This window comes from Manis javanica, chromosome 17 (assembly GCF_040802235.1).
Source record: "Manis javanica isolate MJ-LG chromosome 17, MJ_LKY, whole genome shotgun sequence".
NCBI lineage: Eukaryota > Metazoa > Chordata > Mammalia > Pholidota > Manidae > Manis > Manis javanica.
Genome location: NC_133172.1, coordinates 684,208 through 828,386, shown reverse-complemented (window position 1 = coordinate 828,386; position 144,179 = coordinate 684,208). Strand labels below are relative to the sequence as shown.

Below are 144,179 nucleotides of genomic sequence, written 5' to 3'. Positions count from 1 at the left end.
TCAGGGGAGCGCAGGTGCCTGAGGGATGTTCTGTGTGGGTCCCTTTTGGGGTACAGCTTCATTGAGTCACTTCATTTCTACAGGAGATGAAGACAAGGAAAATGGTGGCAACATTTCTTTGAAAATTTGTCAAGTAAATGGCAGTATTGCGAGTCAGGGCAACGAAACGCCTTCCCTACTCATGATCCAGGGAGAGCACGGTCCTAGGCCTGAAGAGCAGGCTGTTTCTTTGAAGAATCCACTGAGCTCTGCACGGGCAGGTCCAGGCACCTCCAGGGCCCAGGAATGGGCCCTGACTGGGCCTTCTTCTCAGGATGTCCTGATGGAGGCGGGACCAGGCTTTCTTCCCAGGCCAGACCAGGCCTCCCCTGAGCCTGTTCCTAACAATCAGGGCATCGAGGGAAACTCCACACGTGGGGGACAGCAAGAAAAATTCCACAGGGCCCCCAAATCATACAGATGTGAAGAGTGTCCCAGGATGTTTAGGTGTTTATCTCAGCTAAAAGCCCATCAGAGAAGACACAGTAATGAGAGGACATTTATTTGTGCCAAGTGTGGCAAAGGCTTCTTCCAGACGTCAGACCTACGCCAGCATCAGAGGATTCATGCCGGAGAGAAGCCTTTCGTGTGCAGCACGTGTGAAAGGTCCTTCAACCACAAAACCAACCTCCAGGCTCACGAGAGAATCCACACGGGAGAGAAGCCCTACACGTGTCCCCTTTGCCGGAAAAGCTACCGCCAGTCATCCACCTACCACCGCCACCTGCGGGCTCACCAGAAAACCGCCTTCAGAGGTGTTTCTTCCACACCAGAAGCCTCCTCGGCTACAGGCCCCATGTGATGTTTATAAGTGTGTATGCGACTGTGTGTATTTTCACACCACTCTATTTAGAACATACTTTATAATTTCCTGATTATATTTTCTATTTGTCACTCCCGCTAAAATGTAAGTTTAAGGAGAGCAGGGAATTTGTCCGTTTCGTTCCCTGAAGTATCTCAAGTGCCTAGAATAGTGGCTGACAAATTTCAAATGACCAATAAAAATATGTTGAACGAATGAATGTGTAGTGTTGGTGTTTATTCCCTGAAGCCTGGGAACATGCCCCCCATGAGAAGACTGCGTTTCAACCCCAGGACCCAAACACCAGCTCACAGAGGTCTGGTGAGGCTTTCCCCACCAGCTCCCCACCCTCTGTCCACATACTTTAGTGCCACCACAGGCACCTAAAAATGTGGGGTAATTGTGACATTTCCCTGCTTTTCTTACTGCCTCCATTGAAGAGGCACCTGTCAGGCCGTGAACGATGCTTCCCACTGGAGAAGCCCATTGACCCATCATCTTTCTGGGCCATCTCTCGGTGTTCTGCTACTATAAACATTCTTACACAGCCTTCTTGGTGCGGGAAAAGGCTTTTTTTTGGAAAGAGCTCCATGAGGCAGGTTGAACCTGCTGTCCAACTCAACTGAGATGGAGGTTCTGGTCTTAGCCCCCAACTAGCCTGTTTGGGGAGTTTCTGCTCGTGTGGAGAGGAGAGGGCCCCCATGCAGGGTGGAACCAAAGCCACTGGGCTTATATTTGCAGGTGACATCTACTTATTCCACGTGGAGTTGGCTCACCACTAACAGTAGTGGACACAATTTCCTTTTTAAGATATTCCCTTCTATTTTTAAAATGAATCCATTAAAATATGTAATGGTGATTATGCACGGGAGTATCAGTCATGAGATGGAACATATTCATCACCATTAAGTACATTCCTTCATGTCCTTTTGTACCTACCCTCCCAAGTAGATACTGTTCTCGATTTTACAATTATACTTCTGCATTGTTTGCACTAGAACTTCATGTAAATGGATTATACAGTTGTTAAACAACGAGAATTCAACTGAATCATTTAAAAGATCAAACCGATTTACTCAGTGGTCATGAATGGAGCAGTGTCCCATCTAGCGAACAGAAAGGAGACCCATGGAGCTGCAGAAAAGGAAAGGTTTTTAAAGGCAGAGAGGGAGGAGGGGAAGGGAATCATTAGCAAACGGTACGTTGCTTTAGCCAAGGTTGCCTCGTAAGGAGTATGAAAGTGGCCTGTATGTCAATTTCCTAGTACTGACCCCGAAGTCCCATGTTGATGGGTTAAAGGTTACATTCCTGGGGGAAAGGGGATGTTGAAACTCTAGTTAGGTTAGTCTTTAGTCTTGGTTTGCTTATGTGGGGTCTTAACATAAGTGACTCCATTTGGGACATCGTGTCTTCTTTTAGCACACTTTCTTTTTTTAATATTAGGATTTGTTTTATTTTATTTTATTTTATTTCATTTTTGAGAGGGCATCTCTCATATTTATTGATCAAATGGTTGTTAACAACAGTAAAATTCTGTATAGGGGACTCAATGCACAGTCATTAATCAACCCCACGCCTGTATCTCAACAATCTCTAATCTTCTGAAGCATAACGAACAAGTTCTTACATGGTGAACAAGGTCTTACATAGTGAATAAGTTCTTACATGGTGAACAGTACAAGGGCAGTCATCACAGAAACTTTCGGTTTTGATCACACATCATGAACTATAAACAATCAAGTCAGATATGATTATTCGTTTGATTTTTATACTTGATTTATATGTGAATCCCACATTTCTCCCTTATTATTATTATTTTTAATAAAATGCTGAAGTGGTAGGCAGATACAAGATAAAGGTAGAAAACATAATTTAGTGCTGTAAGAGAGCAAATGTAGATGATCAGGTCTGTGCCTATAGACTAAGTATTAATCCTTAACACTCTTTTTAGTTGTTTTTGATGGCGGCTTTCCCTCATTCTTATTTCCTTGTGGCTCACCCATGTTGAGCCATCTATCAGTCATTCGCCTTTTGTGTTGCTGAGTCATATGCCAGCACACATACCCACAATATGGGGCTGTTTTACATAGAATCCCAGACATGAGTTAACTATTAGAATGCATTTGCAAAATGTAAGCACTTCGTAATTTCAATAACTTTAAGCATTTAAAGCAAAATTTAAGCATTTAAAATATCAAATATGTTGTCAGTGTTTACTTTTCTTGTCTCAAACATGTGTTTTTTCTTTAGGGCAGCTCCATTGCAATCAGGATCCAGCATGTACCCCTGTACGGGTTGTGGTGGGTATGTCTCGTGTGTTACTCTTTAACCACTTTCTTTTTTATTCTTATAACTTATTTATTGAGGTTGCATGTGTGACAAGTGTTTGCTACTGACACCCCCTCCACACACCCTGGGGCCCCTCCACAGACACCCTAAAGACACTGGGTGACAGATGTGGGATGCTGACCCTCTTACAAGACAGCCTGGAAACACAAATCCCAACACACGTCCCAACAGAAAAGACGTTACAAACCTGAAACACGTAGGGCACACATGCAAGAGACCTATGGGCGGAGGCGGGGTGCTGGCCCACCCCAGCTGTGGAAATACAAGGGGCAAACACACCACAGAGACCCCTGAGGCAGGCATGTCGTAGGGACAGCCCCCAAAGACACAGACTGCAGTCTGCATGGACCCAGTGTGCTGGGGGCAGAGGGATCGGTCTGGCCAGGAGTAAACAACTCACGTCCCCTCCTGCAGGTTCCCTGGTGCACTTGGTGGGCGTCAGGACAGGGGGTCGCATGCACACCGTGGCACAACCTGGACACCAACACGGATGTGGAGATTCACAGGTGGTGGGAGGAAGACAACCGAAGCCTAGAAGTCTACACATAGATGCTGCCTGCAAAGCACAAAGCTCAGGAGCCTCAGCAAGACGGGGGCAGGAGGCTGGGAGGTCCACCGGCCATCCAGGAGAGCTGGGACTTCAGCGAGTCTGCAGAGCTGCTGTCCTGGCCGAAGAGAGGCCACCGCCTGGGCGACTTGCAGTGTAAGGACGACGGCGAGGCCGGGCTGTGAGGGCGGGCACTCTCCCGCCGGACCCCCCGTGGCCGCTCTGACCCCCCGGGTCTCACGACGTCCGCAACAGTGGCGGTGGTAACTGGGCGGCAGCCAGGAGGGGACCAAGCGCAGTGCAGACGAGAAGGTTCCGGCCCAGACGCTGGGCGCCCGGGTGGAGGAGCCCGGCCGGCTCAGTGGCGCCCCGGGAGCGCAGCCGCATCAGCACCCGCGAACGGACAAGCCCCGCGCCCCGCGCGGAGGAAGGGGCGCGTGTCGCCTGCAAAGGGCCCTGGGGGCCGGAGGCACGGGGAAGGGCTGTCCCGGCGGAGGCCACCTAGGCGGGTCCTCCTGCGGAGGGTGCACCGGCAGGGAGTGAAGGGGGACCCCTAAGATAAGCGGCCCCAGGCAAACGCCCCCCTCTCTCTGGGCGGTGGCCTCGTGTGCGGACGGGGAGGATGGCGGGAGGGGCCCCCAGGGGTGGGGAGCGCGCGCCCAGGCGGGTGCTCCGGGAGCTGCGTCGCTGGTCGTCTCCTTGCAAGAATTCAAGGACGGACCCCAAAGGCTGTTGAGCATTAAGAGTTCATTTAGGGAAGAAAAGTTCAGAGAAAGACAAGAGAACACAGCGGAGAAGGGCAGGGACAGACCCCGGGGGGGCCTTTCCTACGAGAAGCGAGACGGCAAGTCAGCCGTGGGGTCCGGCCTCCTCCTGGAGCTGGGCTCTCTGCACCCCACGCGGCGGGGCGGTCGCACTGCCAGGCGGTCTCGGGAGCCGGGGGCGGGGGAGGGGGGTCTTTGCTCTGCTAGTGGGGGAGGGGTGTAACTTGCTAGTGAGCCTGTGATGTGTTTGGAGGGGAAGTCAGTCGGCATCGCCTCCTCCGTGCTGGGAGAGGCCGGTCTGGGCCGGTCCATTGTCCAAACCCTAATTCCCTCCCACCCTCCCCAAACAGCTCACACGGAAGGTGTGGGATGTAAGGAAGCCCCTAGCCCAGTGTGAGCGTCAGCAAAGTCCCCCCCACTTCCCTGCTCCTGCCGGGCTCTCCGCCTGCTCTGGCAGCTGCTCCCCACCCTTGCACCGGGGTGAGCCCCATGGACTGCCCGGGCCCTCCGCTCAGGCCTCCACTGCAGAGCGCTTGCCAGACTTCCCGGTTTGGGGGCCGCCTCCCCCCGCCCAGGTTGCCCTCCTCACTGGGCCTGGGAACCAGGGGCCTCTGCCTGCAGTGGCCCCTGGACCAGCCAGCCCTCGTTTTCCCGGCCCCCGTCTGGCCCTGGATGCATGGGAGAGAAGTGGGCTTCTCTAAACCCAAGCAACCCACCCACCCCGCCTGGGTCCCTGCACCCGGTCCTGGATAGAGGCAGATGCGGGGTGCTGAGGTCTGGGGCTGGGGGTGGTGTTTCTGAGGCTGTGACCTTTAGTTAAGCAAGTGCCCTCACTGCGGTTGACCTCCATTGCCTCTGAAGAGTCTGAAATAGAAATGTTAAGGACTCCTCACCCCTTGTGGGTGGGTAACACTCACACACAGATGGCCAAAAGGCTCTCTGTGTTCCAGTCTAATGTGGTTTCCAACACCACCAATCACTGGGTCTTTCTGCCGACATGCGACAAACGCTGGTGTAGCCATTGTGCCAAGTGTGTGACAAACACTCTCCAGTAGCCCAAAAGACCCCAAAACTCCTGTAATCCTGCCACAGTGGTAGGGGTGGGGAAAGCCTGGACCTTGTCTATAAGTGCTTCAGGAACAACTTTAGTTTTACCCAACCAGACAACCCCCAAGAATTTCACAGACAAACGGGGTCCCTGAACCTTGGTGCTGTTCAAAGCCCATCCTTTTTCCTGTGGATGTTGCAACAGTCTAGGAACTGCCCCTTCTAAATCCGAAAGGGAACCAGATGTGAGCATAATGTCATCAATGTAGTGATACAACTGCACTGTTTGTGGTTTCCTCTATGTGACCAAGTTCTGGGCTAAGAGTCCATGACAGATGATGGGACTGTGGAGATATCCCTGTGGAAGGACCTGCCGGCCTTCCCACATGAAGGCAAACTGTTCCTGGCTTTCCTGTGCTATGTAGAGAAGAAAGCATTAGCAAGGCCTACTACATACTGATACGTTCCCAGTTCATGACTGAGGGTGTCCAGAATGTCTGCTCTAGAGGGGACAGCAGCATGCAAAGGGGGTGTGACTTCATTCAACTCCCTGTAGTCCACAGTCATACGCCAGGAGCCATTTGGCTTTCTTATTGGCCACACTGGGGAATTAAAAGGACTATGAGTGGGCTTTATGAGGCCCACCCTCTCCAACTCCTGTAGAGGTTCTCCAATTTCCTTGTGCCCCCCAGGCAATGTATACTACTTAATATTTGTCACCCACCGAGGTACAGGCAGAGCTGCAGGTGGGTGCTTAGCATGTCCCTTTACCACACATACCCTCAGTCTGAGCTCACCTGGAGTGGTCTGTAACCACAGGCCCCTGCAGGATATCCACCCCCAAAATATATTCAGGGATGGGAGAAATGCACACGGTATACTCCCTTGGGGGTAAATGCCCCATCCCCAATGGGATCTGGGCTTTCTTCACTCTAACTGCCTTTTCCCCATAGCCACCTATCACAGCAGGGGGCCCGGGAAACCGCTCAGGGGTGCCATGAATCAGAGAACACTCAGCTCCTGTGCCCACCAGCGCCAGGACACGTTGTACATTCACGGGGGACCAATGAACTGCTAATTCTAGATGTGGCCTCTGGTCCCCACCATGTCCCCCAAGGTGGAGAGTTTGACAGCTCCCCAGTCAAACCGTGATGCGCAATCATCCTCCTGTGGGTGTGAGGACTCAGGTGAATCCTGAGTAAATTCTCCCAGGAAGTTTTGCAGGGACACAGGCTGGGCATGAGGCCTTGACTCTGGTTTCCCTGTCCTGGACCTCAGCGGCTGGAACTGCTGCTCTGGCTTTAATTGGTGCCACAGTTCTAACAATATTCTGTTGGGCTGCCCATCGAGTTTTTCTTTCACTACCCCGGCCTTTATCAAATCAACCACATGTGGGTCCTTGAGACCTTCACGGGGCCTCTTGCACCTCTCCTCTCACTCGTGGCCTGTACTTCCCTCGGTGCCCTTATTGTTTCAACCTCCCCCAGATCTGCTCTAGTACGAGTAGCCTCCCTTATGGGGTGCCCTAGGTGGGGGGCAAGAGTATCACTAAGGACCCAAGGAGAGATGTGGGAGCTGGGTGCGGCACCAGGTTCTCATTCCTACAGTGAACACCTCCTCAGGGCCCTGGGGGTCCATATCATAGATGATGTCCCGCAGTACCTGCTGGAGCTCTGCATACGTTTCCAACTACTGGGAAAGTATGGTAAGTCACCCTGATTAGGCCAAACTACCCTGATGGCAGCTGGCAGCCATTCCAGGAGTGTCTGATTCCCTGAGGCGTGATGGGCATTTTGCAACCATTGCCGGAGGGAAGGGTGAGTCGTCAGGGAAGCCATTCTACTCACGTCAATACCCGATACAGCAATGATTTCCACCCCCATATCCCAGAGACGTAAGAGCCATGTAGGCAGAGATTCCGATGGCCTCTGCCTGTACCGGACGCCCATGCCCACCAGCTCATCCTGGGTATAGGGCTGAGCATGGAGTGCTCCCCAGCCTGGGGAGGGGGCTCCTCCTCCCCCTGAGGAGCCCGCAGTTGTTTCATTTTTATTTTCTTAATTACAGCTGTGCGGGCCTTTAAAACAGGAGAGGCTGGTACCTCCGGCGGTGGCCTGGGCAGCAGATCCGCCAACGGCGCCGCCGCCTCCTCTTCTCCCTCGGGCTCCGCCCCCAACGGCTCCGCCCCCAACGGCTCCGCCCCCAACGGCTCCGCCCCCAACGGCTCCGCCCCCGTCTCTGGGGCTGAAGGCGCCGCTCTTCCTCCCCTCCCCCACGGCCTCCCCCGACGCGGCTTCTCCTGCCCCCTCCCTCCTCGCCGCTGCTGAGGAGTCTTCCAAGAGCGTGACCTTTCTTTTTAATAATCTACTCTCTTCTTTAATGGCATCCCGTAGGTTATCTCCCAGCTCCTCCAGGCGCTGCTGAAGGGTCTCTCTCCCGCCTAAGTCCCTCTCTGTCCTCGCTAATCCTCTGCATAATCCTTTCTCCTCGATAACATTTTCCACTTTCTCGATGAAAAGAGACCCTAAAATGCCAGTGGCTACACAGGAGGCCTCCACGGAGGGCTAATTCTGCAGCTTCCAGTGTTTCCACCCTTCCCCAGTTCTGGGGAAGCCCCCCCGCCCCAGGAGGTGCTTAACCCTAAACCAATTTCCCACTAGGGGTTCCCAAATTGGAAACCCCACAGATGGGGGGACAATAACAGGTGAAGCTGCACCCTCTGCTGCTGCATCCGCTGGGGCCTCCCCACCATCCACAGAGGGGTTGCTGAGCAACTCCCCACCGTCTCTAGGGGCAGCCATCCCAAAGGTCGCACCCATTTAGACAGGTTTCAGGTTCAAAGGTCCTGCAGACCACCACCAGACAACTCTGGGGAGAGGAAATCCCGGGGCAAAACAACTAGCTGAAACCAAAATCAGTCGAAGGGAGAAATAAAGTTTAAAACCTGCTTATTGCTTACAGACTGCCGTCCGGGGCCATCTCTTTCCTGCACTGGCAGAAGTAAGCAAGACCTCCCCCCAACTTCTCAGGTCCGGATAAGCCCTTAGTCACCCAGGTAATTACCCATTGATATGGAGATGAAATACTGCGCTCCACCCCTTAGGATCATATGAAGATGCTCTAGAGCCAGGTGAGAAATTCTGGAATATTACAATTTTACCCACAGATGTTATTTTTAGACAATGATGCTGTTGGAGGAACCTCCGAGGAGGTCTCAGTTAGGCAGAGGAAGTTACCTTTACCAGGATGACATTAACCAGGCCACAAACAGGTGAAAGAAATTGCAAGCAGTTTATTGGAAGTGAAAGTACACACTTGAGAGGAGAATGCCTGGCATGCACCAGTCGTGATCAACCTAATGCAGTCTGGGCCTGGCAGTTTTGTGGGCAATGCTCTTATTCATATTGTTAGGCTGGAGAAAGGAAAAACAAGGACATGCAAACAGAACAGAGAGATGCCATAGGGGGAGAACAGACCAGACCCCAAAGTCCGTGCCGTATATGGAAAGGGGGGCAGCTCTCCCTGAATTCCATCCTGATGTGCCAACTGGGACCCGGATGTCAGCCTCCTCCCTCTTGGAAGGAAAAGTTTCTAGTTGACTATTATGTCACCTTTAGCCAATCATACCTCTCAACAACCCCCTAAGATAGTTTGCCCGCTCCTCCCCCTCTTAATCCCTTCTAAGCGCCCCACCTCCCTAACCAGGCGTGACTTCTCTGGCCTCCGGCAAGGAGGCCATAGAACCTCCCCCGGGGGTATTTAAATAAATTACCAGGCCATTTGTTGCCATGTCCCTACTGGTCTTTCCTGAAATGCCCTTTCAGTTTCTCCCCGTCTTACCTCTGCCTACATTTTCTTTCCTCATCTACAGTTACATGTCATATGTTTTATTAATATGATTTCTATGGCAAACTTACCATCATAATTTAAATAAATAAACAGGACTATGCATATGCTTTGCCCATAGAACTTAATAAATCAATGCCGCTTTCTCCTCGGAGAGCTCTGCCTAAGAGAAACAGAACTCGGTCAGTGCGTCTCTGACAGGCTCCCTTCTGTGGATGCTGGGTCCTGAGAAGGCAGCGCCACCCCCGCCTCTTGGTCACTGCTGCTCGTATCTTGGGGACAATCCTGTCTCTCTCCTCCTCTCTTCTTTCTTGCTCTCACTCTTTTTTCCTTTGAGAAAATTTTTGAATACGAAGCTCATCTTGGGTCCCAGCGATGCCTCTACACCGAGACCAGATCTCTGCAATTTGGTCTTGGTTACCGTCATTGCCAAGTTTGCCGTCTCTTGTACTCCCAGTACACCCTGTGCTCTCCCGTGTGACACGGGGCCCTTGGAGAAGTCCCCAGGCAGAGCCATCTTAGTCCAGCGTCTGGTACTGAGCGAGGACTGAAGGAAATGATGACATTTGAGCGTGTATTTCCTCAGGTGTCCTCCAGCCCCGGCGCCCCTCCCCACCCCACCTCAGGGACAGACCAGGCACCAGTCTTCCAACAGAAGACGTGTTTAGGTCTGTCCACCCCTCTGTCCCCCAGCTTCTCCGTCTGTCACTGCTCCATTCACACTGCTGTGAGGAGCTGCACTGTGGGGACTTAGGAAGCTGCACCTTCTTCACCAGGCAGGTGATACATGTACCAGTGAGAGCGTGTGCTGAGCCCTGGGCCATCAAGTAACATCTCCAAATGCCCCCCAATGGGCATGCAGTGCCTTGCCTGAAAACACGCTTCCCTCCTGTGAATACCATCCTCAGGGACAACAGTGCCACACCCCGGTACCCCCAGGGTCATCACTGCCACCCCAGAAACATCACTGGCCCTCCCTGCCCCAGTGATCGTCCCCAAATCCTGTGGGTCCCCTAATCTTGCTTCAGGGTGCCCCTCCAGTCAGGGTCCCAGTCCTCTGCTGGCACCCAGTAATCCCAGCCACTCTTGTGGACACCAAGAGACCTGCTGAGGGACTTGAGGCAGCCAAAGGCTCTTCTTCTCGCCTCAGCAGGTGACCGGAGCCCTGAGTGCCCTTCCCAGCCCTCCAGGTAAAGTGCAACCCCATGACCGTGACTGCTAAGCCCTGAGAATGTGCCCTCTCCTGAGGAATAGACCAGCCGTTCCCTGCATGGGCTGGATGAGGTCTGGCCCCTCCTGTAAATCACATCCATCGCATAGGCCACGACAGCACCTCACAGCTGGCACTCTGTCACCAGTGTGTGTGTGAAGCGTCCCAGGCTGTGCTGAAGAGTGTCAGTATCACATAGTTTTCACACAGGCCCCAGGGTATGTATGTGTGTGCAAGTCACAGTAGATACCTGAAATGTTCGTTTCAAGGCTGTGCTGCTGCGTGCTGGCAAAACAGTGTTTATTTCCAGACATGTCAAAAATTCCTTGTATTTAGGAAGGATCTTGAACTTGACTAATACAAAATCAGAATGATTCTCCCTGTTGAAAATGGCAAAAGAGATTTCCTTTCCTTCCTGTGGGGAAAATGGAACTTTCTGACTAGGATTTCCACCTGGCCTTAATAGCACCCACTGTGTATATAATAACAGGTTTGCACTTTTATGTGATGTTTACTGGCGACAGAGCTGCTGGTCCATCACGGGAGTACCTGCCCGGGGGAGGGGTAGAGAAGAAACACCCATTCTCCCCTCCGCTTGTGTTCCTGGTATGTCATTGTGCAGGCATCCACCAGTCGCCGTGCACCAGCGCAGGGCTGCTCCCGGCGCACGGGAGCAGGGAGCCGAGCTGCCGGAAGAGCCGTGGGAGGGCTGCGGAGCCCTGGTGCTCCCGGAGAGCTAGGCCCGAGCCGAGAGCAGGCAGTCGGTGCACCGCGGGGAGTGCAGGGAATGCGGAGAAATGGGCCTGCTTCCTGCAGAACTAAGCTTGTGCTAGGGAACAGAACCTGTGGCCGACCCCGGGAGCACATCTGAGCCAGCCACGTGTACCCAGCTGCCTGTGACCACACAATAAACGTGGTAACCCAGTTCACCTCCGAATTTTTGCCCTTGGCTTTATTTGTTCAGTCTTAACAAATTCACAGAAAAGGTGTTCTGGGCAGGAAAGCCGTTCCTCCCGGAGCCACATTTCCCTTTTCTTAGAACATGTACCTCAGAAAACATCTAAGTACTTTCTCATCTTTTTAAAATATATGCCTTTGAAGACTAAATAGGCATTTTTGTCAGCTGGCCTTTTTTTCTTCTTCAGCTTTAAGACCCAGGAAGGTCTCAGGAACCCGAGAGCTATCTTTTAAGTTGCAAACATCTGGAAAGCCATCTTTTTTTTGAAGTGTAAATCTCAGAAAGAAAGCAGTGTGTTTCGGGTTGTGTCTGCGTGGGCTGTGTAGGGGAGTGAGAGGTTTCTCTGTCTTTGCAGATGACCTGTCATGCACACCCACTCTGACTTGATGCTTATTCAGTGGCAGAATGTTTTCTTTCTCCACTACCTCTGTGGAGACGGTTTCTGGGTTGGGAAAGACTGTTTCCCCAGAAGTCGCCATCACATGCCTGTCTGCGGGGACCAAACCTCCTCACCCTCTCATCACCCACTGGGGTGCTGGGCTAAGGGAAGGGTGACCAGTCAAGCCGTATCAGAGACTCAGTCAGTCACATGTAAAATGTAGCAAGTTCTAGTGAACAAATGCCTCAGCAACAAATAATAAAAAAAGATAAATGGAACCCATAGGTTAAGGGATTTTTGAGACACAGATACTGCAAACTGTCAGAACACATTTTCGATCCTGATTGCAATAGACGTGTCCTAAGAAACACATCTTTTGAGACAACTGAGCCTCAGTGTATTTAAAAATATATTTTTAAAATATTTTTATTTTGTGTGAGAGTTGTAAGGCAGTATGAAGGAGCCCTCACGTTTTAAAAAATGCATTTTGAGAAGATTATGCATTCTGTGGTACGCTGCTGATCCTGGTGTTGGGGAGCGTGGTGTATTTTCCTTGGTCTTTGTCCCGCTGCAGCAAAGAATTGAAGGGCAGAGACACCGTAGTGAAGGGGAGTAAAAATTTTATTTAAAGTCACTTAAAGAGAGAAAAAGTGCTGGTGACCTCAGAGAGGAACCCTGAAAAGTTTGTTTAATTAAAAAAAACAAGTGCACACTTGGAGGAGAGTGGTGTGAGCTGCCTCAAGGAAGAGGCGCTGAAAGGGTGGGATAAAGTTTCAAGGCTACACGCTCAGAAAGTGCGGGCGACCTCGGAGAGGAGCGCGCCTAAGGGTTTAGGGTCTGGGGCTTTTTATAGGTGGTTGAAGATTTTCAGGAATGTGACAGAAGGCAGGTATGGACTGGCTAAATTGTCCCAGAATGTTCATTTTTGTTAAGACATGAAGTTTCTTCTTTCAACTTAACACAAGAAATGTTGTGCTTTGACTCCTTTCCAGGATGCCGGTTTCTGTCCAGAAGCGTATCAACCAAGACTGTCTGCCCTGCCTCTAAGCTGGGCTGAGTTATTGTTTGTTTGACTAAAATACTGTTTTAGCTTTAAGATAGAATTCTTCCTGAATAAGCTGGGCCTTTGAGCAGGTGCTAAAGTAAATCTTACAAAGGTGTGTGCTAATGAACACAGTGAAAACAAAGGCTAGGCTGAGATAGGTTTCTTTATCTGGGGAGTATTCAAACTTCTAGGCCAAGTTGCTCCTGGCCTTCTGAGCTTTCTCTTTTTAACTGGTTAACTAGAAGGGATTTTACTGGCCATATTCTCTTTCCACCCGACTCATATCTGTTTTCCTGCCTAAAATTCCCCCCTCAAGCAGCTGGGACCCAAATCACTGGGGTGAGAGCGACGACAGCTCTAGCTGCTTCCTGCTAGTGAGGGACAGTGTGGTTATCTGGGTGCCCCTGCTTGCTGGCTGTCAGAATGGTGATTAGGACAGGAAGGGTGCCCGCCTAGGGCTCTCAGGAAGTTGGCTGACTCACCAGTTGGTAAAGGGCTTGAATCTTCATGACAACAGGACTTATTTCTTTCAGACTACAGTCCCTTGAGATTAAAGTTTAGTTAAGAGATTTAGTTACACAGTGGGGCTAGTAAAACATTAGTAGGAGTCCAGCAAAGGGTAATAGCCAGGATGCCCAGTTCTAAAACTGGGACTGAATTCCTTATGATTCTGAGAGCCTCCGATGAATCTGAGAGACTTGATTAGCTAGTTTCTTCACTGCTTGTCAGAGACAGAGGTTGAAATCCTTGTCTGAGCAACTAGGAATAGTAAAACTCTTAACTGAGATGGGAGAAAATTGGGAACATTTGGAGAGTCATAGACAGATATTAGAGGAATTTAGGATCTAGTCCATGTCCCAGTGACTAGTATTAGAATTTAGTATAGATAAGACTGCATTATTGAAACAGTGCTTTCTAAAGTCACCCTTGTTCTTAGTAGAGGCAACTCAATTAAGAAAATGTTCAGCTTTTGAACACTTGGCTTGATCATTCACACGGAGCAGGAAGAGGATCAGCTGATCACACAGCCTTTTTAAAATGTGCTTTGCTGGAACTTTTCATAAGGAATTTCAGATTGAGTTTTTAAAAGCCTGTTGAGGCCAGGAAAGCCAAGCCAGACTTGCCATCAGGTCGTGCCTGCAGTACCTGTAGATTTGGGTGAATTCCTCTTTCTTGAGGTTCCCAAGACATTCTGAGGTTCCTGCACCTGCCAGGAAGTGACCTTCCTTACTCAGCTGGTACAGCTGCTGGGAACCCTGTAAAGCAAGTGTAAGTCCAGGGAAAGGAAATCATGGGGCAAAATACCTCTAAAAACCGAAATCGGTCAAAGGGAGAAATAAAGTTTAAAATCTGTTTATTGCTTACAAACTGCAGTCCGGGGCTGGTTCTCTCTTTCCTGCTCCAGCAGAAGCAAAACTGCCCCTCCCCTCACCTCTCAGGTACAGATAAGCCCTCCTTGCCCAGGTAATCACCCACAGATACAAAGATGAGCTTCTCTCCACCCCTGAGGATATGCAAATGTACTAAAGCCAGGCGAGATATTCTGGAAATATTACAATTTTACCCACAGCAAGGTATTAGGCCAGTTCTTCCAAGGGACTTTCTTGGCTCCATAAAGTCGATCTTAGTTCCTTAAAGCTGTCTGGTCATATTGAGTCTATTCACACGTCTCAAATATGACATTCCAGTCAATGCCTTGGTGATATAACCAGCATTTTCCATTGGTCCTGTCCCAAGGAGAGCAGATTCTTATTGAATTTATGCAAATAAGAATATTGCCATAAAATATGAAAACAGTCATTGAGAGTTTCTAAATTCTGAAAGGATCAGGTAGAGAAAGATAAATGTTTCAATTCTGCTTTAAAGGTATAATTTACTAAACTGCTGTAAACTAGCTTAAGAGAAAAAGGTTAAAACAAACACTTCTTCTCTTTAAGAGATCAGCAACGTTTGAAACAAAATGTCATAAAAATTAAAATTATCCTCTTTAGTTTACCTAGTTCTAGGTAATTAATTCTAGCTTTGCTTGAATCTAGGTTTTTTACTAGTTCTGGAATAAAATAGCAATTTTAGGCAGAATATAGATGGGTCTTGTTTTTTTATTCATTCTGTAACTCTATGTCTTTATTGCTTCATTCAGTCCATTTACATTTAGGGTGATTATCGATAGATATGTACTTACTGCCATTGCAGGCTTGTAACTTTGGGGGGAAAATCCCGGGGCAAAACACCTCTAAAACTGAAATCAGTCAAAGGGAGAAAAAAAGTTAAGAAACCCTTTTATTTCTAATCTTGCTGGGTAGATAATCTTGCCAAATATTCTTGGTTGTAAGCCCTTCTGTTTCATTGCATTAAATATATCACACCACTTCCTTCTGGCCTGTAAGGTTTCTGCTCAGAAATATGATGATAGCCTGATGGGTTTTCCTTTATAGGTGATCTTTTTTCTCTCTCTGGATTCTTTTAATACTCTATGCTTGTCCTTGATCTTTGCCATTTTAATTATTATGTTTTGGTGCTGTCTTCCTAAGGTCCCTTGTGTTGGGAGATCTCTGCACTTCCATGGCCTGAGAGACTATTTTCTTCCTTTCAGAAGAAAAGATTGGGGGAGTTTTCAGCAATTATTTCCTCAGAGTCTCTATCCCTTTTTCTCTTCTTCTTCTCGTACCCCTATAATACAAATATTGTTCCATTTGGATTGGTCACAGAGTTCTGTTATTATTCTTTCTTTTTTTCTCTCTGTGCCTCAGCTTCTTTGTATTCCTGTTCTCTAATTTCTATTTCATTTACTGTCCCCTTTACCTCATCTAATCTGCTTTTAAATCCCTCCATTGTCTGTTTCATTTCATATACTTTATTTTTCAAAGCTTCTCTTTCTTGAAGTCCTCCTTGAGTTCTTGAATATTTTTCCATAGCCCCATGAGCATGTTGATTTTTATTTTGAAATCCTTATCAAGAAGATTGTTGATTTCAGTTTCACTTAGCCCTCTTTCTGATTGTTTGAGGGATTATGATTTGAACAAGATTCTTTTGCTGTTTTGTATTTCTGATTACTATGGAATAATAACTTTGTGTATGTGGCGCCCTCTAGTGCCCAGAAGCTCTGCTCTCTGGAGCTGCCCAGCACCTGGAGTGAAGGGAGTTGTAGGGCACAGCAATGGTGCCTGCAGGGAAGAAAGAGCTCTTTCCTGCTTCCCAGCTGCAGTGCCTGCCTCCACTGCCAGGGCCAGTGAGCCAGGTGTGCATGGAGGAGCCACTGCTTTATGCCCCTGTAGCTGCCATAGGCAGGGCCGCCCTCTGGCTGGCCTGGTACAAAGGCAGGGGCAGGAAGTTTGTGAACCAGTGCTGGCCAGAAGGAAGGAGCAGCAGGCTGTGTATGACAGTGGGGGGCCTCAGCCCTGAGTTGCCAGCCTGGGGTATGGAGCACCTGAAGCTCCTGGAAGTTCCTCATGCACTGGGCTGAGTGTGCTGGGATGGTTTTGTCCACCTGTCCTTTCTCCTGAGCAGCAAGCTCTGTGTAATCCTTGCCCCTTCAGCACCCCTGTCGCTGCTAGGAAGTCTCAAAGTGCCTGCCCTTCCCTTGCTGCGGAGCAGCCTGCCGTGGGCACCTGTCTCCACAAGCGGCTGGAATCTCAGTCTCTCCGAGTATTCCATCTGACGGCTTTATTTTTTAAAGTTAACATGCACAGACACACTGAACTGGAATGAATGCATTTGAATTGAAATAAGATAAGTGTAACTCCGAGGAGAGGAAATCCTGGGGCAAAATACCTCTAAAACCGAAATGAAAGGGAGAAATAAAGTTTAAAACTCGTTCATTGCTGACAAACTGCAGTCCAGGGCCATCTCTTTCCTGCTCCGCAGAAGCAAGCAAGACCTCCCTGCAACCGCTCAGGTTCAGATAAGCCCTCGGTCGCCCAGGTAATTACCCACTGATAGGGAGATGAACTACTGCGCTCCACCCCTGAGGAACACCTGTTGATATGCAGATGAACTAAAGCCAGGTGGGATATTCTGGAAATAGTACAATTTTACCCGCAGTAAGTTTATCAGTTTCCGCTAACAGTGGACACATTTGTATCTGAATGACTTTGTGGAATGATGTATTTAGTTGGATTCATAACCTTTGTAAGCATCTGAAATAGTATTTTTAGCTTCTGGGATCGTATGACCTTCAGCGAGTCTGAAATAGTATGTCTTCAAACATTTGGGCGATGAGGTGCAAGCAGCACAGCTCAGAAATATGATCATATCCCTGTAAAGATGGGGGGATGGGAGGGAGAGCGCACCTGGATATACTATTTCCAACGCCCCTTCCTGCCCAGCCAGCCTGGCCTTTTCAAGCCGGAAATGCCTGGCTACCCGTCTGTGGCTGTTTGGCGACGACATTACCCAGAACAGTAGGAGTTGAGCCACAGCGTCGCTAGCCAATGAGCGCTTAGAAAAGAGGAAGGTGCGCGTGAGACACAGTGGGGCGGGACTTCCGGCTTCCTCCGTCGTTGTTCCGGTTGTTGGTCCTCTGGTAAGAGGTCCGGTAATTTTGCGTGGAAACAAAGGTACTGGAGCGGCGCGAGAGGAGACGCTGTCTTCACGGGAGAGAGGCGGGGCTGAGGCCAAGCGACGCCGCCTGGGGGCCCCGGGGTCGGAACCGCCGCCTCTCCCGCCGCGCCCGGCCCCGCGGCTCCCACAGAGTCCGATGGCGGCGGCCGCGCTCAGCAGCCCGGCCCAGGTACCTGCCCGGCCCCGGGACGGAGAGGTGATACTCCCGAAGTGCGGTTAGGCACCGTCTGACTGTAGCACGAGGCACACCTGGGTGGGGCTGGGGCCGCTGCCGGAGTTCAGGTGGGAGGTAATGGCTCGGAGTTGTGGTGCAGTAGCTGTGGTTGGAGTCGATGTGTGTGTTTAAAAGCGACTATTTCTAGTATGGACAGTGAGGGGGTGACATAGAGGATTCAGGGATACTCTTAAGGCTTCTCTTCTTAGCGGCTGCGGGAAGCTCCCTCAGCCAAGATCAGGAAGTTGGTAGTCGGAGTAATATTCACAGAAATATGAGGAGCTTCTGAGATGTTTCAGAGCCACAAGTGGAGGCAGTCAGTGAGCAGGGGACGCACCCGCGTAGAACTCGGAACGGTTTCAGGATGGAGGCATCTAAACTGTCGTGGCTGCTGTGTGGGCCCAGGGGAATGAGTCGTGGGTCGCACTTAGGAGGGGCAGTCTTCTGGTCACGGCGGCAACGCCGTTAGGGAGCCAGGAAGAGGAGGAGGTTAGGGTGCCCTGGCTGGATCTTCTGCTTGCATGTCTGGGTCATGGTGCTGAGCTACACAAACAGGTGAGGGAGGTACGTGGCCGTGAAGAGAGCGTGTCAGGGACTGGATAGGCGGGCAGGAGGCCAGGGTTTCCCGCGGAAGAGTAGGCATGGGGTGGGGATGGGAGAAGCCAAGGAGTAACTAAGGCTTGAAGGCACTCAGGCTTGACCTGGAGCTTATTGATTCTATGAATGGCACCAGGACTTTGTGAGGACTTTGTTGGGGCCTGGCTTGTTTCACTCAGCCTGGAGAACAAAGTCATCTCTGGCCTGCAGTCACCTGTGAGTCACTAGGCCTGGGGTGGGCCCTGAATGAGTGTCAGGCGGACAGAGGAGGTTGGCAGTTGCTGAGGGGACATCAAGTGCAGCACAGTTGGAAGAGGACCGTGGGTGTCTGAGAGCCACGTGTGGTACTATGTGGCTGTCCAAGGCAAGGAATGGGGCCCGGCAGGGAGGCTTTCTTAGGGGATTTGGGGTTGCCACTGCTAGTAGGAACCACAGTAGGTGTCGGGTAGCATTGAATCCTATCTGTGTATGCCAAGCACACCCTGGCTGCTGTCACCCATTTGTGGTGTACAGCCTGATTGTTAAGGCCCAGTATTATTTACTGCCGTTATGCCTGGTGAAAGCTGGAGGGACTCAGGTGGCCAGAGTGCAAGGTCTCCACCCGGTACTGCTGCTGCTGAGGTCTCCTGCTCACAACCATTTCGTCAAAGGGACCAGGTGCACGTCCTGCTCATCCGTTTGTGTGGGTTTCAGTTCCCTGCCTGCCCAAGGAGTTATTCACATGGGCCAATCACATCCTCTCTGAGGAACTGATAAGTACCCTCTACCCTCTTGATCCTATAAAGCTTGCATCCAGCAGCTCCTGGTGGTTCACTCTTTTTCAGGGTGTGGCATTCTCCTCTCCTAGGCTAGGAATATGTGTGATTAATGAACTGCTGTCTGTCTCCTCTGCACAGACCAGGTGTCATGTGTTTGCCCATCTCTATAACCCTAAGATGGGAATCCCATCCTTACTAGTGGGGTGAACAGGAGGTGATTAAAATGAAGTGACATGTGAGAAGTCAGGTAGAGTCCTGTGGTGTGCGATGGTGAGATGGTGGTGATCATAGAAAGTGGCTGTGGAATCTAGTCTCAAGAATTCTGCATACGCCTCATGTCCCCAGGGCCCTGGCATTGAGATTTACATGACCTTGGCCACACCAGTGGAATAGCCTGGCATGAGTGGGTGGATCCATACTGGTCCACAGCTTAGATACCTACTTGTTGGTCTGCCTCTTGCTGACAGCTGGGCCCTGTGGTCAGTGGGCCCATAAGAAGACAGTGGCACCAGTGAGAGACACAGGCACTAGGGCCTGGTTTCTCCTTTGAGTTGGGGAGATTGGGAGGAGGGTAGGCATTGGGTAGGTGTGTTGGGGAAGGGATTGTGGGTTCTCAGGAAAGGGGCTTTTTTGTGGTTTCATTTGTCTCCATCATGCTAGTGCAGGGTGACCTTTGAAGACGTGGCTGTGTACTTCTCCTGGGAGGAGTGGGATCTCCTTGATGAGCTTCAGAGATGCCTGTACCAGGATGTGATGCTTGAAAACTTGGCACTTATAACCTCCTTGGGTAAGACCCTCACACCCACCCCATGCCTATAGCTAGTCTCTGCCCTTCCCTTTTCCCAGGAGCAGTCTTCACATCAGGACCCTGGACCTCACTTCCTTTCCCAGTTCCCTGTTAGGTGCTGTGGTTGGTTGGGCTGAGATATGCACCCCGCCCTCTACTCCCTTGACCAGCCCCATCACCAGCTCCCTTGCTGACTTGCAGGGAGGTAGTTAGGGTCAGGAGTCTTGCAGTGAACCTAACGATAACCTCTTTCCTTGCCTTCTTCCTGACTGCATAATTTTGTCCAGCTACAGGTTCAACTTCCACGAGCTGGCATTTCCTCACACCTGCCCATGCCAGGATTACTGACATGGTTACTGCATACCTGGAGCGTGGGTTACCCTTGCCAGACCCTCTTCTGGGGTTTGTGTAATAGTTAGCTAGCTTTGTCATGAGCTATTCTGCTGACTTGTTCTGGGCTAGTGTTGGCCACTTGTCCATCCTGTCTTCCCCTTAGTAGTTGTGTCGTCAGGGTGCCATTTATTTGCTCATGGAGGTGTGGGATTGTGTTGAGAGCTGATGGTGGTCACATGATGTGCACAGCAAGATGGCTCAGAGGGAGCCTCGCCCTTCACAGTGGTGCCTGGGAGTCGACATGATGTCAGTGCTGTGTTCAAGTTATACCACAACCCGTTCTGTTTGACTAGTGTGTTGGTGCAGTGGCCACGCCTCTTTCCTTTCATTTCCCCTTCCTGAAACTTTGCCTGTTTGTCAACTTTTAGTTGTCACTTCAATTCCCACCTCACATCTTTTGACTGTGTCCCACTCGTTTTTCTCACCGCTCCGTCTGCAGTGCTTTCTGCATTGGCTCCTATGTATGGTGTCATGAAGTGTGTGTATTTTCTTAAATAGATCCTGAAAAACTACCTTCCTTGTTATAGTCGTATTTTCTTGGGTCTTGACACCCCTTTCTGCTTAGCATTCATGTGTTATCAGCAGGCAAGTTCTTTTCAAAAGTAGTTTGGAAAGGAATGAATCATAGACTCTGGAATCACAGGCTCCTCTCTGCATCACACTCTATGTTGTATCCTTCATCTTACAGGCATTGCACGTTCTGTGCTGTCTATAGCCTGGTACTGCTGAGCAGCCCCACCTCATCCTGAGTTGACTCCCGGGCCCTGCAGACAGTCCCATGGACTGGTTCCTGGGTTTGTTAGACACACAATTGTGTAGTAGCTGCCCCCTTCCACCAAAGTCAGCATGCATCTCACTAGCATTTCTTGCTTTCAGGTTGCTGGCGTGGAGCAGAAGATGAAGAGGCCCCTTCTGAGCCGTGTATATCTGTACAAGGAGTGTCACAGGTCAGGATTCCCAAGGCAGGTGTGTATCCCAAGAAGACCTGTCCCTGTGAGATGTGTGGCCCAGACTTGAGAGACATTTTGCCCTTGACTGAACACCAGGTAACACATTGTGGGCAGAATCTGTACAAGATGGGGGCATGTGAGAGACAGTTGCATTTGAGGGCAAAACTTCAGCATCAGAAGCAGCACATTGAAGAGACATGCTTCAGAAGCCACATGAGCAGAGCCTGCAAGCTCCGTATGTTAGAGAGGCCCTTTTTCTGTGGGGAGGTGAGGGACTTCCAAGACAGTTCGGAATTCCTCCAGCATCAGGCCACACACAGCAGGGAGAAGTCAACCAGGAGAACTGAGCGTGGGGTAGGCGTTTATGGAGAAGAGAGTCACTACAACTCAGAATTCATGAAAGACCTGAGTTGCAAACGCACACTGGTTCAGCGCCAGAGAGTTCTCACCAGAGAAAGATGCTACATGTGCAGAGAATGTGGGAAATCTTTCAGCAAAAGCTACAGCCTCAATGACCATTGGAGAGTTCACACTGGGGAGAAACCTTATGAATGTGGGGAATGTGGGAAATCCTTTAGGCAAAGCTCTAGCCTCATTCAACACCGGAGAGTTCACACTGGAGCAAGGCCTCACGAGTGTGAACAGTGTGGAAAATTATTTAGCAACAAGTCCAATCTCATTAAACATCGGAGAATTCACACTGGAGAAAGGCCATATGAGTGCAGTGAATGTGGGAAATCTTTTAGTGAAAGCTCTGCGCTCCTCCAACACCGGAGTGTTCACACTGGAGAAAGGCCTTATGAGTGCAGTGAATGTGGGAAATTCTTTACCTACCACTCCAGCCTCATAAAACACCAGAGAGTTCACTCTGGATCAAGGCCCTACAAATGCAGTGAATGTGGAAAATCCTTTACTCAAAACTCCAGCCTCATTGAACACCGTAGAGTTCACAGTGGAGAAAGGCCCTACAAGTGCAGCGAATGTGGGAAGTCTTTTAGCCAAAGCTCTGCACTTCTTCAACATCGGCGAGTTCACACTGGAGAAAGGCCCTATGAGTGTAGTGTATGTGGGAAATTCTTTACTTACAGCTCCAGTCTCTTAAAACACCAGAGAGTACATACTGGATCTAGGCCTTATGAGTGCAGTGAATGTGGGAAATCCTTTACTCAGAACTCCAGCCTCATTAAACACAGGAGAATTCACACAGGAGAAAGGCCCTATGAGTGCAGTGAATGTGGGAAATCTTTTAGCCACAGCTCTAGCCTCATAAAACACCGAAGAGTTCACACTGGATAAAGGCTTTGTGCTTGCAATGAATTCAGGAAATTGTTTAGCCATAGTTCCAACTTCAGTGACTAGTACTGTTCACACTTTATGAGTGAAATTATGAAATCTTTATGACTATGAAATTAAACTCCAGAATTCACAGTGGAGAAACACCTTACAGGTGCAGTGAATGGGAGAAAGCCTTCAGCCAAAGGACTTACCACATTGGATACACCCGTGCTCTAACATGGGAGATCTATTAAATGCGCAGGTATATGCTCTTGCTGTATGCAAAAACACCGAAGAAGAGCCCTTGGGAAGGAGCCGTTTTCCTATATTGAACTTCATACATCCAAATACCAGGTATGTGGGAACTGCATCATACTTTTTAACCAATCCAGGTGCCAGATCGATGTCACCAGCAATTGTGTGGCAGAAGTCACGTCATGTATACACCTGTCAGGTGCCCACAGTGTGCATTTCATCTATCCCAGTGCGTTTGGGGAGGGAAACCCCAGTGTTCTCCCATTTACAGGACGATTCATGGGCAGCCAGGGCACTTTTCCTGTTTGTTGCTCTCTGACGGGTTGGGCTGTGCACCCTTCCCTGTTTTGGCCTAGAAGATTCTGTTGCTGATTGGAGAAGATGGACTCCATTCTTCAGGGATATTGTTAGTCTCGTGATACTCTAGTGATGGAATTTTCCAGCCTCAAAATCACCAACCTGGGAACAGTATGCCTCCCATGCTTGTGTGTGTACAGTAGTAAAGGTCTTAGTGTTTAAGACACCCTTTAATCTTGGCAGTTCTATTCACTCCACGGGTGCCTTGAAGTGAACTGGGTTTTCTAGCATGAAGGTGTGAGCAGCTGTGGCTGGGATCCCAGATTTTATGTCTCAGAGGAGACAGTGGGGTGGCAGAATAAACCTCTCCATTTTTGGCCTCGTTTACATTGCTGCTTAAAGCTTTCAAGGAAAGGCTGCAGGGATCTGTGGTCCTGATTCATAGTTGGATGCCGTGATGTGCTGTCGGCTAGGAGGCAACCCAGGCCGAGGCAGTTGGTCATTCTGACGGCCTTCAGTGCTTCTGAGAGCAACACGAACTTGTTCTCGTTCACGGGGGATCTGGCATTGTGTGCAGAACTGGTGAGAGAAATGTGTTCCCCGGCCCAGCAGCAGGGCCATGGGCCCTGATGTCCTGAGTTCTGTAGGGTAACATGATTAGAATGTGCATCTCTTAAAGGGGCACCCACATGGCTGGTAAGGATGGGCAGGTGCAGAAGTTCTCAGGACCTCTGGCACTGTGTATCTTCTTAGCTGAGGGCCTCGTTAGAAAAAAGTCTCAAAGGTTTTTGGATTCCTGTGGCATCTCTTACCTAAGGCCATTGCTGGGCAGGCAGGAAAACAAGGATCGAGAGAAGGGGGCTCTCGGCTCAGCGGCGAGGCCTTTGTGACCCCACCGGTCTTTCTGTTGAAAGAAGTGGAAACAGCCTTTATTGCTCATCTGTTTTTGCTGCCACTGAGGAAGGTGCCCCATCATGAGGAAAGAGGTGGTAGAGCTGGTGTGGTTGCCAAACCTGGTTTTCTATAAAATACGAAATTGAACCATATTTTTAGTTGTAATAAGATGTTGGTGACGTACAATAAACTCCATATTTAACCTGTCCAATTGGATAAGTCTTGCCATTCATATAAAACCATAAAACTGTTAACAATCATAATGAGCCTTTCTATCACCCCCATGTTTACCTTGTATACTTAAATAATTTGGGTTCTCCAGGCAGCCATTTTTTACTTTTTATTATAATAGGTTAATGTGCATTTTCTAGAATTTTTCATGATTGAAATCACAGTCTTCAGTCTTTCTTTTTCTTGGATCCCCTCATGACATTTCTTTTGAGATTCATGAACGGTGCTTATGTGAATAGTACATTCTTTTTATATTGTTGAGAAGAATATTCTGTTGATATACCACTATTTATTTATTTATTCATGTTTATGGGTGTTTTTATTGTTTCCAGTTTGGACTGTTATAAATAAAACTGCAAAAATTGGATTTCTTAATATTTATATGTTTTCTTTCTCATATGTTAATACCTTGAAGTGCAATACTACCTAGGTTAGACCATAGGCAAATGTTTAACTTTTTAAGAAACAACCAATTGTTATCTAAAATGATTGTCTCTTTTGTATTCCTACCAGCAGTATATGAGAATACCATTTCTTCCATAGCCTGGCTAACAGTGGATATTGTTAATCTTTTTAAATTTTGATCATTATAGTAAATGGATAGCCGTATCTCACTGTGGTTTTAATTACATTTCCCTTATGTTACATGATGTTGAGCATAACTGTTGTAAAAGAAATATGGGGGAAGGGAGAGCATGTTACAAACAGTATAAAATAATTGAAAAGTCAAATCTAAATTGTGCACATTTTAATGGACAAATGGCTTAGCGACTTCATTAAGTGAACAAGAATTTAAAGTTTAAAAGACTAGTAAGATTCACATAATAATTGCCTGAGGATTACAATCATCTGCATTAAAAATGAAAACAACTGACAAAAATTCATCACTTATAACAACTTACCATAATTTTAGATACTTTGATTTTATGTGACAAAGAACCTTTATACTTTCTGAAGAGGTTAAGTGAAATGACATGATGCCTGGGATTATAAGTAAACTAAACCACTAAGTGTGCAGGGGTAGCCTAAACAAGAACCACCATAAAATTACAAATAATAACAGAATAATAATTTTCTAATAGTCTTTTCCATTTTCTGATACATTTGAAAACAGCCATTACAAAGGGTAGAGTATGTCATGTTATGAGGAATTTCATCTGGTGAGAGGGATAAATTAAAAAGGGTAGGAGGGAACTTCTGGTTTTAATACTCTTAAGCATCTAAAAGGTCAAAATGTATATTTTAGATATCATGAGCAGTTTAAGTCAATTATGCCTGAATTAAATTGATTTAAACAACCCAAAACTTATTACTTCCTAATCCTTATTTATTTATTTTTAAGACATTATTAAATGTGTGTGTGTGTGGCCATATTTCATATACTTGATCTGATATCCAAATACTACAAAGTTTTTGAGGGCGCTTTGTAACTTTAAAATAGAATTGGTATTAACTGTAGAAAGTTGGAACTGGAAAAAGCTTTAGATATAAAATATCTTCTTTTGCAGATAAATTAGGGCCCAGGAAGAGGAAATGACTTGCACAGCTAATTAAGAGCAGGATTAGAAGTGAAACCCAGGCTTACTAACTCTTGGTCCAGCGTTCTGTCTTGTATGTATATTTTTTATTTAAAGACTTTTTAGAGCTTTGAGCTTCATAGCAAAGTCAGGAAGGTAGAGATTCCCCACACTCTCCCTGCCCCTATATGCACTGCATCTGTTACCCGCATTCCCCACAGAGGGGTACGTTTGTCACAATCGATGAAGCTGTATTGACACATCACGATCACCCAGAGTCCATCGCTTCTATTGGGGTTTACTCTTGGTGTTGCACATTCTGAGTTTGAATACATTTATAATGATATGAAGCCACCATTTTAGTACCACATAGTAGTTTCACTGCCCTAAACTTTCTGTATTCAGCCTGCTCATCTCTCCTTCCTCCCACGTTATCTGACTACCACTGATCTTTTTTCTATCTCCATAGTTCTACCTTTTGAGGAAGGCCGTATAGTTGGAATCATACAGTATAGACTTTTCAGATTGTCTATTTTCACTTAGTAATATTCAGTTAAGTTTCCTCCATGTATTTTCACGGCTTGGTAGTGCATATCCTTTTAGAAATGTGTAATCCATTGTGTGGATGTATGACCATTTATCCATTCTCCTACCAAAGGACATCTTGTTTGCTTCCAAGTTTTGGCAATTACAAAGGTGCTATAAGCAATCGTGCAGAGTTTTGTGTGGGCATGTTTTCATCTCCTTTGGGTAAATACCAAGGAGCACAATTACTGGATTTGTATGGTAGGGGTATGTTTAGTTTTGTAAGAAACTGCCAGTACTATTCTCACTAGCAACAAAAGAGAATTCCTATTGTTTCTCATTCTCACCAGCATTTGGTGGTGTCAGTATTCAAGATTTTTCCCTTTTCTCATAGGTGTGTAGTGGTATCTCATTGGTGAGTTTTACATCTGTGTTCTGAAGTTTTCTTGTAATGTCTCGGGTTTGGGTATTCAGGTAGTGCTAGTCTCTTAGAACAAGTCAGGAATTCTTCCCTCTCCTGTCTTCTGAAAGAGATTATAGAGAATTGACATAATTTATTCTTCCTAAGATGTTTCGTAGAATATACCAGGAACCCATTTAAGTATGATTCATTCTGTTTTGGAAGGTTATTACTGATTCAGTTTCTTCTGTTCCTTTATCTCTTTCTTCTTTGATTATTCCTATTTACAACTTTTATAGTTACACCACAGTTTTTGGGTATTGTTCTGTTTTGTTTTTCAGTTTTGTATGTACTAGAGATATCCTCAAGTCAGATTATTTTCTTAGCTAATACGCCATCAAAAGCAGTCTTCATTTCTGTTACAGAGGTTTTGATCTCTAGCATTTCTTTTTTATTCCATTTTAGAATTTCTAAAGTATATTGACCATCTGTTCTTGATCGGTAGGCATGATCTCAGGTAAAGGCTGTAAACAGGCCTTTTGTGATGTGGTATTAAGGTGGAGGGGGCGGGGGAGTGTTATATATTATAAAGCCTGTGACTAGGTCTCTGTTTGTCATGCGTCATGATTTCTTCTTTAACCTATGAGTTCTTTAAGAGCATATTTTTAATATTTCCAAGCTTAGGAAGTTTTGTTTTGTTTGTAGATTAAAGCTTTTTCTCTTCTTTTGAATTTTTAAAATCAACATGATTGCCATATAACATAGGTCTTAGTCTTTTAGTGAGTTTGTGCTTCTGTTCTGTGAGCTGCACACATGCCTTTTCAGTCCTCGCTCAGCAGTATCAGGACGGCTGGAGTCGGCTGTTTCCTTCCCCGCAGGTCACGTAGGCGTGTGAAACCTCAGCAGGTTAGGTTCTGCTTGAACAGTGTGTATGTCGGTTTGATATGATTTCAAATCCACTAGATTATGACAAAATGAAGTTGTTTTGATATAGGAATGAGGTAAGTTGTATCAGGATGTCATCTCATCTGTTCTCACCAGTAAAGACAGTAAAGCTGCTGAGGGCACCACTGAGGCTTATCAATAAACCCATATAAAGGAACAACTGTAGCAAGGAGTATTTTGGACTGTAAATACCAAAAGATTGTGAGGCCTGTCCAGGAGTGTTTGCTTTGGGCAGGGTCAACCTTTGCTGACCTAAGGTGATTTTTTTATCAGCAGTGATGACAACTGCAGTGGTCTGTAAGAGACCCTCTTTTCCATAACCACCAGGACTGTTGTTTCCTAGCAACACGGCACTTTTATGCTTGTGATGGCTGCTGGACATTATCTCTTGGTTGGCTGAGCTGTCTCTCCTTAGTACCAACTTGTATAAAGGTACATCTCAACTGAATTTGGATTTTATTCCTTTCATCTCCCCTTGCCTCCAGCAATAGTGTGCTAGACTTCTCATTGGCTTGGAGTATATTGTTTCTTCACTGGCTTATTAAGAGGTCATCTTGGATGCTATTGGCTTGTGAAATTCCCAGAGTGAACCTATATTAAATGAATTGCTGGCACAGATAAACTCAGTCTCTGGACATGAATTTTCCCTGAAACAAAACAGTTTCTCCTGTACATAGACTGTGTAAAGAAGAGAATGTTTGGCGTATTTGAAAACGGTTCCCTTTCCTTTATCTCTGCTGGTAGCCCAACAGCATTTTTCTCTAATACTCAGTGAGAATCTGGAGATTAGATAAAACTCAGCAGAAGTGTGGGGGCTCCCCCAGGATTGAGTTCCACTGGAGGTTTTACTCTCAGGCTCATCCTTGCTGAGCCTCCAGCAGCTCGTCAGTTACAGCTCAGGGTCCCCAGCCTGGCACTGGTGTCCCAGGTCATTTTAGCTTGTGGGTTTCCGCTTCAGTAAACTGAGATTATCTGTATTTGCTGGTCAGTGTCTCCACTTTGGGGGCAGCAGTTTCCCTGTGACTGTACTTCTTTTAGGAATCTAAGAATGTTTATTTTTTCAGCTTGTTTAGTTTTTCACATGTTAGGGTAGAGTGGTGACTTCCAGTTTAGTTACAATGGACTGGGAGCCAGAAGTACCTCTTTGCCCTTTTTATTTCATCCTTCTCAACAAATAAAATTACTGAAAAAATGAGAATCCTATGGTCTGGATGTTTGTGTTACCTCCGAATTAATAACATCGAAATCCTAACCCACAAAGGTGATGGTTTTAGGAGATGAGGCCTTTTGGTGATGCTTATTAAGTCATCAGTGTGGAGCCCTTGTGAACAGGATTAGTGCTCTGATAAAAGAGAACGTCGTGCCCAGAGAGCTCCCCACCCCCTTCCAGCACACTGAGGACACAAGAAGTCAGAGACCCTGAAGGGGGCCCTTACCTGGCTGTGCCGGCACCCTGATCTCTGTCTTCTCTAGTCCTGTGAAAAATGAATTTCTGTTGTTTACAAGCCAGTCTTAGTATTTCATTGTAGTAGCCTAGACAGACTAAGACAGACCATTTATTATTATTGTTGTTGTTATGGCTAGTTTAATTTAAAATGAAATTTTTAATATGAAATTTCATATAAAATAGAAATGCTGCATTAGGAAGTCAGGTGAACCCTTCCCAATCTTCCACGATTATTATTTCATGGCTGCTCTTGTGAAACAAGACTCTGTTTTTGTCTGTTTGGGCAGCCACTAGGGAAACAGTATGGGGGTTCCTCAAAAATTAAGCAGAAACACCATATGATCCAGTAATTCTAATTCTGGAAATTTACCCAAAGAAAACAAAATCATGAATTTGAAAAGATAATGTGCACACCATGTTAATCACAGCTTATTTAAAATAGCCAAGATATGGAAACAACCTAGGTGGCCACTAATAGATGAATGGATAAAAGGTGTGGTAGATACAGGCAGTGGAATATTACTCAGCCATAAACATGAAAGCTTGCCATTTGTGACAACATGGGTGCACATAGAGGGTATTACACTAAAAGGAAGAAGTCAGAGAAAAAGAAACCATATGATTTCACTTAAATGTAGAATCTGTAAAAATAACAAAACAGAAATAGACTCATAAATATAAACAAACTGGCAGTTGCCAGGGGGTGTGGGGGGAGCTGGTGAATAGCTGAAAGGGCAGAAGAGGACAAACGTCCAATTATAAAATCACTCATGGAGATGAAAAATACAGGATAGGGGATATAGTCAATAGTATTGTAATATCTTTGTATGATGACTAATGGTAACTACACTTCTGGAGAGCGTTTAGTAATGTATATAATTGTTGAATCACTGTGTTGTACACCAAATAATGCTGTATGGCAACTAAATAAAAAAGATAAACTGCATTTGGAAGCGTTCTTATACACAAATAAGAGGAATGTTGGTTAATCAGAATCTTACTTTTTGTTCTGCAAACAAATATTGCATGGTTCACTCAAAGAATTTTAGTTTTAGGTAAGATTATGGTAAACTTGAAAACTTACTGGTCATCCCACCTAAAGCCTGTCCCTCTTTGTCCTAGTTGTGGCCTTCTTGTCCTCCTCTCTGCAGTATTCGGAATTGCTGAAGGACCTCAGTGTCCCTTGAGTTTGCAACTTCCTTGTGGAGGAGACACATTCCTAGACAACAGATGTTCACCTTGTTCAAATCTGACATCGTCAGGGACTTCCCAGATCCAAGGCGGGAAAAGACAAGTTTAAGTCATGCATTCTCGTGCACACACAGGCCAAGAATCCATCTTTTCATTGGACCATGAGATGCAAAAGCATGGTTGGGAAAAAGTATACTCGGCCTGATCCACAAAGGTCTCGAAAGTTAAAGAAACTCCCGATAAGGGGCTGACGTCCAAAATATACAAAGAGCTCACACACCTCAACAAACAAAAAGCAAATAATCCAATTAAAAAATGGGCAGAAGATCTGAACAGACAGTTCTCCAAACAAGAAATTCAGATCACCAACAGGCACATGAGAAGATGCTCCACATCCCTAATCATCAGGGAAATGCAAATTAAAACCACATTGAGATAATCACCTCGCACCAGTAAGGATCGCCAGCATCCAAAACACACACCACAACAAATGCTGGCGAGGATGTGGAGAACAGGGGAACCCTCCCACACTGCTGGTGGGAATGTAAATTAGTTCAACCATTGTGGAAAGCAGTATGGAGGTTCCTCAGAATACTCAAAGTAGAAATACCATTTGACCCAGGAATTCCACTCCTAGGAATTTACCCTAAGGATGCAGCACTCCAGTTTGAAAAAGACAGATGCACCCCTATGTTTATCGCAGCACTATTTACAATAGCCAAGAAATGGAAGCAACCTAAGTGTCCATCAGTAGATGAGTGGATAAAGAAGATGTGGTACATATACACAATGGAATATTATTCAGCCGTAAGAAGAAAACAAATCCTACCATTTACAACAACATGGATGGACCTAGAGGGTATTATGCTCAGTGAAATAAGCCAGGCAGAGAAAGACAGGAACCAAATGATTTCACTCATCTGTGGAGTATAAGAACAAAGGAAAACTGAAGGAACAAAACAGCAGCAGAATCGCAGAACCCAAGAATGGACTAACAGTTACCAAAGGGAAAGGGACTGGGTAGGGTGGGTGGGAAGGGAGGGATAAGGGGCATTATGATTTGCACACATAATGTAGGGGGAGCACAGGGAAAGCAGTGTAACAGAAGACAAGTAGTGACTATAGCATCTTACTATGCTGATGGACAGTGACTGTAATGGGGTATGTGGTGGGGACTTGACAATGGGGGGAATCTAGTAACCACAATGTTGCTCATGTGATTGTAAATTAATGATACCAAAAAAAAAAAGAATGAAACTTTAAGAGTTAAAAAGAAAATAACAAAAATCTTGAAAAAGTACACTTACTGTTAATAATTTTCCTAACAGGTTAAAAGAAAAATAACTATTAATATAATACCTTACAACAGATTTGCTCTTGATACTGCTAAACACAATCTTGCTCAAAGATTTTTTCAAGTAAAAATTACTAAATTGTGATTTTGAATAATGTCCTTGACCTCTAGTTTCCTCTACTAGATAAGACAGGAGACAGAGTTTTTGCATACTTTTAAGGCTCTTTAAACATTCAGTTTATGTATGTAAATATTCACAGATTACATTTTTCAAAGTTCATATGTCCTTACCATTTTGACTTTGAACAAGAAAAGCTGATTTAAACATTCAAGGACCTCTCACTAATTTTACCATGTAAAAATATTATTACAGTATTGTAGTTTAACACTAACATTTAATTTCTAATTATTTCAAATTTATAAATTGATGGGTGAGCTGTTATTATTTATCACAGATTGTTCTCTCCGGAGGTCAGTGGCTTGACGTGAAGTGTCCTCCCCTCTTCCTCAGCCCTCTCTCTCTCTCTCTCTCTCTCTCTCTCTCTCTCTCTCTGGAATGCTCACGTCGCTTCCCAGCACCAACCCTTCACATGCACTTTTCTCTATTTGAAATTCTCATCCCAACACTCTACATAGTAAATCTTCTTAGAGTATTCATTTCATACACAAAAGCATATTCCCAAAGAATCTTTTCTTGAGGCTTCAGACTAAGTCAAGTTCACGGGTCATATTTTCTCATATTCACCTAAACTTGACCTTCCAGCATTTATAGTATTGTAAATTGTGTAATAATTTGTATAGATATATGTTTAAAGACCATGTACTAGCTTAAGTATTTTTCAGAACCAAAGTTAGGTTGCCACCTATTGTAAAGCAGACCAATATTTTATAGACAATTCAAAAAGAAAAATGCTGTGATAGGGTGCCTTAATGATAGTTTCACATGATAGAGGAGTCAGTCACAGTCTTTTACTTTCAAATTGCTTATATTTCTAAGGATTTGGCAGTTTCCCCCGTCTCATGTGTCTCAAAGCACTAGGACTAGGATGAAGCCTGTGTAGACTGAAATCTGCATCACAGCTGTTCAGAAACAAGTATAAGATGTATTCAGTAGATGATAGTGCCCATTTCAGTTGGAATAAAGAAAAGCGTATTTCCTAAGATCACTGAGATGTATTTCGGCCTCAGAGAGCTGGGCCTGCTAGGTCTAACTTACTGCACCACTGAATTTCAGCAGTAAAGGCTTACCTTACCTAATAGACAAATGGACACGTGAATATTTTGCAGAGAACACAAAGTATCAGATCTAGTGACACATGGAGAGAAAACTACCTTTTGCCCCAGAAGGAAAAATAGAGCCCGGAGACAGTTGTTTTAACTGAGGAGCACAAAGGGGCTACCAGTCGGGAAACATGTTTCCACAGGTGCAATAGTGTTCAGCAGCCGCGGATTATCAGAGCCACACATACGGCACCAAGATGAAAGGGAGCGAGTCAAGGCGGCAACGGCGCACCCCGGGGTCAGGATGCCTGGGTGCCTCTGGCCTCGCCCAAGGGCCGCGTGCGGCCCGGGGGGCTCCGAACGTGTTGCGTTTGCCCCGCGTGCCGGCAGGGGGCGCCCCCTGTGGAGCCGCTCGCCAGGCCGAGGCCCAGACAGACCCCTGAGGGCAGCCACGGGTGCGTGACGACGAAAGAACTGTTCTCCATGAAGTGGGGAAGCAGAATACGTCGCCCTGAAACCGTCCACTTGAGCACCTCGGTGATAATTTTCAATTCCAGGCACTTAAGAAACAGCACGTACAAGCGTGAATCCCTTTTTTGCCTGAAAGGAGATCAAACCCCCACATGAAAGCTACCCTCCCTGGACCAGGAGGAAGAAACTCCTCCAGCCCGTTAGTGTCCCCCGAACGTCTCCCTTCCCACAGTTTGCTGACCTTGGAGGCCTAAAGCTGCTCTCCTTTCTCCTGTCATTTCCCTACGACCTTATAGTTCTCGCTTGAAAGCGCCATGGACGTTGGGATTCTGAGCTGCCGTTGGGTTACTGCTCGTTTAGCCTTCCCTCGGGTGATGCGCATTGCACACGTCAAGAAGCTGCTTGTTTCGCTCTGCTGTTTCGGCTTGATTATCAACCAAGAACCCCGAAGAGGAATAGAGGGGACATCACTGCCTCCCCTGCTCCTGCCGAGGGCTGACACCCTCCCCACCCCCCACCCCAAGACTCCGCGTGTCTTGGGGGCGCGCAGGCCGCCGCAGGCGCTGACGGGTCAGGCGACGTCTCCGAGCGCCACCCCGCTCCCCCGGGGAGTCACACAGGACTCACGGTGTGAATGTTAGGAATGGTGGGAAGAATTTGCCCTTAAATGCTAAGATTCTCCCTGCATTTCCTCTTGAATCACAGCACCTATACCTGCTGTCATTTTCAATGTTTATTCATCCCACTAGGAAGGAAATACGCCGAGTTTCTGACCCTGGCGTTTCGCATGGCTGCTGACGCGCTCCCGCGGACCCCAGAGCCCCTCCCTCCGAGGCAAGGCCAGGGCGGGTTGTTATTTCAAACCATGGTGAAAATACACATCACATACGATTTACCATTTTAGCCACTGCGATAAGCATAGTTGGTTCGGTAGCATTAAGCGCATTCACATCCTTCTTGGGATGTTCTTTTGGTTCTAATTTTAAAATGACTCTGGGATTAAAACACAGGGTCATAATTTGCCCGGTGTACGCTCCCCTTCATTCCGGGTGCCGTCTGTGCGGTTCCATCGTGTTGGCCCATCTCCTTTTCTCTTTAATGGTGAGGAGGCAGTGCAAGAAATTCGAAAGTGGCCCAATTGCAGCACTGTACATTCAAGATGATCTACGCCCCGAATTGGCCATAAACATGGTCCAGACATTAAAGTTCAGGTGTGTGGGGAAAATGGAAATTTCTGACTAGGATTCCTACCTGGCCGTGACATGGCCCACTGTGCACATAGCGAGCCTGCTTTGCGTGCTTACCCGTGGGCGCGGGTCTCCGAGCGCGGGCCCGGGGGAGGGGTGGGGAGGAAACAGCTATTCACGCGGTGCCTCGGTTCCCGGTATATAATCGGCTGGTCATCCGTCAGTCACCAGAGACCCGCCCACAGAGCTCCCCCCAGGGCTAGAGACTGAATCAGAGGGCAGAGAGTCCCGGGGGTACCAGGGGAGAGCCGAGGGGGTGGGCACAGCAGAGGAGGTATTCACCGTGGGGTGCAGGCATCTTGGGGGGGTGGAGAGGGGAAGCAGGGGAGAGGGGCTGCTCAGCCCCGGGGCTGCTGCTCGCAGGAGGGAGACAGAGCCACCAGTGGGCGGCCGCGCAGGGGAGCAGGGGCGAGCGTCACCAGAGCAAAGCCCAAGCTGGGACCACTGAGAACGAACGTGGTGTGGGCGCCTTTCAGTCCCCAACTTCTTGCCCTCGTCTTTATTCAGTCTCAGCGAATTCATAAAGAACTTGCCCTGGGCAGGGAACCCCCTCCTCCCAGAGCAGCAGTGCGCCTCTGATGAAGCCCCAGCATTTATGATCAGTCTTCTCCATGTGCTAACAGTTCCCTCCCTCTTTTCACCTGATGCCTGTCAGGTTGTTCATGGAGGGATTGGACCCCATGTGGCAAGGGCTGGATCATCCCACACAAAAAAAGGATGCGCGTAGGCCCGCGCTCCTCTGACCCTTCCCTGACCCCCGGCATGTCAGCAAATGTGTCCCTCCTCCTGCTAAAAGCCAAACTGAAGGTAAGACTCAGATAGAAAGGAAACCAGAATAAAGTTACGAGCTCCAGACACTTCAAAGCAAAGTAAAACGAAGCAAATCCTAAAAAAAGCAAGAAGGGCGGGCCGACCCCCTGTGCTTCAGGAGACACCCACACCTGCACCACGGAAGATGTCCCCCCTCTGCCCAACAAAGGGACATTCTCATCATCAGGGACAGGCAGCGAAAGACAGAGAATTCTGTACAAACAGACCTTGTTAAAAATTATTCTCTTCCTTTCACCGACTCTGAGTAAAATTGCAATATTTCCAGAATATCTCGCCTGGCTTTAGTACATCTGCGTTTCAACAGGCGTTCAGAGGTGGAAGTAAGTTTGGCTTTAGGGCATTTGCATATCCTCAGGGGTGGAGAGTTCGTCTCCATGTCAACGGGTAATTACCTGGGCAACCGAGGGCTTCTCTGTACCCGAGAGGTTAAGGGGCGCTCCTTGCTTGCCTGCTCCCGCTGGAGCTGGAGAGACGGCCCCCGCCTGCAGCTTGTAAGCAATAAACGGGTTTTAAACTTTCCCTTTGACTGATTTCGGTTTTAGAGGTATTTTACCCCAGGATTTCCTTTCCCCGAACTTACACCATACCAACTGTAGTTCCTACGCCTGTCTGTACACCTTTTTAAGGAAAATATGTGTACTCGAAGTTCTACAACTTTTTTTTTCATGGACCATTTCAACATTTATCTAGTTCCAAACACTCTCAGCCTATTGCATTGCACAGGTATGAATGCCCATTTATTGCCCCACTTTGTTATTTTACTAAGGAAATCAATATTCTTATCACAGTGTGCGTTGCATCAAGTTTCCATACATGTTTGTTATTGGGCTTTGTTGTGGTAAACACAAAAACTTTCATGTGGTTGAATTTATCGATAATTTTGTGGGTAAAATTGTAACATTTCCAGACTATCTCGCCTGGCTTTGGTGTATTTGCATATCCTCAGGGGCGGAGAGAAGCTCATCTCCATGTCAATAGGTGATTACCTGGGCAACGAGGGCGCGTCTGAACGTGAGAGGTTACGGGGAGGGGCTGGCTGGCCTGCCTGCCCTTCGGGAGCAGGGGAGCGAGATGGTGCTGAACTGCAGTTTGTAAGCAATCAACGGGTTTCTTAAGTGCCTGGAATTGAAAATTATCACCGAGGTGCTCAAGTGGATCCGGCTTTTGAGGGCCCCGTTCCCCAGGCCACCGGATGTCATTGATGCTGGAATCTCGGTTCTCGGTCCTTCGCCCTCTTCTCACTCTACTGGTTCATGGTGGTTAAATTTAGGTGCGTATCAGCAGAGCTCAGTACAGCGTCAACTCCCAAACCCGCATCTCCCTCTCGACCTCACTGCCTATTCAGGGCTTCACTCGGTCTAATGGGCAGCACAGACATGCACGTTCAAAATTGCTGATGTTTTTATTTGCAACTCCATTTGCCTGTAACTCGTGCCTGAGAAGTGCCCTTGCTCTTGATCCTTTTCATCATCGTATCCAATCCAACCAGACCAGAGAGGAAGAATAATGGCTGACTTTGTAGTACTGCAGACTAACTTTGACCCTCACACTGAACCAGTCTAAAATGTTGGTGCTCCCAGACCTCAGAAACAGCCCCAGATCCCGTGGTATGAAAATGAGCAACACCCTGTAAAAAAAGATGACCTCCAGAAATAACTAGAATCTAGCGTGAGGATCTGACCACAGGAGCAAATGAGTTTTTCAGTGTGAGCTGGGAGAAAACTGGATGACTTTTAATTACTTTGATCTAGGAAATTATGTGGGTTGTTCCTGGTCCCTCAGGGACTAGTTATTAAATAGCACCAGGTCTACAGGTGAGCAAGTATCTCAGATTTTGCAGGTCTGTTAGTTTCCCCAGCTTTTCTTTCCAGGTCAACTGAGTGGCTGACTGATCATTAGCATTTTTATGCCTTTTTTTCCTATCAGTCATCTCCTAATTGTTGGTTCCATAAACTTTGTTTCCCAAAATTTGTAAAGCACAACTTGAATAAACACATAAATGATCTTTTCCCCCTCGCTTTGCCCCTCCCCTCCCAGGAGGTAGTGTTTGAAAGTTCATCTCCCCACCAGCAGGTGTCTCCATTCAGCAGTTTCTCCTGACTCTGGTCAATTCAAAATTTCACCAAGCTTTTTCTGTACTTGGTTCTTCCGAAATCCTGCCTCTTTTCTCGCAGTTGCAGATATAACTGGCAGTCCCTTTTATAGGAGACAAGTCTGTAAACTAGTTGTGTTCAGCTCTCCAACATCCAGTAATTGAAATAAATTTTATATCTTTTAAAAACACTGAGGGTAATAATTAGTGGTCAAAATGGTTCAAGTGTTACTAAAGTTGCACAAAAGGATTTTTTACATGTTAATGTTTTAAAGCCATTTCAAATAATCTATTCCCTCCCCTAACAGTGGGAGGTGTAAATGGAAGTGTCAAGTTAGTGCTTCAAATTAAGATGTGGATTTTGAGAATCCCACTGATACACAGTAAACCTAGGTCAGAGCCTATTTGATTTCCTTTTTTGTGTCTTAAGGCAATAAGAAGAAAAGGTTAGAAGACTGTCCATGTAATTACTTACACAGAGATAATAAGGTGGCGTTCTGAGCCTGTACTGGACTGTGCTAATCGCTCATCTCTCTGGGCTTTTACCATTTGTGGAATTAGTTAAACAGGCAGGAAATTGTGACTAAACCAGTGAATCAGCATGTAGCATGAGGCCAGTTCATTTCATGTTTATATCACTCAATTTCCTCTTCACTAATTTAGCTCATGGTATAAGGCAGAACTTTATCTCCAAATACTACTTGTATCTTCCAGGACTTTAAAAGAATTTTTTGAGTGCATAAGAGCCAACTGAATATTAATTACCTTCAGAGGATTTATTAAAAATGTCTGTGTGAAGGAGTATTTGTACTTAATGACTGGGCCTCTTTACTGACTCCAGCCCTCCTCCCCAGTACCTTTTTTAAACATACTCCACAAGTCTTACCTGCCTTTATTGTTTCTTCCAGTAAACAAGCAGTCCTTGCTTATTGGGGGGGATACCTTCTCATTTCTTTGCATTATTAATGACCCATGTAGTCAATGGATTTTTGCAACACTATCACTCAGTCACCTGTCAGTCATCTAAGGGACTTAGGCAGCTGCTGCTATTTGCCTGTACTATTTATCAAAATTGGTAAAATGGGTTTTGTTCTACCCTTTCTAAAGGTGGTGATTTTGCATTAAAAAAATTTTTCTCCTTTGTCCAAAACAGGATTTTTTTTACGTTATTTTTTCAATTTTTTAAATTAAGATATCCTTGATATACACTCTTGAAACATTGTGGTTACTACATTCACCCCATATTATCAAGTCCCCCCACACCCCATTGAAGTCACTGTCCATCAGTGTAGTAAGATGCCACAGAGTCACTACTTGTCTTCTCTGTGCTACATGTTAATGTTTTAAAGCCTTTTCAAATAGTTCAGTAAACACAACTGCCTTTGCCCTTCACCTTAGACCGTCCATGAAGACAGACACGTGTGCGTGCACCACCGGGTGATGTGTCTGCTTTACTCATTGTCTTTCTGGAGAGCCCACACTGTGACTCGAAGCCATCGTGGTTCCATTTAATGACGGTGTGTAATAATTTGTTCCAACTCTAAACATCTGGCATATTACCCAAAGCAGAATTCAAATATTCCTTTAGTGCCCTATTGTGGTTTTACTAAAATTCTGATTTTTTGTTTTTATTGTGCAAGTGATGCAAGGGGGCCTCATCCAATTTCTTTATTCCTTCGAGCTGAATACTCCAATAGTGCTCAAGCTTCCCCTCCTCTCCTGGAGCACAAGCTTCCTTTGCGCTACTCCACATATGAGACAAGAAAATTGGGTACTACTTTCAAAATCCCATTTGATAGCTCATCAGAAAAATGAGATACAACATAGCTTTGGGGTGCAGCTAAAGAAATGAAATTCTTAAAGAGAAGTTTACAGCTGTGCACCCTGACCTTAATGCAGTGGGGGCAGGCAAGGGAGGAAATACATGACGTGGGGAATGGAGAAAAATCCACGAAGCCAAAAATTTAGGATAAAATGGACAGAAATGATGGTAAGACTTGAATCTGGCGTCAGCTACTGTCTAAGAAGGAACATGCCTGAAAAATGATAAAAATGGAAAACTTTGGGACAAAGTATATGCTATTTTGTAACACAAGATTATTCAAATGAAATAAATGTGCACAAACATCCACAGATACCTCACCTTCTTAATGCTCCCCAAAATAGAAGAAGGAACACTTTCTATGAGGCCAGTAAGATGCATTCTAGAGTTAGCACCCCAGGTCCTGTGGGTCCCCCTGCCTGCAGGGCCAGTGTGGTGGCCGGGCTGGTCCTGGTGGTTCTGAGATGATCACAGAATGTGTACTTCAGCCAAAAACCATCATGGAACTTTGGGAAAAAGACCCCTATATCTATGGGTCCTGGAAGTGTGTGTGCCAGGGCACAGGCACAGACAGACCGGGGTCTTAAGTTAGGGGGTTCAGGGTTCACTCTTTACAGGTGTTAAGGCACAGGTGTTAAGACACTGGAAATGGTGATGTCAGGTACTCTGGGAGAAGGGGGGAGTTCCCTCCCTGGGCCAAGTTTTCCACGAACTTGGTTGGGACCAAAGGGAGGCAAAAAGTTGGGGGATTTTTTGGAGCAAAAAGATGGAAGGGTTTCTTCTCCTGGCTCAGCCTCTCCTGGCTCACACAGCGGCTCTCCTGCACCGCCTGGGACCCCATCACGCACAGCTCCAAGCCCCCTCTCTGCACTCACACACAGCTCTGAACCCTGGCTGCCTGGCTCTCCTACCAGCCCTGCACTCAGCCCCCCTCTTGCACTGGGAGGAACTCCGTGGGCAGGTCCCCATGTGGGCATGACCACAACATCCCGGCAACAGAGAGGAGAGCATGGGTGTGTCCTCTCCACTCCCACACTGGGGCGGTACTCCCACGACTGACCAGTGGCTCTGTCCCTGGTAAACATCCGTAAATGTGCAGAGCACACTCTTACTAACATACACACAGGGGTGCTATTAAGGCCAGGCGGGAATCCTGGTCAGCAAGTTCCATTTTCCCACAGGGTAATCTACTTTCCTTATGGTTGTTTTTGCCAGGGTATGAGATGAATGTGGTCTGCAATGGATGCCTTTATGCTATAATGTCCTGATACCCAAACCAGACAAAGACACGTCCCAGGAAAACTACGGCCATCTCTATGAACATGGATAAAAACCCCTCCACGACTGAATCCAGTGACATATATATTAAAAAGGTTGTACATTATGGTTAGGCAGTATTTAAATGCAATTAAGGCACATTACATCAGTAGGTTTAAAAATCCATCACCTCTGTGGGCAGAAGAAAGCATCTGACGGAAGTCCAATCCCATACATTAAAACAATCAACAAACCGCAAGTAGAGGGAACATCCTCAGCCAAATTAAGGACACTAATGAAACACCTCAGCTTACCCAGCTTCTTAAGTGGTGAAGTAGGGGATGTGCCCCCCCAAGACCAAGAAAAAGGCTGGGAGGGGAATCTCTGCTGTTGCTCTTTGTTGGCACTTCTAGTCAACACAGCAGGCAGGGTAACTAGGCAGGAGAGAATTGGGAAAGAAGAGAAGTAAAAGTATCACTATTCAGTCACAACATGGTCTCCGAGCTAGGAAATACGAGGAACTGATGAGTTCAGCAAAGTTGAACATGAGACAAAGTCAGTGTTCCTGTTATATTTGCTATGAAATGACCTAAAAGAGAGGAAAAAAGACAAAAGAACTGAGGGGACAGGATGAGGTGACCTCTGGGACAGCAGATCCAGGTTACATGGCACCTTCTTCCAGCACAAGCAGCGGTCACCTCCCCGACCAGACCAGGGCTGTGAAACACAACTGCTCTGGTTCTCGGTGGGAGTCATAGTGTCAAGGCCCCAGTGGCCACTGTGGTGTGTGAGCAGGGAGATTATTTCTACACTTTGAAAAGACCATGTTTCTTGTGTGCAAATTCCCAGCAACTACTGGGCAATATTAACTCAGCATATTCATGCTGCTCCAGCACTCTCTCTACCCATTACATGTCAGCCCTGTATTATCCTAATCAGTTTACATAATTCTAAGTAATTTTCTCAATATTGCAACAAATGTTGCATATCTGGTTTTCCAAATAAAACCACATATCAAATATGTATTTTCAGTTTTGCTGACAAGATGGTAAAATTATAAAACTGGTTTAGGAGGGACTTTTTTTTTATAAGCACAACTTGTTTAATTATATTTGCAGATAATTTTAAATAATCCAACACTTACTATGTTGTTTTCATCATATCTTTTACTATAGCACTGAAATTATGAAAGACTCCTCCTCAGAGAGGGTTAGAAATGGACTCTGATTCTGAGATTATGGAACTTTATGGTTTTATTGATATATGGGATTCTAAGTAAACAGTCCAATAATACAGACATAATCCAGTACTACTGGAGGGCTAGGTTATTAGACAAGAACAGCCACAGAGGAGGAGGAAAAGGGGTCTTAGGGCTTCATCACACATCTGTCACACATTCTCAAGAAATGGGTAAGCAAATTGTGGTATGTCATACATACAGCACTTATTCAGTAACAAAAATTCATATAAGCAATCTTAATCTCAAAAAAAATTACACAGCATGAAGCTTTAAAAAGCAAACATTTTAGGATTTTTCTGTTACTGTGAGAGAAGTCAAGTCATAGTTACCTGGAGGTCAGGTGAGATAAGAGAGAGACTAAAAGAGCTCAGGATAGATACAATGTAAGAAATTGCATTATCAGAATTTTGATGGTTTCAAACTACTCATATGGTAAACGTGCAGTTTGCACGTAACTCGTTCAAATAGAAGGTTAGATTGATTCCATCTGTCTCTCGTGTTCTACATCAAGGATTGGAACTATTAATGAACAAGATGATTGTGGGTCACACACACTCCATCCGTGGACCTGAGGACCTCTCTCTCACCTATCCTTTCTTGTCTATGTAGCAATTAGATTCTAAGAATAAACAAAGCTTTCTTTTGAAAAACGGCCTAAAGTACAGGAAGAACACAGGTAAATACATACTCTTTCCACAGAGCCACATCCGCTCTAGTTGCCATTCTCCACCATTATCATCCAGTGTTTCTGCACAAGTTACGGTTTCAGCCTGGCCCCTGTAGTCTTACAACCAGCGACACCAAAAAAACCCAAACTGCACACATGAAGGCACATGATTCCTTTGCAGTACCCTGGGGAACAGCATCCCCACACAATAGTGCTCAGCACTTATGAAACTACTTTCTATTTGTGGAAGCACCAGAGGGTTGCCATGACAAATACACCCTCATCCAGGTGACCTCTTGGTCCACAGAAATCCTGGTATCTGGGCCAGAAATTAGAACAAAGCCCTGTGGTGCTTTTTCCTTTCTCCTAGGAGGCCTTGGGCAACAATGCAAGACAGAGAACTGGTAAATGGTAAATCTTTTCAAACTGCAGACCATGCCCTGAATGCAGCTACTCTGAAGGCTACTACTTTGTAATGTTCTCCAGGGAACGGGAGAGAGAACAAGACATCTGCCTTGCCTGATCATACAGGAGTGGCCGAAAGAACCTGTTAAGTGTGAAAGAGGTGAGGTGGCCTATAAAAGGCTCCTGAAAGATTCCCATACTCCTAGAACTTAAGGGGGATCCTCGCTGTGGCTGTTCAAGAGGCAGGAGGCTCAACTTCAAGCAAGATGGCTCCCTCACAAAGATGCCCTAGCTCTATTATGTATGCTGAACAAAGACATCCCATGCTCCCTGCAGGACTGTGGCCTCTCCTCTGTTTGGACTCTGGAGCCAAACAAGGTTAGACCTTTAGATGAAATGAAGACTTTTCCATTGTTTGTTAAAGTACAGTGGTTGTGAAGTCTTCCTTCATATGGAATTCCTCCCACACTTGTCACATTGATGAGGTCACCTGGTATGAAGCTTTCTGTGCTGAATGATGTGGGAGCTTTGGCTGAAGGACTTCCCACACTCCCCACACTCATAAGGCTTTTCTCCTGTGTGAACTCTGCGGTGCTGAATGAGATTGGACTTTTGGCTAAAGGATTTCTCACACTCATCACACTTATAAGGTCTGGCTCCAGTGTGAATTCTCTGGTGCTGATTGAGAGTAGAGCGGTGGCTGAAGGATTTCCCACATTCCCCACACTCATAAGGCCTTTCTCCAGTGTGGATTCGCAGGTGCTGAACAAGTTTGCATTTGTAGCTGAAGGATTTGCCACATTCACTGCATTTATAAGGCCGTGCTCCACTGTGAATTTTCTGGTGTTGAATGAGGTTGGAGCTTTGGCTGAAGGAATTCCCACATTCACCACACTTATAAGGCCTGGCTCCGGTGTGAACTCTCTGGTGTTTAATGAGCGTAGAACTGTAGCTAAAGGATTTTCTACACTCCCCACACTCATACGGCCTTACTCTGGTGTGGATTTGCAGGTGCTGAACGAGCCTGAATTTGAAGCTAAAGGCTTTCCCACATTCACTGCACTTATAAGGCCGTGCCCCACTGTGAATTCTGTGGTGTTGAATCAGGTTGTAGCTTTGGCTAAAAGATTTCCCACAGTCACTGCACTCATAGGACCTGGCTTCTGTGTGAGCATTCTGGCAATTACTAAGGATGGAACTTTGGTTAAAGGGTTTGTCACAGTTGTCACAGTCATAGTAGCTTCCTCTAGTGGGAATTTGCTGATGTTGGAAAAGTTTGTATTCGGAGCTGCTACAGTCACTGTACTTGTGATTCTCACCACCCTTGAAGCTGCTGTGGGGCTTTGCCCTCGCCCCTCTGAGAGTGGCCTGATGCTGGAGAAGACTCAGCATGGCCAGGAAGTCCTCCCCAATTTCCCGACAGGTGAAGGGCTTCTCTGATACGTGGAATTTGCAGCTTGTTCCTGATGAGGCCTTGTCTGTCCCAAATAATTTCTCATCGTTGCACTTCTGGGGCTGGTGAAAATTTGGAGTGAGCCAGAAATGGTCTCCACAGGCCTCACAGGTGTGTGATTTTAGCCCAGGATGGTGGCCCTGGTACTCAACCACACACAAAATGTCTCTCCTGAGCAGGACACACTTCTCACAGGGGTGAGTTTTCTGCACGGGTTGACCTGGATTTGGAGTCTTGTCCAATGCTGACAATTGTTCCACAGAAACACTCTGCACAGGAAATGTCTTCTCATTTTCCATTCCATACCAACAACCTGGAAAGCACAGAAAGGTTTGTGAAATGCATGTTGTCTTTGTGTGGGAGGGGGCAGCCTCACAAAGATGTGTGTCACACACATCACAGAATGAGGGCACAGAGGGCACTGGGATCAGGTTGATAAATTAGGGAGACTGCTTTGCAGCACAAAGACAAACAGGTCTTCTTTCTCTGCCCAAAGCCTACTGTGAGTGACACGTAAGTGCTGCACTGAAGTTTATGTCCAGGCCCAGGAATTTCTGGTGGCAACTGCCTCAATGGTGTTCAAAGACTATTTAAGGATGTGTGCACTGCTCAAAAGGCATTGTAAAAAGTAGGAAGGTGGGGGCAGACAAAGCTCACAAGTGAAAGTAGAAATGAGAAGCTAGGGATGTGTCAAGACTGGGGAAATGGGGAGAAAAGAGGGAAGGTAGAAAAGGAAGTGTGGGCACTGGCCTTAGCATCAACATGCTGGTGGACACAGCCCAGGTTATGGAGATGATGGGGTCACACCCTCCCCCAGCTGCCATTCACCAGGGTCAGGCTTCCTCTGAGCCCATCTTGCCATTGCTGGAGTAAGGTCTGTCCTGTGAAGCACCCAGGACTCCCTCCCTAAACTTCAGAAGAAAACTATATGGCCCCTGGATGATTCAAGTCCTAAGCTGGTATGACAGGACAGCTGAGGGGCTAGCACTGGCCCCGAGCAATTCTGCCCGAGAGACAATGGGAAAACAATCTTTAGAAGCAGCCCCTGGCTCTCAAAGGTAGTGTGACTGCAGCTATTGGCACAAACAGGAAGGAATGTGGGGAAATCTGGGCAAAACCCAGGCAGAGGTGCCATGGATATGGATACGGTTACCCAGAGCAAGGACAAGCAAGGAATGTGGGCTCACCAAGGAACACATTTTAGTTAGGGGTTGCAGGTTCAAGCCCATGGGCCACAGCACCTAGCCGGAGAACCAGGGCAAGAGGCAGTTCCTATAGTCCCAACGTGAGCACAGCCGCTGGGGAAGAAGGCGGTCTGCCCAGGGCCCTGGGGTGGTGTGAGAGTCTTACCCGGTGAGGTCACGAGTGCAAAGTTCTCCAGCATGACATCATGGTACAGGCATTTCTGAGTCTCCTCAAGGAGCCCCCACTCCTCCCAGGAGAAGTACACAACCACGTCCTCAAAGGTCACGCTGCCCTGGCACGATGGGGACAGATGAAACCACAGACAGCCCCTCTCCCAAGGACCCACAGTCCCACCCTCACACCATCACTGTCCTCCTCCCCAGCTCCTCGCTGGGATACCAGGCCCTGGTGCCACTGATGTCATTCTCTCCGCAGGTTCCAACTACTCCCCGGGTCCAGCCCTTAGCACTATGCCAGCAGGCAGATGGATATGATCTAAGGTTAAGGCCTGGCCTGCAGGGGCCTCACTAGCTTCTGGCCGAGCAATTCCCTTGGGAATCCACCGCGTATGTGCCAGGTACAACCAAATCTAATACCAATCAACTGGGTCATTGGGGCCTGAGCTCACACTCCTCTGTGTGTGCTCACACTCCTCCATGTGCACATCCTGCTCACTAGTACCCCTCTTACATCTCACGGCCACCAGCTCCCTTTGCCTCCCAGGTTACCCATCACGTGGCAGCGAGAGCACCTGGCAGTCTAACAGGATCCTGGCACTACAACAGACCTGGGGCACCTCAGGTCCACTGTGAAGGCCTCTCAGCCACCCAGAACCACTGTGGATCTCAGATGCCCATGGCCCTGGTCCTTCAACAGTTACAGCCCTTTTGTGTTTTCACCTACCCTCCTTTAAAACCCAGCACCAACTACCTTCTGTTTGGGTTTATAAAACTGCACTAATTTGTCAGGTCTACCATAAAGTACTACGAAGGGGGCAGAGCTTGAACAAAAATAACTTTGACAATTTTGGCCACTAAAGAATCATAATTAAGGCAGGTCTGGTTTCCTTTGTAGTTTCTCTCTGTGGCTTATAGTGACTGATAAATGGCTATTTCCCTGTCCTCTTCTTATAAGGATGCTAGTCACACTGGATCAGGGCACAGACTGATAAAACCTTATTTTACCTTATCTCTTGAAACACCCTAACTCCAAATAATTACATCCTGGGGTGCTGGCCATTAGTACTTCAATATGTAAGTTTTAGGGGAAAACAATTCAGCCTGTAACTCGCAGATGCCTGAAACACCCCAGGCTCCACAAAAGGTCACCACGAAATTCTGATGGGATTCAAGCATGGTAAGCAGCACCCCCAGCCTCAGGGTCCACCTTGCCTCAATTACTCCCATGCGTCTGTATCTGTCCCATGTCCACTCTTTCATAGGCCTTGGCTGCCCACTAGATTATCCTCCATCTCCTCCTCTTTTACCACCACCCCTCTCCTCTACGTGACTGAGAGGCCGCCTGTTCCCATCAGGCGCCCAAAAAGGAGGCCCAGACCCAGCACACCGCCTCTTCTTCCTGGCCTGACATTGCCACCGTGCTCTGATTGCCTTTCCTGAATCTGACGTAAAGCCTCTACCCAGTCCACACAGCAGCCACCACCCATATGAGTCTAATGCTGAACCTGCCTCGAATTTCTAGATTGCTCCATTCAGTATTTTCTGCAACATGTCAGACCCTTGACATGGCCAGAAATGAAACTCCCGACATCCTCAATGGCTATTACTCCCAATACTCATGTCAACAGCCCAGATAACGGAGCACGCACGCCTCAGCTGCCGAGGCAAACACCTTAAGGGATCATCCTGACTCTCCACATTAGAAAAACTTCTACTTCCATGGCCACAATTTACACCCATCTCAACCGGACTATTGTGGTAGCTTCCTCCTCAACTGCCCCAGTTCGTCCTCTGCAGCTAGACGGAACACATTTTATAAGGCCTGGGGATTACCACCGTACGATCCTATTCTCCTTTTGTTCCCACCACCTCCAAGATAGATGCCCAACATCTCATTAGGAGGAAACGGGCTTCTCTGAATACTTCCAGCTCAGCTTCATCTTCAGGCATTTTGCACCTTAGTGGTACCTGCGCCTATGACCTCATTTACCAAGTGCTGGAATTAACCTCCAGCCTAGGTCTGACATTTCACAAGGGTGCCAGACTCAAGGGCTGGGAGAATGGCTGGTGAACAGTCCCAGGCCACCACAATCTGGGATCCCCTTACACGTACAGGTTCCCAAAGTGCTCTGACACAGGAACCAGTGGGATGAGTCAGAGGCAGGCAACCATGGTGGGGCTGACTCGGTGGGCTCGTGTCTCCGCTCATCTCTGGAACCAGGAGACCTCACTCTGGCTTAAACTGTGCGATTCAGGCCTGAAGGCTGCCTCCCAGTATTAGCCATGTGACCTGCACGACAACTCAACCTCCCTGTGCCTGTAACCAACCCTCTCCAGTCTGTTCCTTTAAACAGCCATTTGGGAAACTTCTACATTCCTCAGATCGTATTTCCCCTTTGCTGAGGCCCTCCAAGGCTCCCAGGGCCCTCAGAATGAAGGTCGTCTGAGAGTCTGGCAATCTCGGGTTCAGGCGCTAAGTACCCCTCCCTGCCCTGCCCAGCCCAGGAGAGATGACTGCACTGCCTCTGGCCTCAGTCCTCAGGGCTGACTCTCCCAACTCCGTCATCTTTGACAGGACTCAATCCTCCTATGCCTGACTTCCACCATCTTGCTGCCAGCCTATTCTTTCTGGATCACTTTCAGAACCCTGTCCCACAATGTCCCTGCTGTGTTCGCAGCCTTCCGTGTCTGCCAGGACACCCAGAATGGAGGCACAACGAACCCCCCGCCCACCAGTCCCGGCGCGCCTCCGCCTCCCAGGGCTCCCTGCGGGCGGAAGGCCGACCCAGGTCCCCCGGATGCCCGAGTCCTCCCGGCTCGGCCGCACCTCCGACCTCCGCGCGCGGATCCCCCCCCCACCCCCGCCTATAACCTGCCCCACGCGCCGTCACGCTGGCGCTCAGGACACGGGCCCAGCCCACGAGAGCCTCTCCGTCCCGGACCGCGAGCAGGGCCCGCACTCGGGACCCAAAGGTGGGTGGGGGCGGGAGGCCCGGGGACGGGCAGGTACCTGGGCCGGGCCGCTCAGGGCCGCCGCCATCGGACTCTGTGGGCGCAGTGGGGCCCGGAGCTGCCCAGGGGTCTGGTCCCGCCTCTGTGTGGCCTGGACTCCTCCTCTTGTGCCAACTTGGTCCAGCCCCCTCGGTCCTGACCCAGCACTCCCCGGCCGCCGTGCAGAAAACGGGCCAGAGGGCAGTCACGTGGATGCCTGAAGTCCCGCCCTGAAGCGATGGCACACACGCAAACACCCCTTTCCTGGACCTTCATTGGCTCCACACTGACGTCGCGCTGCGTAAGGTCCTCTGGGCAACACAGTTCTCACAGCTCCATAGGCCCGGGCGAAGGGTGGCCCGCATGGGAAGGTCCTGGCTCGGATGGCTGGGGAGGGGCCTTGCTCCTTCCTAGGAGGCCATGTCTGGATCCCTCAGGGGTTGCCTGCAACTGATCACTTGTGTTTAGAGCATGTTCCTGGAGGCCACGCTATTTCAGATGCCCCCAAACATTACAAATGAACACGACATTTCAACAGGAGCTGGGAGCTAATAACCCTTTATCTTGATGCTTCTCCTATGTAGCGGCATCCCATCTTGTAGCTTCAGGTGTCTGTGAGTTTCAGGACATTGCTCAGGGACAAGAGATTAAAAAAAGACCTCTGCAGGAAGCTCGGAAGAAGGTGACCTCACCTGTTGTACTTTTTTCCAACATCTGAAAGCAGGTGCTATGAGTCGGACCCTGACACAGGGAGAACCTACAACATGCTTGAGGAAAATGGAAATGGTTCTAAAGGTTTCAAGATCTAATCACGATGCACTTACTACTATAGCTAAGTCTTGGATTCTTAAGAGAACTACAAGGTTCAAGTACAAAGTTCTAACCTGAATTCCACCAAGTTTTAGATCCACCAAGTTACGGGAATGCGGACACTCCATGATGGCATGTGCGCTCACTAGCTTATACAGCTTCTGATGCCGAGCCTTTTTGTTTTCTTTTGCGAACTTGAACTCACTAACAGACTTGGATAGGGGGATACTCATGCCAGGCCTGAGCACAGCGCACAGAGATGGGAGCACTCTGAAGTGTGCTCGCTCCTGTGCGCAGGTCGTTCAGACTTACTGAGTTTATCTGAATTAAAGTAGTGAATAAAACTTATCTGTTCAGTGAGCTTAAGTAAGTGAAGATAATCTTCAAAGATGCTTTGAGGTACTTACTCCTGAACTGGGTTGCCAAAGATCATACTTACTCTCTGAAAATTATTCTAAGTTTCTCTGACAGTACCATGTACACTGAGCACCCAGGAAGGAACGAACTCTCTTGCAAATGCATGTGTGAGTGGACCACCGCATATTTATTAAAAAGTACAAAGGCATCTCCTTTATATGAGATTCCTTGAAAAATATAACAGGTGTACCCAGGATAACTTTTGGGCTCTTAAATTAGGAAACATTGTAAAGGTCGTATTGCCTGTGGAAGTGACTAACAGGTCTGATGGCGCCGGGTGATGGAGCCATTCGAAAGGCTACCGAGGCGAGTCGCTGCTCATGAAGACCCCAGGGAAGACATGCAGATTCTCAATCACAGAAGAGCCTCGCTCAGGAAGAAAAAGACAGTTGTACAAGAAATATAGGCATACCTCATTTTATTGTGCTTTGCCAATTTTTTTTTTTACGCATTAAATGTTTGTGGCAACTCTTTAGCATCACCTTTCCAACAGCATCTGCTCACTTCCTATTTGACATGGTGATACGTGATCCTGGATATTACTAGTGTGATTTTCTGACGCTGCCACAAAGATGCCCACCTAAGGTGGCTTACTTAACTGATAAATGTCACATTCTGACCACACCCAGCAGCCACTCCTCAGGCTCCTTACCTGTGAGATTCATACTTAGGCCGGCCCTGCAACGGCGTCTGAGTGAGCAAAAGGAAGAGGCACACACCTCTTTAGGTCAAAAGCTATAAATCATTAGGTTTAGTGAGGAACGCATGTCTAGTGCCGAGGCAGGCCAAAAACTAGCCTCTTGCACCAAACAGCCAACACGTGACTGCAAAGTTCTTGAAAGAACTGAAAAGGGCTACTCCAGTATACTCAAAATGAAAAAGGCAGAACAGCTTTATTGCTGATACGGAGAAAGTTTCAGTGGTGTGGAGAGATCAAACCAGCCGCACTACTTCCCTTGGGCCAAACCGTATCCAGAGCAAGGTCCCAACCCGCTTCAATTCTGTGAAGGCTGAGAGAGATGAGGAGGCTGCACAAGATGGGTGTGAAGTTAGCAGAGCCATGTTCACGAACTTGAAAGAAAGGAGCCATCTCCAAAACATTAAAAGTCCAAGACAAGCAGCAAGCACGGATGTAGACACTGCAGCAAGTTGTCTAGAGGAGCTAGCAAAGATAATTAACAAAGGTGGCCACACTAAGCAACAGATTTTCAATGTAGACTCAACAGCCTTACTTTGGAAGATGCCATCTAGACCTTTCATAGGTAGAGTGCAAGTCAGTACCTGGCTTCAAAAGACAGGCTGAACTCTTGTTAGGGACTAATGCACCCTTAAGGCAACTTCAAGGTGAAGACAATGCTCACTGACCATTTCAAAAACCCAAGGGGCCTTCAGAATCACACTAAATCTACTGTACCTGTGCTCTGTCACTGAAACAACAAAGACTGGATGACAGCACATCCATTTACAGTGTGGTTTACTTAATATTTTAAGCCCTACTCAGACCTGCCGCTCAGAAGAGAGAGATTCCTTCCAAAAACGTTGACTGCTCACTGACAATGCACCTGGTCACCCAAGAGCACCGATGAGATCTACAATGAGAACGTTGTTTCCATGCTTGCTGACACCACGCATCCTGCAGCCCCATGGATCAAGGAGTCATTCCGTCCCTCACGTGTTGTTCTCTATGAAACACAGTTCTCAAGGTCACTGCCATAGACCGTGGTTCCTCTGATGGATCAGGGCAAAGTGAATCGGAATCCTTCTGGATTCAACATGAACAGCAGTTTGGAAGAACTTGACTCCAACCCTCGTGGAGAACACACGGAGGGGTTCAAGGCTTCGGTGGAGGGAGTAGCAGCAGGTGTGGTGGGAAAGGCAAGAGAACTAGAGTCAGCAATTCTGAGGATATGTGGCTGGACTGCTGCCAAGTTCACGAGAACCTTCGACAGAGGAGGAGCCGCTTCTTATGGGTGAGCAAAGAAGGTGGTTTCCTGGGATGAAATCTACTGGTGGACATGCTGTGAAGATTGTTAAAATGACAACAAAGGATTTAAAAGCTACATAAGCTCAGGTGATTAAGCAGTGGCAGGGTTTGAGTGGATTGTCTCCAATTGTTAAGAAAGCTCAACTGTGGAAAAAATGCTATCTAACAGCACTGCAGGCTAGAGAAATTGTTCAGAAAGGAGTCAATCAAATTGGCAAACGCTGTTGTCTTATTTTGAGAACTTGCCACAGCTACCCCAACCTTCAGTAGCCATCAACATTGAGGCAAGAACCCCTACCAAGAAGATTAAGACGCACTGACTTGTCAAGCAGATGCTAGCATCTTTTTAGCAATAATTAGCAATTAAGTATTTTTAAGGTAAGGCACGTACATTTCCTAAGAAACAATGCAATTGCACACTTAACAGCCTATAGTGTAAACAGAATTTTTATATGCACTGGGGAACCAATTCATGTGGTTTGCTTTAATTGTGATCTTCACTTTACGGCGGTAGTCTGGGCCAGAACCTGCAATATCCTAAAGAAGGCCTGTAGCACTTCTGTTGAGTTTGGCAGAGGTCAGTGTAGGGAAGTGAGATATGCCGCTTTGACACGAGGATTATTTTAAACTACAGCAAATGACTTTCCAGAGCATCCCTTATCTTTTTAAAGAGCAGAAACCTTTGAGAAATGAGTGCTGGAGTGCTATTTCCTCTCCTGAACAAGATTTTTGGCCTTGAAGGAGACAAAGTGCTGAGACGCACCTGCACAAGCCTCAATCCATTGGTTTCCTCAAGCATTTACCTTCCATAGCTCCCAGTTTTTGCCCTGGGAAGTCTAAAATCCTCTAAAATCCTTCTGTCTTGGCCAATTCTCAACACATTTACTATTCTGTTGTTATGAAGCTACAAAGTCCAAGTTCTAACTACCCGTATCCATCACTGACAAAACAATGCAAGTGTTGACAGACCTTTTTTCTCATTAATTTGTCTTTTTTAAGTCTACTTTCCAGGGCCACAGCTGGAAAACCTAAGAGTGGAGGAAATAAATGTTCTCATTCCTCCCCACACAAGTGACTTTATCATAATTTATCATTCATAGCAGCCATGTTACCTAATTATACTGGATACAAGTGCTATTTAGACAATTTAGACATTTATACTTGTCAAAGTCCATATGCATCTTCCCAACCCAGCATATTCTCAGTTCATTTTCCCTTCTCTTGAAACATTCTCCACTATGTTTACAAAATAAAAATAAGTACTTTGGGGGTTAGCTTTCTGTCAAACCTCCCCAAACCTGAAAAAGCCACATATTACATTTTCATGAAATTCTCTGAAATATCAACATTACACAATTTGTTGTTGTTTTTAACCATTCAATACTGAATGCAGAATTCCTGGCAGATTAACTGGCATAGTTTATGAGACTACAAATGTAAAAAGAAAAACTTGGTACATTTGTGACTGAATGTTCCATAGAAACTTAGAACCCAGAGGCTGTATTTGGAAAAAGATGCTTTCCTTGCCCAATAGGCAAAGCAGAACCTACAGATGCAGTTGTGTCTAGTGCTAATGGGCACAAAGGAACAGCTGCTGAGAAACGGGAAGGCACAGGCATTCTTCAGCCAATGGCTTGGGTTCACAAATCAGAGCTCTCCAAGCTCTGTGAAGGAGTGAAGGAGTGAAGGAGTAAACAGAGCCAAACACGCTCACCAGAATCAGAATCGTGCATCTACTGTGGCTTCACAGGAAGGTCCAGAAGGTAGTCTTGTGGAGAATGTACTGGACTCACTGTTTGTATCTATAAAGAACAGACAAATGGGAGTCATTAGCCCAGAACGTCAAGCTCAAACACATTACATCAATACTATAGATGCTAACTATATTGCCAGTTTTTTTTGCCTAAACGTCTCTATCTGGAATATCCCAAGAAAATATGCCTGGAAACTACTCAGGATGCAAGTCATAACAGGGGGATAGTGCCGTGCCCATTCTGTGTTACATTCAGCAACATTAAATCCAAACTGCCAGTGGTAAATGATCCCTTCAGAGAAAGAACCAACATGTCAGCAAACCACAACTGATCCACATCTGCGGATCTCAACATCCGCTCCAGTTTGAGATGTAAAGAGTAAAGGAAGGATTTTTCAATGATACCAACTCCATTCTGAGTAGGAAGATAATACCCATATGTAAGAACAGGAACCACTTAATGGGTATGTTAAGAGGCTAGTGTTACTTGAATCAGAGCAAGTGACAAAGAAAGAATACGAGGTCATTATAAGGTCATTATCATCACAACAGAAATCTCCTTGACTCACACATCAAACTTTCGGTTTTAAAATAGGTCTTTCACTGACAAAGCGATCTTGTGTAGTTGTACAATGAAGATTACAATCAACCATCTGTCAGTGAATTTATCAGGCTGCATCCATTTCCGATGGAGCACTGGGCAACTGGATGGAATCAATGTTTTCTCCACTATTGGAACCTTCATATCGTAATTTTAATTTTTAAAAACGATCAAAATATATACGCAGTTAGCTGTTTTCTCCTAAAAATGGGAAGTTAATTTGTGTTTACTAAACTCCTTTGAATATATATTTTGTTGTATTAGAATTAAGTCAGTAGTATGGAGGTTCCTCAAAAAACTCAAAATAGAAATACCATTTGACCCAGGAATTCCACTCCTAGGAATTTACGCTAAGAATGCAGGAGGAGTCCAGTTTCAAAAAGACATATGCACCCCTGTTTTCGCAGCGCTATTTACAATAGCCAAGAAATGGAAGCCACCTAAGTGTCCATCAGTAGATGAATGGATAAAGAAGATGTGGTACATATACACAATGGAATATTATTCAGCTATAAGAAGAAAACAAATCCTACCACTTACAACAACATGGGTGGAGCTAGAGGGTATTATGCTCAGTGAAATAAGCCAGGCGGAAAAAGACAAATACCAAATGATTTCACTCATCTGTGGAGTATAAGAACAAAGAAAAAACTGAAGGAACAAAACGGCAGCAGACTCACAGAACCCAAGAATGGACTAACAGTTACCAAAGGGAAAGGGACTGGGGTGGGTGAGTGGGAAGGGAAGGAGAAGGGGAATAAGGGACAATAAGATTAGCACACACAACGCAGGGGTCGGGGCACAGGGAAGGCAGTATGACACAGAGAAGTAGTAACTCTATAGCATCTTACTATGCTGATGGACAGTGACTGTAATGGGGTATGCGGTGGGGACTTGATAATGGGGGAATCTAGTAACCACAATGTCGCTCATGTGATTGTATTAAAAAAAGAAATACTATACAACCCAGTAATTCCACTTCTGAATATTCACCCAAAGAAAACAAACACTAACTCAAAAAGATATATGCTTCCCTATGTCTGTGGCAGCATTATATACAATAACCAATATATGTAAGCAATCTAAGTGTCCACCTACAGATGAATGGATAAAAAAAATTTGAGATGTAGCTATATGTATCTATATACACACACATATACAATACACATACACACACACACAAATATTACTCAGCTATAAAAAAGAATGAGATCTTGCCTTTCACAAACATGGATGGACCTAGAAAGGTTAATGTTAAGTCCAAGTCAAAGACAAATACAGTATGATTTGCCTTACATATGGAATTTTAAAAATAAAATGAACAAAAAGATTCATAGGGAAAAAGCTGGTAGTTGCCATAAGAGGGACAGGGTGGATTTTAATTAAGTGTAGGGGATTAAGAGACACAAACTTCCAGTTACAAATTAAATAAAGTGTGGGGATGAAAGGTACAACACAGGAAATGCAATCAATATTGCTGTAACTCTGGTGACAGATGATAACTACACTTACAGCGGTGAGCATTTTGTAATGTATGTAAATTGTCAAATCACTCTATTGTACCCGACTAATATTGTATGTAAACTATAGCTCAATTATTAAAAAAAAACAAAAAAAGAGACACCAGTACACTTGCTGTTCCCCTTTCTACCATGTTAAGACACAACGAGGTGGCGGGCACAAGGCCGCCACCTGCAAAACAAGAGTTCTCAGCAGGAACCAAGTCAGTGGGCGCCTTGATCTTAGACTTCCTTCCCTGCTTCCAGAAATGTGAGAAATAAATTTCTGTTCTTTAAGCCACCCAGTCTATGATATTTTGTTATATAAGATTAAGACAAATTCCTTTTTATTTCTGAGTAGTATTCCATTACATTGATACAGTACAATTTGTTTATCCATTCAGCTATTTTTGAGCAACTTTTGGATTCTTTCCCCTCTTTTGCTGTTAGAAATAAAGCTGCTTGAAACATTTATGTACAAGTCTTTGTATAAACATATGCCTTTTATTTCCTTTGGATAAACACCTAGGAATGGGACGGCTGGGTTGTAGGAAAGAAGCCGTGTAACTTTTTAAAAAAACTTCCAAACTGCTTTCTAAAGTGGAATGGCACTTAGAGAGTCCCAGGATACCACGATACAGTGGGGCTACACACCGGTGAAGGGCTGGGACACCTTACACTTACCTGTGCAGGTTCCATTAAGCCCTTCGCAGACATGTTTTAATGGAGAGGTTACAGCTAAATACAATCACGTCAGGCTCGGACGGGTTCAGGTCCGTGTGAACCCGTGCCTGGGCCTTGAGCCAAGTGAACTGGGGCTGGATGTCTGACCTCTGTGCCTTGGTGCTTCACCTTGCTAGCTCTGGGTCCCTGAACTAAGATTCAACCTCCTAGTGCCTCAACGACTTCATGACTCTTCAGTCTGTTCCGTTGAACAGCCTTTGGGAAACCTTTAAAACCTTACTGCAGTGTACCCCCTTTGTTTAAAAATTTCCATAGCTTCTAGAATCCTGACAATGTAGTTAGAACCCTCAGCCTGCTATTTTGGGTGTGACTCCGCCTCAAATTGATCCTCAGAGGCACAACGGACCCCAACTTTCCCAGATATTCCCAGCTCAGTCGCACTTCCAAGCCTTTACACACTGCTGGTTCCTCTGCCTGTAATGAGACAGGGACCGTGGGTGTAGTCAGAGCAGGGTTGGGGGGCCTCCGGAAAAAGCAAGGCAGGATATTTGCAGTCAGAGCAGTGTAACTACATACAAGGAAACCCCCTACCAAAACTCTGTTAAACATTCAGCTCTAGAGTCATTCTTCAGTGAGATCAGTTAATATTTCCCAGATAAAGAGTAGCACATTTTTATTATCCTTATCATTTGTAATCATGCATAAGATTCACTTTAGCATGCTAAAAGGCCCAGGCCTATGTGCTGTCTTTCCTCCTGATCTGATGAGGTTATTTGCAATCTGGGCAATTAATAATGGCAAGTAAGCCCAGCCATAAATAACATAGTAAATGGCAAAAAGGATTCCACCTTAAAGATAAGATTGCATTTTAATACCCAGAGAGTCAAGAAGATTCTTAACTTACTCTTCAGCTAACAATGCCTCAGCCCACCTTCGGGGCTGGGCAGGTGGCCTCGTTTGATCTGCTCCCAGACCAAGACGCCGGTATCTCAGGGAGAAATCAGAGCAGGCAGTGCCTTGTGCTCTTAATTTTAAATATTCAGGGACCACTTAACAAGCCCACACCCCTAAGCCTTTTTTCACGTTCTCAAAAATCCTTAAATGCCTATAAAACCCCGAGACAACGCACCACCCCGGGCTCTCCTGTCCCCTCCTGGCCGAGCCGGGGGCTCTGTCCTCCCCCTGGCTCTCCTACCTCGGGTGCCTGCTAAGTTCATTCTGGACTCCGCGAACAGTAATCCTCTCCCACACCTACACCCGCCCCCCGGCAGAAACACGGCCCGCCCACGGGCGCCTCTCCGTCCCGGGCCGGGGCCTGGGCGGTGAGGAGGCGGCCCCGCTCGCGGGGCCAGGAGGCCCGGGGACGGGCAGGTCCCTGCGCCGGGCTCCCCAGCGCGGCCGCCGCCATGAGGGCCTGTGGGCGCAGCGGGGCCGCGCGCGGGCCGGCGGTTCCTACAGTCCCAGAGCCGTTCATCCCGTGGGACGCCGCGGCCTAGCCTCGCACTCGCCTTTGTGCAGCCGCGTCAATGACTCCTCGGACCTCTCCTCGACCGCGTCACCCAGCCCGACCCAGCGCTCCAAAACTCCAACCCAGACGAACACACCCGAGAAGCCAAAATGACCGCCCGGGCGAGGACGCCGGAAGTCCCGGCCCACGCTGGGTGTCCACCCGGAAGAGCCTCTGTTCCGAACCTTCAGTGTCTTTGCGCGACTGCCGTTGGACGCAAAGCATACCGGGTAATGTAGTTCCTACAGCGTCTGAAGCGGCGGATAAGGGCGTTTCTCAGCTGACCACCCGCAGAATACTCGCGAGCGACGCCGGGGTCCAGGGTATTAGAAGGGATTTCGTCCCTTCTTAAAGGGGCAGAACTCAGGTTTCTAGGGAGTATTGTGTGTTGCCTACCGCTGATCACCCACTTTTGCAGACGTGTTACTTCAGATTCCATGAAGTTCAACTTGCTCCCAGAATCTAAACATGTTATTTCAGATGCTCTCAAAGACAGATCCAAATGCACATATCATCCCCTAGTCATTCAGACATAAAGTGTGTCCACGGGTAGCAGAATCCACTAAACATCATAACCTTTCAATTCCAATCCACACACTGTGAAGCGTTCAAGTCGGTTTTATCAGTCTCTGTTGTGTCAGGGACAAGAAGAAACACTCCAGATAGGGCCATCACAGAAAATCCAGTAGAAGGATGTTGGGCTGCCCTCAAGTGGGAATACAAAGGTGGATCCCTGTAGTTACCAAGAAAGTATCTCTCCTGACTATATATAGTAAATTATTATGTTCAATTTGGCAACACTTTCATCCATTTAGTATCTTTTTTGGATAGCCTGATAGTCAGTTCCTTTTGCAAATCTGACATCAACCTCAAATGACTTTGGAAGACACTGTTTTGCATATGAGATAGTGGCTGCAATGGTGAAACGTGTGTAAAAAGGGTGCTCTGAACCCCAAAACGCAGGGGATAATTTAATTCCATGATCTCATGTCGTTGCAAAGTGGCTAGCATTTCCCCTTTGATTACAGGGACTATTCTGCCTGAGGAATCGATATTATCTGAGAAAAACATACAAAACGCAAAGTACAGAAATATGTCGATAAGAACCAGTAGTGATTCAGAGATTATGTCACCATTATCTTGAGGGAAATAACTTGAAGGTAAAAACGAGATCGCAGAGAACTTTTAGCAGTGGTCTGAGATGTACAAATAAGCTGATCATGTGACTATAACAATCACTCTGAAGATTTTGTCTCCAAAATATGGTTCTTCCGCATTCTTGAAATTAAGCAATACCAGCATTCAAGGAAAGTTAAAGGGGTGGAATTTAAAAATACACAGGGAAGCTTGTCTTGTTTACTCACTGTTCTAACAGGTGATCAGTGAACAAGTATATCTGGCTTCGAGAACTTATGGCAGATACATTTGGAGACATTAGGACACAAAAGGGACAGAAGACTATCTTCCTGGAGGTTATATTGTATTCAAAGAAGGCACAGGAATCGTGGAAGAAGAAATACCGTTATATAGTATGTTAGAATGTGGTAGGCACAATGGGAAGACAGTAAGGTAAATGTGTTTAGAAGTAGAGCACGGTATGTATATTACATAGCACAGTAACAGAGCCCTCTACGATTAAGGGCAAAAAGTAAAAAAAAAAAAAAAAAAATGAAGCAAAAATGAAAGAGATAGGGATAACTATGTGGGTATTTTGGGAGTAAGTTCTAGGCAGAGGAAAGTGGCTAGACACGGTGGGGGGAGCCCTGAGAGGCTCTGGACTCCAGCTGAGGTGGCCATTAGCCTGACGTGCTCACTGCAGACATTCTCGGGGGTGTGTGGGCGAGAAGCCTCGGCTCTGCCTCTGGGAATCTGCGATGCTCCACTTTGGTGGACTAGGGCCTGGAATCAGGCAGTCTTATTTTTCAAAGAACCGTGGTTTTCAAGTTTGATTCCTGGACTTTCACCATCAGCAACACCCAGGGGCTTATTAGAAATGCTCATTCTCATTTCAGAACCGAACCCAGTGAAAAATAGACATTCTGTGGAACAGGCCCTATAATCTGTTTTAATCTTCCAAGTGAGTCTGATATAAAATCAGATACATTTCATCATACTGTGTGGTTTCTGTGGACCAAGTCTGTCTTTCTTACAATAGGGTTTTTGAATTGATAAAACAAAAGAGGGCATCAGTACAGGTTATTTCCCGATACAAAAACATTGTATACAATTATAAAGTAGAATGTGAAAAGTCTGTATTTTTACCTTCTGGGAAAAAATGTGTACAGTATAGCCTTATCTCTTTCCAATTGTGTCTGCACACAAGTGCATCACTGTGTTTATGTGTTTAAATATATTCCTTTATATTGTTTTTCTCAGTAAAAATAAAGTCAGACTTTGTATACCAATCCATGTTTTTATTTCCTCACTTAAAACATCATGGCCAACCTAAAGCTACTTTCTCATTTTACACCCTATATACCTCCCGATCCTTCCTTCTCTTGAAACCTTGTAGACCTAAAGCTGCCTTCTTTTGAAAGCTACATTGCATTTTGGCCAGTCAGCTGCTATGAGGCTCATAGCTACTCATTGCGTCTAAGTCCCTGCAGGGCCCCTTCTCCAAGGCCAGAGAAAACTCCTCAGAGGTGACATGAGTCCTTCAGTGCTATTCTAACTTCTCTGAAGTTCCTGCAGGGCGTAAAAACCAGACCAAGTAGTGATGGCATAAAGGCCAGGAGGCTGGCAAGCCAGGGATAAGGTTCAACTTAAATTCTTGATGTGAAGTCCATGAGGCCTCATCCTGAGCCAAGGGCAGGTGCCAAGATTGCATGGACAAGTACGCAGAGAGAAGCCAGCGGTGCTTAGGTGCCACAGGAGGCGTGTCATCTTCTGGAGTAGGAGGGTGTGGGGTCTCAGCCTCTCAGCCTCCGGAAGACAAACATGGGATGCAGTGGCTGGAGGCACCTGTCATGTATGTGAGGGTCTCCGCTTGGAGCTGGGGGCTGAGGGAGCCCAGCCTGAGGTTTAACACCCCTACCAGGGTAGGGCTGCTCCGAGATGTCCAGCTCCCCCCACAGGCATGATCTGCTGCCTGCACTCTGCTGTCTGGTGCAGGTTTAGAAAGTGCCCTGGCAGGGGCATGGGAGGATGTGACCCCACCCTCTCTCCTGTCCTTCCCTGAAGGACCACAGACCTGCACTGCATGTGGTCCCACACCTGAAAGCAGGAACTCCATGTACTTTGCCACTTTTTGGTTATTTATGGCAGCGTATGAGTCAGTCTGTTACTGCGTCACAACCAGAACCCACAATGCACTTGAAAAGTAACAAAAGCAGATCTGAGTGTTTACAAAACTAAGACTCTATGTAGAGCTTTGTTTATTCTTTGACAAATTGGAGTTAAGTTCTGGAGTCTAACACGTGCGTCACAAAATGTACATCTCCGCACCCAATTTCCAGACTTTGATATAATCTGACGAATAGTCACGAGGGATTTCCAGAGTAACACCATCAGGATGTGAGCCAGCGCCTCTGAAGGTGAGCCTTTTTAATTTTCTTGCTAGGATGGAACCCACTAGAGTCTAAGAGAAAACATGCAAGGGTTGCAGAGAGTCGGCAATGGAGGGAAAGAGGCACGGCCAGTCGTGGTTATTCCTACTATTAACGAGGTAGGTTCTGACTGCCAGAGAGCATTCAAGTTCAAGGAGCGAACGCAAGATCTCCGTGATTCTTACGTCATCCCAAACTGAAAGCGTGTCCTTTGAATAGCTGCCCATTTCCCCATCCCCCCACTGGAGCCTGGAGACCACCATGCTCCTCATTAGGTCATGTAAGTGGAATCATATAAATCATGTATTTGCCTTGCGGTGTTTGGCTTCTTTCACGTAACACTGTCTTCAAGGTTCACCCATGATATGGCATATTTAAGAATTTTGTGTTTTAAAAGCTGAATATTCCATTGTACGTATACACTACATTTCATGACTCTAGTCATCTCCCAACACACAACTGTGGCTTTTCCACCCCTAGACTATTGTGAATCATGCTGCTATGAACATGGGTGTACAAATACGTTTGAGACCCCACTTTCAATTATTCTGAGTGTACACCTAGAAGCAGAATTGCTGAATCATATAGTAATTCACTGTTTGATCTTCTGAGGAACCACTGTGTAATTACTCACACCGGGTCTGTTTTCTTGGCGGTCCAGTGAGCACCATGAGGTCATGACTAGTGTCACTGTTATGCAGGGCTGAATCCTGAGGTCCTTGCAGACCAACCTTGCAGGTATAATCTATGAGCCTACAAATATTGAAGAAGTGATTACGTAAGTGGTGGGATGTTCTAGAGGGAACTTAAAGCCCAGACACCACACACCACACATGGAGCCTTTGGTTTTTTCTGTCTAGCGAGACATGGGTGCCCCTGACAACGAGCACACGGGGGCCGAGTGTCAGGAAGCCTCAAGACGCCAGCACAGAGGTGCTCATCAGCCAGGGGCTTGGGCCCACAACCTTGTTATCAAAAACGGTAACACAGAAGATAGCACGTGAAAGGAGAAAAAACATGTTCACCAGGATCAGAAGGGTGTTGTCATTGATTAACGTCAAGATAAACACGCCACATTAGGGCACCCGTGGGGAGAGAAAGGGTCAACACTTTATAATCTCCATCATACAGCATTCTAGACCATGCAAACCAACCTACTGTAAGGGGAAGTCAGTCAGCCGTTGCCTGAAGGCATGAAGGGCAGTGAGGGACATTATTAAGGATACAACGTAACTATAGGGCGGTGGTCAGGCTCATCTGGGCAGGTGATTGTGATGACAGTTTCATGGGTTGTAAGAATTTCAATTTACCAAATTGCAGGTTAGTATGTGCAGTTTATCGCATGTCATTTATATCTTATCAAAACTTGAAAATATGGTTCAAAATAAAAATCTGGATTTCCTGTTTCTGTAAAATCCCCTATATTGACTCCACCATCTCTCTCCTCATGCCCCAGGAGAGGGAGCTGTGCCTCGGTGGTAGCAAATATTTGTGAGCAATCAGTTATCTCCACTTTATTAAAAGGAATGCAGGCTGAGTCACAGAGGCCACATCACTGACAGGAGATCTCCCTTCTATGCTGGTTTTCCTCCCTGCACAGCAGAAGCCTTGAGATAGGCAGCCCAGAAAGGCTACAGGAACCGTAACACCCTTAGATTATTTCCTCTCACAGTGATCTCAGCTATGTAAGATTCAGTTCAGGAGGTTTGACAATTCCTGTACCTGCTCATCCTTTACAGCTGTAGTGATGGGAACACTGTGAATGTCCCTTTAAAGAAGTTACACTCCAACTAATCTGCTGCAGTCTCCCCACTCCCTACTAATCCCACATTTCATTAACAAATATGATTCCCCCTGTACTCTCTCAACCAGTGGCACTAAAGGATTCTGGACCCCATGGCACACAGCTCTTTTACAGGAGCTGAGGAACAGATTCCATTCATCAGTGCTGAGTACACTGTAAGGGCCCCTGTGAGTAGTTTTACTCTTGGAAGCCCCAGAGGTTGTCACAGCAACTGTGTCCTCTTCAGGTTAACCTCTAAACCTACTAAATAACATGACATCCAAGCTACAAATAAGGACCACGAAGCCACGCAGCCCTTCCTGGGAAACCTTGGATAAGAATATAAATCAATTAGCCGAAAATGAGAGCGCTATATTCTGCCATTCTGTCCCACCTGAGGCACATGGGTTTGGGGTCCCAACAAAAGGCAGTTACACCTTCATGCTAGCAGAACTCAGTTTTTCTCAGCAGAACAACTCAAACTGTGAGAAAAAGATGAGAAAGGAGTGAATGCCCAGGCTTCTCACAGATCCTTCCACAAATAGGAGAACATCGAGTTTTACTTTGCCAAACATAGAGTGGTGGGTGAATGACTGCACACCACAGGCACATTCCAGGGAGTGAAGTGAAATGGCTGCTTCAACAGAATCGAGAGCGACATGAACCTGGCAGAGTCTGGGCAGCTCAGAGTTGAAGACAGCTCCCACATATCTAAGATTTAGTGGATAGTCACATGTATGAGATTAAATTCAGGTAGACGGCATCCTCATGAGGGATACTGTCCAGTTATAATGAATACAAGAAATAGCACATTCCCTATACATTTACATTAATTCCCTAAGCTTCCTATGTGAACTTTTTGGCATTCAGTAAGGTAAGGCCTTCATCCAGTGTGAATTCTCTGGTGTCTTAAGAGACTGGTGGTGTAAAGAACTGCCTACATCCACCACACTCATAAGGCCTTTCTCCAGTATGAACTCTCTGATGCTGATGGAGCTTAAGCTTTGGCCAAAAGATTTCCTACATGTACTGCACTCCTAAGGCCTTGATTCAGTGTGGACTCTCTGGTAGTTAAAGACACTAAAACTGTAAGTAAAGAACTTCTCACATTCACTGCATTCAGAAATTGTTTCTCCAGTGTGAATTCTCTGATGCTGAATGAGGTTGGTCTCGTCGCTACATCATTCCCACATCCGCACACTCCTGAGGCCTTTCTGCAGTGTGGACTCTCCAGTGGTGAGGTGGTAGTTCTTCCCACATTTACCACATGGGTAACAGCTTTCTCTACTGAAGTCTCCAGTAATGAGTGTGTGTTTACACTTGAAAGCTTTCACACATCCTCTCCAGTAATAATGTATTTTTACAGTATGAAAGTCCACTAGTTTCCCAAGTACACAGCCCTGCTGGATTTTTTTGTCCTGTTTCTTAAGTGGCATTCCCCTAAATTAATCTCATGGAAGCTTCTGTATAGTGAATGAGCCGACCCAGTTGTTTTTCCCATTATGTGATTTGACCTTTTACACAATCACTGCACAGTTACCATTTCCAGTGTCAGTGCTGGAAGTGATTTCTTTCAGGATCTCATTTTTATTTGTTAATTTGTAAGCACATATACATGTGTATATTATAATAAATGCTAAAGTCATAAACCAAAAAGGAAAAAAGAAAGTCCACTAAACACGTGGCACTGCCCCTTGACTTCTCCATGGTGTGAAGTGACGTTGCTGGAGAAATCCTGAGCAGGTCAGGAATCCCTTCCCCATCCCGTAGCTGAGGGGTTTCCGTAACACACAGAACGTGTAGCTCTTCACAAAGAGGCTTTGCTTCTCAAGTGTTTCTCTCCAACATGCTGCTTCTGGTGCTGTGGAAGGTTTGCAGTGCAGTGAAACAGAATAGCTGCCCACATGCCCAGCAGGTGCGAACTCCGTGCCTGATATGTGTTCCCTGGTGCTCAGCCAAGTGCCAGATGTCTCTCGAGACTGGGCCACTCACCTCCCAGGGATGGGCCGTCCGGGCAGACGCACACCTTCAGAGTCCTGGCCTGTGACACTCCCACAGAAACGCTCTGCCCACTCTCGGCTCCACACCGACCTGAAAGGAATGGAATGCTAGGAGCCCATGCTGAGCTTGTGGCAGCTGCCCCTACAGAGGAGTGGGCTCAACAAAGTCAGGATGAGCCCATGAATTATTCATAGAGCCAGTTTGTTCAGGCTGAATATGGGGCTGCTTTGCTGTACTGGAGAAGAACAAGCACAGAATAGGGAATGTCTCACAAGCTGGAGGACGTAACTGTGGGGCCTGACATCTGGACGAGAGCACGGTCTACAACCTGTTTTTCTGAAAATCCCTTCCAGGAGGTTCTTGTTTGCCGGTGACACATGAGTGCCATGTAGAAGGCGATGTCCAGGACCAAGAGCATCCAACTGCCACAGGGCAGCTCGCGCTCAAGGACTATTTAGAGGCGCCACAGTCTGCGGAGGTCAGTGTGGGAGAGCAGCGCAGAGGGAGCGCCGAGGAAAGCGGGGGAGGTGAGGAGTCCTGGCAGCGAGACTCATTTCTGCACAGATGTAAGAGCAGAAGTGCCAGGTAGAGTTGACAAGTAGACAAAGTGCCAAAAATGGTAAAAAACAGCAGAAATGAGTTTTGGCTTGGTGTTGGCAAGTGGCATTGGTACCAAGATATTCATCAATTAGAATCGGTTTCTGCTATAATTTGAATACAGCCCTGACATCATGCCTTCTCCCAGGTGCCACTTCTGAAGACTAACTGGGATCCCCCCGAGCCTGTATTTCTGTGGCTGGATTAACACGGAAGGCTCTCTACCCTACTCCCAAGATGAGCAAATACTGGCACCCAGATGGATACAATTAATAATGGAAAGACTTTACAAAAGAGCAGCCAGTGCTGGACCAGCAGAACTCAGCCCACGGTGGCCACAAGAGAGAAAATATTACAGAAAACTCTGGGGAAGGATCTTGTAAGAACAGACTGCAGTCTGTGCAATTAGCAGTGACAGTACTTCTGGAACAGGCGGCCGGAGGAAATGCCAGCTGCGGGGAGGCAGCAGAACCTGGGTTCTCAGCCAGGGAGAGGCAAGCAAAACAGGGGCAGTCACAGCGACTGCGAGATGCCCGACTCTAAATCTGTCCTCGAGAGGCAGCGGGCAGGTGCTGGGGCTGCTCAGGGTACCTGGTGGTCATTCAGCGTCACCAGCAGTGCCCTTGGTCCTCAACTGGGAAGGACATGCCAGCCTCTAGGGAAAAAGGGAAGAGCAGAGAACTCGTCAGGGCACAGGGGTGGACATGGGGCCCTTCCCTAGAGAGGGTATAAGGTCAGAGTTCTCGGGGGCCACATCACAGCCTGGATGCCTCTGCGCCTCATCACGGAGAGCCCAATCCTGAGAAGTTCACAGCCATGTCCTCAGAGGTCACAGTGCCCTGTCATGAGGGTGACAGGTGAAACTACAAACAGCCCTTCTCCTGAGTACCCACAATCCATCTCACATTTACCTACCCCGCCCCGGGAGACAAACCAGGCCCTGGTGCAACCTGCCCTGCCATCTCCTCAGGGGCTCACAGGCCACCCAGTCCCGTATCAGAGCATGAGGCAGGCACCCAGGCAGAGGTCTGAGCTGCAGCCCTGGCCCAGATGTCATCCACCCACTCCTGCCAAGCTACTGTCCTGATGTGATCAAAGTTAAGTAAGTCTCAATACCAGGAATTTGGGGCCATCACACAGACTCCCTCCCCAAGCACACTCGCTCTAGATTCCACGTCCCTCACTGCCCTGGGCACCACAGGCACATGCCCGCGGCTACGACACCCCGCTGCCCCACAGCACGGGCACCTCCCGGGCCTCTCCACGTCACTTCTGTGTTAGGCACCTCCTCTTAACTGCACCAGTAAGGGTGGAACTCCTGTCCTAGGGTTACAGGGATGGCCAAACACAGGACCCCTGACACTGGACAGATACAATCAACAGTTCATTCATAAAACACACTCAGAGCCTGGGAGAGAACCCCACACACCTTACAGGGCCACAGGAATGCTGTACACTGGAAAGAAGTCAACAACCAGGGGCGGAGAGATGCAAGTTTCACAGGATCAAGGGATGGAATACAAGCTGGTTCCCTCAGGATGACGCAAATGGCCAGGAGAGCACTGAAACCCACTTCAAAGGGAGAAGCAGAAACTGCTCTGGTTACATTCTCCAAAGAGCACAGGCAGGTCATATGAAAGAAAATTATGAAATTACAGAGTAGGTTAGCATGTGGTAGTAACAATGAAAACAAGACCAGGTGTGTGTCCTGAGAAATAAGTATGAAATGTAGTATTAACCCGGTGAGGAGGCAGGAGGGGTTCTCCTTAGTAAGAGGGCCATTGAGACACTTCGAGGAGATGAGAGATGTGCCGTGTGGGCATTCTTGGGCAAGCTCATGGAAGCGCAGCAGATGACTGTCTTTGGTGGGTGGAGCACTCGTGGGGTTCAGCAGCAGCGCCAGGGGGCAGGAGTCTGGGGCTCCCAGATGGCTATTCATCGACTTTGCTCACTGTAGACACTCAGGGAATGTGGGTGCAAAAACTTAGGCCTACAATTCTTCACCTTGGTGGACATGCCATGAACTAAGCAGGATTTCATGCAGCCCCCATTTTCCTAGTTTGATTCTTGGATCTTCGCCATTAGTGCCACCTGGGGCCTCACTGGACATGCATCCTCTCGGTTCTGAACCCACATCAACTGAATCAGGCAATCTGGGATTCAGACCCTAGAAACTGTTGTCTTAAGTTCCAGGTGATTGAGATGCACATGAAGAAGATTCCATCCTTCTCTTGTGGTTGTGTCCAGGGTGCTGTTTCTTGTGATTAACTTATCAAATCTCCAAGACTTTTGCAATGAGGTTGCACGGATGCATCAGTGTACATTTATTTCCTAAAGCTTTTAAATATATACAAATTGTCAAATTTTAATTAAATTAGTACTATAACACATACTTATAAAAAAGAATATGAATAGTCTCTGATCATTCTAGCTCCTGGAAGAAAACAATTTGCAGTAATAAGATTATTTTAGATCTGTGTCTGCACATGTGTATCACTCTATGTGTATGTCAGTGAGTTCAAACATATGCTTACACAAGTTTTTCTTAGTAAAAAATCAAGTCACACATTGTATACTGATTCATAAATTGACTTTCTCACCTAATGTCTTGGACAACCTACAGGTACTCATTTTACAAAAAAAAAAATACCTCATTATGTCCAATCTTTGTGGACCTAACACTGTCTCTTTGTGAAGCCTCCATTGTGTTTTGTCGTCTGCATGCTCCAGGTTCCCCATGCAGTGGGGCAACTGCTCCCAGCCCACAAATAGCCCCTCGGTTCATCCAGGGCCCCTCCTCCCAGACCATGAGGATGAAACTACTGGAGTTCTTCAGAATTCCTTCCTGGTGGTCAGCTGCTCTCAAGAGTCACCCAGGCGGAGAACCAGGACCAGGCAGTATCTCATGATTGCCAGGAGGTTGGTGACACTGTACTAGACCTAGAAACCAGAAGTGCCCCATCCTGATGCTTGGGGTCTGGTTTGACTGTGGTGCCCAACAGTGTCCAAAAGGGGCACATTGTGCTGGCTGCACCTTGCTCTGCAGATCTGCCCGAGATTGTCTCAACATGTGGGACACTGCACTGCTCAGGTGCTAAAGGTGAGCCATCAATTTCTGGAGGGAGAAGTGGGATCTCAGCTTCAAGGTCCAGCAGTGAAGATGTTGTCTCTGGAGGAGGGATCTGGGATTCGGTGGCTGGTGACACTTATGTGCACCTGACCAGTGATGTGATATGGAGGGTCTCCACTCTTTGGGGAGGGGGACTGAAAAAGCCTGGTGGAAAATGTCAGTTTCTATCCCGCCCAAGGAGGGCCCCCTGGAGAGGACTCATCTACACTTTTCCTGCTACCTGCCTATCTCTCTTGCATCTCTACCCTCTGCTTTCTTGTGCAGGTTTGGAAAGTGTCCTGGAAAGGATTCCACCGCAACTGCTGTGCATCTGTCCCTCAAAGGTCACAATCCGGCAAGCAGTCACTGCTGTATTCTGTATACTTTCATGGTTGGTTATCACAAGAGCGTAAGTCTGACCCTGTTGTCCCATTAAGCTACAACTTACACACTTATAGGAAATAAGAGTAATTCTGAGAGTTTTAAAGCACAACTCTCACTACCATGCTTCCTTTGGACTTTGCAAGTTGGAGCTAACTTTTGGTTTCTAGCAGTAGAAGCAAATTAGGAAGCCTCAAACTAAATCTTCCCAAGTTCAAAAAAAGATCACATACTTTTGTAGCATTTTTAGACATACCAAATCTGTCTCTTAACTGTATCTCTTTAGATATTGAGCCTCATTATTTACTAATTTGTTGTAGAGAACACATTACATGACAGTTGTGTTAGTCTGTTAGGACTGCCATAACAAACACCATAGACTGCTTGGCTTAAACAGAAATTTACTTTCTCACAGTTCTGGAAGCTTGAAGTCTTAGGTGAGGGGTTCAGCAGGTGTGGTGGCCTGAGGCCTCGCTCCTTGGCTTGTGGATGGTCATCTTGCTGTGTCCTATGGTCTTCTCTCTCTCTCTGAGCACATGCCTGATGTCTATTCCTCTTACAAGGAGACCAGTCATAAGAGAGTAGGTTCCCACCCTTACGGCCTCATTTGACCTACTTAATCCTTAACTTCTCCAAATATGGTCACAGGGGATTATGGCTTCATCATATGAATATTACCTTAATAAATGTTCATGGTAATAAAAGCCAAAGGAGTAACTGAAGTTGGGAAGTAAACAGGCAAAGACCATAAGATTATTTGAGAGTATCTTCTGGATGCAAATGGCTCACAGTAACTTTTAAGTGATCCATGGAAATAAAATTTTCAAAAGCTACCCACTATGTATTGTAAGCACATTACTTCTGAGAACTAATTAAAACAAGCTTCTAACTAAAACATGTTAGAAGGTGCTGGGAAGCTCATGAGGCTTGCTTAGGCCTGTTCCCTCTTGAAAGGGGAAATTAGTAATAGGTAGTAGTAGAGACATAAAGGCTTCTCCTCACAACCAGAAAGAAACAAGTAAAAAGGACAGACTTCCTCCAGGTGTCCACACATGCCACATGCCACACATACTGTGTGCCCTCCCTGAAGTCATCTGGACAGTGCAGGAGCTTGCCCCAGGCCTTTGGAAACAAGGGATGATGGGGCAGCCCTCAAGAGAATTTTTATGGAGATTGTTTTTAGGAAGTGTGGGTAAAATTATAGTATTTCCAGAATATCTCGCCTGGCTTTGGTACATGTGTATCAATAGGCGTTCAGAGGTGGAAAGAAGTATGGCTTTAGTGCATTTGCATCATTCCTCAGGGGTGGAGAAGTTCATCTCCATATCAGTGGGTAATTACCTGGGCAACGGAGGGCTTATTGTACCTGAGAGGTGAAGAGGGACCGGTTTTGCTTCTGCTGGAGCAGGAGAGATGGGCCGGACTGCAGTAAGCAATTTAAACTTTATTTCTCCCTTTCACTGATTTCGGTTTCAGAAGTATTTTGCCCTGGGATTTCCTCTCCCTGGACTTACAGTAAGATACCCAGGGATCATTACTGGCAAATGTCTTCCCAGGGGTGCTTCCTGACATCCTTTCCCGGGAACAGCTCATCATTTACAAGCCTGCTACTGGACTGTGGGTCACATGACCTATATATAAACTGTTAAGATTTGGTAGGTGAGTATGGAAAAGTATGTGTCTTGCAGCAACTCAAAACAAGCCTCCTACGTTCTTTTGCTCTTTACAATCGCCACCAACCAACCTGGAGTGATCTGCCTTTCTTGGGTCTCTCCCTGTCTTCTGTATGTGGTGGCCAGTTTCAGACACATCCTTGAAATTCCCGAGGCAGTTACAATCGAAGAGAAAATGCTGCAAAAGGAAACCTTGGACTCCTGGTACAGGTCGGTGCTGTTGTTACTTTTATTGATCCTCACAGAGACTAAGGTGAATGCCATCACCGCCTGCTATTAGTCAGCAAACTGCTTCCAGGAGCTCTAGTGAGTCACTTAAGATTCGATGGTGTGGAACTAGGAGGTTGCAGTGCCTTCAGCCCCCTTCTGTCTGTGGCAGATGGAAGGGTGCCTTGCCCCAGAATGTCACCACTTGCCGATGAAGACTGCAGGAGCAGCTGATGCACAAGGAATGGGCACCTCTTTCAAGGCCCTCGGTAGGGTCACTCCTAATCCCCAATTTTATACAAGAGGAAACTAGCCCACGAGGGTCATTACCTGTGAGCTCCTGTGATATATATACTCAGGGACCAGATCACTCGGGAAGCCTGATCACTGCCCTCTTTCTCCTCCCACTGGGCTCTGAGTGTGCAGTTCATCCTGATCTGGTCCCCCATATGCTCCACCTCACCAATCATAGACAAGGAAAGTAAGCAAACAATACAAAGCAAGACACTGCGGTGTTACTTACTATCTGAAACTAACAGATGGAGATTGCGTTAATGTGCATTAGTCTTAAACATTGGTGGTGTGTCCATTGCATTGTGCATAGCACAAAAAAAAAGATACATCTTGCACTACTGAAAAAAATCCATTAAACAAAGTCACTCATATATTTAATGAGTGAACTTCTACCATCCATCTTTGTTGCCTCATTGATCTATTTCTTGAAGAAAAGGGAAATAGCCAAAGTTCATTTAAAAAATAGGCAAAATGAGCTTTTTACCAAAGGCACTGTGGGATGCGTATTTCTGACCAAGATTCCCACGTGGCCTTAATGGCACCCATTGTCTATATATAATCTGAGCCTGTTTGTACATCTATGGGATATTTACTGGGGGCAAAGTGGCTAACCAGTCATGAGGCTGCCAACCCAGGGTAGGGGTGGTGAGGAAACACCCGTTCTTTCCCCTCCTCTGTTCCTGGTATGTTAAGAATCTGCCCATGACCAGGGATGCCCCCGAGTGCCTCTGGTGTGAGGGGCAGGGAGATGAGACAGCACCATGGACAGGGAGTTCCAGCAGTGCGGGGGAGAGAGCTGGGCAGCTGGGGTTAGTGGCAATGAGAATGGGGAGGGAGCTGAGCAGGCTGCTGGTGCAAGTGAGGAAAGACGGATTCATGAGATAAACCTCCTTAATTCCCAACTTCTTGCCCTTGCCTTCAGTCTCAATGAATTCACAGGGAACTCTCCCTGGGTGGGGACCCCTCATCCAGGGGCTACAGACATAGAGATAGCAAATACTTATCTGAAAAATGCTTATCAGAAATCCCTTGGGAAATGCAAATAAAACGAGATAGTGCTGCAAACTAATTTAAAGAACTATATTAAAAGTGATAAGCCAAACCATGTATTCATTATAAGGCAGAGAAAATGAATTCTCATAAGCTGCTGGTAAGAATAAAAAAATGTACAGTTATTTTAGATCACAATTTGTTATTTTCTTCAAAGGTAAACATACCCTGTGACTCAGACATTACAGTCTTTAAGTTACGGAAAAAAGATGAAATACAACTCAAAATAAAGAACTGTACACAGACGTTTGTACAAGCTTTATTTATAATACTCAAAAAACTGAAAATAACCCAATGTCTATAAAGATGGATAAATAGTGGTATATCCAAAGACAGCCAAAATAGAAAGTTGAGCTATTTTTGTCATTGATCAAACTCAAATTATGCAATGTAAGTCAGAAAAAAAAGTAAAACATTTAATGATCCAAATCACATAACTCTAGAAAATACAAAGGTATCTATATTAAGGAAAAGTAAACCAGTGTTTATTTGGAGGGCTGTGAAGGGCAGGGAGAGACTACAGAAGGACAGCAGGCAAATAAAGTGATAGATATTATCATTACTGTGAAGATGATGATGTTTTTCCCAGGTACATATGTATGTCAAAACATACCAAATACTCTATGTGCAAATTTAGTACATGTAAATTATGCCTCAATAAAGCTTTAAAAAAATGGCTCAAGATAAAATCTGTTACACCCCACTCTTTTTGGAAAATACATTTGGTCACACTATATTGACCCCACCCTATCTTCTCATGTCCTGTGTGGTCTTCCCTCAGTGTCAGCAAATACTAATTAGTAGTAAAGGACCTTTACACTGGAGTCAACAGGAATGCTGGCTGGGTCACAAAAGCCATGTCTGGACTTTCTCTTTGTTTTCTGCTTATGCAGCAATGTCCTTGAGGGAAGCATTGCTGAGAGGCTACAAAAGCTCTAATTTTCTCTGACAATGACTTCAGCTACAAAAGATAAACATGCCAGGAGATCCTGAGATTTAGGTACACACTGGTCCTACAGTCACTGTCACATGACCATCTGTGGATGCCGTTAGAAGAGGCACATTCCATTCAGTCTTCAATCACTACTGATTCAGTCAGTCATGGTGACCCCTATGTTCTTAAAATCAGTTAACATCACCCATAGAACTGTAGACATCAGGGTTGTAGGACATGGTGAAGATAGCTTTAATAGAAAATGGCAGTGACGTAAGTCTGGCAAGAACCCTGGCAAGGTAGAAACTGCATATGCTTCTCTCATAAATGAAACGTAAGGGTAATCTCCCTACTGCGGACAACTGGCTATCTGAGTTTGAATTCAGGCATATGGGTCCTCAAGGTTTCTTCCAGTGATGTTAAACTGAACAAGGGAATACCACATTCCTTTGCACATTTAAGTCTTCTCTCTTGTGAACTCTCTGATGACAACGAAGATTGGAAGTAGAGATAAAGGATTTTCCACATTTGGTGCACTCATAAGGCCTTTCTCCTGTATGAACTCTCTGGTGTATAAGAAGGTGGTGTCTTTGGATAAAGGACTTCCCACATTCACTGCACTCATAAAGCCTTTCTCCAGTATGAACTCTTTGGTGTCGAATGAGTGTTGACTTATAGGTAAAAGATTTCCCACATTCACTACACTCATAAGGCTTTGATCCTGAGTGAACTCTCTGATGACAACGGAGGGTAAAAGTAGAGATAAAGGATTTCCCACATTCGCTGCATTCGTAAGGCCTTTCTCCTGTGTGAAGTCTCTGGTGTCGAATGAGTGTTGAGCTATGGGTAAAAGATTTTCCACATTCGCTACACTCATAAGGTTTTGATCCTGAGTGAACTCTCTGATGACAATGCAGGGTGTAAACAGAGGTAAAGGATTTCCCACACTCAGTGCATTCATAAGGCCTTTCCCCTGTATGAACTCTCTGGTGTATAAGAAGTTGACTTCTTTGGATAAAGGATTTCCCACATTCACTGCACTTGTAAGGCCTTTCTCCTGTGTGAACTCTTCGGTGTCTTAAGAGTGATGAACTATGGGTAAAATATTTCCCACATTCGTTACACTCATAAGGCTTTGATCCTGAGTGAACTCTCTGATGATAATGGAGTCCAGAGATAAAAGCAAATGATTTCTTACATTGATTACACTCATAAGATCTTTTTCCTGTATGAAGTCTCTGGTGTTGAGAAAGGTAAGATTTGTATCTAAATGATTTCCCACATTCAGTGCACTCATAAGGCCTTTCTCCAGTGTGAATCCTCTGATGTTCACTCAATTGAGAACTATCCCTAAAGGATTTCCCACATTCACTGCACTCATAAGGTTTTTCTCCTGTGTGAACCATGTAATGATCACGGAGAGTAGAGCTAGAGGTAAAAGATTTTCCACATTCAGTGCACTCATGAGGCCTTTCTCCTGTGTGAATTCTATGGTGTATAACAAGGCGATATCTTTGGGCAAAAGATTTCCCACATTCACTGCATGCATAAGACCTTTCTCCGGTGTGAACTCTCTGATGTCCAGTAAGTGCCAAACTCCTTGTACAAGATTTCTCACCTTCACTACACTCATCGGGCCTTTCTCTATTATGTATCTTGTGATGATACCTGAGGGCAGAGTTAGAAGTAAAAGATTTCCCACATACACTACACTCATAAGGCTTTGATCCTGAGTGAACTCTCTGATGATAACGGAGTCCAGAGATAAAGGTAAAAGATTTCCTACATTGACTACATTCGTAAGATCTTTTTCCTGTATGAAGTCTCTGGTGTTGAGAAAAGTAAGATTTGTATCTAAATGATTTCCCACATTCAGGGCACTCATAAGGCCTTTCTCCAGTGTGAATCCTCTGATGTTCACTCAATTGAGAACTATCCCTAAAGGATTTCCCACATTCACTGCACTCATAAGGTTTTTCTCCTGTGTGAACCATCTGATGACAACGGAGGGCATACCTAGAGATAAAAGAGTTCCCACATTCACTGCACTCATGAGGCCTTTCTCCGGTGTGAACTCTCTGGTGTATAAGAAGGGGATATCTTTGAGTAAAAGATTTCCCACATTCACTGCATACATAAGGCCTTTCTCCGGTGTGAACTCTCTGGTGTCGAGTGAGCGCCCAACTCCTGGAGAAAGATTTTTCACATTCTCTACACGCATAAGGCCTTTCTCTGTCATGAGTCTTGTGATGATACCTGAGGGCAGAGGTAGAAGCAAAAGATTTCCCACATTCACTACACGCATAAGGCCCCAATCCATCGTGAACTCCCTGATGATAATGGAGGCCAGAGCGAGAGGTAAAAGATTTCCCACACCGACTACACTCATAAGACCTTTTCCCACTACAACTTCTTTGGTGTTGAATGACGTAACACTGATGGCTAAAGGATTTCCCACATTCACTGCACTTGTAAGGCCTTTTTCCTGTGTGTACTCTCCTGTGTAGAATGAGTTTAGAGCTACTTGTAAAAGCTTTCCCACATTTATTGCACTCAAAAAGCCTTTCTCCTTTGTGTACTCTCTGGTGTAAAATGAATACTGAGCTATTGGTAAAAAATTTCCCACATTTGCTGCACTTGTACTGCCTTGTCCGAGTATGAAATCTTTTGTGCTGATGGAAGGTTGTGCTTTGCCTAAAAGATCTGCCACATTCACCACACATGTGAAGCCTTGAAACAAGGTGCACTCTCTTGTGAATAACAAATAAGGATTTATACCTGAATGTTTTCCCACATTCATGGCACACAAAACACTGTCTTCTAGTGTGGACACACTCATCCTGAACAAGTATGTGCTTGGGACCAAAGGTATTCTTGTCTTCTTCCCAGGTGTAACAACTTTTTCTGCTTTGTAAAGTTACTCCACACTGGGTGATTTTGTTTGGCTTTTTCCCAGTATGAGTAGCCTGTTGGAGACATCCCAAGGTGGTCAGGAAGTCCTTCCCAACTTTCTCACAGATAAAGGGATTCCCTGACGCATAGAATTTGTAGCTCTTCACAAACAAGGCCCTGTCTATACTGCTTTTGATGGGTTTCTTTTCCATATGCTGCTTCTGGTGTTTTTCAAAGTTTGCAGTAAAATAAAATTGTTTCATACATACCCTACAACTGAATACTTTATGGCTGTGTTGTATTCCCTGGTGCTCAGCCAAAATTCCTCTCAAAACAGGACTCTGCATCTCACAGGGATGGGTTTTCTGGGAAGACAGAGTTGCCTTGGGTGTCCTGGCCTGTGACACTCCCACAGGAAGGTTCTGTTCAAAGGGTGCCTCTGCTTCCTCTGCTCCAGAGCAGCAACCTGAATGCAAAGAAATGCTGGTAAAATACATGACTTTATAGGGAGGAAGCAACCCCATCACAAATGTACATCTGCCACACCTAGGAATGCATCAGTGGGATGCCTCCAGACAAAAGAGTTTGCATCTGGTTGGTAAAGTGGCCACGGTGCATTACTGGGCCTCCATGGCAAAGGGATGGAGAGGATCTCACTGGACATAATAGGTCATAACACAAAGAAGATAGGCATATCCCAAAACCTGCTCTTCTGAAAAATGATTCCTATAATATATTTCCTGCCAGTGCCGTGAAGATGCATAGAAGCATATTTCCAAACCCAGGAAAAATAAACTGCAATAGAATAGCTGATGTCCAAGGTCAATTTAAAGATGTGTGCATACCTCACAGTACATGTGGAGCAATGCTGCAGAGCAAGAAGGGGCTACGAGGGAAATGGGCAAGACAGGAAATCCAGACAGAGGTTATCCCCGGGATGGAAGCCAGAGTAGAAATGACAAAGTGGTAGAACTGACTAGTCAGCAAACCATTAACAATGGGGAAGGAAAAGTAGAAGTGGGGGGTGGCAGTGGCAGAGACAACAGCAGACTGGTTAAACATTCATGGTATGATCTTGACACAGGGATCGTAAGTTTAGACAGAGAAGGGTGAGGGCCTCCGGAAGAAGCAAAACTGGGTAATTATGGTCAGAACAATGTAACAGTGTGAATAGAAACTCCTACTGAAACTCTGTATTAAACGTTAAGCAAAGTCAGAGTCACACAAATTCTTTAGGACAGAAGTACCATATTAGGAATATTCAGCAATTTTCAGCAGGATTGGTTAAAACAAGCAAGCAAAAAGCAGCATTCAGGCTGGGACAAATAATAACTAAACACCTTAAACCTAAAACTAAAAACCCCTAGACAATACCCAACCATGGACTTCTCCTGTCCCCTTCTGGTGTGTGCCAACAGTTCTGTCCTGTCACCTTATCTAAATAAAAGCCCCTTGCTTTCCTACCTTCAGTGTTTGCAAAGTTCATTCTTCGACTCTGCAAACAAGAACCCTGACATCAATCTGAACATGGTCCTGATGTCACAGCCACCCCAGTTTCAAGAGGACCATGTACCTGTAAGTTCAATTTGCAGCCTTTGCTAATGAGAACCCCTACAATCTTTGCCACCGCTGATGGTGTTACACAGTGACTGCATGGCCAGTCCATCCCCAGAGCTAAAACCATCACCCTCCACCCAGCTGGTGACCTCACAACCAACCCAAGATGAACGTCCTCCCCTAGAAAAACCAGCCAATAAAGAATAGAAGTGGTGGCTCCTCCATCAACTGTGTAGATACCAACAAAAAGCTATAAGGAACATGAAAAAAAAATCAAGGAATCCTAACATTACCAAAGGAACACACTAAGTTTCTACCAAGTAAATTTCCCCAAACCACAGATCTATGAATTGCTGGACATAGAATGCAAATTAAATGCTTTAAGGAAGCTCAGCCAACTCCAATAGAATACAGACAATTCAGTTAAATCAAGAAAACAATACATGAACAAATCAAGAAGCTTAAAGACAAATTTAGAAAAAAAAGAAAAATTCTGGAGCTAAAGATAACAATGAAATGAAAAATTTGACAGAGAGCATTAACAGCCAATATGATGAAGCTGGAGAAAAATTTGACCTTGAATCAGGTCATTTCATTATCCAGTCAGAAGAGAAAAAAAGACTTAAGAAAGCCTATGTAAATTATGAGATGCTATTGTTAACCAAAAAACAAAACAAAAAAACAGGCCCAAAATGGAGTCAATTATGTTAAGGCCCCACATCGGTAAACCAAATTAATACCTAATCTAACTGCAGTTTCAGCCTCCCCCTACCCTCAGAATGTAACCATTACACAGCAAAACTGGTCTTTCCTGGAAGTGATCCCCTGATTGACTTCTTCCCCCTTAGGGGCCTAGAACAATACAAGACATTCCTTGCTAATGTTTTATTACGCTGTCTCTGCTTTTAAAAGCCCTTCTGCCACGAGCTCAGTGGAGCTCCTATTTGCTAGATGGGATGCAATCCGATTCATGAATCATTCAAAAAAGCTAATTTGAGTTTTTTAATTATTCAGTTGAATTTTTGTTAACAGATTTGCTGGCATCAGTGGGACCAAAGATGACTTCTAGCAGTTTCACGGCCAATGAGAGATACAGGTGTGGTGCCCCCACAAGCCCTTTTTGGAGTTCACTGTCTTTCTTGCCATTTCCCAGGACCACTGGTTGAGTCCTCTCAGTATGAACTCTGTTTTCTTTGGATGGAGCTCCTGATGTAATTTACTTTTCAGTCCAGGGCTTAGTGGATCAGACTGAGCTGGCAGATGGTTCCACCTAGAAACTGACTCCATAGCCCTTCATTCAGTCCACAGTCCCCTAATTGTTTGGAATCTCTTTTCCCAAATCTGCTCTGCAGTTCCATCTACCAGGGTTTGCTGGTTTGGTCCTCTCCCCAGTTCCAGTCTGCAGTCCCTATGAACTGGAATCTGCTGGTTCATTAATGCTGGGAATTGCTGGTGGTGCACACAGCCTCCTCATGGTCAGTTGGCAGTGACATATTTTAGTGATTTCTGGTATGTTGAGGTGCACATGTTTGTCTGTCTTTTGTTTGAGTAAAGGCTATTGCTAACAGGGATCTCAGTAGCTAAAAAACTGTAAAAGTTGGTGAGCATGGGTTGAGTATGTAAGAGCTGTTAGAGTGCTTGCCAACTAAGACTCCTGTGTTAGGATAAATTGGTAATGGAATGGGTTAGAGTGACAGTAGGTCACCTGCCAACCTCAAGAAAATTTCCATGCAATGAAGCACACTGTAAAACATGCACAACCCCTAACTCAGTGGTGCATTTCTTCTAGGTATTAGTTTGGCTCTGAGAAAACCAAAAGCTTAGCAAATGGGATCCTTAAATTCTACAGTCGAGAATACCATCTTCAGGCACACTTACATATTTCATATCAAAAAATTATGATCTCAGAAGCTGTGATTATCTATAGAAATGGTACATTTTTACTAAAAACAACCTAGAGTTACAATGTTCAATATGGTGAACATTCCAATTGCCCAAGATCACACTCAAAATAAGGGTTCCTGAATTAAGTGACAAGAATGAAATACCTGTTTTAATTAATATATAGAAGCTTCCAAAAGGCTTCATGATTCTAAAATAGTTTCATTAAAAGACTCATTACAGAAGACTGATGAAAAATTAAATACACATAAGGTACCTGAACCGTAAGATGGTAAGGACTGGCATGTCCTCTACTTCGCTGTCTCCTTCTTTACCTCAGACTCACATTTTACTAACTGAACTGCCTTTACACTCTGGACACTATTCAACTTATACTTTTAAAAATAAAACTACCTGCGGTTTCAGATGCATCTCCTCAGGAATCTTTCACCCTTTGGTCAAAGACCAAACTAAGAGCCATTGTTAAAGACTTTCCTAAACCTAGGGAGGAACCCCAATAGTCTTTGAAGAATTTACAGGCATTATCAGGGCCCAGGACACCGTGCTGCCAGACTGTTACCAGCTGGTGCGCATGTTGGTGGGACCTGGGAAAGCCAAAAAATGACTGCAGGGGCAGGGGACAAGCATCATGATTGACTTTTCCTGCCTATTACGAAAAATGCCAAGATATAAACAGTATAATAAGAACAAGAGGAACTCCATTTTAAGGTTAAGTTTCCAATTTAAAAACCAGGGATTTAGGAGGTGATATTCCTAATATATTTTATGGTAACCAGACAATAATCAACCCTATCTTAAGGCAAGCAGTCCTAAATGTATGTTCCCACTGCTTGAGGGTAGCCACTATTTTGGAGAACAGGACCAACAAATGCCTTGTGTTACATTTATCTTAGAGAATATCTAGAGGACTATGGATGGTGACATAATGTCTCTCATGGGAGACATCATGAGACCACGGAACAAGCCTACACCCCTCCCAAACCTCTGCCACCATTTGCCCCATTCTTGAAAGCCTTAAAAGACAGAATCCTAAGTCCTTAAGTGCGCCTGCTCTCTGAGGTCGCCCACGCTCCCCTTTCTTCAAGTGTTTACTTTTTGCCTTAAATAAAGACTCCTCACTGCCCAAAGTACTGCATTTTGTCTCTTCAGCTCTTCCAATGTAAGCATCTTTGTCATTTTGCTATATAATCTGGCTTTCTAGACTTAAGCACAAGTCTTCTCTTTCTCTGTATTACTTCAGACAAGTAGGGAAGGACCACTAAGATCTCTGACTTGGGCTCACAAGCTCCTGTCCGCTGGGTGACCCAGACAGGACTGCAGTTGGGCTCACAAGCTCCTGTCCCCTGGGTGACCCAGAAAGGACTGCAGTTGCACAATTATGCTCTTTAGTGGGCTGCCCAGAAACCAATCTTTGCCTTTGGGAAATTTTCAGAACATCATCTCACTCCATCCAGTGTTCTGCAGCTCCCCCAAAACCTGGGATAGTAGGGGCTTAGCGCCCATGCTACACAGAGCCAAGCAGACCCTGGATGCCAGGTGGCCCTGGCTTCAGGAGTTGGCAAGGGAGCTGCCCTGGGCTGAGCAGGCGTTCAGTGAGCTTCCTTTCCTCCCTCTTTTCCTGGCTCTCTCCCATCCACTCCCGCTCTCAATTTAATGAATTCCTGTTACCTACACTTGTCCGGCTTGTTTATTCTTTCTCATGCAGCGTCAAGAACCCTCCCCTGTCCAGGCTGAGGTTTTACCTGGTGCTCAGGGAGACACCTCCCCCAACACGGCTGCCCAATACAGGAAATAAAATGGCAAAACCTTGAGGATAGTATTTGAGATACTTGACCAGAAAGGGCTTGCAAAATAGGTGACCTTTTACAATCCATTCCCAGAGTGTTCCCTGCTGGCACTGAACGGCTCTATTACTATAACATGCAAACCAAAGAAAGATCAATCTGTGACAGTCTTTAAAGCCTGTTTGGAAGCACTCCTCCTGCATTCTGGGCTTCACACTGTTGCTGCACAGCTGTGTCCCTGGGAGGTGTCTCCCTGAGCACCACGTAAAACCTCAACCTGGACAGGGGAGGGTTCTTGACTCTGAATAAGAATTCTTGAGCAGGTCAGATGAGGGTAGGTAGGAAGGAATTCATTAAAGCAAGAGCAGCAGGAATGGCCCAAGGTGCCCTGCAGGCAGCAGAGACCAAAGGGTGCGGAGGGAAGGACAGTTCATTGAATTCCTACTCGGCCTAGGGAAGATTCCTTGCCAACTCCTAGAGCCAGGGTCACCTGGCATCCTGTGTCCGCCGTGGGGACCAGCCCCACCACCCCAGGATCTGGGGGAGCCACAGGGCACAAGAGGGAGTGAGATTATGTTCTGAGAACTTGCGAAAGAAAGGTTTTCAGGCAGGCTACTAAGAGCGGATTGTACATCTGCAGCTCAGTCCAGGTCCCCCAGGTGATGGGGACTCGCAGACCCAAATCTGAGCTCTCAGCAGCCCCTCCCTACTTACTAGGAGTAAAGCAGAGACAGTGAAGACTTGGAAGTACAATGAAATAGGAAAGAGACAAAATGCAATAATTTGAGCAGTGAGAAAGCTTTAAAGTATGCACTTAAAGAAAGGAAAGTACGGTGTCATCAGAGAGGAGGTGCACCCGAAGGCTTAGGATTCTGTCTTTTAAGGCTTCAGGGAATAGGGAGAAGGGCAGAGGGGGCTTGCTGGGCGCAGGCCTGACTTGTGGCCTCAGGATGTCTCTGTCCCATGAAGGACACTACATCCTCACCAGTCAGTCCTCTGGATTATTGGGTAAGATAAACTCAACAGTGAATTTATTGATCTGGTTCTTTTCCAAGATAGTGGTTTCCTTCAAGCACTGGGAACATATCAGTTAAGACTGCTTGCCCTGCTTTAAAATTGGGTGGTTTATTGTCTGATTACCAAAGAATATGTTAGGAATCTTACCTCCTAAATCTCTGGTCTTTAAAATATAATCTTAGCCTTAAGATAGAGTCCCTCCTGTTCTTACTATACTGTTTATATCTCAGCATTTTTTCATCACAGGCAGGAGTTCATCCTGATGTGTCCCACACGCCTGCCCCAACACAGTGGCAGTCACTGCAGCACAGACGATCCTCTGAACCCTGACTTAAGGAAAGGGGATCTGACTAAAGCAGCCACTTTAAAGAACCTGCTGGGCCGCCCTCCAAGGCAGGGAGGGGGATGACTCCCTACCCACAGGCTTCAGGCCAGAGACCCCGGGCTGCCAGGACACTTACCAAGTCCCCGGAAACTCAGGATGGTAGGCTTATCTGCCCCCTGCAGTAGCCCCTTCCCTGTTCTCCAATAGAAGCAGGTGGGGGATTGGCCACGTCAGCAGAGCAACTGCCGGAATGCTGTCCACGCTCCGTGCGTGACCCCTAACCAAACTCATTTACTCGCCAAGCTGGAACTCTCCAAGTCCTTCCTCGGCCTATCGGTTCCCTCACCATTCAGGGAAAGGCGTTTCTTCCATGTTTCCCCAGGAAATTTTCATAAGTCACCCAACCTGCTCTAGCTGCCCTAATTCTAACTGGATTGTCCCAAGGGGGTTAATAAGACAAAATAGGATGGGAGACAAACATGAGTGGACTTACGAGCACAGCCGAACACTCTGAAAGGCCTCTGGACCAAGATCACAAACAAAAGAATGCCAGATGAACGCTTACACCAGAACAGTTCCGCAGTCAGGGTCTCATCTGTGATTAGCTGGGGGTGCTGAAGAAAAAAATTGTCCTCAAAGATCCTACACCAATTTATTACCATTCAATTGAATACCCATCCAGTAAACTATCAGTAATATTCTTAAACAGACTAAAGGAAAACTGAAATAAAAAAGAATGGAAAACTGGCAACACTGGGGCTGTTTTCTACTTTAAAGCCCATTCTCATAGGACAGCAAATCCTTTGGACTAGAAAGGTCTCCACAGTGCAGTGTTAGGCAGGAAAATAGATATAAGCAGGCTGGAAAGAGAATAATGCCAGTAAAGCCCACCAGAAAGAGTTAACCAGTTAAAAATAGAAAGCTCAGAAGGCCAGGAGCAACTTGCCCCAGATTGTTGAATACTCCTCAGATAAAGAAACCTATCTCAGCCTAGCCTGTGTCTTCACGGTGTCAGTCAGCACACACCTTTGTAAGATTTACTTCAGCATCTGCTCAAAGGCCCAGCCTCTTCAGGAAGAATTCTATCTTAAAGCTAAGATTGCATTCTAATCAAACAGGCAGTGGTCAGCCCACCTTGGAGGCAGGGCAGACAGTCTTGATGGATATGCTTCCAGACAGAAGCTGGTATTCTGGAAAGGAATCAAAGCAGTATATTTCTTGTGCTAAGTTAAAAAAAAAGAGGAAACTTAACGTCTTATCAAAGATGAACATTCTGGGACAATCTGGCTGGTCCACACCTGGCCCTTTGTCGCATTCCTAAAAACCTTCAACCACTTATAAAACCCTAGACCCTAAACCCTTAAGGGCACCTCTTCTTTGAGGTAGCCCACACTCCCCTTTCTCCGAGTGTGCACGTCTTTGCTTTAAATAAACTTCTCACTGCTCAACTTAGAAAGTTTTGTCTCTGCGCTTTTCCAGTGTAAGTGTTTTTGTTACTTTTGTCATTCTAATTCTCCAAATTTAAGTTCAAACCTTCACTCCCTCTGTCCTATTTCAGATAAGTAGGGAGGGGCTGCTGTGAGCTCAGATCTGGGCTTGCAAATCACCGTCGCCTGAGTGCCCCGCATGGACCTGCAGCTTAGTCATGCCCTTGAGCAGCCTGCCTGAGGTTCCTTTCTTTGTCTCTGGGAAGTTTGCAGAACATGATCTCACTCCGTCCAGTGCTCTGCGGCTCCCCAAATCCTGGGGTGTGGGGACTCGGTTCCCACACCGTGCAGATCCAAGCAGACGCTGGACACCGGGTGACACTGGCTTAAGGAGTTAGCAGGGGACGTGCCCGGTGCAGAGTAGAGGTTCAATGAACTTCCTTTATCATTCTGCTCTGTCACTCCCTGATGCTCTCACTTTAACGAATTCTTTCCTCACCTTGTCCTCTGACTTCCCTGTGTCTCTGAACTGACCTCTCCCCACAACAGGAGCATTTATTAAAGTTTAGAGAGTATTTCCATCTCAACCAGTACGAATGACTCTGAGACCTTTCATTGAAATATACTCCTTTTGCGATGTGAGACAGCCCCAGTCAATTTATTAGGTAGAGACCTTTCAAAATTATAAGGCCTAATACATTTTGCCTACAATGGAGATCTCACATCAGTTTCCTGGCCAACCTGAACCTGATTTTTTATGTTCTTTATAATCTGTCCTGGATAGAGAGAATTCCAATAAAAGTCCCCTAATTTAATCAAGGTGCTTGATAATCTAGGGGCCACTGCTAATACTGACATTAGGAGAATAAAATGTACAGAGCTTATAAAAACTCAAAACAGATATGACTAAACCTCTCCCTAAACAGCCTCAATATCCATTAAAGCCTGAAGCCATACAAGGCCTCCTACCAGTAACGGAAGACCTCACTGCCCAGGGGTTGATTATTCCCTCCAGTAACCTGTGTCCAGAAACCCAACAGAAAGGGATGGAAATCTGACAGGGGCTTGAGCTATCAAAAAAAAGTTATTCCCTATTTCCCAATTGTTCCAAATCTGTTACACTTTTGTCACAAGTCCCACCTGACTCAAAACAGCACACTGTTGTGGTTTTTTGTTCAGCTTTTTAGCATCCCCATAGACCTAATACCCAATATCTATGTCTTTATTTGGAACAATCAACAATATAGTAGCCTACCTGAAGGTAGGTCACCTGGACAGTTACCCCTCAAGGGTTCACTGAGGCTCCTTATTTCTCCGAAGTGCTCCACCAGATTTAAGCACCCTGCAACTCCCCAGGAAATCCACCCTTTTATAGCATGTTGATGACCTCTTGCTGTGCTCAGTTACCAAAGAGGTGGTGTAATTCTAGGGGGGGGGACATCCCAGGCGAATACCTTTGCAACTGAAATCAAAGGGAGAAATAAAGTTGACTTCTTACAAGCAGTCATCCACTTCTGCTCCCCCTTGTCTCTCAAGACCAGGCTGCAGAAAAAGAACCCCCCACCCAACCTCTCGGGTCCAGATAAGCTCTCACCTGCCCTTGTAATGACCTGTTCATATGGATATGGACTAGTACTCTCCACTCCCTGCAAACACCTATTGCGTGGAGATGCACTAAAGCCTGGCGCAATTTTACCCACAGGTGTCCCAAGAAGATTCCATTTATTTTTCACAAGTTAGCTGAAAAGAGATATAAACTAAAGAAAAATTGCAATTATCTCTGGACACTGTTTATTACATAGGTCATAACCTAAGTGCTGAAGGAATCCAGCTATCTCCAAAAAGGATTAAGCTAATCCAGGAATTTCCGAGGCCCAAAAAAAGCAACAGCTTCATGGATTTCTAGGACTAGCTGACAACTGCAGACTGTGTTCCTGTTTTTCCCTATTTGTTTCTCCACTTTATGAACTGACTAAAATTTCACTCCCTGAACCTTCTCCTGGAAGATACACCTCATCAAGCCTTTATAAAATGAGAACAATACTACAAGAGTCACAGGCTCTAGGGCTACTTTACTATTCAAACCTTTTCACCTTATTTGTACATGAATAAGATAATGAAGACCTGTGGATGCTTACACAGGAACATGACATCAACACAGCCCTATTCATATTAGAGCATACAACTTGATTCAGCTGCTTATGCATATGTGAACTGCTTTAAAGATAAAGCCACAGATGCAATGACTAGATAACTCAGCACATCCAACCTTAGAAAATAACATTTGTTTATAAACCCCAATGCTGTCCCAAGTCTTAATTCTGAATTACATCTCTCTGCAAGCAGACTAACAACCTCTTATGAGACCCTTCTGCTTTCACCACCTAATCTGCAACTTAAATATTGTAATGTCCTTATCCTGCCACATTACTAACCCTGACTGATGAAGGCAAGTCCTATGACTGTGAGATAATTTTGTGGGTAAAATTGTAATATTCCAGAATATCTCACCCGGCCGTATGAACAGGTGTTCCTGAGGGGTGGAGAGAAGTAGTTCAGCTCATCTCCGTATCAGTGGGTAATTACCTGGGTGACCGAGGGCATGTCTGAACCTGAGAGGCTGGGAGGAGGTCTCCCTTGCTTTTGCAGGAGTAGGAAAGAGACACCCCCGGACCGCAATCTGTAAGCAATGAACAGGTTTTAAACTTTATTTCTCCCCTTGACTGATTTTGGTTTTAGAGGTATTTTGCCCTGGGATTTCCTCTCCCCAGACTTACAAATGTCCTGTTTCATGATACTGTGTTCTGATCTGAGTCATCCCACTGACTAATCCTGATGTAATTTTGTCTGTGGATGGGTCATACCGTAAAAATAAAAAAAGGGCATTTCCAGGTTGCTTATCCTGTTAGCACCCCAACAAGCAGCGTTCTATTCCCTTACGAGAGAATGCCAGTTATCAAAAGGGCCAAGTGTTGACATTCACACTTTATGCTTTGAGGGCTGCTCATGATTTTGGAATGTTATGGAAACAAACTGGGTTTTCTCCTGTCCACTGAACCCCACTCAAAAATGGAGTACAAGGAAATGAACTTACTGCTCATCTTTACCTTCTGAAATTGCTGTCATCAAAACAGGCTCACACTAAAAAGACTGAACTAGATGTCGAGGACATGCTCCAGCTGACTTTGCAGACAGCAGCAGAATCTGTAAAGGCTGTGGCATAAGTAGAGAAATTCCATTCTGCTTCTACAAAAAATGACCTCTTTTTGCCAGACTTTTGGCCTCCTGGTGTCCTTGCAGCATGGCAACAGTCTACTTCTGAATGAGAAAAATTCAGATGGGCAAATAAGAGTTGCAAATTCAATGAACAGTCAGGGCTACGGGAAACCCAAGATGGCTACTTGGTTCTTGACTCCCCAGCAAATCTCCTATTTCAGTTTTTACATTCACCCTCAAGATAAATTTAAGATGACTTAAATGATAAACACTGATGGGAAGACTTCTATAAAATTCTAAAAGCACTTTATCATCAATGTCTAACCTGTCAGGTCAATAATACTAGAGAAAAGCCATTTTTGTTCCCAGGAGCCTTGAACCTCCTCCCTCTGGACTCTGAACACCTGCAGCTATACTTGACTCAACTGTCGGCTAGTATGGATTATCATATTCTTGTTATTGTATGTATGTTTTCCAGAGCAGTTGAAAACTTTTGCTGCTGCAAGGCTGATTCCTTTGCAGTGTCAAAGAAATTGTTAGAAACTGTGTTTCCCACTTGGGGCATACCTTCCATAATTTCCAGCAATCAAGGCACCCACTTCACTGGGCAAATCACACAAGCTCTTGCAGCATCTTACTACACTGCTGGGACAGTAACTGCAACGGGGTATGGGGAGGAGACTCAATAATACGGGTGAATGTAGTAACGACATTGTTTTTCATGTGAAACCTTCCTAAGAGTGTATATCAATACCTTTAAAAAAAAATCACACAAGCCTTCAGGAAAGGCTTGCAAACCTCTAGGAATTATCACTGCCCCTATCGCCCTTAACTGTTAGCCAAGGTTGAGAGAAAACTAATGGAATCCTAAAATCTCTCAGCTTGCTGAACTACTGGACTCCTCTGGCCTAAGGTACAGCCTCTGGCCCTGCTGGCTATTCACAGTGACCCCACTGGGGAAGATGAATTCACTCCATATGACACAGTCACTGTTAGACTGTTTACTGGCATACAACTTTCTGTTGATCCCTTGTTATCCCATGCTTGTATCCTAAACAGGTGAAAGAAACTTTCCTTGATCCCAACTCAAATGAACCCACGTCACAATCTGGAGCCTGGCAAGGGGGTATTTTGGAAATATCATCAGGGAAAAACAGCTTTTGAGTCCTACTGGAAAGGACCTTATCAAGTGCCCCTGACCACTGACAATGCCACAAAACTAGAGGGCAGTGTGCGTTAGATACACACCTAGGCCCCACCTGACACTGGTTCTGTACACACAGATGCTGGAGACTTCTAGATTCAACTGACAAGGATGAGAAGCTGACACTGAAACTGCCTCTGGCCAAGATGCTGGATCAGCCTCATACTTAAACCAAGCATGATACAGTTCCTTCTCTTTCCTTACTTTACTCTGGCATCGGTCTGGAAAGATAAAACCCTCACCCACTAGGTCCAGGCTGTTAGGTGGGGGTGAGCACCCGGACTGCTGGATTTGCCGGCAAGGATTCCCATCTGCCCACACTGCTTCTCCCCGGGAACAGTTTCTCTGCTACTCCAAATGTCACTGCACACTACAACTGACCACCCTGAGAAGTCTCCCACCAAGTTCCACTTTTACAGCCAGAACAACCTGTGCCTTGTTTTTGCCTTTCTTTATTACTCTGTACCCAATTAGAAATATTTATGTAAATCTTGGTACATCTGCACTCCCATGTTCTCATGATTATCTAGATCAGATGTGCTCCAACTCACTAAGAGATCTTACCAGCAGTGCCCATCTTTGCAAGATCTTTAGAACTCATTCTTTGAGCTATGAGATTTTTTTTCCCCGTATGCATCAAAAACCTAACTAATCTTGGTTTCTACAGGAAAATAACAATCCTTGTGAATGAATCCATTAACAGCACCACCTTATCAGGAATAGTTTGTGCTCCAACAGGGTTTGTCTTTGTGCTGGTTACCATTCTTCTTGGGCTTATGAATTCCCTGATAGCTGGTACATAGCTGGGCAATGCCTCTTGGGTTATGTGACTGTGTCACTAACTTTCACAAGCAAAGTAAGACAAATCTTTGTTTGTGTCACCTGGGTTTACTTTATAGACTTAAAAGAAACCTACCAAGAGACATTAACTCGGGATTTGCTTCCTTTGGTGGAGTCATACTTGTCTGGTTAGGAGTATATGTGAATAAGAATATGACCAGAAACCTCTCTTTAAATATTGAAGATAACACAGAATTCACTGCTAAGACAAAAGCTACCTAACAAATCCTTAGATTCTCTGGCCAAAGTTGTTCTTAGTAAAATAGCTCTTAATTATCTTTTAGCTGAGCAATGAGATGTCTGCTGTGGCTGACACAACCTGCTGTTCTTGGATTAATCCTTCTGGGGATGTTGAAACTCAACTGCGTAAGATCACAGAACAAGCCACTTGGCTTAAAATGGTGACTCCTTCCACTGAGTCTTTCTTTGACTTACTTGATTTTGATTGGTTTGGATCTCAGGGACCATGACTCCAAAGCGTACTTGAAATATTGAGAATTATCCTACTTATGATCATAAAAATCTCTCTAGCATGTTGTATTCTCTCAAAAGCATTAAATACATGTTCACATCCATTAACCACCAAGCAAATGATCTCCCTGAGACCGAAATGTCATAAAATGGCTAAGAGGTATATGGAAAATTGCTTTTCCTCGTTAATCATAGGGAAATGTAAATGAAAACCACAATGAGATATTATCTCACATCTCTTAAGATGGTTATAATAAAAGAGACAATAGATAAGTGTTGGCAAAGGTGGAGAAATAATGAAACGCTTGCATGCAATTGGTAGGAATGTAAAATGGTGCAGGTATATGAATGAGAGTGTGGAAGTTCCTCAAATATTTCAAAATAGAACTACCATATAATCCAGCAACCCCACTTATTGCTATATATCCAAAGGAAATGAAATCCGAATGCCAAAGACAGAATCTGCCCTCTCATGTTCAGTGCAGCATTATTCATAATTTACAAGACAGGGAAACAATCTTAATGTCCATTGATGAATGGACAGATTAAAAAGGGGTAGCAAAAGTAGTTCTAAGAGGGAAGTTTATAGTGACATGGGTCTACTTCAAGAAATCTCAATCTAACCACCCCCTCCAAAGGAGCTAGAAAAAGAACAAAGCCCAAAGTTAGTAGAAGTAATTAAGATCAGAGCAGAAGTTTAATGAAATAGACTAAAATAACCATTGAAAAGACCAATGAAACTAACAGTTAGGTCTGAAAAAATGAGCAAAATTGTTAAATCTTTAGCTGATGCATCAAGAAGAAAAGAGGACTCAAGTAACTAAAATAGGAAATTAAAGGGCAGTTGCAAATAACACCACGGAAATACAAACGATCAAAAGAGAGTACTATGAAAAATCATATGCCAACAAACAGGACATAGTACAAGAAATGGATAAATTTCTAGATACATGCAATCTTCTAAGCCTGAACCAGGAAGAAATAGACAATGTGGACAGACTGATTATGTAATGAAATAGAATAAGTAATCAAAAAATTCCCGGGGGGCGGAGCCAGGATGGCGGCGTAAGTAGAGCAGAGGAACTCTCCTCGCAAAACCACATAGAATTATGAAAATATAACAAAGACAACTTCCTAAAATAGAGACCAGAGGACACAGGACAACATCCAGACCACATCCACACCTGCGAGAACCCAGCACCTCGCGAAGGGGGAGAGGAAGGCCACAAACCAACAAGAAGGGAAGCTCTTCCAGCGGTCACTTGTACAGGCTCTGCAAACTATCTCTATCACCATGAAAAGGCAAAACTACAGGCAGACAAAGATCACAGAGACAACACCTGAGAAGGAGACAGACCTAACCAGTCCTCCTGAAAAAGAATTCAAAATAAAAATCATGAACATGCTGACAGAAATGCAGAGAAAAATGCAAGAGCAATGGGATGAAGTCCGGAGGGAGATCACAGATGTCAGGAAGGAGATCACAGAAGTGAAACAATCCCTGGAAGGATTTATAAGCAGAATGGATAAGATGTAAGAGGCCATTGAAGGAATAGAAACCAGAGAACAGGAACATATAGAAGCTGACATAGAGAGAGATAAAAGGATCTCCAGGAACGAAACAACACTAAGAGAACTATGTGACCAATCCAAAAGGAGTAATATTCGTATTATAGGGGTACCAGAAGAAGAAGAAAGAGGAAAAGGGATAGAAAGTCTCTTTGAAGAAATAATTGCTGAAAACATCCCCAAACTGGGGGAGGAAATAATCGAACAGACCACGGAAATACACAGAACCCCCAACAGAAAGGATCCAAGGAGGACAGCACCAAGACACATAATAATTAAAATGGCAAGGATCAAGGACAAGGAAAGTTTTAAAGGCATCTAGAGAGAAAAAGGTCACCTATAAAGGAAAACCCATTAGGCTAACATCAGACTTCTCGACAGAAACCCTACAGGCCAGAAGAGAATGGCATGATACATTTAATGCAATGAAACAGAAGGGTCTTGAACCAAGGATACTGTATCCAGCACGACTATCATTTAAATATGATGGCGGGATTAAACAATTCCCAGACATGCAAAAGCTGAGGGAATTTGCTTCCCACAAACCACCTCTACAGGGCATCCTACAGGGACTGCTCTAGATGGGAGCACCCCTAAAAAGAGCACAGAACAAAACACACAACATATGAAGAATGGAGGAGGAGGAATAAGAAGGGAGAGAAGAAAAGAATCTCCAGACAGTGTATATAACAGCTCAATAAGCAAGTTAAGTTAGGCACTAAGATACTAAAGAAGCTAACCTTGAACCTTTGGTAACCACGAATCTAAAGCCTGTAATGGCAATAAGTACATATCTCTCAATAGTCACCCTAAATGTAAATGGACTTAATGCACCAATCAAAAGACACAGAGTAATAGAATGGATAAAAAAGCAAGACCCATCTATATGGTGCTTACAAGAAACTCACCTCAAACCCAAAGACATGCAAAGACTAAAAGTCAAGGGATGGAAAAACATATTTCAGGCAAACAACAGTGAGAAGAAAGCAGGGGTTGCAGTACTCATATCAGACAAAATAGACTTCAACACAAAGAAAGTAACAAGAGATAAAGAAGGACACTACATAATGATAAAGGGCTCAGTCCAACAAGAGGATGTAACCATTCTAAATATATATGCACCCAACACAGGAGCACCAGCATTTGTGAAACAAATACTAACAGAACTAAAGAGGGAAACAGACTGCAATGCATTCATCTTAGGAGACTTCAACACACCACTCACCCCAAAAGATAGATCCACCGGGCAGAAAATAAGTAAGGACACACAGGCATTGAACAACACACTAGAACAGATGGACCTAACAGACATCTATAGAACTCTACATCCAAAAGCAACAGGATATACATTCTTCTCAAGTGCACATGGAACATTCTCCAGAATAGACCACATACTAGCTCACAAAAAGAGCCTCAGTAAATTCCAAAATATTGAAATTCTACCAACCAATTTTTCAGACCACAAAGGTATAAAACTAGAAATAAATTCTACAAAGAAAACAAAAAGGCTCACAAACACATGGAGGCTTAACAAGATGCCTCTAAATAATTAATGGATCAATGAACAAATCAAAATAGAGATCAAGGAATATATAGAAACAAATGACAACAACAACACAAAGCCCCAACTTCTGTGGATGCAGCGAAAGTAGTCTTAAGAGGAAAGTATATAGCAATCCAGGCACACCTGAAGAAGGAAGAACAATCCCAAATGAATAGTCTAACATCACAACTATTGAAACTGGAAAAAGAAGAACAAATGAGGCCTAAAGTCAGCAGGAGGGACAAAATAAAGATCAGAGAAGAAATAAACAAAATTGAGAAGAATAAAACAATAGCAAAAATCAACGAAACCAAGAGCTGGTTCTTTGAGAAAATAAACAAAATAGATAAACCTCTAGTCAAACTTATTAAGAGAGAAAGAGAATCAACACAAATCAACATAATCAGAAATAAGAATGGAAAAATCACGACAGACCCCACAGAAATACAAAGAATTATTAAAGACTACTATGAAAACCTATATGCCAACAAGCTGGAAAACCTAGAAGAAATGGACAACTTCCTAGAAAAATATAACCTCCCAAGACTGACCAAGGAAGAAACACAGAAGTTAAACAAACCAATTACGAGCAAAGAAATTGAAACGGTAATCAAAAAACTACCCAAGAACAAAACCCCAGGGCCGGATGGATTTACCTCGGAATTTTATCAGACACACAGAGAAGACATAATACCCATTCTCCTTAAAGTTTTCCAAAAAATAGAAGAGGAGGGAATACTCCCAAACTCATTCTATGAAGCCAACATCACCCTAATACCAAAACCAGGCAAAGACCCCACCAAAAAAGAAAATTACAGACCAATATCCCTGATGAATGTAGATGCAAAAATACTCAATAAAATATTAGCAAACAGAATTCAACAGTATATCAAAAGGATCATACACCATGACCAAGTGGGATTCATCCCAGGGATGCAAGGATGGTACAACATTCGAAAATCCATCAACATCATCCACCACATCAACAAAAAGAAAGACAAAAACCACATGATCATCTCCATAGATGCTGAAAAAGCATTTGACAAAATTCAACATCCATTCATGATAAAAACTCTCAGCAAAATGGGAATAGAGGGCAAGTACCTCAACATAATAAAGGCCATTTATGATAAACCCACAGCCAACATTATACTGAACAGAGAGAAGCTGAAAGCATTTCCACTGAGATCGGGAACCAGACAGGGATGCCCACTCTCCCCACTGTTATTTAACATAGTACTGGAGGTCCTAGCCACGGCAATCAGACAAAACAAAGAAATACAAGGAATCCAGATTGGTAAAGAAGAAGTTAAACTGTCACTATTTGCAGATGATATGATACTGTTCATAAAAAGCCCCAAAAGACTCCACTCCAAAACTACTAGAACTGATATCGGAATACAGCAAAGTTGCAGGATACAAAATTAACACACAGAAATTTGTAGCTTTCCTATACACTAACAATGAACCAATAGAAAGAGAAATCAGGAAAACAATTCCATTCACCATTGCATCAAAAAGAATAAAATACCTAGGAATAAACCTAACCAAAGAAGTGAAAGACCTATACTCTGAAAACTACAAGTCACTCTTAAGAGAAATTAAAGGGGACACTAATAAATGGAAACTCATCCCATGCTCATGGCTAGGAAGAATTAATATTGTCAAAATGGCCATCCTGCCTAAAGCAATATACAGATTTGATGCAATCCCTATCAAATTACCAGCAACATTCCTCAATGAATTGGAACAAATAATTCAAAAATTCATGTGGAAACACCAAAGACCCCGAATAGCCAAAGCAATCCTGAGAAAGAAGAATAAAGTAGGGGAGATCTCACTCCCCAACTTCAAGCTCTACTACAAAGCCATAGTAATCAAGACAATTTGGTACTGGCACAAGAACAGAGCCACAGACCAGTGGAACAGATTAGAGACTCCAGACATTAACCCAAACAAATATGGTCAATTAATATTTGATAAAGGAGCCAAGGACATACAATGGCAAAATGACAGTCTCTTCAACAGATGGTGCTGGCAAAACTGGACAGCTACATGTAGGAGAATGAAACTGGACCTTTGTCTAACCCCATATACAAAGGTAAATTCAAAATGGATCAAAGACCTGAATGTAAGTCATGAAACCATTAAACTCTTGGGAAAAAACACAGGCAAAAACCTCTTTGACATAAACATGAGTAACCTCTTCTTGAACATATCTCCCTGGGCTAGGAAAACAACAGCAAAAATGAGCAAGTGGGACTACATTAAGCTGAAAAGCTTCTGTACAGCGAAAGACACCATCAGTAGAACAAAAAGGAACCCTACAGTATGGGAGAATATATTTGAAAATGACAGATCCGATAAAGGCTTGACGTCCAGAATATATAAAGAGCTCACACGCCTCAACAAACAAAAAACAAATAACCCAATTAAAAAATGGGCAGAGGAACTGAACAGACAGTTCTCTAAAAAAGAAATACAGATGGCCAACAGACACATGAAAAGATGCTCCACATCGCTTATTATCAGAGAAATGCAAATTAAAACTACAATGAGGTATCATCTCACACCAGTAAGGATAGCTGCCATCCAAAAGACAAACAACAACAAATGTTGGCGAGCCTGTGGAGAAAGGGGAACCCTCCTACACTGCTGGTGGGAATGTAAATTAGTTCAACCATTGTGGAAAGCAGTATGAAGGTTCAACAAAATGCTCAAAACAGACCTACCATTTGACCCAGGAATTCCACTCCTAGGAATTTACCCTAAGAATGCAGAAATCAAATTTGAGAAAGACAGATGCACCCCTATGTTTATCGCAGCGCTATTTACAATAGCCAAGAATTGGAAGCAACCTAAATGTCCATCGGTAGATGAATGGATAAAGAAGATGTGGTACATATACACAATGGAATACTACTCAGCCATAAGAAGTGGAAAAATCCAACCATTTGCAGCAACATGGATGGAGCTGGAGAGTATTATGCTCAGTGAAATAAGCCAAGCGGAGAAAGAGAAATACCAAATGATTTCACTCATCTGAGGAGTATAAAAACAAAGGAAAAACTGAAGGAACAAAACAGCAGCGGAATTACAGAACCCAAAAATGGACTAACAGGCACCAAAGGGAAAGGAACTGGGGAGGATGGGTGGGCAGGGGGGGATAAGGCGGGGGAAGAAGGGGGGTATTAAGATTAGCATGCATAGTGGGGGGAGGGAGAAAGGGGAGGGAGGGCTGTACAACACAGAGAAGACAAGTAGTGATTCTACATTTTGCTATGCTGATGGACAGTGACTGTAATGTGGTTTTTAGGGGGACCTGATATAGGGGAGAGCATAGTAAACATAGTATTTTTCATGTAAGTGTAGATTAAAGATTAAAAAAAAAAAAATCAGTTCCTCTGTGCTGACCTCCAATGAGTTCTACACAGTGGTATAGAGGGCATGTCAAAGTGTGGGCAAAGGGTCTGTTTGTTTCTATGCAGATCAAGGCCTAGCTTGGCTACCCAGAAAATGAACTAAGATACGATATGAGGAGGAGTTTCCGGCATCAGCACTCTCTGGAGGACTTGTGCTGGGGGATGAGCATCAAAAAGCCTCCACACGGATCCGGGCGATGCTGTGGTCGTGGCTGCGTCCACCCCACCATTTCCTGGACTTGCCATAGGAATGAGGAGGGAGATGTCTAGGCTGGCATGTGCATACAGTGAGACAACGAATTTGACCGGATCTGTACTGTTGGAACTCAATCAGGAGTTGGGAGGGGTGCAAGTTGTAGCACCCCAAAATCTCATGACTATAGACTATCTATGGTTAAAAGAACATATGGGATGTGAACAGATCCCAGAAATGGGTTGCTTTAATTTGTCTGAATTCTCTCAGACTGTTCAAGTACAGTTGGACAATATCCATCATATCATAGACTAATTTTCACAAATGCCAAGGGTGCCTAAATGGTTTTCTTGGCTTCACTGGAGATGGATGGTAATTATAGATTTGCTTTGTTTATGTCACCGTATTCCTATTATGTTAATATGTGTGCGCAAGTTAGTAGTTTAAAACCTATACATACTTAAGGTACTCTACAAGAAGATATGTCAAAGAAATAATCAAACCTCCCATGTTTTCTTACATATGCTACCTCTATAGCTTTTCTTCTTCCTTCCTAATTACAACCCTTAAATAGAATTCGTGCCTCATATCGAATTTACCAAGTATCATAATTCCTCCAGGTGGTAAAGATACCTTGAGACAAGTGCTGGGCATAGAAGCCACAGGGCATAAAACTGTAAAGAAGTAAAAAGCTAACCTTTTCAAACAATATGGCTTCTCTCTCACTTACCAACTTTACATTTCCCTGTATGGCCCGGAAGATGACTGGTTAGCAAGAGACGGGTAAGATTCCTCAAAGGAGGTACAACCTAAGACAGGCACAGTCGCAGGGGGGCCATCAGGTGAGAAATTGGGGAACAACAGAGGTGAAGCTTAGAACCTCACCCCCCCTGTGTTGAGAGAAAGCTTCTGCATCCGTGGATGTTTTATTGCCCTTGTCTAGCTCGGGTTAGCACACAGTCTACAGGCACACACCTGATAATCTATAATTGCTCTCTTACAACACTAAACTATGTTTTCTACCTTTATCTTGCATCTACCTACCACTTCAGCAGTTTATTAAAAATAAAAATAATAATAAAGGGAGAAATGTGGGATCCACATATAAATCAAGTATAAAAATCAAACAAATATTCATATTTGACCTGATTGTTTATAGTTCATAATGCGTGATCAAAACCGAAAGTTTCTGTGATGAATGCCCTTGTACTGTTCACCATGTAAGAACTTATTTACTATGTAAGAATTCGTTCACCATGTAAGAACTTGTTCGTTATGCTTCAGAAGATTGGAGACTGAAGAGAACTAGGCTTGAGATGGATTAATGACTGTGCATTGAGCATTGACCCCCCTATACAGAATTTTATTGTTGTTAACAACCATTTGATCAGTAAATATGAGAGATGCCCTCTCAAAAAAAAAAAAAAATCCCAACAAAAAAAAAATACAGGACCAGAGGACTTCACAGATAAATTCTACCAAATATTTAAAGATTTAATACCTGTCCTTCTCAAACTTCTCCAAAAAAATTGAGGAAGGAAAGTTTCTAAATTGATTTTTATAAGGCTAGCATCACTCTACCAAAACCAAGGACACTACAAAGAAACTTTTAAAAAAATTACAGACCATTATCACTGATGAACATAAATGTAACCTTAACAGAATACTAACAATCAAATTCAAAAATACATTAAAAGGATTATTCACCATGATCAAGTGGGATTTATTCCAGGGATTGAAGGATGGTTCAACATCTGAAAAAATCAGTGAGTTACACCACATTAACAAAATGAAGGTTAAAAACCACATGATCATCTCAAAAGGCAAAGAAAGCATTTGACAAAATTACCAACATTCATTCCTGATAAAAACTCTCAGCAGTGTGTATAGAAGGAACTTACCACAACATAACAAAGGTCATACATGGCAAACCCACAGCTAACGTCATACTTGATGAAAAGCTCAAAGTTTTTTCTATAAAATCAGGAACAAGGCAAGAATGCCCACTCTCACCACTTTTATTCAACATAGTACTGGAATCCTAGCCACAGCAATTAGACAAGAAATTAAAAGGAATCCAAATTAGAAAGAAGTAAAATTGTCACTATTTGCAGATGACATGATAAACACATAAAAAACCCAAAAACTCCACCCAAAAACTATTAGAACTAAAGAACATTAAGTAAAGTCGCCAGATATAAGAATCAATATACAGAAATCAGTTGTATTTCTATATATTAACAACGGATTAGCAGAGGGAGAAAAGTCAAGAAAACAATCCTATTTATAATTGCTTCAATATACCTAGGAATAAATTCAAGGAGGTGAGAGACCGGTATGCTTAATGACATAAGACACTAATGAAGGAAATTAACGATGTCACAAATAAATGGGAAGATATTCCACGCTCATAGATAGGATTAATATTGTTAATATGGCCATATTACCCAGAGCAATCTACAGATTCAATGCAATCCCTAATAAAATACCAATGAAATTTTTCACAGAACTAGAGCAAATAATCCTAAACTTTGTATGGAGAAACAAAGAACCCCAAATAGCCAGAGTAATCTTGGGCCAAAACAAAGTTAGCAGTATTATGCCTTTTGATTCCAAACTATTCTACAAAGCTATAGTAATCAAAACAGCACGGTACTGGAAAAAAAATAGACACAGAAGATCAATGGAACAGAATAGAGAGCCCAGAAATAAACCCACACTTATATGGTCCAAATCTACAAAAAGGAGGCAAAAATATACAGTGGGGAAAAGAGAGCCTCTTCAATAAATGATGTTGGGAAAACTGGACAGCAGTATGCAAAAGAATGACACTGGACCACTGTCTTACACCATACACAAAAATAAACTTAAAATGTATTAAAGACAATAAATAAATAAATAACAGGCAGTAAATGCTTGAACATTGGCATTAGTAAATTTTTCTGGGTAAGTCTCCCTGGGCAAGGGAAACAAAAGTAAAAATAAACAAGTAGGACTACACTAAGGTTAAAAAAAAAAACCTCTGTAACCAAAACAAAGACCTTGCATCAACAAAATGAAAAGGCGAAAGATATATTATGTGACAAGGGGTTAATATCCAAAATATATAAAAAACCCACACAATACACTTTTTCATATGTCAATTTAAAAATTTGGTTAAAATGGGCAGGGGGGGAACTCATACAACTCAGCACCAGAAAACCAAACAAATTAAAAAGTGGCCAGATGACCTAAATAGACATTTTTCCAAGATGGCCAACAGACACTTGAAAACATGTTCAACGTTACTAATTATCAAGGAAATGCAAATCAAAGCCATAATGAGTTATCACTTTATACCAATCAGAGTGGCTACTATGAAAAATATAAAAAAAAAACAACTGTTGGCAAGGATATGGAGAAAAGGGAGCCCTCCTACACTGTTGGTAGGAATGTAAATTGGTGCAACCACTATGGAAAACAGTATGGAGATTCCTCAAAAAATTAAAAATAGAAAGATCATACAGTCTAGTAATTCCATTTCTGGGTATTTATCCAAAGAAAATGAAAACACTAAGTCAAAAAAATACATGTTCCCTTATGTTTACCACAGCATTATTTATAATAGTCAAGATGAATAAAGATGTGGGACATATATACACTGGAATATTATTCAGCCATAAAAGTATGAAATCTTGTCATTTCGCAACAATATGGATGAACCAGACAGTATTATGCTAAGTGAAATATGTCAGAGGAAGACAAATACCAGATGATTTCACTTATATGTGGAATCTAAAACATAAAATAGACTCATAAACACAGAGAACCTGGTAGTTGTCATAGGGAAAGTGTGTGGGGAGACAGGTGAAATAGTTGAAGGGGATGAAGAGGTACAAACTTCCATATGAAAATTTTTTTTTAACTGTGGTGTGCACACACACATGGACTATTATTTGAATGTAAAAAAGATGGAAATCTTGCCATACAGGATTAACATGTATGAACCTAGAGGGCATTATGTGAAGTGAAATAAGCCAGTCAGAGAAAGACAAACACTGTATGGTATCATGTACATGTGCAATCTAACACACACAAAAATTGAAATCACAGAAACAGAGCAGAATGCCAGGGGATGTGGGGAGATGGGGAGTTGGTGAAAAAGTAAAAACCTTCATTTATAAGGTGAGTGAGTTCCTAAGATCTAATGTACAACATGATTACAGTTAATAATACTGTATTTTACACTTGAAATTTACTAGGAAAGTGTATCTTAAGTGTTCTTGCCAAAATATAAGTAACAATATGAAGTGATGGAAGTGTTCATTAACTTAATTATGGAATTATTTTGACATACACACATGTTGAATCGTCACATCATACATGTTAAGTAGACATAACTTTATATATCTACAATGCTGAAACAAACAAAAAAAGAACTCTACACCGAACACTACAAACTGTGCAGGTGGGTCTTGAAAGATAGCCCAGGGTTCAGGTAATTAGCGACCATGACAATGCCTAATTCCAGGCACAGGGAGGCCATACATGTCAGCTAAAGAAGGGAGCAAAGCCTGTTTTACAAAAGAGCCATGGAGGTGGACACATTCACCAGACCACAGAGTAAGCAAGGTGGAGCCAGACTTACTGTAAACCTACTGACCTCAAATTCTTACCATCAGCACAGCAGGTATTACGGTGCAGGGAGCAGTGCAAACAACACAGCAACGGAGAAACTACCCAGAAAGCACGGGGAGCAAGAAGTGCCCACATTCCACATGTGAAAAGTAAGAGCACCCGCCCTGGGAAAAGTGGGTGGGGCAGGATACAGAGCCTAGGACAGGGGACTGGAAAGGTATCAAGTCTTACCCAGGGAGGATAACAGTGAAATGTTCTCCAGCATCACCTCGCGGTACAAGTGCCTCTGAACCTCATCAAGGAGCCTCCATTCCTCCCAGGAGAAGTACACGGCCACGTCCTCAAAGGTCAAATGGTCCTATCAGCATGGGGGCAGATGAAACCATGAACTTTCTCTGAGAATCCACAGTCCATCCCTTCACACTCATCCACCTCCAGAGCTCCCCACTTCAGAGGTACCAGGCCTCGGTGCCATTGGTGCCCAGTCTCTCCTCAGCATCCCATTAATCACTGTGTTCAGCCCTCTGCAGTAACAGGCATGGGGACGATACACGCCATCCAAGCTCTGGGCCTGGCTTGCAGGGCTCCATCCTTCCTGCCGCACAATTCCCCTGGGGTCTCCCAGCCTGTGCCTTCAAGACACAACCAAATGTGAGCTCATGTTTGACCCGAGTCCCCACTACCAGGGCTGCGGGCTTTCAGTGCACACTGCCTGTGTGTGTGCACATCATTCTGTAGAGTCTGCCTCTCCTAACACCTTCCGTCCCCACAGTTGCACTCTCAGAGCTGTTAGATTCCTACCTTACAATACAGGCATCTCCCTGGACCCACCCATGTACTTGGCACATGGCACCCAGAGAGCGCTTTGGCAAACTCAAAACACAACCCAGTAGCCTCCCAGATCTCTGAGGGATCACACCACCACAGAAAGCCTCCACTGTTAAGGCCTTCCCACAGGCCTCAGATCCTTGCTTCAATATTACCACCAAGAGCTACATGTGAAATACAAATGCCCACGACAATCTTCTATTTCAGAGCTGGACTTTCTGTCCCCTCAACAGTCACAACCCTCCTCTTCATTCAACCTTCTTTAAAACTCTAACCCTTATGGTATCCCTGATAGGCAAAACGACTGTCCCAAATGACAACTATTCACCAAATCTTATTCACCAGCACGACTGAAACACCCCAGACCCCATCAGAGCTCACAACAAAGTTGCGATGAATCCAAACAGTACTGAATTAGCAAGAGGCCTGCCTTCAGCGTCATCACGCCTCCATTAACCCTCTGCCTCCAAAGCTGTTCCCACAATCACTTCTCTCCATCGCCTATATTCCATGAGGTGCCAAGGAAGAGAACCACTCCCTGGCATGATCCCTGGTCTTTCTGGCCCAGTAACAGCATCACCACTGTAACCTGCATACCACTTCCTAAATGTGACCCACAGCCCCACCCTAGTCCTCACAACTGCTAACACTTCTGAAAGTCTCCTTCCTGAAACCCCAGATTTCTAGAGCTGGGTTTCCATCAGCCCACCTGCAGTCTCTACTCACTGTTCTCTGAGTCATCTCAGACTAACAGGTCCAAAACAGAAGTTCTGATATTCCCAAGGAAAAATAACCTATCAACAACTTGCACATCCCAGCTGATGGAGCATTCATCTCTTGAACTGCTGGGCCCAAAAGACCTTATGTCATACCTAACCTCTCTCATTCTTTCTCTCACCTACAATATCCAAAACTCTACTTGGGCCTTATAAAAAAATGGACCTAGGACCCAAACTTTCTTCCACCTCCATGGCCACAACTACGGTCCATCAGCACTCATGTGGACTATACCGCTGACTCTTCCTGCGATCCCCGCCTAATCCCTAACACCATTAGTCTGTTCTCTTTTCTGAAGCCAGACAGAGCAGACTGAAAACTGGGTAATAATCAGACAGAAAAAGCCTTATCTGTTCATCCTTTAGAGGAATGGAATATAATTGGAAAACACAAAACACCTAGACGGGATCGCCTACTCCCTCTTCTCCAAACCTACTATTACCTCCGTACCAGACGCCAAATGTGGTAGACATCCACAATCAGACCTGATTACTGACACTCACTCTTTGTTCCCAACAGAAAGAATATAGATTGGCTGCCTGCCTCAGGTTAGGCACACCGCCAAGCATCTGCACAAGCAGGTAACTGTTAAACAGTGTTACACCTGTTTACATTAGCTGACAGGAATGGGAAAACCTCCACGTAACCCTTGGCCTGGACTCAGGGACCCTGGGCTTGACGCATCCCCAGCCTCCCCACCCCTCCCCACCCAGGAGCCGCGAAAATTTCAAGAACATCAAGGTACCAAATGCCAGACACCATACGGGTGGCGTCGAGACAAGTATGGCCCTGGGACACCCGCTCCTCCCTCGCGTAGGTCCCTTACGTGTTTACAATGATCAGAATCCGTGGGAGGACAAGGACGGCGGGGGCCAGGTTTCGTGACATCAGGTGTACCTGTATCCCCACCACAGCCTATATACCCTGGTGGCCTCGATCAAACCGACTGTGCCTCAGCCCCAGCGCTGCCCTTACCAGCCCCGTGCCCTTGGATGAGGACCCGACTCCCTGTGCCTCACCCTCCCCACCACCCCTACTCCAGTCTGTTCTCTCTCTGAGCAGCTTTTGGGGACCGTAAAACCATGGCTCCGGGGCCCTCAGAGGGGAGACAAAGCCCTCTGCCCGCCAGACCCGGCGCGCCTCCGCCTCCCAGGGCTCCCTGCAGGCGGAAGGCCGACCCAGGCTCCCCGGATTCCCGAGTCCTCCCGGCTCGGCTGCACCTCCGGCCTCCGCGCGCGCGGGTCCCCCGGCCCGCAACCGGCCCCACGCGCCGTCCGCCGGCGCTCAGGACACGGGCCCCGCCCACGGGCGCCTCTACGTTCCGGACTGTGAGCAGGGCCCGCACTCGGGGACCGAGGGTGGGTGGGGGCGGGAGGCCCGGGGACGGGCAGGTACCTGAGCCTGGCAGCGCACCGCCATCGGGCTCCGTGGGCGCGGCGGTCCCGATCCCGGCCCTGGCGCGGGGCCCGCGGGCGGCGTCGCCAGGCCTCCTCCTGCACTGAAGGGTTCGCTCAACTCGGCCCCACCAGGCGCTCTGCAGCCAGACGCCCCGAAACGCTGCCAAGATGGCCGCCACGAGGACGGGCCGGAAGTCCCGCCCCGACGCCGAGAATTCTCACGGAAGTGACTGTTCCCTCATCTCTCACGGGGTCAGCCGGGCGCTTGGCCCCCTGGGACAGGGGCGCTCCCATTCCGACCAACCAGGGCATTGGGCCGCGCCACGCCAGGGGGCGCGCGGAAGCGGAGGTCCCACCGGAGGGAGGAGGGGCTTTGCTCTTTGAACTGCGGCGGAGACCTAATTTCAGGTTTCTTGCAGCCCAGCCTGCTCTCCGAAGATAGCATCGTTTGACGTGCTCTCAGTTCTGTTCTAAAAGGCCGTATCCCTCCACGGGGTCGTTCAGACGTAAAATAATTCCACGCCTATTTTGGACACATGATCTTACTGGTCTTCAACCGCATGTAGCCCGAGGTGATAGTCATTGTTTGACTTGCATTGTGATAGGCTCGGAATCAGAGGAAAGTCTATACAGGGCGGTGACAGGAAAGAAAGAAGAGGGCTTTTTGAGTTAGGTGGACAAGCAGGAATTCTAAATCTGGTTCCTATGGAAAACCTCTCCATTGCTTGCGGAGTCAGTATGTCCTATCCATTGAAGAATATTTTCATGTATATAATATTGCTTACTGCATCTCCTAAGACATACTCTGTTTTAGTGAACGCACACCTATCTCAAACAGACCAACTTGACTGATGCCGTGCTGGCTTGGGTCAGTCACAGTCGTGTGTGCAAAGGAGTAGCTGAACACCAGATGAAGGGGGCATCTAAAGACCATGATCTCATGCCTTTGCTGGTGAGTAGTTACCACTCTCCAGTGATTGCAGGTACGGTTCTTCATGGGAAATTGAGATCATATCAGAAAAACTTTTGGAATGCAGGTTTCACAAAGTTTTTAATAATGCTGATGTAGTTATTCAAAGACAGTGTCAGAAATAGTTATGGGGAAACACCAGAAGATAATGAAGAAGGTGAACACCTCAGAGAATTTGGGGGTAGGGCTGTTGTTCTTGAAAAGATCAAGCAACACCAGCTTGGAGAAAGCGTTGAAATGGACGTTTAGAGCAGGTGAATTTGTAAAAATGAAAAAGAACTTGAGTGTCATGTGTTTTCACAGCTCTGAGAAGTGTTCATTGAGCAAACACTCAGTATCAGGTACTGTTGTAGGTGCCTGAGAGATATGACACCTGAATGCCCCTTGCTCAGACAGCTTATTACACTCTTCATTGAATACAAGCAGGAAACATGAAGAAAAAAGTGTGTAAAAAGATAGAAATCATAATTTGATATTTAAAAAGTCCAGGGACTCCTCTAAGTATCATCAAAGTCATAAATGAGTTTGACTTAAGGTGCAATTTATTCTGAGGCAAAACTGCTCTCCTACTATGAACCTGTGAAACCAAACAGTACATGCTTTCAAAAATCAGTGGTGAAACAGGGCAGAAATAGACATTCCCATTCCAAGAGGGGTAAATAGGAAATGGAGAGAGGGGTCCCAAGCAAGCCCATAACTTGGCAAGGCAGACTTCACATGAGCTCGCGGCTCATGAATGGCCCTCGGCTCCAGTGCTCTGCCTCCCAGACCCACTGGGTCGGGGGTCCTGTCCCTGCAGCTCTAGTGGCTGAGAGTCCCGCCCCCAGGGCGGTGCCTAGTGGGATCCCCATACCAAGGGCACCAACTGGTTCTGTTAGGTAGAAAGGTAGACATAAGCAGGTGGAGGGAGAGTAAAGCCCACTGAAAAGGACTCAAAGAGTTAACCAGATAAAACCGGAGAGTCAGAAAAGATTCACAGTTATTTAGTTGAAGTTTCAAGGACTAGGAGTTACTTGGAATGTCCAAACATTCCCCAGATTTAAAAAAAGCAACATACCTGCATGAGAAGTCTCCCAGCACAGACTCCCCAGATAAAAGAAAGTAAAACATCCAAAGACAGTCACAGAAACCATCAGACCAGCCCCTGTCTTCTTTTCTTACCAATCAGACCAGGCCTCCAAGGTCAAAGGTAGTCAATCAAGGAATTCTCTGTCCTGCCAAAAAACCCGTAGAAAGAAACCTCACAGTAAGCAGCCTGCCTTTGTCTACCTTGACTCTGGCCGGCTCTTCCCTTGGAGTATATTCAAATAAAACTTTCGTTTTGCTTTGCTATTGTGTCTCTGCCTTTCAATTCTTTGTCGGGGTGGGGACAAGAACCAAGGAGAATGAACTCAACTGCACAGAGTTCCACCCACAGGACACTGCGATGTGAGGACCTCTGCCAAGTTCCAGGCAGTCAATTTCCAGCACATTTTGCCACCTTTTGAGCTCGGCCATGTCCTCTTCAAAACAAGATCCACATTTCAGCTGGATAACTGGCAGCTTTTTCATGGGTGCTATGTCTCAGTCCTAGTGTTACTGAGTGTTTATATATTAAACATAATCTTAATTACGTCAGATCACATTACATTATGCTACACTACACCAAAGTGATACTGGGGTTCTTGTTCACGGAGTCAAAGAATGAACTTCACAAACACTCAAGGTAGAAGAGCAAAGGAGAGGCTTTTATTTAGAGAGAAAGTGAGAGGACAGAGCTCCTGGCTCACACCAGGAGGGGACAAGAGAGTCTGTGGTGGTACATTGTCTAGGGGACTTAGCAGCTGAGGATTTTTAGGAATGTGGCAAAGGTCTAGGGCTGCAGACTTGTTAAGTGTTCCCAGAATGCTCATTTTTGATGAGTGACAGAAGAAATATGCTGCTCCGATTCCTTCTCAGGAGAGCGGCTTCCCTCTGGAAGCATATCAATTAAGGCTGCTTGTCCTGCCCCCAAGGTGGGCTGGATTGTTGTCTATTTGCTAAAGAGTATGATAAGAATCTCATTTCTTAACTTCTTGGGCTGTTAATAGCTGGGCTTGCTTATGAAATTATTTGCCCAGGTTGCAGATTAGTTGATTAAGGTTAGAGAAGGAAAAACAGCATATAGGTAAAAATAAGCTTGGCCTTTTAGCAGGCTAAGGTAAATTTCACAGTGTCATGATCTAATTGCCCAATGAGGTCATGGGCTATGCCGAGATACTTCTCTTCATCTGAGGAACATTCAAACATTCCAGGCCAAGTGGCTCCTGGCCTGTTGAGCTTTAACTGATCTCACTGAAGAATGCCTATATTCCTAGTTTGGTATCTTTACCCTAAAGAATTAGTGTGACTCCAACTTTGTGTAATGCTTAACATGAAGTTTCGGTCGGGACTTCTTTGCACATTGTTACATTGCTCTGACTGTAATTATCCCCCTTTGCTTTTTTCTGGAGGCCCTCACCCTACTCTGCCTAAACGCACGGTCCCTGTCTCAGAAGCATACCATGTGACATATCATATCATCTTGTGGTATTCTATCTATGCTACATTACGTATTTTCCTGCATCATACCATATGTTATATAAGAATAATTTGTATAATATTCCTTAATGTGCTCTGTGTTCTCCCCATGAGTCCTACATTCCTTATGAGTACACTGGCTTCATCTAGGGGAGTAATACAGAGCACAGAGTCTCTGGCTCATATTTTACAAAGGGCGTTTTCTACCTCAGTAGTTCTTAATACTTGGTGTAGGTACTCACAGCCCAGAGAACTAACAAAGGGGACATAGGTTCAGGCTCACTACAATAGGAGAAACCTGGTGTGTACCTTTTTAAAATGTCATCACTTTATTTTATTTCTCCCAGAGCTCGGGGACCTTAGCTACAGCCACTCACTGTGATGATCTCATGCTGTTTTGAACCACTGGCCACAAGAGAAACACATCCCACAAAGCTCTTCCAGCTCCAAAAAGAATTCCACTTCACTCAGTGTTACCAAAGCCACAATGACAGAAAATGCCACATGCACAGAAGGGACAGAAAGTGTAAAGTCATGGAGATGGCACAGACCAACCTGGGGGGTTCAAGAACTTGGGGTCTGCCTTCTGCCTGCAGGAAATAAATGTGTGAAGTGGAGCTGACTGTGGAACAGCAGACTAAGAATGTCCCTTACCTTAGAAACTGCTGTCCAGGGGATTAAGCTACACAACATTTTTCTTGAGCCGTTTGATAGGATGCTTACCTGGAACTCCAAGGAATTTGCTGAATGAAGAGGGGGGCCTTAACCGAGAATCCAGATGGAACCCGCTACCAGGGCAGGCCCAGAACTAACCCTAAAAGACCCAGAGTAATATTTTCTTCATTATCATGCTAAGATTCCCCCCCACACCCCACAGTGAGGAGCATATCTGCCATTTTTTGACTGTGGAAGCTAGGAACAAGCATGACAACCCATAAGTGCACTAACAAGCACAGACCAAATCACGCAAACCCCCCTGAACACACCCCTTTCCTTATGAATAAACAGTTATGCTGACCCGTAAAAGTTCCTGTACCCAATGCTTTGGGACACAAATTTGACACAACCTTCTGTCTCTTTATTTGGCTGCTGTGCTTACAATAAAACTCAACCTGCAGAAGACCCGTGTCCCTGTGACTGGCTTTCCGATGCACAGGGGCACACACCCAGCTTGGCTCAGAAACACTCCGAGGCTTTTGGGATCCATGGAGAGTTTGGATCAAGGTGGGGTCTCTCTACATTAGGGTTTTAAAACTTACACAAGGCTGTTTAATGAAAGGACAGAGAGGAGAGGGTTCATGAGTATATTTTAAGGCACAAGGATATAGAATCGTGGCTCAAGATCACATAGCTGATAAGAGGGGACATTGAAGCACAGATTAATTAGGCAGCCAGCATGAGGTCGCCTGGCTGCAGGCCAGAGAAGAATCTAGGAGGCATGAGCCCACTGAAGGCTGTCATGGTCACATTCCCCTACTGTCTGCCTGTTTGCACAGGTTCACAAGGCTGCAGAAGCACTTATGGACCCACACAAGCAAGTGGAAGTTATACAAAAACCTCACTGGCCCATAACCCTGGCGGCATGTTTTCTACATTGTGGTTTCCTGGGGGTCTAAATATCGTTTCCCCAGTGCTGGAGTCTGGGAACACTGGAGACACCCATGACCAGGGCATGACCTCACTGTCAAGCTTCATATATATGTTCTTATTTCTTGCAAACAGGATAAACATGCATGGAGGGGTCTATTGGAAACTTGTATTTGAGATGCACTGATGCTCAGGTAGAAGTTAGTTTGGGGTGTTCAGGAAAACACAGTATCCTTTGATGTGGGAACAAATAGTAGGGGTGCAGGAGTCACAGACAGAGTGGCTTCCTGAGAAGTTGGATGTCCATGCTGGAGATCAGACGTGATGTAGAGAATGGGTGATACGTGTCTGGAATATGCAGTGCTCCAGGACTGGGTTCATATTTATGAATTGTATTTTAAAATTCAGAAGTACAATTTCATGCTGAAAGATGACATTTCTATACCTGAGAATCCACTTAAAATCATGTGAAGTATTAAGATAATTATGGGGGGAAAAGATGGCACTGTGAGAAGTGAGGCAGAAATCTCTTCCCCAAATCACATAAAACATGAAAATACAGAAAATACAAATAATCCTGAAAAAGTGACCCAAACACTGCAGAACAGACCGCCTACACCTGGGGATAAAGGGAAGACCTTGCAGAAAGGGGTGAAGTAGCAAAGCCACAATCTGGCGGGTCCCACGCCCTCCCCCGACCCCGACCCCATCTCACAAGTGAGAGGAAGAGAAGTGGAGTGGGGAGGGAGTGGAAGCCCACACCTGCTGAAGCCCTGGAGATCTGCCCCAGGAGCACGAGCCCACATTACATGGTGCTCTGGAGATTAGTGGGGTTGGAAAGCAAGCACAGGTGGAATACTCCGACACTGAGACTCCAGCCACTTGTGAAGAACAGGTATGCACTACTGGCAAACAGGAAAAGCAACCAGAAGTCCAGTGGCTGTGTCTACACCAGTAATGACATATTGATACCCTTCTGACATGGGCAGAGGTCCAATATAATCTACCTGATGAGGGGGTATCAGCCCCTTAACTATTATCCCATGTTGCTGTGGGACTCAGTGTAAGTCCCTTTAGATCACACAGTGCAGTCTTGCTGGGCTCTGCTGACATCTTCAAAGGTTAAAGGCAGGCCCCAGATAGACTACAGCCCACATGTCTTCTGTCCCAAATGCTACAAGTGTTGATATAACCATTGGGCCACATCAGAGGTTGGGCTTTCCTTCTAGCCAGCATATCTGGGCCAATTCATCTGCTTGTTTCCTGGGGATGCCAGCAGTAAATGACCTGTCACATGATATACTGTAACAGTTTTAGTCTGAACAGAGGCCTTAAAGTCTTGCTACAATACTTGCACCCAAAGGGGTCGGTGACTACCCATCCAGTTGGCATGGTACCATGTCGGCAGTCACAGAGTAAAGCCTTGTCAGATGGCCCAGCTGTCAGTGTAGACAACTAGCAGGGACTTCTGGGTGATCATGAGCCACACAGCCCACAATTCTGCCCACTGGCTGCTCTTCCCCTCCCCACCCCCATCCATATTGTCTCAGTCTGAGGATGGAAAGCTATGGCCATCCATTTTGGGGGCTGCCCACGGCTGGAGCCATCTGTGTACCATGCATCTTCGGGTATAGGGGCTCTTCCCTCCTGATAAGGGCTCTCTGCTACTAATGTCTCTAAAGCAAATTCTTCCTGCCTTTCATTGGTATGTGAAAGTATGTGCCTTTCACTGGCTCCAATAAGGACTGTAGTTCTTCATTAAGGGGCTAGAGGAGAGGATGTTACACTGTTGTAGGTACATGCCCCACTAGGCCAGTGTACGTGTCTGTGCCACGCCTCTCCGTGGGTTTTGAGTCCAGTCTCATACCCACCCCACAATGGGATAGGAGGTTATTACCTTTACTGGGACTAGTCCAGTGATGGGATCTATAGCCAGCAAGGTGTGGTACACAGCAGCCAGTTGCTTTTCTGTCAAGTTGTACCAGACCTCTGCCCCTTTCCAGAGTTGTGACCAGAATCCAACAGGTTGGCAAGTTTGTTCAAGCTGCTGCCAGAGACCCCAGCCATAACCGTCCTCAGTCACATGAACGTCCAGCTCACAGGGCCTTGATGGGTCTATCACACTCAAGGCCTGCACGGCCTTGACTGCCCACTTTGCCGTAGTAAAGGCAGATGTACATGTCCCATTCCAGTCCCACCTGACACCATCTCATACCAAACAGTATAAGGGCTTCAGAATTTGTGCCAAGTGTGAGATAAACATGCTCCCTAGCCTAAAAGACCCCAAAACTCCAGTAATAATGCTACCATTGTAGGGATAAGAAAGGCCTAGACTTTATGATCCTTTCTCCTGTAGATATTGCAGCAATCTAGGTGCTGCACCTTCCAGATCTTCAAGAAAATCAGATGTGAACATAATGCCATCAATACAATGACACAGCCATACCACTGGCAGTTTCTCCCATGTAGCCAAGTCCTGGGCTACAAGTCCACGACAGATGATGGGGCTCTGGGGGTATCCCTGTGGGAGGACAGTGAACGTCCACTGCTGGCCTTCCCACATGAAGACAAACTCTTACTGACTTTCCTGTGCTATGTCAATGGGAAAGAAGGCATTAGCAAGGCCCACAGCATGATGATACGTCCCCAGTTCATGACTGAGGGTGTCCAGGCGGGCTGCTATACAGGGGACAGCAGCATGCAGAAGGGGGTGTGGCTTTATTCAATTCTCTGTAACCTACGGTCATGTGCCAGTACCAGTCTGGCTTTTTCACTGGCCACACTGGGGAATGAAAAGGACTATCGTTGGGCTTTATAATACCCACCTTCTCCAGGTCCTGGAGGCTTTCTCCAATTTCTTTACAACATCTAGGTAATTTGTATTTCTTGGTATTGTCACCTCCTATAGGAACAAGGAAATCTAAAGGCAGGTGCCTAGCATGTCCCTTCACAACTGCCTTTATCACATATCCTCAGTCTGAGCTCACATGCAGTGGTCTGTAACTGTAGACCCTGTGGGATATCTATCCCCAAAATACATCCGGGGATGGGAGAGACAAACACAGTACACTCCTGTGGGGGTAGATGCCCTATTCCCAACGGCATTCAGGCTTGTTTCACTCTGATAGCCTTACCCCCATGTCCATCTATAACAGCAGGGGTCCCAGGAAACTGATCAGGTTGCCATAAATCAGTGAGCGTTCAGCTCCTGTGTCCACCAGAGCCAGGCCATACTGTACATTCACTGGGGACCAATGAATTGATATTTTGACATGTGGCCTCCGGTCCCCACCCAGTTCCCCAGGGTGGGTGCTTTGACCCTCGCCTCAGTCACACTATCGCCCAGTCATCTTCCTGTGAGGGTCCAGGTGGGGTTGGCTCACTCTCCAGCAGGAGGTCCTGTAGACAGACAGGATGGACTTGGGGCTTTGTCTCTGGCCTTCATTTTTAAATCCTCACCTTAGCCAACTGCCAAAACCACTGTTCCAGCTTCAATTTTTGCCACAGCTCCCGTAAGATTTGACTTCCCATCCAGTTTCTCTTTATCTGCTCCTGCCTATCAAATAAACCCGCATCTGGGTCCTTGTGACTCTCACGGGACCCTTTACAGCCTTCCACTCAGGGGCAGACCGCACTCCCTTCCACGCCCGCACGCCTTCCACCTCCCAAACCCGCCGCAGTGTGGGTAACCTCATCTAAGGGTCGCCCTAAGCGGTGGGCAAGAGTGGCCACTGGGGGCCAAAAGAGGGGTGGGGGAGCCATCTGAGGCACGGCACCCCACTTCTCTAAGGTAAATCGCTCCTCGTCCGGGCCACGATTTACTGGTTTATAAATGACGTTTTCATGCCCAACTCCCGTCACGCCTGTTGGATCTTGGCGCACGTCTGCCATCTAGTGGGGAAAGGTGGTAAGTCACCCTATTGGGCCATCAGCCAATCCAAGAGGGAGAGGCTCCCCTGGGGTCTCAGGTGCATTTTGTAATCGCTGCTACTGGGCAGCATGAGTTGTCAGCAACCCAAATTTCCCACTTCTAACCTGGACAAAATAATCTCATCTACCCCTACATCCCAAAGGGGCAGGAGCCAGGCTGACATGGACTCTGAGAGTTTCTGCCAAAACCAGGAGCCCAAATCCATCAGCTCTGCCTGAGTATAGAGGGGCGCCTGAAGTGCTCCACGACCCGGGGAGGGGGCTGCCCCTCTCACGGAGGAACCCTCGGTCGCTGTCTTTCTTTACTACTTCACTACTGGGAGGGGTTTCAATAGCGGAGGGGTTGGTGCCTCTGGCACTGCTCCAAACCCCTCTTCCACCATTTCTGGGGCTGACGGCACCACTACATCCTTTACGCCCCACAGCACCGTGCAGCCTGCGTTCTCATGCTGCTCCTTCCCGTGCTGCCATTACATCCGTTACTCCCACCACAGCTCCGTGCAGTGGCGTCATCTCAAAATCATCAACACATTTTTTACCTCCTACACGGCACCTCACAGCTGGTGTTCTCAGGCTGCTCTCAGGAATATTCTTCTCCTTTATGGCCTTTCTTAACATTCTGGGAAATGGCCCACCCACGGTTGCTCCGTTTCTTTAAGGAATTCTATTTTGCAGAGGGCCTCCTCTACTTCCTCTGGCCTCACCTCCACTCTCCACAGTCCTGGGGAGGTGCGCACAACTCTAGGAGGCAAGCGACCTTGGACCAAATGTCCACTGGGGGATCCCCAGGTGTCTCCCACCCTTAGGGGCAGCCCGCTGAGGTACCCCTCCCAAGAGGGCAGCTTGTTCTTTTTTTTCAGTATGCAGCAAATACTGCTGACTATGCCAAATGCTCTCACCTGAGGGTTTCAGTCCAGAGCAAGTTTGCTCTGGATCCAGTGAGACCAAAAAATGACAATGGAATGTTGGGAGTAAAAAGAAGCTCACACCAAGCTTTACTCTCACAGTGGCAGGTCGAGTGCTAGAACCCCATCTGCCTCTGCCTCTTTCCCAGCCTCTGCTCTCTTCTCTAGGACCCGCTCTTTGCCCTGTGGTAGATCTTTCTGTAGCAATACCGGCAGTAATGGCTTACTGCCAACGGGTACACAAGCATGTGCCTGCACAGTAGGCTAAGCATTACATCTTCACACGTATACAACGGAGATTAGGGTCAGGTGAGAATCCTGACTGTGGAACTTCCATTCTCCTTACACTCTTAATGGCCATAGTTATTCTAGGATTCTAGCTTGTAATTCCCCTTAAGTCCAGGGACCAACAGTTTGGTAGGACCCATCTGTGAATGGATTTTTAATCCATATTTTAGTCCAACCCTATCTGGTCACAAATGAAGTGTAAACCGCATTTCCATCCAACTACATCTCACCACAAATGGGGTGTGATTCCCATTTCTGTCCAATCATAGGGTCTCCAACATGATGATTATTTAGCCAACTTCTCAGGACACAAACTTAAGATTTTGCCATTTTTGCTAGATAGTCACAGCCTCCAGACCCACAGTTTGTTTTTTACCACAAAAAGGTGGCATGTTTGACTAGAACTAAAAGGCCACATTAGCTAAAGGTTTGGGTTCCTCAGAGCCAGATCTAAGAGAGACGTGCCCCTGGGTTGGGATTGTGCATGTTTTACAGTGCACTCTGTTGCACAAAAATTGCCTTGAGACTGATGGGTGATCTAGCGTTGATCTAACCCATTCTGTGACCAACTTAATCCTCTCACAGGAGTCTTATTGAGGTGGTAAGTATTCTAATAGCTCTCAAATCCTCGACCCATGACCACCATTTACTTTACTTTTTGGCCTCCAAGATCCCCTCTGGCAGTAGCCTTATTTACATAAGACAAATGTGCACTTAGCAATACCACCCAGAGGTAACATATAGGGACATGTACACAGAGGCAAGAAAGCTTTTCAAGTTACTAATATTTGTGAAGATTTTATTTACCCAAGTTCTAATTTCTAAATGGTTGAACATTGTGTCTTCCACCACCTAGGGCTGAGGTTGATCTCATTCTGAGTGACCACCATTTGAGCAGCTAAGCCAGGGACACCTATCTTATCATCAGATTCACACAAATGGTTTGACAATGCTTCTGTTACGGGTTGAGTCTGTTCTCCTAGACCCTTGCCCCTGACACGACAAAGACTTGGAAGGCAGAGACACAGCTGCAAAGCAGAGTGAAAGCACTTGAACACACTCCAAGGGAGGAGCGGGTCGGGTCAAGGCAGACAAAGGCCTCAGTCTGTTAGGTGGGGCGCTTATACATTGCATTCTGGCTGAAGCACCTCTTTGATTGTTAAGGTGGGGTTATCTGATTGATGGGTCCACCTGTATAGCCATACCTCTCAGTGCTCATGTCCTTTCCTTTGATGAGGCATGTTTTGGGCAGTTCTTAAATTTTCTTTGCACCCATGTTGGGATTAGGTTGAGACCAGTTTGGCCTGGTTCTGATAGGCAAAGTTATTTCCCCATAAATCCTTTGCTGTCTTCTGTAAGTCCGGGGAGAGGAAATCCCGGGGCAAAATACCTCTAAAAACCAAAAATCAGTCAAAGGGAGAAATGCAGTTTAAAACCTGTTTATTGCTTACGACCGTCTCTCTCCGCCGCTCCGGAAGGAAACAAGACAGCAAGCAAGCCTCTCCCTTAAACTCTCAGGTTCAGACACACCCTCGGTATGGAGAACTTCTTTCCACCCCGAGGATATGCAAATGAACTAAAGCCATACTCCTCTCCACCCGTGAGCGTCTGTCGATATGCAGATGTACTGAAGCCCGAGGAGACATTCTGGAAATATTACAATTTTACCCACATCTTCACATGGGACTCCCTACGTGGGCAGTTTGAGTGATCTTTCCCTGACCTTTTACCCTCTGCTTTCCCTCCCCCGGGGCTGCTCATGTCTAACACTTACAGTCTCCAGTTGGACTACTTCGGCTTCCTTTCTAATTTCAGTTCCTCCTGCAGTTGCCTAACACTTGCTTTAGCTCCTAGTGCGGCTTTGGCTGCTAACAAAGCTGCTGTGAGGAGGGGCCATCCTACAGCTGCAGCAGTGACCTGGCTTTTGCTACCGTGTGCAGGACTTGCCCTGGGCCCTCTCTTATCCACTTTCCCTGACAAGTTGGACGTTGAGGCAGAGGATGCTACCTACCTTTCCCTAACTGCAATTTCTCCTGCAAAAGGGCAAATTTCCTTCTTGGCTGATAGCTCAGCTTTTGTGGTATGTCTTACCGCCCCCAGCAGAGGCCACTACAGTTATTACTGCCCTTTTGCAATCCTTTCCCATGCATGCTACTTTCATGGTCTGCAAAAGACTTTCCAGTCCCACCCGACTTTTGGGGGGCATTCCTGTGCTCATGTGGTGGGCCACATTCACCTAATAGGCCACCCACTGCATACCATGTGGAAGGGGTGGCAACCCGGGGATTTCCCCTGGGGGTGCTCTCCCCTTACTCATCATTGGCTTTCTTGGGTCCCTATTCAGGCAATTGTTCCATGAATTTCCCTGAGATGTAAAAGAAAAGTCCCCAAAACTGACAGGCCAAAGGACGACTCAGACAAGTGCAGCTCAGCGGCAAGCAAATGAGTTTTATTAAGGGCTTACTTATGAAGCGGTGGGTGACATTTAGGCAGTTGCTATACCAAAGTCACCACTCACTGCCCATGATATAGCATTTTATCCAAGACCAGGGAAGGGGCTGGGTGTGGAGAAGAAGAGCATGGAGCCCCTCCTTGCACTTCCAGGGACTTGTAAACACCCTGGCAGCCCAGGGGTCTCCAGCCTGCAGGCTGCAGCAGGGAAGTCACCCCTCTCCCTGCCTTGGAGTGCAGCCCAGCAGTTTGTCCTTTAAAATGGCTACTTTAGTCAAACCGGCTGTCCTTTGGCCATCACCTATTTTACAATAAGGAACACAAATCTTACACCAGCGTTATTTCCCATAGTCAAAATCTAGAAATAACCCAAACTCCCATGAACAGATGGATAAACTGTAGTATATAAAAAATACCACTACTCGGAAAAAAGCTACTCACACAGCACCACTGATGAATCTGAAAGTACTTACGACAAAGAAAAATTAAATAGCTTATGATTTCAATCATATGAATTCATGAAAAGGCAAATGTACCTACGTATTGTAAGGGAAAGTGAACCAATGTTCACCTGGAGAAGTGAGGAGGGCACGGAGATTATAAAAGGACATGAGGTAGATCTACTATGGTCATTATAAGGACTATGATGGTGGTTTTGGTGGTTTATACCTATGTCAAAAGTTAGTAAATTGTACATATTAAACATAGGCAGATTGGTATATATGTTAAAACATGCACATTAGTACATGTAAATTAGAACACAATAAAGCTTTAAGAACTGGCCCAAGATTTTTAAAAATCCATCCCACTCCTTTTGAAAAATAGATTTGGCAACACTATGTTCACTGTACCCTGTCTCCTTAAGCCTCAACATCACGATTGCCTGAGTGGTAGCAAAAAAAAAACAACAACATGGGAGCAATGAAGAACACTTCCACCTGATTCCACGAGAATGCCGCCTGGGTCACCAGAGCCAAGTCTGGACTCCAGATCCCCCTTTCTATTCCTTTTTCTGCTGTGCATTAATAGCCTTAAGGTAAGCACTGAGAAACTATGGGAATTCACAAAACTTTTCAATTATTTATTACTTCCTCTGAATGACTTCAGCTACATGATAAACATGCCCATAAGTCCAAGATTTGTGTATAACCTGATCCTGCACAAATCATTGCCAAAGACACTTTTTTGGATGATTTTTATTGAAATATAGTTCACATACAATATTATATTGTACAAGTTTACAACATAGTGATTTGGCAGGAGTCTCATTAAATGCTCATCCCAACTAGGGTAATTAGTATCTTCCAAGATAGAAAGATGTTACAGAGCTCTTAACTATATTCTCTATGCTATATTTTCATCCCAAGATCTATACTGAGCTTTTGTGCTTTATCCCTTTCACCTGTTTCACACACATACCCCAACATCTCGCTTCACATTAATGACCAGTCAATTCTCAGCATCTACAAATCTGTTGCTGTTTTGTTCATTTTGCTTTTTTAGATTGCACATATAAGTGAAATAATATAGTATTTGGTTTTCTCTCTCTGGCTTATTTCACTCAGCACAATACCCTCTAGGTCCATCTGTTGTTGCAAGTATCAAGGAATTCCTTTATTATGGCTGAATATTCCATTGTGTATATGCACCACCTCTTCTTTATCCACATATTCATAAGACACTTTAGTTGCTTCCATATGTTGGCTACTGTCAATAATGTGACAATAAACATAGAAGTGCATGTCTTTTCAAATCACAGGTTTTGTTTTCCTCAGACTCAAAGAAGTGAAATTACTGGATCATGTGGTATTTCTATTTTTAGTTTTTCTATGAACCTCCATACTGTTTCCCATAGTGGTTGCACCGATTTACATTCCCACCATAGTGCAGGATTCTCCCTCTGTTCTACCCTTGCCAACACTTGTCTTCTGACAGCAGTCATTGTGATTGGTGTGAGTAGGTATTTCATTGTGGCTTTGACTTGCATTTGGTGATATGGAGCATCTATTCATGTACTTGTCAGTTTGTACATCTCACTTGGAAACATGTCTATTCAGGTCCTCTACCCACCTTTCAATTGTGTTGTTTGAGGGTTTTTTTGGTGTTGAGTCTGTAATTTATGTATTTTGGATGTTAGATCCTCATCAGATATCATTTGCAAATATATTCCACAAGATTCCTGTTCTTGTCTCCTTCCCAAGCCATCTGGTATCATTTCAGTATTTATAGCTGAGGGAGAAGTCTGAACTTTTTAATAGCTTGGTATTACGTTTTTTAATTTTAAAATTTAGTTCCTTCCTTTTCTTAGGAGGTGAAACAGAACCAAGTTTGTTTGGGGTAAAAACTGTATTTGGATGCACTTTTAGGAGAGGCACATTCCATCAAGCTGACTGCAGTTTGCTTCACTTCCTAAGCCAGTGTTTCTGGACCAATTCTGTTTTCTCCTGAACCCAACAGTCTTATAACCAATGAACATATTCCAGTGAACTGTGGACAGCAGAGCACATGGCTCTTTGTAGACATGGGGAAGAAAGATGTCCCCTCAACAACACTGGCATACCTGCATTATCTCCTTTGAGTAAGGAAAAAACTTATGCCACTCTCAGAAGCAACTGAGGTTCTCATACTTATCACCTCCTCAGAGTCATCTCTGAGATTCCTAAAACACAAAACATCTAGGGCTCAAATGAAAACCAGAAAGCATTGCAGTCTTTTCTAGGAGGCTGTGAGCAGAAATGCAGATTTGGTTAACACTGGCAAGTTATATTCTGCAATCTTACTGTATCTACTTAGGCAGAGAGAACCTGAGGATCCTAACAAGTTATTTGCCCCTCCATGATTGTAGAGTCCAAAAGTGTTGATAAACTACATACTCAGCAAGTAGAACATCCAAGGCTAAACAGGACTTAAAGAATAAGGCCTTGATTAGTATACAAACCAAAGTAATGTATGGCAGGCAGTTCTCAAATTCATGACATGGAGACTGGAAAAATTAACCACAAGTATCACAGAAGACCAACATGTCAGTAAAAAAACGTAGTCATGCTCTGCAAGCTGCCAGCTGAACTCACAATATTCTTTGGGATAACAATGACCCAGGTCCATGCCCAAAGTAGTCCAATGTCCAGGAAGGAGGGAAAGCTGAAGCCCTAAGAGCTCAGGTTATTCATAATTTCCTCTAATACATGAGAGAACAGAGTTTAGCTTCCCCAAATACACTGGGGTGGTGACGAATGAACACCATGTGGTCTTGTCAGGTGGCAGAGGTGTAATGGCCTGGGTTACAAAAACAAGCAATCTGGGAAGCAAATCTGGGAAGAGCCCTGGACAGGTCAAGAAAGTACAAGGTGGTTTTTATTTTATTTTTTTGAGCTTACCATGTAACTGAAATTTATGGGGAGTCACTCAACTCATATGCATGAGATACAATTGAGATAGATGGCTCCTGTTTCACCTGATGTGGTTTATACTGAACAGGAAATTGTCCATTCCCTGTACATCTAAGGATTTTCTCCATTATGAACTTTTTGATGTTGAGAAAGGGTATATTTCCGTATAAAAGATTTCCCACATTCTTGGCAGTCATAAGGCTTTTCTCCAGTGTGACATCTCTGGTGTACAGTGAGTGCTGATTTAGAACTAAAGGATTTCCCACATTCACTGCACTCATAAGGCCTTTCTCCACTGTGAATTCTCTGGTGTAGAGTGAACGGTGATTTAGCAATAAAGGATTTCCCACATTCACTGCACTTGTAAGGCCTTTCCCCAGTGTGAATTCTCTGATGTACAGTGAATGCTGATTTAAACCTAAAGGATTTGCCACATTCACTGCAGTCGTAAGGCCTTTCTCCAGTGTGACATCTCTGGTGTAGAGTCAATGTTGTTTTATTTCTAAAGGATTTCCCACATTGACTGCACTCAAAAGGCCTTTCTCCACTGTGCAGTTTGTGATGATACCTGAAACTGGAATTAAGGGCAAAAGATTTCCCACATTCACTGCACACATAAGGCCTTTCCCCAGTGTGACCTCTCTGGTGTTCACTCAATTTGGATCTTTTCCCAAAGGATTTCCCACATTCACTGCACTCATAAGGCCACTCTCCACTGTGCATTTTATGATGATAACGGAGACTGGAACTATGGGCAAAAGATTTCCCACATTCAGTGCACACATGAAGCTTTTCTCCAGCATGACTTCTCTGGTGGTGCCTGAATTGAGATTTACCATTAAAGGATTTTCCACATCTGATGCACTCAAAAGGCTTTTCTCCAATGTGAACTCTCTGGTGATAATGGAGTTTGGACGTAGAGATAAAAGACTTCCCACACTTATCACAGGCATAAGGTCTCTCTCCCTTGTGAACTCTCTGATGATAACGAAGATTGTAAGGAGAGGTAAGACGCTTTCCACATTCACTGCATTCATAAGGTCTATTCCCTGCATGACCTCTACGATGACAAGAGAGGGTGGCACTCCTGGCAAAAGATTTCCCACATTCACTGCACACGTAAGGTCTTTCTCCTGTGTGAATTCTCTGATGTTGAATCAGGGAGTACCTTCTATTAAAAAATTTCCCACATTCTTTGCAGTGAAAAGGACTTTCTCCCCTGTGAACTCTCTGATGACAAGCAAGCCCAGAGGAAGAGGTAAAAGATCTCCCACAGGTACTACACTCATAAGATCTTTCCCTATTATGAATTTTCTGGTGCAATGACAGGTAGGATTTATGGCGAAATGATTTCCCACATTCACTACAGTCATGTGGCCTTTGTACAGTGTGCACTCTGTGATGATAACGGAGGCTGGAACTATAGGGAAAACACTTCCCACATTCACTGCATTTGTAAGGTCTTTTCCCTGCATGAACTCTCTGATGGACCCAGAGGGTGGAGCTACAGACAAAAGATTTTCCACATTCAGTGCACACATAAGGCCTTTCTCCTGTGTGAACTCTCTTGTGCTGAATGAATGATGACAATTGAAGAAAGGACTTCCCACATTCACTACACTTATAAGGTCTTTCCCCTGAGTGAATTCTCTGGTGTAAAATGAGGGTATTTCTTCTGATGAATGATTTCCCACATTCAGTGCACTCAAAAGGTTTCTCTCCTGAATGCACTCTCTTATGAATTTCAAATTCATACCTAAAAATAAAACATTTCCCACATACAGTGCATTCATAAGGCCTTTCTCCTGTATGACTTCTCTGATGATAACGGAGGCTGGAGCGAGAAATAAAAGATTTATCACATTCACTACACTCATATGGTCTTTCTCCTGAGTGAGTTCTTAGGTGTATAATGAGGCTATTTCTTCGGGTAAAAGACTTCCCACACTTACTACACTCATGGGGCCTTTCTCCAGTGTGAACTCTCTGATGATAAAAGAGGTCAGACCTAGAGATAAAAGACTTCCCACAACCACTGCACTTATAATAAGGCCTTTCTCCTGTGTGAGATCTTTGATGATAATGGAGGGCAGAGACAGAGGTGAAAAATTCTGCACAGTCACTACATTTGTAAGACCCTTTCTCAGTTTGAACTTTCCTATGTGGAATGAACACTGAGCTATGGCTAACCGATTCCTTACAGTCACTACACATATAACTGTTTTCTCCACTGTGCCATTTCTGGGTATGAATGAGGACAGATTTGTGGCTTAAGGATTTCCCACATTTGCTGCACTTGTATTGCCTGGGCCCAGAATGAATCTTTTCATGTTGACTGAGGGTTAAGCTTTGCCTAATGGATCTTTCACACTCACCATACTCTTGATGGCCTTTTCCAGTGTGCACTCTGTGGTGCACAATCAATGAGGATTTGTCCCTGAATGTTTTCCCACATTCACTGCAAACAAAACACTGTTTTCCAGTGGGGATATCCTGGCCTCGAAAGAGTGTATCTGTGGGGTTGAAGGTTTTCTTGCATTCTCCATAGATGTATTGACTTTTCCTGTTCTGTAAAGCAGCCCCACCCTGGGTGATTCCATTTGGCTTCTCCCCAGAATCACTGGCCTGTTGTTGCAGATGTCCCAAGCTGGTTGGGAAGTCCTTCTCCACCTCTCCATAGGTAAAAGGCTTCCCTGACTTAGGAAATCCACAGCTAATCACAGACAAGGGCCCTTCCTCAGTGTCTCCGAAGGGTTTCTCTTTCATATGCCGCTCCTGGTCCCTTTGCAAGTTCATACTGAAATAAAATCGCTTTGCACATGCCCCACACCTCAACAGTTTCTGATTGTGTTGTGTTCCCTGGTCAGCAAAGTGGAAAATGTCTCTCAAGACAGGACCACACATCTCACAGGGGTGGGTCTTCCGGGAAGATGGAGCTGCCTTGGGAATCCTGGCCTTTGACTGTTGTACACAAATGCTCTGTTCAAAGTGTGCCTCTGCATCCTCTGCTCTACAGCAGCAACCTGAACACAAAGAAATGCTGGTGAAGTACATGTTAATTGAAGAAAGGAGTGAGCCTGCTGTACAAATATGAATTGGTCTTAACTATGCATGAATGTTTGGGATGCACTTCAAGAAAACAGAATTGACATTCAGTTGGCAGGAACAGCTGGCTGCTATTACTGGGACCAGAGGTCACAGAATGGTGCAGATCTCATCACAGCAAGGAGACAGAATATGACACAAGGAACAGACGCAGGTTGTTATAATTCATTTTACTGCCAACAACCTTCTTGCAAGACATTTTCTATTGCTGACAGGAGCCTAGGTAGAAGTGTAGAACCAACCCCTTTAAAATAGTTTGATTAAATGAGCTAACATTCACTGTTAGTTGCCAGAAACATGAAATACCATAGCACAACACGAGGGTTAGTGTTAGAGAGTACCACAGAAAGAGGGGTGAGATGTGAAGTACAGAGAGATAAGAGATTAATGCTGGAAGTAACAGTAGAAGTGATGACAACAGAAATGACAGCAATCGCAAATTGGCAAACTGCCAAAACTGGGGAAGGAAAGGTGGAAAAGACATGTGGCTACAAAAATGGCATGAAAACTGTGGCTGAATAAATCCAGAGAAATAAGGAAAACATGTAAAAACAAAAAGAAATTTTCAACAGAAAGAAAACACAAAAAATAACGAGATATTATGCTGATGCAGAACACAAAGTCTGGAATGAAACAGAAACACCTTGAACCAAGTCAATCAACCAAAAGAATGAATCTGAAATCAAAGGTAGGTCCTCTGAAATAATCCAAAGAAGAAAAAAAGAACTAAAGAGAATGAGGAAAGCCTAAAGAATTACTGCATACCATAAAACAAGAGTATCTGCATTACAGGAGCCTTTGAAGGAAAAGAGAAAAGGGGCAGAAAGCTAATTTAAAGAAATGGCTGAAAACTTCCTAATTTGGGGAGAAAAAGTGGACATTCAGGAAAATGATGCCCCTCAGATGCCAAGCAGAATAATTCAACAGAGGAATTTTCCAAGACACATAAAATTCAAGCAGCAATGGCAGGAAAATTTGAAAGCTACAAGAAAAAAGAATCTCATACTATACAAAGGAAGCTTCATAAAGATTTGAGCAATTTTCTTAGCTGATACATTGTATACATGGAGTAGTGGAATATGTTCTGAACGATAAAGAAAAAAATGCAAATCAATAATGTTCCAGCAAAGCTATCCTACAGAAAAGAGACTTTCCCAAACAGAAGTTGAGGTCATCACTACTTGACCAACCAAGGACCTACAAGATTACCATTTAAATTTGAAGCAGGTATTAAACAATTTTCAGATTTAAAAAAATGTTGAAGGAATTCACCACCAATAAGCCAGTCTTACAAGTTATGTTAAAGGGAAAGCTGTAGATGGAAGTGGCCCTAAGGCAAAATAGCTTTATCAGTGAAAATAAACCCACAGTAAGAGTAGTAGACCAACTAATTACCAAGCAAGTAAGAAATTTAAAAAGCAAAATCAACTATACACAAAATCAGTCAAGGAATACAAAAAAGCAGAACATAACATATAATACAAAAAAATGTACACAAAGAAGAAGAAAAAAATTACCTTTAGATTGTGTTTGAAACAGAACAATCAGCAATTGATGATAGACTATTATATAGTAAGGAAGCTATCCTTGAACCTTTGGTGAACTGCAAATTTAAAGTCAACACACATACACACACTAAATAAGCAAATAAACATAAATCCAATTAAAACAATAAAGAAAATCATCAATAACAAGTGAAGAGTGTAAGAGAGGAAGAAAGGAACAGAGAGGAGCTATAAAAAACCAGCCAGAAAACAATGAACAGAATTGCAGTAAGTATATATCAATAATCACCTTATATGTAAATGCACTGAGTACACCAATCAAAAGACAGAGTGGCAGAATGGAAAAGGAAAGAACACCCGTCTATATGCTGCCTATAAGAGACTCATTTCAGACCCAAAGACATACACAGACCAGAAGTGAAGAGATGGAAAAAGACATTTCATGCAAATAGAGAGAAAAAAGCAGGAGTAGCAGTACTTCTATCAGACAACATAGATTTCAAAACAAAAAAAGTAATGAAAGACAAAGAAGGGAATTACATAATAGTAAAGGGATCAGTCCAAAAAGAAGATATGCCCATTATAAATACCTAGGCACTCAAGACAGGAACACCTACATATGTAAAACAAAATACTAATAGAATTCAAGGGGGAAATAGATTGCAACACATTCATTTTAGGAGACTTTAACACACCACTCACATCAATAGATCAACCAGACAGAAAATAAATAAAGAAACAGAGGCACTGAACAATACATTAAATCAAATGGACTTAATCGGTATCTACAGAACACTCCACACAAAAGCTGCAGATACACATTTTACTTAAGTGTACGTTCTCCAGAACGTGTTATATACTAGGCACAATAAGAGTCTCAACAAATTAAAAAAGACTGGAATTATATTAAGCAGATTCTCAGACCAAAACAGTATGAAATTAGAAATAAATTACACAAGGACAACAAAAAGACTTACAAACACATGGAGGCTAAACAATATGCTTCTAAATAACAGATCAATGAACAAATTAAAACAGAAAACAAGCAATACATGGAGACAAATGAAAACAAAAAAAATAAAAGCCTAAAATCTGTGGGATGTGGCAAAGGCAATTCTAAAGAGGAAAGTACATAGCAGTACTGACTTACCTCAAGAAACAAGAACAATCCCAAATAAAAAGACTAAAATCACAATTAAAGAAAATAGAAAAAGAAGAACAAATGAAACCCAAGTCAGTAGAGAGACATAATAAAGATCAAAGAAATTAATAAAACAGAATGAAACAACAGAAAAAAATCAGTGAAACCAGGAGTAGATTCTTTGAGAAAATAAACAAAAAGAAAAACCCCTAGCCAGACTTATCAAGAAAAAAATAGGGTACACAGGGCGGAGCCAAGATGGTGGCATGAGTAGGACAGTGGGAATCTCCTCCCAAAAACATATACATCTTTGAAAATACTTAATACAACTAATCCTAAAAGAGAGATCAGAAGACACAGGACAACAGCCAGACCACATCCACACCTGCGAGAACCCAGTGCCTGGTGAAAGGGGTAGGATACAAGCCGCAGCCCGGCGGGACCCGAGATCCCTCCCCCCAGCTCCCGGCGGGAGGCGGAGTCGGAGCGGGGAGGGAGAGGGAGCCCAGGACTGCTAAACACCCAGCGCTACTCATCCGCACCAGAGCGCAGACACAGTGCATGTGTGGGGTGCTGGATACTAGGGAAACAGGACAGTAAGACCTTTGAGTGGGTCCCGAAGCCGGCGCCCCTGGGACAAAGAAAAGCGAGTGCTTTTTGAAAGTCTTAAAGGGACAGGGACCCAACAGCTGAACGGAAGCATCGCGGGTCACAGGCCAGCAGCTGGAAATTCCAGGGAACTCCGGACACACTAACCCCCTGGGCAACAGCTCTGAGACCCCTCATGGAGGTAAACAGCCAAACAGCCCCCCGTCCATCACCCCTCCGGGGCCCCGCCATAGCAGAGCAGCAGCCTGAGGCTGGCCACGCCCACAGGAAGGGAGCTTCCTCCATACCGGCCGGGCAAGATACAGACCCAGTCTACACGCAATTGCCCTACACAAGCCACTAGGGGTCGCAGTAAAGAAAGGCCAGGAGCAAGTGGAGAGTCTTGGCTCTCCCAGCTGGTAGATGTGTCAATAGCTCACCATTGCACCTATCAACATGAAAAGGCAAAAAAATCTGATCCAGACAAGACTAACACAGACAGCTTTGACATCTTCTACAACCTCCCCCTGAGAAGAAACCTGGGGAGATAGATTTAACCAGTCTTCCTGAAAAAGAATTCAAAACAAAAGTCATAACCATGCTGATGGACTTGCAGAGAAATATGCAAGAACTAAGGAGGGAGAATACAGAAATAAAACAATCTCTGGAAGGACTTCAAGAGAGAATGGACGAGATGCAAGAGACCATTAATGGACCAGAAAACAAAGAACAGGAATGCAGAGAAGCTGATGCAGAGAGAGATAAAAGGATCTCCAGGAATGAAAGAATTTTAAGAGAACTGTGTGACCAATCGAAATGGAACAATATCCACATGATAGGGGTACCAGAAGAAGAGAGAGAAAAAAGGATAGAAAGTGTCATTGAAGAAATAATTGCTGAAAATTTCCCCAAAGTAGGGGAGGAAATGGCCTCTCAGACCGCAGAGGTACAAAGAACTCCCATGAAAAGGGATCCAAGGAGGGTGACACCAAGACACATAATAATTAAAATGGCAAAGCTCAAAGACAAGGACAAAGTATTAAAGGCAGCCAGAGAGAAAAAAAAAGATCACCTACAAAGGAAAAGCCATCAGGCTATCATCAGAGTTCTCAACAGAAACCCTACAGGCCAGAAGAGAATGGCATGATATACTTAATGCAATGAAACAGAAGGGTCTCGAACCAAGACTACTATATCCAGCACGATTATCATATAAATATGAAGGAGGGAATAAACAATTCCCAGACAATCAAAATTTGAGGGGATATGAATCCCACAAAACACCTCTACAGGGCATCTTACAGGGACTGCTCTAGATGGGAGCACTCCTAAAAAGAGCACAGAATAAAACACCCAACATATGAAGAAGGGAGGAGGAGGAATAAGAAGGGAGAGAAATAAAGAATCATCAGACAGTGTTTGTAATAGCTCAATAAGCGAGTTAAGTTAGACAGTAAGACAGTAAAGAAGCTAACCTTGAACCTTTGGTAACCATGAACTTAAAGCCTGCAATGGCAATAAGTATATACCTTTCAATAATCACCCTAAATGTAAATGGATTGAATGCATCAATCAAAAGACAGAGTAATAGAATGGATAAAAAAGCAAGACCCATCTATATGCTACTTACAAGAGACTCACCTCAAACCCAAAGACATGCACAGATTAAAAGTCAAGGGATGGAAAAAGATATTTCATGCAAACAACAGGGAGAAAAAAGCAGGTGTTGCAGTACTAGTATCAGACAAAATACACTTCAAAACAAAGAAAGTAATAAGAGATAAAGAAGGACATTACATATGATAAAGGGCTCAGTCCAACAAGAGGATATAACCATTATAAATATATATGCACCCAATACAGGAGCACCAGCATATGTGAAACAAATACTAACAGAACTAAAGGAGGAAATAGAATGCAATGCATTAATTCTGGGAGACTTCAACACACCACTCACTCCAAAGGACAGATCCACCAGACAGAAAATAAGTAAGGACACAGAGGCACTGAACAACACACTAGAACAGATGGACCTAATAGACATCTACAGAACTCTATATCCAAAAACAACAGGATACACATTCTTCTCAAGTGCGCATGGAACATTCTCCAGAATAGACCACGTACTAGGCCATAAAAAGAGCCTCAGTAAATTCCAAAAGACTGAAATCCTACGAACCAACTTTTCAGACCACAAAGACATAAAACTAGACATAAATTGTACTAAGAAAGCAAAAAGGCTCACAAACACATGGCGGCTTAACAACACACTCCTAAATAATCAATGGAACAATGACCAAATCAAAATGGAGATCCAGCAATATATGGAAACAAACAACAACAACAACACAAAGCCCCAACTACTGTGGGACACAGCAAAACCAGTCTTAAGAGGAAAGTATATAGCAATCCAGGCATCTTTAAAGAAGGAAGAACAATCCCAAATGAATAGTCTAATGTCACAATTATCGAAATTGGAAAAAGAAGAACAAATTAGGCCTAAGGTCAGCAGACGGGGGACACAATAAAGATCAGAGAAGAAATAAATAAAATTGAGAAGAATAAAACAATAGCAAAAATCAATGAAACCAAGAGATGGTTCTTCGAGAAAATAAACAAAATAGATAAGCCTCTAGCCAGACTTATTAAGAGGAAAAGAGAGTCATTACCTCAGAATTTTATCAGACATACAGAGAAGACATAATACCCATTCTCCTTAAAGTTTTCCAAAAAACACAAGAGGAGGGAATACTCCCAAACTCATTCTAAGAAGCCAACATCACCCTAATACCAAAACCAGGCAAAGACCCCACCAAAAAAGAAAACTACAGACCAATAACCCTGATGAACGTAGATGCAAAAATACTCAACGAAATATTAGCAAACCGAATTCAAAACTACATCAAAAGGATCATATACCATGACCAAGTGGGATTCATCCCAGGGATGCAAGAATGGTACATTTAAAAATCCATCAACATCATCCACCACATCAACAAAAAGAAAGACAAAAACCACATGATCATCTCCATAGATGCTGAAAAAGCATTTGACAAAATTCAACATCCATTCATGATATAAACTCTCAACAAAATGGGTATCGAGGGCAAGTACCTCAACATAATAAAGGTCATATATGAAAAATCCACAGCCAACATCATACTGAACAGCGAGAAGCTGAGAGCTTTTCCTCTGCGATCGGGAACAAGACAGGGATGCTGTTATTCAACATAGTACTGGAGGTCCTAGCGATGGCAATTAGACAAAACAAAGAAATACATGGAATCCAGACTGGTAAAGAAGAAGTTAAACTGTCACTATTTGCAGATGGCATGATATTGTACATAAAAAACCCTAAAGACTCCATTCCGAAACTACTAGAGCTAATATCAGAATTCAGCAAAGTTGCAGGATACAAAATTAACACACAGAAATCTGTGGCTTTCCTATACACTATTTGCAGATGGCATGATATTGTACATAAAAAACCCTAAAGACTCCATTCCGAAACTACTAGAGCTAATATCAGAATTCAGCAAAGTTGCAGGATACAAAATTAACACACAGAAATCTGTGGCTTTCCTATACACTAACAATAAACTAAAAGAAAGAGAAATCAGGAAGACAATTCCATTCACAATAGCATCAAAAAGAATAAAATACCTAGGAATAAACCTAACCAAGGAAGTGAAAGACCTATACCCTGAAAACGATAAGACACTCTTGAGAGAAATTAAAGAGGTCACTAACAAATGGAAACTCATCCCATGCTCCTGGCTAGGAAGAATTAATATCATCAAAATGGCCATCCTGCCCAAAGCAATATACAGATTTGATGCAATCCCTATAAACTATCAACAGCATTCTTCAATGAATTGGAACAAATAGTTCAAAAATTCATATGGAAACACCACAGACCCCGAATAGCTAAAACAATCCCGAGAAGGAAGAATAAAGTGGGGACGATCTCACTCCCCAACTTCAAGCTCTACTACAAAGCCATAGTAATCAAGACAATTTGGTACTGGCACAAGAACAGAGCCACAGACCAGTGGAACAGATTAGAGACTCCAGACATTAACCCAAACATATATGGTCAATTAATATTCAATAAAGGGGCCATGGACATACAATGGGGAAATGACAGTCTCTTCAACAGCTGGTGTTGGCAAAACTGGACAGCTACATGTAAGAGAATGAAACTGGATCACTGTCTAACCCCATACACAAAAGTAAACTCAAAATGGACCAAAGACCTGAATGTAAGTCATGAAACCATAAAACTCTTAGAAGAAAACATAGGCAAAAATCTCTTAGACATAAACATGAGTGACCTCTTCATGAACATATCTCCCCAGGCAAGGGAAACAAATGCAAAAATGAACAAATGGGGCTATATCAAGCTGAAATACTTCTGTACAACAAAGGACACCATCAATAGAACAAAAAGGTATCCTACAGTATGGGAGAATATATTCATAAATGACAGATCCGATAAAGGGTTGACATCAAAATATATAAAGAGCTCACACACCTCAACCAACAAAAAGCAAATAATCCAATTAAAAAATGGGCAGAGGAGCTGAACAGACAGTTCTCTAAAGCAGAAATTCAGATGTCCAACAGACACATGAAAAGATGCTCCACATCGCTTGTCATCAGAGAAATGCAAATTAAAACCACAATGAGATATCATCTCACACCAGTAATGATGGCTGCCATCCAAAAGACAAACAACAACAAATGTTGGTGAGGTTGTGGATAAAGGGGAACCCTCCTACACTGCTGGTGGGAATGTAAATTAGTTCAACCATTGTGGAAAGCAGTATGAAGGTTCCTCAAAATGCTCAAAATAGAAATACCATTTGACCCAGGAATTCCACTTCTCAGAATTTACCCCAAGAATGCAGCACTCCAGTTTGAAAAAGACAGATGCACCCCTATGTTTATCGCTGCACTATTTACAATAGCCAAGACATGGAGGCAACCTTACTGTCCATCAGTAGATGAATGGATAAAGAAGATGTGGTACATATACAAAATGGAATATTACTCAGCCACGAGAAAAAACAAATCCTACCATTCGCAACAACATGGATGGAGCTAGAGGGTATTATGCTCAGTGAAATAAGCCAGGTGGCAAAAGAGAAGTACCAAATGATTTCACTCATATGTGGAGTATAAAAACAAAAGAAAACTGAAGAAACAAAACAGCAGCAGAAGCACAGAACCCAAGAATGGACTAATAGCTACCAAAGGGAAAGGGACTGGGGAGGATGGGTGAGAAGGGAGGGATAAGGGTGGGAAAAAAAGAAAGGGGGCCTTACGATTAGCATGTATAGTGTGTGTGGGGGGCACAGGGAGGGCTGTGCAACACAGAGAAGACAAGTAGTGATTTTACAGCATCTTACTATGTTGATGGACAGTGACTGTGAACGGGGATGTGGGGGGGACTTGGTGAGGGGGGAGCCTAGTAAACATAATGTCCTTCATGTAATTGTAGATTAATGATACCAAATAAAATTTTTTTAAAAAAGGGTACACACACATAAAGAGAACAGAAAATGAAGCAGTAATCACAACAGATGCTGCAGAAATAGAAAGAATTATTAGACAGTACTATGAAAAATTATGTCAATAAATTTGACAACCTAGAAGAAATGGACATTATAGAAAAACACAAATTTCCAAGACTGACCCAGGAAGAAACATAAAACCTGAACAGACCAATTATCAGCAATGAAAATCAAATTGGTAATCAACTCCCCCAAAACAAAAACCCACGACCAGACAGCTTCAATGCCAAATTCCACCACGCATTTAAAGTAGAGCTAATACATCCTCCTTAAAGCATTTCAAACAGAAGGGAATACTTTCAAAATAATTCTATGAGGCCAGCATCACTCTAATACCAAAATGAGAAAAAGACACCACAAAAATAGAAAATTAAAGACCAATATACCTGATGAACATAGATTAAAAAGTCCTCAAAAAATTACCAAACTGAATCCAAAAATATATCAAAAAGATCATCCATCATGACCAAGTGGGATTTATTCCAAGGATGCAAGGATGGTACAATATTCATAAATCAGTCAGTGTCATACACCACATTAACAAAAAGGATAAAAACCACGTGGATGATCTCAATAGATGCTGAAAAACGATTTGACAAAATTCAACACCCATTCATGATAAAAACAAAATGGGCATAGAGGGAAAGTACCGCAACATAACAGAAGCCATATATAACAAACCCACAGCCAACATCATATTTAATAGCAAAAAGCTGAAAATCTTTCATCTAAGAATGGGAAAAAGACAAGGATGCCCACACACACTTTTACTCAACTTAGTACTAGAGGTCCTAGCCACAGAAATCAGGCAACACAAAGAGATAAAAGGCATCCAAGTTGGTAAAGAAGTTAAACTCTATTTGCAGACAACATGAGATTATACTTAGAAAACCCTGAAGAATCCACCAAGAAACTACTAGAACTAAAACTTACAATTGCATCAAAAAGAATAAAATACTAAGGAACAAACCTAATCAAGGAAGTGGAACACCTATACTCTTAAAACTATAAGACACACATGACAGAAATAAAAGAAGACACCAACAAATGGAAATACATCCTGTGCTCAGGGATAGGAAGAATTAATTATGGTTACAATGGCAATCCTGCCTAAAACAATCTACAGATTCAATGCAATCCTTATGAAAATACCAACAGCATTCTTCAACAAATAGTTCTAAATCCGTATGGAACCATGAAACACACTGAATAGCCAAAGCAATCATGGAAAGGAAGAATAAAGCAGGGGGGATTATGCTCCCCAACTTAAAGCTCTCCTATAAAAGCCACAGTAATCAAAATAATTTCATAATGGCACAAGAACAGACCCATAGATCAATGGCAAAGAGTAGATAGCCCAAATATAAATCCAAGCATATATGGCCAATTAATATATGATAAAGGAGCCATGAGAATACAATGGCGAAATAACAGCTTCTTCAACAACTGGTGTTGGCAAAACTGGACAGCTTCATACAAGAGAATGAAACTTGATTATTGTTTAACCCTGTACACAAAGTAAACCTAAAATGGATTAAAGACCTGAATGTAAGTCACAACACCATAAAACACTTAGAAGAAAACATAGGCAAAAATCTCTTGAATATAAGGATGAGGAATTTTTTCCTGGACACATCTCCTCGGGCAAGGGAAACAAAAAAAAATCAACAAGTGGAATTACATCAAACTAAAAAGTTTCTGTACAGCAAAGGACACCATCAGCAGAACAAAAAGGCATCTTACAGTATGGAAGAATATATTCATAAATGACAGATCTGATAAAGGGTTGACATCCAAAATATATAAAGAGCTCACGTACCTCAACAAACAAAAAGAAAATAACCCTTTAAAAAATGGGCAGAGTATCTGAACAGACACTTCTCCAAAGAAGAAATTCAGATGGCGAACAGGCATCTGAAAAGATGCTGCACATCGCTAATCATCAGAGAAATGCAAATTAAAACCACAATGAGATATCACCTCACACCAGTTAGGATCGCCACCACTCAAGAGATGAACGACAACAAATGTTGGCGAGGTTGTGGAGAAAGGGGAACCCTCCTACACTGCCGGTGGGGATGTAAATTAATTCAACCATTGTGGAAAGCAGTATGGAGGTTCCTAAAAAAAAAAAGAAGAAATACCATTTGACCCCAGAATTCCACTCCTAGGAATTTACCCTAAGAATGCAGGAGCCCAGTTTGAAAGAGACATATGACCCCTATGTTCATCACAGCACTGCTTACAATAGCCAATAAATGGAAGCAACCTAAATGTCCAGCAGTACATAAATGGATAAAGAAGATGTGGTACATATACACAATGGAATATTATTCAGCCATAAGAAGAAAACAAATCCTACCATTTGCAACAAGATGGATGGAGCTAGAGGGTATTATGCTCAGGGAAATAAGCCCAGCGGAGAAAGGCAAGTACCAAATGATTTCACTCACCTGTGGAGTATAAGAAAAAACCTGAAGGAACAAAACAGCAGCAGACTCACAGAACCCAAGAATGGACTAACAGTTACCAAAGGGAAAGGGACTGGGGAGAATGGGTGGGGAAGGATAAGGGGGTGGGGGAAACGGGGGGCATTACTACTAGCAGACATAATGTGGGGGGGGGGCATGGGGAGAGCTGTACAACACAGAGAAGACAAGTAGTGATTCTATAGCATCTTACTATGCTGATGGACAGTGATTGTAATGAGGTATGTGGGGGGGGACCTGGTGATGGGGGGAGTCTAGTAACTATAATGTTGTTCACGTAATTGTAGATTAATGATACCAAAATAATAAATAAATAAACAAGTTCTGAGGATGTATAGTACCTATTGAGTGCAGTTAATAATATTATATTCTTGAAATTTACTGAGTAGATCTTAAGCATTCCTACCAAAGAAAATAATAATGAGAAGTTCATAAAGTGAGGATGCTTAATTAACTACACATAGCATTCACTTCATAATGTATATATATCAAATCATCACTCTGCAAAATGCAGTATGTACAATCTTTTATCTTCCCAAGGCTGGGAATAAAAGCACAAAAGAAAACAGAGCTCAACACTCCAAACTGCCTAGGAGGACACAGAAAGGCAGCCCATGGTTCAGGTAAGTGGTAGCCACAATGCCTGCAGGAAGGGCCCTGGCATGAAGAAATGTCAGCTAACTTGGGATACAGAAATGATACGGATCTGAACGCACTGACCCAGACCGAGAGCAAGCGCGGTGGAATCCAGAGCTCTCTGCAACACTAATGCTCCTCCACCCTTTCCTAACAGGGTTCAGTACTGCAGGCATTGGGGCTGCAGGGGAGAGGAGAGGGACGGGCAAACAAGCCAGCCCTAGCAACACAGCAACCAGTCACAAAACTGGGGAAGCAGTGCATGTGGTCCACAGGTGACAAAGTTTGAAGGGGGTCATGGTAGAGCCTAGTTCAGGTCACTGGTGAGGCTGAGTCTTACCCAGTGAGGATATAAGTCCAAAGTTCTCCAGCATCACATGGTGGTACAGGTGTCTCTGGGCGCCATCAAGGAGCCTCCATTCTTCCCAGGAGAAGTACACAGCCACGTCATCAAAGGTCACACTGCCCTATTAGGATGCGGACAGATGAAACCACGAACGTTCTCTGATGTCCCACAATGCATCTCGCCACACACCTGCCCCACACTCCTCCTTCAGAGCTCCCCGCCTCAGAGGGATTCCAGGCCCAGGGGTGACAGATCCCCACCCGCCCTAACCTGGGTCTCTTTCTTCACTGTGTTCAGCCCTTGTCAACATCAGCCTGAGTGGGCACAGAGATGTATCCCAACTCCAGTCCTGGCTTATAGGGTCCTATTCCTACTGTCAATCAATTCCCTTGGGGGTCTCTGGACTGCGACTCCAAGACACCACCAAACGTGAGCATGTACTTCACCCTTCAGTCCCCAGCACCAGGGTCCTGTGGCGCTCAGGTCATGCTTCTTCTTGCCATGCACATCATCCTGTGGACTGCACCTCGCTCACACCTTCAGTCCTCATAGCTGTACTCCCACAGCTATGCATTTCGAGGAAAGCACTCAAATGCTGCTGTGAAGGCTTCCTCTACACCTCTGATCCTTGTTGTAATATTAGCCACCCAGAAGCATATGCGAATTACAGATGCCCATGGGTCACTTCCCATTGTGCTGGACTTACTGTCGCCTTGGTAAGTGGCCACCATCCTCATCTCTCCATTCAACCTCCTTTAAAAACCCCAGCCCTGAGGGTTTCTATCAGGCACAGTGACTCTCACACATGACCACATCTACCCAGACCTACACACCATCACAACTGAACACCCCAAACCCCAAAACCTCACCACAGAATTCTGGGGAAGCTGTACATTAGTGAAATAGCAGAAGCTCTGGCCTGCGAGTCATCTTGTCTCAACTACTCTTCTGCCTCCTCTGTCACATCAAGGCCACTCATCCCCCAGATGCCTGGGTCATGGGCAAGGCATTCTCTGTCCCATGTGGTTACCACTGTCACGTCTCTCTTTCACCTGTGTCTTGTGCCCACAACCCTGACCAAGTGCAAAGGAAGAAAAGACACTCCTCATCATGCACTCTTCTGACCACCTAAGGCACTACCACCATGACCCGCATGCCCCACCTGAATGGGAGCCACAGCACCTCCCTGGTCCACACGATGCACAGCACCTTTGGATGCCTCTGTCCCAGACCCTCCTCTCCAGATTTCCAGACCTGCGTGTGCAGCTACCCACTTGAGGTCCCCACTCACTGTTCTCTGAAACATCATAGACTCTTAACAGGACCAAAACAAAAGTTCTGATATTCTCAAGGAAAATTAGCCTACCATTCAACTTCCCCATTCCAGTTGATAAAGCTTCCTTCCCATCTACTGAGGGAATCAGAAGCACTGGGGTCATCCCAGACTGTTCCTTTCTCTTCCTCACCTATACACCCAAAAACCTAGGGACCCTTTAAAAAGTCCAACCTTCCACCCACCCCTATGGCCACCACTCTCTTCCACCAAAACTTATCTGGATTGCAGTAGTAGCTTCCTTCTGGGCTCCCTACCTGTTCCCTTAACCCGACGTATCTTCTCTGCAGCCAGATGGAGCCTACTAAAGATTCGGTAAGACCAACCCCTTCCTGTTGTTCAAATCTCACATTATTTCCTTAATAGGTGCCCAAATTTTCACAGCCACATTACAGGCTTTCTTCTTGACCATCAGCCTCTCTTCCCAACATAAAGGATCGGATTGGCTGCACCCTGTCTCCAAATTTGTAACACCTCAAAGCATTTGCACAAGCAGGTAACTGTTCCTTATATGGTCTTTTCCACACTTGTTTACATTAGCTGACAGGAATGGGAAAACTTCCATGTAATGCTTGGCCTGGACTCAGGGACCCTGGGCTTGACGCATCCCTAGCCTCCCCACCCCTCCCCACCCAGGAGCCGCGAAAATCACAAGTGAAGATTATCAAGACACCAAATACCAGACACAATACCGGTGGCGTCAAGGTATGGGCCTGGGACACCCGCTCCTCCCTCGTGTAGGTCCTCTAGGTGCTTTTATAACTATCACAGCCCGTGGGAAGACAAGGACAGCCAAGGCCGGGTTTCGTGACATCAGGTGTACCTGTATCCCCACCACAGCCTATATACCCTGGTGGCCTCGATCAAACCGACTGTGCCTCAGCCCCAGCGCTGCCCTTACCAGCCCCGTGCCCTTGGATGAGGACCCGACTCCCTGTGCCTCACCCTCCCCACCACCCCTACTCCAGTCTGTTCTCTCTCTGAGCAGCTTTTGGGGACCGTAAAACCATGGCTCCGGGGTCCTCAGAAGGGAGACAAAGCCCTCTGCCCGCCAGACCCGGCGCGCCTCCGCCTCCCAGGGCTCCCTGCAGGCGGAAGGCCGACCCAGGCTCCCCGGATTCCCGAGTCCTCCCGGCTCGGCTGCACCTCCGGCCTCCGCGCGCGCGGGTCCCACCGCCCGCAACCGGCCCCACGCGCCGTCCGCCGGCGCTCAGGACACGGGCCCCGCCCACGGGCGCCTCTACGTTCCGGACTGTGAGCAGGGCCCGCACTCGGGGACCGAGGGTGGGTGGGGGCGGGAGGCCCGGGGACGGGCAGGTACCTGAGCCCGGCAGCGCACCGCCATCGGGCTCCGTGGGCGCGGCGGTCCCGATCCCGGCCCTGGCGCGGGGCCCGCGGGCGGCGTCGCCAGGCTTCCTCCTGCACTGAAGGGTTCGCTCAACTCGGCCCCACCAGGCGCTCTGCAGCCAGACGCCCCGAAACGCTGCCAAGATGGCCGCCACGAGGACGGGCCGGAAGTCCCGCCCCGACGCCGAGAATTCTCACGGAAGTGACTGTTCCCTCATCTCTCACGGGGTCAGCCGGGCGCTTGGCCCCCTGGGACAGGGGCGCTCCCATTCCGACCAACCAGGGCATTGGGCCACGCCACGCCAGGGGGCGCGCGGAAGCGGAGGTCCCACCGGAGGGAGGAGGGGCTTTGCTCTTTGAACTGCGGCGGAGACCTAATTTCAGGTTTCTTGCAGCCCAGCCTGCTCTCCGAAGATAGCATCGTTTGACGTGCTCTCAGTTCTGTTCTAAAAGGCCGTATCCCTCCACGGGGTCGTTCAGACGTAAAATAATTCCACGCCTATTTTGGACACATGATCTTACTGGTCTTCAACCGCATGTACCCCGAGGTGATAGTTATTGTTTGACTTGCATTGTGATAGGCTCGGAATCAGAGGAAAGTCTATACAGGGCGGTGACAGGAAAGAAAGAAGAGGGCTTTTTGAGTTAGGTGGACAAGCAGGAATTCTAAATATGGTTCTTATGGAAAACCTCTTTATTGCTCGTAGAGTCAGTGATTGTGTCCTATCCATTGATGAATCATTTCTTTTGTTTTTTTAATTGAGGCATTGTAGGTAAAATTGTATTATTTCCAGAATATCTCGCCTGGCTTTAGTACATCTGCATATCGATAGGCATTGGGGTGGAGAGAAGCATGGCGTTAGTGTATTTGCATATACTTAGGGGTGGAGAGAACTTCATTTCCGTATGAAGGTGTAAATACTTGGGCAATGGTAATTACCTGACAGGTGAGGGGAGGGGCCGGTTTTGCTTCTGCTGGAGCAGGAAATACAGAAGTCCCCGGACTGCAGTTTGTAAGCAACAAACGGGTCTTAAACTCTGTTTCTCCCTTTGACCAATTTTGGTTTTATAGGTATTTTGCCCTGATATTTTCTCTCCCCGGACTTAAGAGTGTTTGGGGGGCGTTGTGTATTTTCCTCCGTGCTTGTCCCCGCCACGACAAAGAATTGAAGAGCAGAGACACAGTAGTGAAGCAGAGTAAAAGTTTTATTTAAAGTTACTTAAAGAGACAAGAAGTGCAGCAGGCAACCTCAGCAAGGACAGGTACCCTGAAAGGTTGGAGAAAGTTTAAGATTAAAAGTGTACACATTTGGAAAGTGTGGGTGAACTCAGAGAGAGGAGCGCCCCCTGAAAGGCTGAAAAGAGAGAGTTTAACGTTAAAAAGTTATGCACTTAGAAAGTGTGGGCAACCTCAGAGAGAAGGCCCTAAAAGGCTGGGGGTTCCCCCTTTTAAGGATTCTTTAGGAATGTGACTAAGGGTTGGGGGTACAGACTTGTTAACTGGTCCCTGAATATACAGAATTAACACAAGGAACTTCCTGCTCTGATTTCTCCCGGGAATACCCGTGTCTTGGTCTGGGGGCATATCAAACAAGACTGCCTGACCAGTCCCCAAGGTGGGCTGAGTTATTGTCTGTTTGCTAAAGAGTAAGTTATGAATTTTACATTTTTAATTTCCTCAGTATTAAAATACAACCTTTAAGATGGAATCTTTCCTGCCTTTCACTATGCTGTTTACTGCTGGGCCTGCATGCTATATTAGTTGCCTAGGTTACCAACTACTTAATTAGGGCAGGAAGGAGAAAAAAAAGCAGCATAGTAAAGGTAAAAACATAAGCTGGGCCTGCATGATTAACACAATAAAGACATGGGCTATGCTGAGGTACCCTCCCTTATCTGGGGAATATTCAAACATACCAGGGACCAAGTTGCTCCTGGCTTTTTGAGCTTTAATTGATTAATTTTGGATCTTTTTAGTGCACATTCTGGCCTTTTTCTCTTTCCACCCCCACTCATCTATTTTCCTGCATAACACAAGTATCATTGATACACACTCTTATTGGTGCTGAGGTTGATGTTTGCAGAGTAGAAGAATGAACTTAGCTAACACTCAAGGTAGGAGAGCCAGGGAGAGACTTTTATTGAGAGATACAGTGAGAGGACAGAGCTCCTGGCTTAGGCCAGGAAGGGACAAGACAGCCCGTAGTGGTGCATTGTCTGGGGGTTTTATAGGCAGTTGAGGATTTTTGGGAATGTGAAAAAAAGCTTAGGGGTGTGGACTTGTTAAGTGGTCCCAGAATATTTAGAACTAACACAAGAAACTTCTTGCTCTGATTTCTCCCTGAGATACCAGCATCTTGGTCTGTGAGCACACCAAACAAGGCCACCTGCCCAGCCCCCAAGGTGGTCCGAGGTACTATATGCTAAAGAGTGAGTTAAGAATCTTACTTCTGGAGGTGGAGCCAAGATGGTGGCATGAGTAGGACAGTGGGAATCTCCTCCCAAAAACATATATATTTTTGAAAATACAACAAATACAAGTATCCTTAAAAGAGAGACCAGAAGATACAGGACAACAGCCAGACTACATCTACACCTGCGAGAACCCATTGCCTTGCGAAGGGGGTAAGATACAAGCTGCGGCCCTGCAGGACCCAAGTGCCCCTCACCCCAGCTCCTGGTGGGAGGAGAGGAATCAGAGCAGGGAGGGAGAGGGAGCCCAGGACTGCTCAACACCCAGCCCTAGACATCCACACCCGGAGCATAGACACACAGTGCAAGGAGTGCGGGAAACTAGCAAAATGGGACAGTAAAACCCACAAGTGGGTCCCAGCAGCGATGCCCCTGGGACAAAGAAGAGCGAGTGCTTTTTGAAAGTCTTAAAAGGACAGGGACCCCACGGCGGGACAGAAGCATCCCGGGACAGTTAGCCCAGTGGCTGGGAATCCCGGGGAACTCCAGGTGCCCTAGCCCCCTGGGCGGCAGCACAGCTCTGAGACCCCTCACAGAGATAAACAGCCCCCAGCCCATTCACCCCTGGCATGGCCCCACCATAGCAGAGCAGCAACCTGAGGCTGGCCATGCCCACAGCAAGGGAGCTTCCTTCATAACCACTGGGCAAGAAACAGAGACACAGTCTACATGCAACTGCCTAACACAAGATGCTAGAGGTTGCCATTATCCCAGGAAAGAAAGGCCAGGAGGAAGTGGAAAGGGTCATGGTTCTCCCAGCTGACCGACAAGTCAACAGCATACCACTGCATTTATCAACATGAAAAGGCAGAAGAATTTGATACAGACCAGACTAACCCAGACATCCTCCACACCCTCCCCTGAGAAGGAATCTAAGGATATAGATTTAACCAGTCTTCCTGAAAAAGAATTCAAAATAAAAGTCATACCCAAGCTGATGGACTTGCAGAGAAATAAGCAAGAGCTAAGGAGGGAGAATACAGAAATAAAACAATCTCTGGAAGGATTTCAAAGCAGAATGGACGAGATGCAAGAGACCATTAATGGACTAGAAATCAGAGAACAGGAACTCAGAGAAGCTGATGCAGAGAGAGATAAAAGGATATCCAGGAATGAAAGAATATTAAGAGAACTGTGTGACCAATCGAAATGGAACAATATTCACATTATTACTGTACCAGAAGAAGAAGAGAAAAAGGGATAAAAAATGGCTTTGAAGAAATAATTGCTGAAAACTTCCCCAAACTGGGGGAGGAAATGGCTTCTCAGACCACGGAAGCACACAGAACTCCCATAACAAGGGACCCAAGGAGGGCAATACCAAGACACATAATAATTAAAATGTCAAAGATCAAAGACAAGGACAGCATACTAAAGGCAGCCAGAGAGAAAAAAAAGGTCACCTACAAAGGAAAACCCATCAGGCTATCATCAGACTTCTCAACAGAAACCTTACAGGCCAGAAGAGAATGGCATGATATATATAATGCAATGAAACAGAAGGGCCTTGAACCAAGAATGCTGTAACCAGCACAATTATCATTTAAATATGAAGGAGGGATTTTAAAATTCCCAGACAAAAAAAGGTTGACAGAATTTGCCTCCCACAAACCACCTCAACAGGGTATCTTACAGGGACTGCTCTAGATGGGAGCACCCCTAAAAAGAGCACAGAACAAAACACTTAACATGTGAAGAATGGAGGATGAGGAATAAGAAGGGAGAGAAATAAAGAATCATCAGACAGTGTTAATAATAGCTCAAAAAGTGAGTTAAGTTAGACAGTAAGATAGTAAAGAACCTAACCTTGAACCTTTGGTAACCACGAATGTAAAGCCTGCAATGGCAGTAAGTACATATCTTTCAATAATCACCCTAAATGTAAATGGACTGAAAACACCAATCAAAAGACACAGAGTAATAGAATGGATAAAAAAGCAAGACCCATCTATATGCTGCTTACAAGAGACTCACCTCAAACCCAAAGACATGCACAGATTAAAAGTCAAGGGATGGAAAAAGATATTTCATGCAAACAACAGGGAGAAAAAAAGCAGGTGTTGCAGTACTAGTATCAGACAAAATACACTTCAAAACAAGGAAAGTAACAAGAGATAAAGAAGGACATTACATAATGATAAAGGGCTCAGTCCAACAAGGATATAACCATTATAAATATATATGCACCCAACACAGGAGCACCAGCATATGTGAAACAAATACTAACAGAACTAAAGGGGGAAATAGACTGCAATGCATTCATTTTGGGAGACTTCAACACACCACTCACTCCAAAGGACAGATCCACCAGACAGAAAATAAGTAAGGACACAGAGGCACTGAACAACACACTAGAACAGATGGACCTAACAGACATCTACAGAACTCTATATCCAAAAGCAAAGGGATACACATTCTTCTCAAGTGCGCATGGAACATTTTCAAGAATAGACCACATAGTAGGCCACAAAAAAGCCTCACTGAATTCAAAAAGACTGAAATTCTACCAACTAACTTGTCAGACCACAAAGGTATAAAACTAGACATAAATTGTACAAAGAAAGCAAAAAGGCTCACAAACACATGGAGGCTTAACAACATGCTCCTAAATAATCAATGGATCAACAACCAAATTAAAATGGAGATCCAGCAATATATGGAAACAAATGACAACAACACAAAGCCCCAACTTCTGTGGGACGCAGCGAAAGCAGTCTTAAGAGGAAAGTATATAGCAATCCAGGCATATTTAAAGAAAGAATAACAATACCAAATGATTAGCTTGATGTCACAATTATCAAAATTGGAAAAGGAAGAACAAATGAGGCCAAAGGTCAGAAGAAGGAGGGACATAGTAAAGATCAGAGAAGAAATAAATAAAATTGAGAAGAATAAAACAATAGAAAAAAATCAATGAAACCAAGAGCTGGTTCTTCGAGAGAATAACTGAAATAGATAACCCTCTAGCCAGACTTATTAAGAGAAAAAGAGAGTCAACACACATCAACAAAATCAGAAACAAGAAAGGAAAAATCACGATGGACCCCACAGAAATACAAAGAATTATTAGAGAATACTATGAAAACCCATATGCTAACAAGCTGGAAAACCTAGGAGAAATGGACAACTTCCTAGAAAAATACAACCTTCCAAGACTGACCCAGAAAGAAAATCTAAACAGGTCAATTACCAGCAA

General features: G+C 45.0%; 5 protein-coding genes and 1 long non-coding RNA gene across 11 annotated transcripts in view; 2 read left to right on the top strand and 4 right to left on the bottom strand.

Moving 5' to 3' along the window:
* The window catches only part of ZSCAN4 (zinc finger and SCAN domain containing 4), a 2,223-nt gene extending 1,269 nt beyond the window's left edge, over positions 1-954 (top strand). Inside the window, exon 3 of the mRNA XM_036992974.2 lies at positions 84-954. Coding sequence (XP_036848869.2) covers positions 84-841 — 758 coding nt within the window. The 3' untranslated portion in view covers positions 842-954. The remainder of the gene's footprint in view (positions 1-83) is intronic.
* A 16,512-nt stretch (positions 955-17,466) lies between these two features.
* On the top strand, positions 17,467-31,233 carry LOC108405011 (zinc finger protein 552-like). Of its 3 annotated transcripts, none has more exons than XM_036993036.2 (5): positions 17,467-17,715; positions 19,776-19,902; positions 21,172-21,261; positions 22,783-22,874; positions 30,183-31,233. In XM_036993036.2, exons 1-5 carry the CDS (start codon positions 17,683-17,685, stop codon positions 30,216-30,218), a joined length of 378 nt encoding a protein of 125 aa, XP_036848931.2. In that variant the 5' UTR covers positions 17,467-17,682; the 3' UTR covers positions 30,219-31,233. The 3 variants fall into 3 exon arrangements, with proteins under 3 accessions (XP_036848931.2, XP_036848930.2, XP_036848929.2); XM_036993035.2 differs by having other exon boundaries at positions 30,154-31,233; XM_036993034.2 differs by lacking the exon at positions 30,183-31,233 and having other exon boundaries at positions 21,172-22,925.
* LOC118967421 (uncharacterized) lies at positions 23,745-30,250 on the bottom strand. The gene is made up of 3 exons (XR_005054441.2): positions 30,116-30,250; positions 29,021-29,059; positions 23,745-24,093 (listed from the first exon to the last, which is right to left on the bottom strand). It is a non-coding gene; the product is annotated as an uncharacterized lncRNA (long non-coding RNA).
* A 10,459-nt stretch (positions 31,234-41,692) lies between the features above and the next one.
* On the bottom strand, positions 41,693-57,989 carry LOC108405013 (zinc finger protein 418-like). Its single transcript, XM_036993057.2, has 5 exons — positions 57,834-57,989; positions 53,503-53,590; positions 48,597-49,027; positions 45,573-45,699; positions 41,693-44,535 (listed from the first exon to the last, which is right to left on the bottom strand). The coding sequence occupies exons 3-5, from the start codon at positions 48,624-48,626 to the stop codon at positions 43,256-43,258; spliced, it is 1,437 nt and encodes a 478-aa protein (XP_036848952.2). The 5' UTR covers positions 48,627-49,027; positions 53,503-53,590; positions 57,834-57,989; the 3' UTR covers positions 41,693-43,255.
* Positions 57,990-72,715: 14,726 nt separating this feature from the next.
* On the bottom strand, positions 72,716-138,597 carry LOC108384358 (uncharacterized). 4 transcript variants are annotated; one of them, XM_073226024.1, is made up of 4 exons: positions 104,386-104,411; positions 101,617-101,743; positions 83,377-83,497; positions 72,716-76,764 (listed from the first exon to the last, which is right to left on the bottom strand). In XM_073226024.1, the coding sequence occupies exon 4, from the start codon at positions 76,643-76,645 to the stop codon at positions 73,826-73,828; it is 2,820 nt and encodes a 939-aa protein (XP_073082125.1). In that variant the 5' UTR covers positions 76,646-76,764; positions 83,377-83,497; positions 101,617-101,743; positions 104,386-104,411; the 3' UTR covers positions 72,716-73,825. The 4 variants fall into 4 exon arrangements, with proteins under 4 accessions (XP_073082125.1, XP_073082124.1, XP_036848966.2 ...); XM_073226023.1 differs by lacking the exons at positions 83,377-83,497; positions 104,386-104,411 and adding an exon at positions 138,486-138,597; XM_036993071.2 differs by lacking the exon at positions 83,377-83,497 and having other exon boundaries at positions 104,386-104,618.
* Positions 118,113-138,618, bottom strand: LOC108399054 (uncharacterized). The gene is made up of 3 exons (XM_036992979.2): positions 138,486-138,618; positions 135,826-135,952; positions 118,113-123,468 (listed from the first exon to the last, which is right to left on the bottom strand). The coding sequence occupies exons 1-3, from the start codon at positions 138,507-138,509 to the stop codon at positions 120,557-120,559; spliced, it is 3,063 nt and encodes a 1,020-aa protein (XP_036848874.2). The 5' UTR covers positions 138,510-138,618; the 3' UTR covers positions 118,113-120,556.
* Between the last annotated feature and the right edge of the window lie 5,561 nt (positions 138,619-144,179).

Excerpts from the sequence above, each read along its gene's own strand:
- LOC108384358 (XM_073226023.1), bottom strand. The coding sequence starts at position 138,509 with ATGGCGGTGCGCTGCCGGGCTCAG. Across the intron at positions 101,744-138,485 it reads CGGTGCGCTGCCGGGCTCAG|GACCATTTGACCTTTGAGGA; the intron begins GTACCTGCCCGT and ends CCATGCTGATAG. Across the intron at positions 76,765-101,616 it reads TTCACTGTTATCCTCCCTGG|GTTGCTGCTCTGGAGCAGAG; the intron begins GTAAGACTTGAT and ends CTTTGCATTCAG.
- LOC108405011 (XM_036993034.2), top strand. The coding sequence starts at position 17,683 with ATGGCGGCGGCCGCGCTCAGCAGCCCGGCCCAG. Across the intron at positions 17,716-19,775 it reads CGCTCAGCAGCCCGGCCCAG|TGCAGGGTGACCTTTGAAGA; the intron begins GTACCTGCCCGG and ends CCATCATGCTAG. Across the intron at positions 19,903-21,171 it reads GGCACTTATAACCTCCTTGG|GTTGCTGGCGTGGAGCAGAA; the intron begins GTAAGACCCTCA and ends TCTTGCTTTCAG.
- LOC108405013 (XM_036993057.2), bottom strand. The coding sequence starts at position 48,626 with ATGGCGGCGGCCCTGAGCGGCCCGGCCCAG. Across the intron at positions 45,700-48,596 it reads CCCTGAGCGGCCCGGCCCAG|GGCAGCGTGACCTTTGAGGA; the intron begins GTACCTGCCCGT and ends CCATCGTGCCAG. Across the intron at positions 44,536-45,572 it reads TGCACTCGTGACCTCACCGG|GTTGTTGGTATGGAATGGAA; the intron begins GTAAGACTCTCA and ends TGTGCTTTCCAG.
- LOC108399054 (XM_036992979.2), bottom strand. The coding sequence starts at position 138,509 with ATGGCGGTGCGCTGCCGGGCTCAG. Across the intron at positions 135,953-138,485 it reads CGGTGCGCTGCCGGGCTCAG|GGCAGTGTGACCTTTGATGA; the intron begins GTACCTGCCCGT and ends GCATCCTAATAG. Across the intron at positions 123,469-135,825 it reads TGGACTTATATCCTCACTGG|GTTGCTGCTGTAGAGCAGAG; the intron begins GTAAGACTCAGC and ends CTTTGTGTTCAG.